The 144,179-nt window shown below is 43.4% G+C and overlaps 4 protein-coding genes and 1 long non-coding RNA gene across 9 annotated transcripts; 3 read left to right on the top strand and 2 right to left on the bottom strand.

Annotated features, from left to right (window-relative positions):
* The first annotated feature begins 8,602 nt into the window (after positions 1-8,602).
* Positions 8,603-10,564, top strand: CETN1 (centrin 1). The gene has a single exon (XM_002828097.4). The coding sequence runs from the start codon at positions 9,880-9,882 to the stop codon at positions 10,396-10,398; it is 519 nt and encodes a 172-aa protein (XP_002828143.1). The 5' UTR covers positions 8,603-9,879; the 3' UTR covers positions 10,399-10,564.
* Positions 10,565-47,291: 36,727 nt separating this feature from the next.
* Positions 47,292-74,482, top strand: CLUL1 (clusterin like 1). Its single transcript, XM_024235802.2, has 7 exons — positions 47,292-47,410; positions 48,520-48,668; positions 54,147-54,314; positions 56,272-56,704; positions 62,754-62,891; positions 70,733-70,947; positions 74,291-74,482. Exons 1-7 carry the CDS (start codon positions 47,305-47,307, stop codon positions 74,480-74,482), a joined length of 1,401 nt encoding a protein of 466 aa, XP_024091570.2. The 5' UTR covers positions 47,292-47,304.
* Positions 74,483-78,910: 4,428 nt separating this feature from the next.
* LOC134760287 (uncharacterized) lies at positions 78,911-86,817 on the bottom strand. The gene is made up of 2 exons (XR_010137564.1): positions 86,691-86,817; positions 78,911-79,251 (listed from the first exon to the last, which is right to left on the bottom strand). It is a non-coding gene; the product is annotated as an uncharacterized LOC134760287 (long non-coding RNA).
* Positions 86,818-86,889: 72 nt separating this feature from the next.
* Positions 86,890-98,317, top strand: TYMS (thymidylate synthetase). Its single transcript, XM_002828091.4, has 7 exons — positions 86,890-87,193; positions 88,915-88,988; positions 91,359-91,533; positions 93,900-94,001; positions 95,517-95,692; positions 96,208-96,279; positions 97,698-98,317. The coding sequence occupies exons 1-7, from the start codon at positions 86,989-86,991 to the stop codon at positions 97,833-97,835; spliced, it is 942 nt and encodes a 313-aa protein (XP_002828137.1). The 5' UTR covers positions 86,890-86,988; the 3' UTR covers positions 97,836-98,317.
* A 484-nt stretch (positions 98,318-98,801) lies between these two features.
* On the bottom strand, positions 98,802-137,685 carry ENOSF1 (enolase superfamily member 1). 5 transcript variants are annotated; one of them, NM_001132187.1, is given in 16 exon segments: positions 98,805-99,205; positions 100,157-100,238; positions 102,161-102,260; positions 102,558-102,687; positions 103,509-103,550; positions 108,077-108,211; positions 110,752-110,839; positions 113,759-113,793; positions 115,734-115,816; positions 116,251-116,289; positions 116,387-116,459; positions 119,046-119,072; positions 119,410-119,496; positions 122,404-122,519; positions 131,630-131,738; positions 137,523-137,637. In NM_001132187.1, coding segments are annotated over 16 exon segments (1,332 nt in total). In that variant the 5' UTR covers positions 137,607-137,637; the 3' UTR covers positions 98,805-99,103.
* Positions 137,686-144,179: the final 6,494 nt, after the last annotated feature.

Below are 144,179 nucleotides of genomic sequence, written 5' to 3'. Positions count from 1 at the left end.
TACGTTTACTTACTGTGGGCCATACACAGTGGTAAAGCACTTTGCATGGATAATCTCCTTTAATCACCACTACAACCCTATGAGCCAATTATTCTTCTGTTTGTTGTATAGGAATTTGAAGTTCAGCTTGCCCGTGGCCAAGTAACTAGTAGAAGGAGGAGGCTGGTGTTCAAAGGCAGCCACAAAGGGCTTATGGGCCCACACTCAAGCCCCCCACCACTCTGCTGCCCTGTACACGTGATCATATGGCCACCACCTACATATTTACATACCACCTACATAATGTGGACAACCCGTCTCAGATTCAAATGGACTCTGTAGCTGCAACATTCCTGCCTTCTCCTCACTGGAGTATTAACAGGCTCTGGCAGAAGTGGAATGATGAGAATCAGAGGACAGACAGCTCTCTGGGAGCTGCTTTTTCCTAAGACCAGGGATACAATTTCTGAACACATTCTTAATTTTATCCCATTTATCTAGACATTAATCCTAGTCTGATAAATTCCTGGAGTGCCCTCATGCTAAATTTAAACTTATTTATTTTTGTGTATTATAATTCATCCCTAATGAATCAGGAATTCTAAGGTACCTCTTTATCTTAAATAGTACCTAAGCATAAAATATATAGCTTATGTTTTAGTCTTTAAAATTTGACTGTGTTGGGAAATTAAGATGTTTACACTTCTAAGCCAGGTACAGTGGCTCAGGCCTGAAATCTCAGCACTTTGGGAGGCCGAGATGAGAGGATCACTGGAGGCCAGGCATTTGAGACCAGCCTGGGCAACAGAGCCAAACCTCATCTCTATAAATATTTTTAAGAAGTAACTAGCTGAGGCCAGGCGAGGTGGCCCATGCCTGTAATCCCAGCACTTTGGGAGGCTGAGGTGGGCAAATCGGTTGAGGTCGGGAGTTCAAGACCAGCCTGATGAACATGGTGAAATCCCATCTCTATTAAAAATACAAAAATTAGCCAGGCATGGTGGTAGGCACCTGTAATCCCAGCTACTTGGCAGGCTGAAGCAGGAGAATGGCTTGAATTCGGGAGGTGGAGGTTGCAGTGACCCATGATTGCGCCATTGCACTCTAGCCTGGATGACAAGAGCAAAACTCTGTCTCAAAATAAAAATAAAAGTAAAAATGATTAGCTGGGCATGATGGCATGTGCCTATAGTCCCAGCTACTCAGGAGGCTGAAGCGGGAGGATTGTTTGAGTCCAGATAGTCAAGGCTGCAGTGAACCCTGACTGTGTCACCGAACTCTAGCCTGGGTGACAGACTGAGACCCTGTCTCTAAAAATACATAAATAAATATTTTTAAAAGATGCTCACAGTTTTAAAGCGGAAAGAGAGGCTAAGAATGTCTACCACTTTCTTAGGATTCACTAAATACTCATGATTTTGAGTTCACGAAGACACTTCTGTTGTGAGATATGTATCCTCCTTTTTAGTCCAGCTTCGTAGATGAGTTTGATGCGTGAGTTTGCCTCCTCCTTCCCCCCTTGCCCTATTCTCATATGTTATCTGTAAAATATCTTTTTCAATGTGCCTGTATGAAATCTGTTCTTAGAGGCTGTGGGAGCTTTAAGATTAACTATGGACTCAGTAGTAATGCAATGGGGTCTGAGATCACCCTGGCAGGCAAACACTTTGCATGAGGTGTAATTGAAAACACTAGTACAACTAAATAACCCAGTTTCCATTCTAAGCTTAGCCCCCTGCGCGGCATTCAAGGCAAAAGAAGCCCTGACCAGCGCCACGTGAAAAAAAGTAAAAGAACATGGATTTCAGATAAGAATGATCCAGAAACCAAAGGAATTTGGGAAGGACTTTGTAGATGCAAAGGAGCAAATGCAGAACATGAAGAAAACTAAGAGGGCCTCAATTCGGGTGGTGAACCCACTGAGCTTCAAAAGATGTTTAAGCAGCATCTAAATGAAAAACCTCCCTGGGCGTGGTCAGTTACCAACTCAAAAGGATGAGGGAGACATCATCCTCCTGCCTAATTGCACCCCCCCTTTCCTACTTAGAGCTTAGCAGGAGGGGGTTGTAATATGATTACTTGTTGAGAAAGGGATTTCTAGTTGCTGCTTCAGAGGAGACTGAAATGACCTATTGCTTTCCTTTGATGTTTTGTTTGCTGACACAACCGCCGGACTTTGAAATGCAGTAGAACTCTAATTTAGTTCAGAAGCTTGTTTTTAAACATATATTTCAGTCAGATAACTGATTTTTATCTAAAATCCACTTCTCAGAATTTTTAAAAATGCAAGTCTTTTCTTCACAAGAGGTGTAAGTTTCCTCTCCCATCTCATCAGTTGCATTTGGCTTCTCTAATTCCCTCTGAGCTGGGAGCAGACTTCTGGAAACAAGACTGTTGAGGAGTGCATGGAAGAGAGTCCTAGCCCCCAGCTGTTCTGTTCCCTCACTGTGCCATGTACTGAACCTCATGGATGGACTCTAAGACTGGACCTAGATCAGCCTTGCTGCCAATTCTAGAGGCCTGCAAGGCCCAAAGAGGTCCCAGTAGAAAGGACACAAGGACATGGCAGGCAGAGTGGGCTTCTCTCCTTCCAAGCTGGTTTGGGGAGAAAAATCAAACAGGCTAATTGCTACATCTTCATTAGTTGACTTTCCCCTGTGGGCTGGTCCTGTAGTATGGCCTAACCTTTAGTAAAGATAGTTATGCTAAAGGAACTAGGCACAGATGGGCTTTAGGCTAGAATTCCATCTTCCCTCTGTCCCTATCCTTTTTTCTGAGGAGTGTCCTTACTGCTTGAACCTCAGCAGAAGAGGTGGCCGCTGCAAGGGCTGGGTGGATAATGTGCACCCTATAGGCCAAGTTCTGCTTCACCTGTGTTCTTGGACCTGCACAGTATTCTTTTCTTCCTTTCTTTCTTTCTTTCTTTTTTTTTTAATTTGAATGTCAGTGTCTTTAAAAAGGGCACAAACTCTCCAGGTCACTGTTAATCCCTAAATCCACCCTTTACAGGCAGCCCGCTTGGCTCATTCTGTGTTACCTAACACCACTGTGGGCTTCTGACCTTTCAACCTCTGGTGAGTGAAAAATTCTCAGTTAACAGCCCCAGAGCCAGCTTTAGATCCTGACTTTCCAGGGCCCTTGGAGAATAAAAGGTGGATCAAAGAGTAACCAATAGCTCACTCTATGAGCTACTGGTTTAAAATGAGATTTAAAAATGCAATGAAGCCACTCCTGGGCCTCCTGGTTCTGCATTTTCTGTTGGATGCCTGCACCTGGTGGGCACTCTGAAGACCACTTACAGGGTGGGACAACTGCCGAATTGCAACCCCATGAGGTTCTGCTTGGAGTTTATGTCAACATAGATCTTGTCTTTTCTCAGCCTGTTTCCATCAAAGCAATGCTTAATTGGGGGCTGATCTGGGCTCTGGGAAAGAAGGGGAGAGGGCAGTCATTCTTTCACTGGATGCATTTAATTTTACTCCACCTAACAAGTTCAAAATGCCCTGGAGTTTCATTCTTCCTTCCCTTCCTTCTCACACTTTTCCATCCTTTCCCTTCTTTGACTCCCAAACCCAAATGGGGTATAAGTGGAGCAGATAGGGGTTGGGTAGGGGTGAGAAACATTGTAGATCTTTATTCACCTCAAGCCCCACATTAAATCCCACATCCGTGTTTGCTAAATCATATAAGGTTCTGTAACCCCCTGGTCATGTCCTTGGAGACCATTTAAAGTCATAAAATAAGCAATGTGTACTTTTTTGGAATGGTCAGTCATTTAAAACTATCATAGAACCAGCAATTGCATTATGAAACAGAAAGCAACATTCACTTTTTAAAAAGCTAAAACACAAGATTATAAAGACATTTGATGCTTTTTGCAGGTTTCTTCCAAATATTTCCCTGTATCTCAGGGGATAGCTTTCAACCCTCCTTTGCTATTAGGAATATTTGGGTGAAAGGTTGAGAAATCGTGTGAAATTCTGGCAAATCTTTTTAGAAAAGTCTGCTTTTGTATCTGAGAGGAGTATTTTCTTATTTCTGGTGTTCATGGAATAAGGAATCATGTAGCCCTTGGCTGGACACTTAAATGTGTTCCCAGACTTGCCAAAAAGACTTGGGTTGAGTCACTGGACTTGACTTCAAATTCCCATTTGCAGACCACTGGGACTGTAAAACCTTTTGCTGCTGAGTTCATTTCTTGTAACCAGCTCCACGTATTTAAGAACAAATAATTCAGCTCTGTTAGTGATGGTTTTGGGATCCCCCTCCACAGCCCCAGCACAGTTATCCTGGTTTGTAGGAGCAGCATCCAGCATTCACATTTTCTCTGTTCTGCATTTGTTGGAAAGTAAATAAGCAGCAGTAAAGAAGCTGTATTATGCATGTTTTCTGCCTTGGGTGGCACCTGGAATTTGCTGAATTTGCTGAGTGCAACTTAAAGTTTAAAAGGCTCCTGAGCCGCACCTTTTTCATGCCATGCAAGTCAAATGGAAAACCAAATAATCAGCATAAGCAAACTGGTGGGTCCTTTCTCTTGGTCTCAACTGACTCCAGACCCTGTTGTGGAATTCCAGTGCTTCTTTTCTCCCCTCTTCCAGCTGTTAAGTCTTCATGACTGGACTTAAACAACCATCTCCTCTCCCCCTCTCAGAGAATCAATCACTGATTTTGCATAATACTTAGGACATTGTGGTACAAAAAAAAAAAAAAAAAAAAATTGAGGGCCCCCCAAAAACCCAAAAACAAACAGAAACCCACTCATCTCCATTGATTTTCTAGGATGTCTCGTTTACTTTATGTCAGTCTCACTAGAACTTAAAAATTACTTTTAAAGTAATAAAGCTGATTTTCACATGCCTTGTATAGACTTTCACTAATGCCAAGCAAAGGCATTTTGCCCAGATTGCTTTCCCCAGCTCACATACAGAGTTGAAAGCAGGGGATGGGGTGAAGTGGAATGGAAGAAGAACAGATGTAAATACTAAGCATATTGCAGTTTCAGTGACTTGCCCCAGAATGGGACCCTGTCTGAGATCCTACAAATTCCTGTTCAATTCTCCTAGGCAAGATGCTTAATTATTGTTACGTGTAGGGAAGAAAATTGTTGGCGGCAGAAGGTATCCGAGTCACATGGCACCAAAATGTATCACTAGTAGCGAATACCCAAGTCGTCAGAGAATCCGTATGGGTCTGCAGCAACCTCAATTCTTACATCCTCAGAAGAAAGAATTCAACTCAGGGTCATACGGCAGAAAAAGAGACTGAGGCAAGTTTCAGAGCGTTTATTAAAACGCTTCAGAGCAGGAACATAAGGCAAGTGATACAGGAGACAGAAATTATTTTAAGCAGATAATGAGGGCAAAAGAGTCCTCGGCAGAACTTCCCTTCTAACAAAGAACAGCCCAAGAAATCACTTCTTTTCTAACAAAGAGCAGCCTGGGAGATCGGGCTGCAAACATGGATAAGGAAGCCGGAAACTTGCACGAGGGGATGCCAGCAGCTGCACAGTTAGAAAGAGGTACCTGGGGCCAGGAATGTCCACCATGGGGGCTCCACCTCCCCTCTATTTTCAGCACATGCACAGTAAGAAAGAAATAAGCGGCCGGGCACGGTGGTTCACGCCTGTAATCCCAGCACTTTGGGAGGCCGAGGCAGGCGGATCACAAGGTCAGGAGTTCGAGACCAGCCTGACCAACATGGTGAAACCCCGTGTCCACTAAAAATATAAAAATTAGCTGGGCGTGGTGGCACACGCCTATAATCCCAGCTACTTAGGAGGCTGAAGCAGGAGAATTGCTTGAACCTGAGAGGCGGAGGTTGCAGTGAGTCCAGATCTCACCACTGCACTCCAGCCTGGGTGACAGAGTGAGACTCCTTCTCAAAAAAAGAAAGAAGAAAGAAAGAAAGAGAGAGAGAGAGAGAAAGAAAGAAAGCGAGAGAGAGAGAAAGAAAGAAAGGAAGGAAGGAAGGAAGGAAGAAACAAAGAGAAAGAAAGAAAGAAAGAAAGAGAAGCAACATGGAGTAGCTACCCACCTGCATAATAAAAGATTGGGGTGGGGGCTGCCAGAGATTCGTGCCCTATGCAGATGGCACACCTGGTCCTAACCAGTTTTTCATGCCCTATGTAGATCAGACAATGCCTCCCCACTAGCTCATCTATAAAACCCCCTGCATTTAACCACGGATCGGCAACTCATTTTTTCAGGACCCTTCTCTGGGGCAGAGAGCTATTCTCTTTCTTTCACCAATTAAAATTCTGCTCTAAACCTCACCCTTTGTGTGTTTCCACATCCTTTACCTCCGTGGCCATGAGGCCGAGAACCTTGGGTGTCACCCCAGACAACAAGGCCACTTCACAAGTACACCTGGAAGAGAGGCAAGTGGACACCCTGGAGGTCAAGTGCCCCGTTTGATCTTGAACCTAGGATTTTATATGCTGGCCTACTTCCCGCATCTTGTGCCCCTTTCCCTCATTCTTCCCTTAAGGTGAACCGCCCACATGCATGGTGCCCTGCTTGTGATTGGGAGGTGAGCATGGGCAGTGTGTTTAAGAAGTCGTATGCCCACTTACCTGAGGCTTTCTTCCCTTTTCCAGTGGAACGCCCCTAGAAAGTCATATGCTGCCATTTTGTCTCTTAATGCACATGCTCAAGCCCACTGGCCCAATTCCTGAGATCTTATTGGAAGCTGCCGACTACCAATTTCAAGTGTATTCATCTATTGGGAAACTGCCTCACCCTGTTGTGGCCATGATCAATGATCATTTTAGAGAGGCAGTGTGACAACTGCCAAACCATCCCCTGATCATCATCTGACATTCCTGGCGGGCTGGGAGGGGAGATCTTCTCTGCCCCCTCATGCCTGACTAGCTACCTACTGTAAAAAAATCAGTATCATGTCTTCCCAGTGATTCTATATTTTGGTAATACAGAATCAACTTATGGAGAAGGCAGCATGGTGTAGTGAATAAAGCTTCAGCAGGCCAGGATTTAAATCCCAGAGCCACCATTTATTGGCCATGTACCATTAGATACGTGTTACAGGCCTCTCCTGGGCCTCATTTTTTTCATCTGCAAAATAGGAAATGATGGCAAGGATCAAATAAGATGACAACTATAAGAAGCACGCCCAAAGCTAGGCACATATTAAATGTGTTTCCCTTCCCTTCTTAAGTCAGAGTTTGGACTCTGAACATAATGTAACTCCGCACCAAGAGCTGACTGTGACTATGGGCACTGTTTCTATGAAGGGAGCTCTTGGTGGCCCTTTGTTGTAACTGTTGATTGCACACATCTGGAAACCATGACAACCGTTTTGCTCTGAGTTCAGCTTGGCCCAAATGTAGCTCTATATAAGGCAGCTTCTATACTTCAGTTTTTCCCAACACATCATAGCTTGGCTTGAATTTGGGCAGAGGGGTGGGTGCCAAAGGAAATGTACAATGTCTGGGAAAAATTCGTATTCAACTAACAATTACCCAGATCTGTATGGCCCCACTAGGGGCCTGTTCTGGAGCTTTTGTGTACATTCTCCCACTGAAAATGCAGTAGGAAGCTTTATGATGCTGCCTACTTTACAGGTGTTTTGATGACTCTGGGTGGTTTAAGTGACTTTCCAAGGTCACAGAGATAATAAGGCATAGACTTGGGATAAGATCCCAGGCTTCTGACATGGAAAAAAGCAGGTCACAAGGATTTGCGGTGTTAGAAGAAGAGTGGCTGTAGCGTCTGCCTGCCAAAGTTGACACTGTCCACAACAAGTACTGGAAGGCAGGAGAGGGGAGGTCTTATGTAAGTTTCCTTGGCCTTTAGAAGAAACCCTGTGTCCAGGCTCTCTGTCAACTAAGTCACGTATCAAACTGGGGCAGGTAGTGATATATGGCTAATTAAATGTGCCATGTAAACAATATCTGACCACTAATTTTAAAAAACAGTTTGTAAAACACTCCTGGCATCATTTAATCTTTTGGGGTTTTCACCTGTTGTATTCAGAAGGTATTTTAGGACCAATATTAATTCTCATGCATTAATTCAACGAATATTTATTAACCAACTTACTGTGTATCAAGCACTGTTTTGTTTTGTTGTTGTTTGTTTTTTTGGGACAGAATCTCACTCTGTTGCCTAGGCTGGAGTGCAGTGGCACAATATCTGCTCACTGCAACCTCCGCCTCCTGGGTTCAAGCGATTCCCGTGCCTCATACTCCCAAGTAGCTGGGATTACAGTTGTGCACCGCAACTCTCGGCTAATTTTCGTATTTTTCGCAGAGACGGGGTTTCACCTTGTTGGTCAGGCTGGTCTTGAACTCCTGACCTCAAGTGATCCGCCTGCCTTGGCCTCCCAAATTACTGGGATTACAGGTGTGACCCACTGCGCCCAGCCATTAAAGCTCTTTAACACGAACTCTTCAAAGTGCCATCTTTTGTAACCTTCATAGGTTACAAAAGGCATTAATACATTAATAGATTGAGATTTGCTTGTGGGGGTGCGGGGCAGGGGGAGAATGCTAAAAAGTAAGTCAGCTTTCTTTTCTGTAACTATGTGAAGGAATGCAAAGTAATTCTACAGGCAATTCCTTGGTGGGCTTATTTGGTAATTTTTTTTCCTTTTCCATTTTCCTCTTGCTCTTTGGTTTGTAGGAGAACCCCTTTATTCCCAGGAGGCAATTTTGAGTCCCCACATGTCCTGCATCATCTCCTGTGCCCACTGCCAAAGGAAGGCAACCAGAGCGTGGGTTTCAGCACAGCTCTGATTGGATGATAAGCAAGGAGAGTAATATGCTGCTAGGGGGTTAGAGGAAAAAAAAATACTAGAATACCAGAATGTAGTATTTCAACTTCCCTCCCTCCAAATCAAAAGCCTTGTGAATGAAATTATGACCATTATTCAAGTGCAATTATACTGAGTGTGTAAAATGGAAACACTGAAAGTAAATTATACATTTGGATATTACATTTCATATTTGAGAACATGCCAGAAACATTGTATTATTTTTGAGTGTAATGTCAGGAGACAAACTTCTACAAATTTTATACATAAATTTTTCCATTTTCTCTGTTTCCCATTTATGTCAAGTTGAACACATGGTATGATTTTTAATATTCTCTCTTCCTTCTCCTTCCCCACATTCAATGTCAAGTGATCACACTCAATCTTTATTATCCTAAATTTACCCTTAGGGTCTGTCACCCCATTGGGTGTTGCCTCCAGAAGAAGAGGGTTTTTTAATTAGTATAAAAAGGAGAGGCCAGGCTTGGTAGCTCATGCCTGTAATTCCAGCACTTTGGGAGGCTGGGGCGGGAAGATCCCTTGATCCCAGGAGTTTCAGACCAGCCTGGGCAACATGGTGAGACTTTGTCTCTACAAAAAAAAAAAAATTTTTTTAATTTAGCTGGGTGTGGTGGCATGCCCTGTAGTCTCAGCTACTATGGAGGCTGAGGTGGGAGGATCACTTGATCCTGGAAGGTGGAGGCTGCAGTAAGCTGAGTGGCACCAGTGCACTCCTGTCAAAAGAGAGAGAGGAGAGAGAGAGAGAGAGAGAAAGAGGAAGAGTCTCTAAATAAACCTAGAAAACTGGGGTCTTATGAATGCTAGCAAATATCTTGGAAAGAACTGCCAGCGCCAGTTGATTACAGAAGACAACTGTGGCTACAGGCTGTTCTTGCCAGTTCAGGCGTCAACTCGTGGAAACCACTTAATAACCTGAGGGAACTGCGGATTCTCGCCTAAGCAAGATCTCGCAGATGTGGAGGCGTAGGAAGAGGTTCCCCAGGCCGGCTCCAACCCCCAACGGGTTTGGGGGTTGGCAGTGAACAAGGGGTGGCCCCGCGCCGCGCCAACGGGGGGCGCCCGAATGACAGCGAGGGGCGGTGCCGTTGGGATCACAGCCAGGGCGGGAAGATGGCTTCCAGCTTCAAGAAGCCCAGCGCTGCCTCCACCAGCCAAAAGAGAAAAGTGGCACCTAAGCCCGAGCTCACTGAAGATCAGAAGCAAGAAGTTCGGGAAGCATTTGACCTCTTCGACGCGGACGGAAGCGGGACCATCGACGTGAAGGAGCTGAAGGTGGCCATGAGAGCGCTGGGCTTCGAACCCAGGAAGGAAGAGATGAAGAAAATGATCTCCGAGGTGGACAAGGAAGGCACGGGGAAGATCAGCTTCAATGACTTCCTGGCCGTGATGACTCAGAAGATGTCCGAGAAGGACACCAAAGAAGAAATCCTGAAGGCCTTCAGGCTCTTTGATGACGATGAGACCGGGAAGATCTCGTTCAAAAACCTGAAGCGTGTGGCCAACGAGCTGGGGGAAAACCTCACGGATGAGGAGCTGCAGGAGATGATCGACGAAGCTGATCGGGATGGGGACGGTGAAGTGAATGAGGAGGAGTTCCTTCGGATCATGAAGAAGACCAACCTTTACTGAAGTCGATTCAGAAGCTAAAGTGACTCTCTGGGTTGCCCGCTTCCATTTTGTGAAACCTTAGAGGACAGCGGCTGCCTGTCCCTTCTTCACCCCCTCACCCCCATAATTTGTCTAGATCTATTTCCATATCTCTAGTTCAATAATAGAATTTGAAAGATGCTTGTAATGTGAGTTTTGGGTTTTAATCCTCAAAAGCCAACCTGGAGCACATGAGGTTAAACAAAGGGCCCTGAAGTTTGAGTGCGCCCTCCATTTGCCCTATGCTGAACTTGCAGAGACATCCGTTGATCTGGAGGCAGGACAGCTTCTGGGACACACAAAAATGTGGTTCCCTTTGTCACTTCTTTGGTGGTCTTAAATTATCTTGCTTCATATATCATTCCTTAAATTCCAGTCATTGTTCCAGCATAATGAGATGGACTCTGCCAGTAGATTTGCCTAGCCTGTCCACTTAGCTGAATACCAGTTTGAAGGAAAACAGGGTGGCCACTTACAAACTTACTGAGCTCAGGACAGATAATCTTATAAAGAAAAGGCTTGCTTGGGTAGTAGTACATTGTGCAATTTAGACTATTCACTGGCTTCATACATGCAAATGATTCTTCATTAGTGTGTAAATTGTCCACCGATTCTTCGTTTGTGTGTAAATTGTCCACCATGGGTTTATCTAGGGCTAGTATGTATACCTGGGCTACAGAATAAAAATAAAATCTAATACTGGCCCAAGCAAAGTATAATTTGCTTAAGAGGTTACGCTAACAAATGATTTTGAGTAAATATTTACAAATGTAGGATCTTAGTTTAGGAAATTGTAACAAATACCTTAATATAACATTTTAAGCTACTTACAGTCCTTGGAAATAGCAACGAATATCTTAGTTGTTGGACTATTATAACCTTAGTCATCTTATTACTGCTTGATTATGAGACACTCTCCCTGCTAATCCTTAGAACATCTTGGTTCTTGGTACTTGACTTTTAGCCCCTCTGACATATAGTTGATGTCAGAGTGTCTGGCACTTAAGTAGTGCTCTATTTTACAAATCCCAGTAAACTGTTCCACTGTGGCTTGTTTATGTGTTAATACTGCTTGTTTTCTGTTATAAATTATTTCTTGCTTTGGAGTAAGATATCTTATCATTTTGCATAGCTACAAATCTGAAGTTAAAGAAAATTTTAAAAATGTAATTGTGGGAAAATAACAAATAGATCTGCTGAGATGGAGGCTTTGACTAATGCTTTAATAACAGGCAACAAAACAAAGAGGCAAGATATTTTGGTCACAACTAAACCTAAATTAAATCCTCATACAAAGCCCCATTAAGATAAATGCTCAAATTCTGGGAACATTTCACTTGCTTTGCCAGCAATTTTACCCTTCAGAGAGTGTGGATCTAATTAGGGGAACAAACAACCCTGGGCTTAATTCTCATTAACAGGGACTAATTTGTCAAAGCAGCAGTACTAGCTGAAGTGATGGGTATGGAAGCATTCACTGTGAGGATTTTGCTGAGGTGCCTGGCACAGGGCAGGGGAACTCACCCAGGCTGCAAGATGGTAACAGTTCAGGTTCAAGGTCTTAGTGTGGACTCAGGTGCAGTCAGGATGGGAACAGGTGCAACTTGGGCCAACATCAGTATGAAGGGCCAGATCTGAGGGCAAGGGAAGGAGGGGGCATTCTGGGAAGCAAGAGTTCCTGGTATCCTGTTGACCAGAGTCTTGGCCCAAGGATCAACGTATGAATTAAAGTAGAAATACCAGAAACAAAGAAAGTTGGCAGAAACTAGGAGAAGCAGAGTCTCAGCCAACTGGACTGGGCTCAGCCTTGGCTACTGGCCCAGCAGATGATAGAAGAGAAAACCAGGAACCCAGGCTGAAGCCCAGCAGTCGGGCTGGCCACACACCATACATAGCCTTACAGGGGTGGCCCAAGGGCATGGTCCACTCCAAACAAGCAAAGGGGGCACCGGAATATTTCTGAATCCCACTCACTGCCAGGGAAGAACCTCTCAATTCACTGAATAGTGCATTCTCCTGCTTCTCAATAGGCTAATACTCTAGAGAATATGGGGACAAGCGGAGGAGGGTCTAGTGGAACAGGCCTAAACTGGCATTTGAATTTTAAGATAAGTTAATCATACATTGGCTGGGTCAGCCATGTCTCTTAGTCTTTACAAAAGTAAAACACAAAAAATTCAATGGAAATCTACAGACACCTATTTGCAGATGAGGAAACACGGCTATGAAGATTGGGAAGATTGGGAAGAACTGGCCGGGTGGGGTGGCTCACACCTGTAATCCCAGCACTTTGGGAGGCTGAGGCAGGTGGATCACTTGAGGTCAGGAGTTGGAGACCAGCCTGGGCAACATAGTAAAACCCTGTCTCTACTCAAATTACAAAAATTAGCAGGGCGTGGTGGTGCCCACCTGTAATCCCAGCTACGCAGGAGGCTGAGGCAGGACAATCGCTTGAACCTGGTAAGCGGAGGTTGCAGTGAGCCAAAATCATGCCACTGTATTCCAGCCTGGGTGATAGAGCAAGACTCTGTTTAAAAAAAAAAAAAAATGGGAAGAACTAAAAATGTAATTTTCAAGGGGCTGTCACAAATGGTCCCAATAAAGAAAAAGCAGGACTCATGTTAAAGAAACCCATGCGATGTGTAGGGACTTCATGGAAGAGCTCTTGCTTTCTAATGATCTATGTAACAGATGAAAAGCAAAGCATAGGGCTAAGGATGAAAATACAACAGTAATAAGGTATTAATATATTATTAAGAAAGCTAATGCTCCACATAAGCAGAGGACATTAAAGGACTTTTTTTTTCTTAAGGATACCTTAACGTTTTAAATGAGAAGACATAGAAAGGGATAGGTCCAACTCTTGGGATTGTTGAGGTTGGTTTCCATAGGAAGCACTCTGAGTCTGAGATTTGTATGCAGAAAATTAATTTGAATGTGCTTTTCAGATCACCCAGGTGGAGGACGGAGGGAAACCAGGACTGGGCAGAGAGAGGCTGGGCTGTAACCAAGTCACAACAAAGGTGTCAGCTGGTCCCATGGTGAATTCTGAACCTAGGATGGCTGGCCCCAAGGCGTTCCAAATTGGGACAAGGAAGTTGTGCCTTTAAAACTTCTCATTGACTGTCAGTCACTGGGCATGAGCAGTCCCCAGGAAGGGGGGATAACCTTGAGCAAGGTGGATGTCTTCAGCCAAGGGCAATCACTGGGAAGGAGAACTCAGCTATGAACTGTCAGCTGCCAACACTCCCAGCATCTGGGAGGATGAGGGCTTCAATTCTAAGGGCAGGGGCTCCAAGGGCAGGGGTATGGATGGTGGAATCTGGGCAGTATCTTGTGGCTTCCACTACAGTCCACCCCTTGCACCACTTAGTTCCACTGGCTTTTTTTTTTTTTCTGAGACAGTCTCACCCTGTCACCCAGGCTGGAGTACAGTGGCATGATCTTGGCTCACTGCAACCTCTGCCTCCCAGGTTCAAGCAATTCTTGAACCTCCTGAGTAGCTGGGACTACAGGTGTGTGCCACCACGCCCAGCTAATTTTTTGTATTTTTAGTAGAGACAGGGTTTTACTGTGTTAGCCAGATTGGTCTCGATCTCCTGACCTTATGATCGGCCTGCCTTGGCCTCCCAAAGTGCTGGGATTACAGGTGTGAGCCACTGCACACAGCCAGATCCACTGGCTTCTATATAATAATTTCTGGGTGAAGCTAATTCAGGATTCTGATGGACCTGTCTTCCCGAGGGAAACTTGTAAAAGGAAAGTCAGAGGGACAAACTATAGCCCCTGCCACAGCTGCTGCTCTCGAGGACAAAAATGGTGCTCCTCATTTCCCTTAACCACCAGACCTAGATTCCCCTAACCCTTAGTGGGCACCTCTGCTGATGGAGGTGGTGGCTCACCTGGTGGGATGATCCAGATCCTCATCCCTGAGTGGTCTGAGCTCCCAGTCACCAGGCCCTTCTCAGGCTGTGGCTGTTGAACTTACCTCCCCAACCATCCCCCCCTTTTTTTTCTTGAGACTGGGTCTTGCTCTGTCACCCAGGCTGGAGTGCAGTGGCATAACCTCAGCTCACTGCAGCCTTGATCTCCCAAGCTCAAGCCATCTTCTCACCTCTGCCTCCCAAGTGGCTGGGACTACAGGCACACGCCACCATGCCCAGCTAATTTTTTTTATTTTTTATTTTTTTGTAGCAATGGGATTTTGCCATGTTTCCCAGTCTGGGCTTGAACTCCTAAGCTCAAGCTATCCTCCCACCTCTGCTTCCCAAAGTGCTGGGGTTACAGGCGTGAGTCACTGCATCTGGCCACATTTATTCCTTTTAACCCTTAAAATTGAATGCAGGATCACTGAGAGACAGGCGAGTGATTACCGGGGTGCCAAACATACCCTTCTCCTCCTCTTCCTGCAGCTCTACCTCCTCCTGATGATCAGGACAATCATGGATGATGACTCCTTTCCTTGACTGTTGCTCTCTCAGAAGGAACCCATTGTGTTGGGTGAGAACACATCATTTGAAATTTAGTAAGACTCTTGCTGTGCCTATGGTAGAAGCATTCCCTCTCTGGGGCCAAGATCTTTAAATGCACAGAGTCCAAAGTCATGGGACCAAAAGCAGAAATTAAAAAGGAGATGACTGGGATTATGGTAAGAACTGTTTGCACCCTTGATTTGCTGCACCCATGTGTTCTACCTAGGAGACAGCACACCATATACTGGTTATTCATTTGGATTACATGCTGCGTCCTGGAGAATGGGCACTGCATTCTCACTGGTCATCATGTCAGAGCCTGCGCTGCAGAGGCTTTCCCATTGCTCTGTCAGTGTGTTATAGGGTCAGTGGATTTCATGGTCTTGTGCCCACTGCTGCACCTCCATTCTTGTAAAATGGGTCCTCTGGTTCAATGTGATGCCGTGTGGGATCTTGTGTCAATAGAATAAATACTCAGATGTTCTGGCTGAAGCTTTGCAAGCAGAAAAGGCCAACCCATGACTGAAATAAGTGTTGAGCCCAGTCAAGATGAGTTCCTGCTCTTTCCAGGATAGATGGGATCTAGTGTAGATCACTTGACATCAAGAGACTGGCTGGTCTCCTTGAGGGATGGTGCTGTTCTGCATTCTGCATTCATCATCCTTGATGAATGAGGGACCCTGCTATTGGGCTCATGCACAGCCCCCATCTGTGCCACAATGAGCGCTCCATTCATGTTCCTATTGTGCCAACACTAGGGTGTCTGTAATCACTGAAAACATTATTGCTATCATTATTATTATTATTATTTTTTGAGACAGAGTCTTGCTCTGTCGCCAAGGCTGGAGTGCAGTGGCACAATCTCAGCTCACTGCAACCTCTGCCTCCCGGCTTCAAGTGATTCTCCTGCCTCAGCCTCCAGAGTAGCTGGGATTATAGGCATGCGCCGCCACACCTGGCTAATTTTTGTATTTTTAGTAGAGACAGTCTTTCGCCATGTTAGCCTGGCTGGTCTCAAACTCCTGACCTCAGGTGGTCTGCCCGCCTTGGCCTTCCGGAGTGCTAGGATTACAGGCGTGAGCCACCACTTGCTATTATTATGTTGAGCAAACTGTTTTCAATTATAAATAAGAAAAAATAAAAGATTATATTTTGCCTTTATTCCTTCTCTAATGCTATTCTTTATGTAGATGTGAATTTCTGAACTACATACTTTTTCTTTACTCTTGAGAGCTTGTTTGGAGGTTCCAGCAGGGGACCACAGCTACTCGTATACCCTTGATCAAAGACTGGTCCTCGTCTATCAAGGATGGTCGTCCTCTTCCACCAAGCGTGCAGCTTCTGGAGGGATGCACATGGAGTGGTGAGGGAGGAAGGGGACACCCGCCTAGCCAGCTAGCTCAGCCAAGCAGAATCAACTGTGGTGGTCAATGGGGTGACAGTGTCGCAGCCAGATTGCCCTCACATCCAACTCTTAAAGATATTCTTTTAACATTTCTTGCAAGGCAGGTCTACTCGTACAAATTCTCTAATTTTTGCTTGTTTGAGAAAGTCTTTGTTTCTTCTTTGCTTTTTTTTTTTTTTTGGAGACCGAGTCTCCCTCTGTCGTCCAGGCTGGAGTGCAGTGGCCTGATCTTGGCTCACTGCAACCTCTGCCTCCCAGGTTCAAGTGATCCTCATTCGTCAGCCATCTGAATAGCTGGGGTTACAGGCATGTGCCACCATGCCCAGCTAATTTTTGTATTTTTGGTAGAGACGAGGTTTTACCATGTTGGCCAGGATGGTCTTGAACATTCTTAACTTGTAAAGGATAGTTTCACGGGGAGAATTCTAGGTTAGTGTATTTTTCTTTCAATATTTTAAATATTTCACTCCACTTTCTTCTTGCTTGTGTGGTTTCTGAAGAGAATGATATAATTCTTATTCTTGTTTCTCTACAGGAAAGGTGGTTTCGTACCTCTGGCTTTTTTCAAGAATTTCTCTTTGTCTTTGATTTCCTACGGTTTGAATATGATATAATTACGGATAGATTTGGGGCTACTTATCCTTTCTGGTGTAGTCTGAGCTCCCTAGGTCTGTAGTATGGTGTCTTGTAATTGATTTGGGAAAATTCTCAGTCATTATTACCTCAAATATTTCTTCTGTTCCTTTGTGTTTTTTTAACTTGTGTCAACTTTTTAATTGATACATAATATTTTACATATTTATGGGGTACATGTGATACTTCATTACCTGCATAGAATGTGTAAATGATCAAGTCAAGGTGTTTGGACTATTACCTTGAGTATGTATCGTTTCTATGTGTTGGGAGCTTTTCAAGTCCTCTCTTGTAACAATTTTGAAATATACAATGCCTTATTGTTAACTAGTCACCCTGCTCTGCTCTTAAACACTAGGATTTATTCCTTCTGTCTAACTGGGTGTTTGTACCCAGTAACCAATCTGTCTTCGTCCCCTCTACCCACATACCTTTCCCAGCCTTGGGTGTCTATCATTCTACTCTTTACCTCCATGAGATCGGCCTTTTTAACTCCCACATATGAGTGAGAACATGTGGTATTTGTTTTGCTGTGTCTGGCTTATTTCACTAAAGATAATGACCTTTTATTCCATCCAGGTCACTGCAAATAACAAGATTTCATTGCTTTTTCTTTTTATGGCCAAATAGTGTTCCATTGTTTATATAGACCACATTTTCTTTATCCATTTGTGCATTGATGAACACTGAGGTTGATCCATATCTTGGCTATTGTGAATAGTGCTGCAATAAACATGGGGGTGCAGGTATCCCTTTAATATACCGATTTCTTTTCCTTTGGATAAATACCCAGTAATGGGATTGCTGGATCATGTGGTAGATGTATTTTTGTTTTTTTGAGAAACCTCCATACTCTTCCATCATGGCTGTATTAATTTACATTCCCATCGACAGTATATGAGTTCCCTTTTTTTTTTCTGCATCCTCACCAGCATCTATTATTTTTGTCTTTATAATAATGGCCTTTCTAACCAGGGTAAGATGATATCTCATTGTGGTTTTGATTTGCACCTCCCTGATGATTAGTGATGTCAAACGTTTTTCCATATGCCCATTGGCCATTTGTATGTCTTGTTTTGATGAAGTCTGTTTGTGTCCTTTGCCCACTGTTTATGCTCCTTTTTTTCTTCTCTCTCTGGTATCCCCCTCACACATATATCAGACCTTTTGTAATTGTCCCACAATTCTTGCATTTTCTGTTCTTTTTCATTCTTTCTTCTCTTTGTATTTCAGTTTTGGAAGTTTCTATTGATATTCAAGCTCACTGATTCTTCCTCTGGCTCTATTCAGTCTATTAATAAGCCCTTCAAAGCCTTTCTCTTTCTTTCTTTCTTTTTTTCTTTCTTTCTTTCTCTCTTTTGTTCTTTCTTTCTCTATTTCCTTTCTTTCTTTCTTTCTTTCTCTTTCTTTCTCTCTCTCTTTCTTTCTTTCTTTCTTTCTCTCTCTCTCTCTTTCTTTCTTTCTCTCTCTCTCTCTCTGTCTCACTGTGTTGCTCAGGCTAGCCTAGAACCCCTGGGCTCAAGTCATCCTCTCAGCTCAGCCTTCCAAGTAGGTGGGACAAATGTGCCATTCTATCATACCCAACAATTCCTCATTTCTGTTACAGTGGTTTTTATTTCTAGCATTTTCTTTGGATTCTTTCCTAGAGTTTCCATCTCTCTGCTTACATACACATTTGTTCTCTCATATTTTCCACTTTTTCCATTAGGGCCTTCAGCATATTAATTAATTATTTTCAATTCTAGCCTGATAATTCCAAAATCTCAGTTATATTTGAGTCTGTATCTATGCTTGGTTTGTCTCCTCAGACTGTGTTTTTTCCTTTTAGGATGTCCCTTATTTTTTGTTGAAAACCAGACATGATGTATCAGATAAAAGTAATTGAGGTAAACAGGACTTTAATATGAGATTTTGTGTTTATCTGGCTTGGAGTTAGGCTGTGTTTACTCTTTACTATAACTTTGGTGTCAGAGGCTAAAATTTCCTCTGCTGCCCTTGTTTTTGTCTCTCCTGTTATGTTTGTGTTTCCGTAGAGTCTGCGTGAATATGGTGTGAGGCTTGAAGTTCTTTAGCTGTAACCCCTCTTATTATACAGGAGCCTTACTGATGTGGTGGTAAGGTGGGAGGGTGGGAGTAAGTATTCAGCAGTCTTGTGATCAGGTCTCAGTCTTTTAATAAGCCTGAGTACTTCCCTTTCCCTTTCTCCATGTTAGAGTGGCCTGGAGTTGGGGGTATCCATTACCCCAGGTTGGTAGGCTTTGGTAAAACTGCAGTCTATCAAGTTGTGGTAAAATAGTTTCCCTGTGGTCTGGCTTTGTTAAGGAGAACAGAGGGCTCTGGGGGTATTTCAAAATTGCTGCTTTTCCTCTCTCCCTGTTGGAAGCACAGGGGGATTTCTCTTGTTCTTCACCCTGAGAGTCTGGTGGGGTTTCTGGAGGTAAAACTCAGGAAAGTATGAGGGCCTCCACACAAAGCGTCCACTGCAGTTTGTTCCATAGCCTCAGTTCTCTAATGGATCTATGAAGAGTTATCGATTTTCAATTTGTCCAACTTAATTCTTGTTTTGAGGACAGAAGTGATGACTTCCAAGCTCTTTATATGTTGAACCCAAACCCATATTACTTTCAATTAGCAATTGCATATAGCAATGGTACATTGCATTTATAGAAATATAACTGATGTTTCCCTGTGTATCTTTTTTGCTATTATGTTACTGAATTCATTTCTTAGTTTTAGGAGTTTTTAAAATACATCCCTTAGGATATTCTATATACATAATCATGTCATCTGCACATAGGGACAGTTTTGTTTCTTTTTCTAGTCTGTATTTCTTATTTCCTTTTCTTGCCTTATTGCACTGGCTAGAACCTCCAGCACTATATTAAAATAAGAGTGGTAAAATTGAACATTCTTTCTTTGTTGCTGATCTTGGGGGGAAAGTATTCAGTCTTTCACCAATGAGCATAATGTTAGCTGTAGGTGTTTTAAATCTTTACCCAGCTGAGCAAGTTACCCTTTATTGCAATTTTTTGAGAGTTTATATCATAAATGTGTTAAATTTTGTCAAATTTTTTTGCATGTATTGATATGATTATGTGATTTTTCTTCTTTAGTTACTGTAGTGGGTTGCATGGATTGATTTCTATTATTGAACCAGCCTGCATTCCTGGAATAAATCCCATTTGGTCATGATGTATAATTCTTTTTTTTATATTGCTGAATTCTATTTGCTAATATTTTGTTAAGGATTTTTGCCTCTGTGTTCATGAGGGATCTGGGCTGGTAGGTTTTTTTTTCCCCCCGCAATGTCTTTGTCTGGTTTTGGTAGTAAGGTAATTTTTTTTTTTTTTTTTTGAGATGGAGTCTCACTCTGTCACCCAGGCTGGAGTGCAGTGGCACAATCTTGGCTGACTGCAATCTCCACCTCCCAGGTTTAAGCGATTCTCCTGCCTCAGGCTCCTGAGTAGCTGGGACTACAGGTACGCACCACCATGCCCGACTAATTTGGTATTAAGGTAATATTATCATCATAAAATGAACCGGGAAGTGTGCCCTCTTCTTGTATTTTTTTTTTTTTTTTGAGACAGTCTTGCTGTTGCCCAGGCTGGAGTACAGTGGTACAATCATGGCTCACTGCAGCCTCAAACTCCCAGGCTCAAGTGATCCTCCTGCCTCAGCCTTCCCAGTAAGGGGCAGGCTACCACATCTGGCCAATTTTTAAATTTTTCTTTTGTAGAGAGGGGTCTCACTATGTTGCCCAGAGGATCTCAAGCAATTCACCTACCTTGGCCCCTCTTCTTGTATTTTACAGAAGAATTATTGGTGTTAATTCTTCTTTAAAGTTTTGTTAGAATTCTTCAGTGAAGCTGTATGGGCTTGAAGATTTCTTTTTTTTTTCTTTTTGAGATGGAATTTCACTCTTGTTGCCCAGACTGTAGTGCAGTGATGTGACCTCTGCTCACTACAACCTCTGCCTCTTGCGTTCAGGTGATTTTCCTGCATCACTCAGCCTCTGGAGGAGCTGGGATTACAGGCACCTGCCACCATGCCCGGCTAATTTTTTGTATTTTTAGTAGAGATGGGGTTTCACCATGTTGGCCAGGCTGGTCTCGAACTCCTGACCTCAAGTGATCCACCCACCTCGGCCTCCCAAAGTGCTGGGATTACAGGCGTGAGCCACTGTGCCCGGCTGAAGATTTCTTTTTGGGGAGTTTTAAATTATACAATCAATTTGCTTAATAGGTATAAGCTATTCAAGTTATCTATTTTATACTGGGTGAGTTGCAATAGTTTGTGGTTTATGAGTTTATATGGTCCATTTCATCTGAGGTATAAAATTTATTTGTGTAGTATTGTTGGTAGTATTCCCTTGTTATCTTTTTTATGTTCACATGATATATGGTGACAGTCCTGGTTTAATTCCTAATATTAGTAACTGGCTCACTCTCTTCTCTCTCTCTCTCTCTCTCTGGTCAGTCTTTCTAGAGGTTTGTCAATTTTGCTGACTTCTTTCCCCCAAAGAATCAGCTCTTTGTTTCATGGATCTTCTGCTTTTCTGTTTTCAACTTCATTGATTTCTGCTGTTTATTATTTCTCTCCTTCTGTTGGTTGTGAGTTTGTTTTGCTTTTCTTTTTCTACATATTCAACGTGAAATCTTACATTATTCATTTGGGACTTTTTTTCTTTTTTGATGTATGCATTTAGTATTCTAAATTTACTTCTTAGTACTGCATACTGCTTGAACTATGTCTGACAAATATTAATATATTGTTTTTAAATCTTTATTCAGTTCAGTGTATTTCTAAAATTTCCTTCTATGCCTCTTCCTTGACTTGTTATTTAGAATTGTGCTGTTTAGTTTCCGAGTATTTACATTTTCCTCTTCTCTTTCTGCATTGATTCCATCGTAGTCAGGGTGCATGCTCTGTACAGTTTCAGTTCTTTCAAATTTATTGAGCTTGGTTTAATGGATCTGGATACAGTTTATCTTGGCATATATATATATATACATACATATGTATGTGGGCACTTGAAAGTGTATCTGCTGTTTGGTGGAATGTTTGGAGTGTTCTATAAGTGATGATTAGATACTGTTGGTTGATGATGTCATTGAGGGTTCCGATAACCCTACTGATTTAAGTCTATTTAGTCTGTCAATTATTCAGAGAGAGAGGTGTTGAACTCTGCAATTTGAATTGTGGATTTGTCAATTTCTCCTTTCAGTTCTATTAGTTTTTTCTTCACATATTTTACAACTCTGTTGTTTGGTGCATACACATTTAGGATTGCTATAACTTCTTGGTGGATTGACCCTTTTACATAATGTCTTTTTCTGTCCCTGGTAATTGTAGTTGCTCTGAAGTCTATGTTATCTCAATATAAATAGACAACTCTGCTTTCTTTTGATTAATGTTTACATGATACATCTTTTTCTATTCTTTTACTTTCAACTTACTTGTATTATATTTGAAGTGAGCTTCTTGTAGACAGCATGTAATAGGTCATATATGTACATAGATATATATATTTTTCGAGATGGAGTTTCACTCTGTCACCCAGGCTGGAGTGTAGTAGCACTCACTGCAACCTCTGTCTCCCGGGTTCAAGTGATTCTCGTGCCTCAGCCTCCCCAGTAGCTGGGATTACAGGCGCATGCCACCATGCCGAGCTAATTTTTGTATTTTTAGTAGAGGCAGGGTTTAACCATGATGGACAGGCTGGTCTCGAACTCCTGACCTCAAGCGATTCGCCCACCTTGGCCTCCTAAAGTGCTGGCATTACAGGTGTGAGCCACCGTGCCCGGTTTAATATTTTTAATCCACTCAGTCTTTGCCTTCTACTGGTGTACATAGACATTAGCATTTAATGTAATTGTTGATATGTAAGAGCTTGAATCTGTTATGTTTTTGCTTTCTCTATGTTTTCTCAGTTTTTAATTTCTCTGTTTTCTTTTTTTCTGCTTCATATTGGCTAATGAACACTTTGAATCATTCCATTTTGATTTACCTATAGTGTTTTTTAGTGTGTCTCTTTGCATAGCTTTTTTAGGGGTTACTTTAAGTATCTCATTATATATACATAATTTATCACAGTATATTGGTATTATTTCACCAGTTCAAGTAAAGTATAGAAATGTTTCCTCTCTACATTCCTTTACCTCATTTATAATATAATTGTCTTAGGTATTTCTTGTACATACATTTTAAACCAGATGAGTGTTATTTTTGATTTAGCTATCAAATAATTCCAAAAACTCAAGAAAAAAAGGAAAGCTTACTATATTGACCCATATTTTTATTTACCATGCTGTTTCTTCCCTCTTTATGCCCCATAGTTCCTTCTTCTGTTGTTTTCTTTTGTTTAGAGAACTTCCTAGCCATTCTATTGGGGTAGATCTCCTAGTGACAAATTCTCTTAGCTTTCTTTCCTCTGTGAATGTCTTTATTTCCCTCTTGGTTCCTGGAGGACATTCTCACTGGATATAGGATTCTTGGCTACTGGTTCTTTTCTTTTGGCACCTTTGTAAGTGTGCAGCCTGCTGTCAAAATAAAAATAAAAATAAAATAAAAATGAATGTTTTCCTTGGCAACATTCATGAAAGTATAATTCACTGAATGAGGAGGGACACCCATCTCTATAATCTGGAGGCCCATGCTCACCTCTGGATAGTACATCTGCAGAGAAATTGGGGAAATCAAAGTCTGTTGAGACTAGCAAGATAAATAAGGCAAAGGGATACAAAACCATATCCAAAGAGAAATAGTTTAAAGGAACTAAGGCTGTTTCTCCTAAAAAGAAAATAGTTGGAGACATGTGACCTGCAAAGAAACAGGACTTTTTCTATGGGGTTCCAAGGGGTTTCTATGAGAGAATGATAAAGGAAAGAGATTTCAGCTTAGTCTCAGGAAGACTTTTCAACAACCAAACCTGCCCAAAGATGGACTGCCCTGCCTAAGGATTGTGTTCTGACATTAAGGGTATGGAGGTATGGGTTAGATGAATATTTTACCAAAATGCCACAGATATTTCAGGCTATTGACATTGTAATGTCATACTAGGCAACTCCACTTCAATATGAGTCTCTATGATGTAAAATGAAATGGGATGTGTTTTGATAGAGAGTTGCAGATTTCATTTTGATGTTAGCAACCACACAAAATTACTTTTCCTACATAAGAACATGTTATTACTCTAGTTGATGATGACTGCTTACAGGAAATGTGTCTGCTTTGTTAGGAATCTTGCCTAATATATCTATAATTCAAGATGGTATTACAAAGTGACATATATGATTTGAACATTAGCACTTAAAATAGCACTTATTCTGTACCATGCACTGTCTAGGAGCTTCTCTACATATTCCATTATTATCTTTATTTCACAAGACAGGGAACTAAGGCATGGAGAGATTAAGTAATTTGTGCAATATTACCTACCTAGTAAGTGGTAAAGGAAAGATTGGAACCCATTCTGACTCCATAATCCAGGCTCAAAGCCAATATACTATCCACCACCCTAACTCTTTAGTTTAATCAACTTGTCAGGAATGATTCAAAAGTTATTGTACAGTTATTTATCTGTAAATTAAGGGGATAATTGCCCAGTCAATAAATGTGTCCCCTTCAAAGGTCACATACTTAACCAATGGTGCTACTGGGCTCAGAACATTTTTGGAACTATGATTTTGGTGACAACCAAAAAACCTCCAGTACATTCCTCTGAACATTCTCCAGAGGCAAATCTTTCTCCATGGAGATTGGGCTTCATTTTTTGAATTAGCCTGAAGTTGTTTGAGGTCAAATCTGATGAAAAGAGCGGCTGGGGAAGCTGGATATTTTCGTTTGTTATTTAAAACAGTAAATGCCACCTAAATGAGGAGGCTACTTTCTTCGAATGTTTTGTAAACTGGCTTTGAAGGTACTTCTTTAAAAAAGAAGCACAAGAAAGATGGTGACTGGCAACAGCATCACTGGAATACGTCTCTAATCATCAAGGCAACCCACACTCATTTGGATGTGTGCATCTGGTGATGTTATTATTTTTAAAGTTATGTGCCACAAAGATGCATTCTTTGCTATATAAAAGAGCTGTTGTTACATTTATAAAGATATAAAAAAGGGAAAGGAGAAGGCACCAAATGGAAGATTCTTAGGCATTAAGTGCTCAGACAGCATAGATCTTCATTAGGTGACATCAGGGAGAAAAGACACAGACTTTGCCATCTCAGGTAGAAGTATCAAAGTCATCAGCCTCCTAGTAAGACAGACCTGGGTTTGAAGCTCTGCACAGCCATTTCCTAGCTGGTCTGGGGGAAAATTACTTCTTCAAGCCTCAGTGTCTTTATCTGTAAAATAAGGGGAATTATATTACCTTGTCAGGATGTTGTCAGAATTAGAAATAATTTAAAAAGGTCCAACACAAGTAGGTCAATCAAGGGAAGATGTTAAAAATAACAACAGGTAAATTGTACTCCCAAAAGATAAAGTGGATACATAGATGCATCTTTCTCACACACAGAGTACAATAACCTCAGAAAAATATTGCCTAGAGTAAACATGCCTGCCAAGCCAATGTTCACCATCCAGGAATACGGAGAGGATATTTGGGATATGGGGGGGAGTGAAATTTTACAATTGTATTGCTCTTTAACAAGGGTAGACTTGCAAGCTGCACTGCCTTTCCTGCCCTCTGGCTACCTGTTCCAGCATCCGGAGTTTGTGAACCTGGGGCCCAAGGACAGCACCTGGCATGGGCAGGCCCACTTGGTGGCTCTCTCAGGGCTGCTGCAGCTGTGTCAGTGTCCCCACAAGGAGGCTGACATCCAGCCATGACCCTTGCATTAAGCCCAGCAGTAGGGCAGGGGAGCAACTGCTCAGAGGCACCTTTGACTTGGCACATAAGCACCCACTACTTTTTTCCCCTCCTGCTGTATCTGCCCAGAGCGAGGCTCTCTTTTGGTCCTGCCATAGAAATGCTTTTTTTTTTTTTTTTTTTTTTTGTTAACTGAATTAGGTTGCCAAGTTTGAAAAATCAGGAATTTCACATAAGCATCCCTATTTCTGGCTTCTTTTGAAAAAGTGAATGTTCTTTCCACAGTGAGCCCACATTCCTTCCTGACAACCATCACCGTTCAGCTGGAGCAGAGAGGGCTCTGCTCGCTTCAGATCGGGACTCGCAGGTCCTCTGCAGGCCCCGCCCACCCGGTGTCACCTGCAGGCCCGGGCCGCGGGCTTGGTTTCCACCCTGGAGGTTGCTGACACCGTGTGCCCTCGGCTCTGACTTCCAGCCGGTGGCACAGACGCCTCCAGGGGGCAGCACTCAAGCGCATCTTAGGAATGACAGGTGAGAACATCCTCCGGGCCCCAAATTTCTCTCCTTGCCGCTCTTGCCCATTTCTCCGGAGATCCAGAGAAAGCCGCTTCCAAGTCCAAGGCCGGGCTCCGCAGATGCCCGGACCTCCGGCGCGGACAGAACAAAGCAACTGTTCTTGCCGGGGAAGGTAGAAATACTGTGGGCTGCTTCAGAGGCTGCCAGCAAAACTCAGGCAATCTCCTGGGCTGTTCCAATCCATTTACTATCTTTTTCAAAACAAGAGGAGGAGGTAGAGGCGGGGAGACACAGCATCCCTGCAAAACTACTGGCAAAAACTAAGCGGAGCCGGGTGTGGTGGCTCACGCCCGTAATCTCAACACTTTGGGAGGCCGAGGGGAGCCGATCACTTGAGGTCAGGAGTTGGAGGCCAGCCTGGCAGACATGATGAAATACAAAAATTAGCCGATTGTGGTGGTGCATGCTTGTAATCCCACCTACTTGGGAGGCTGAGGCAGGAGAATCGCTTGAACCCAGGAGGCGGAGGTTGCAGTGAGCCTAGATTGTGCCACTGCACTCCAGCCTGGACAACACAGTGAGATTCTGTCTCAAAATAAATAAATAAATAAACCCAAGTGGAAAAAGAATCACTCTGAAAACGATCACATCCAAGGATAAATGCTCATACAGTTTATGGAATTATCAGCCCAACTTGATAAAATCAGTATTTGAGGAAACTGTGGATGAGCCCCCTGATTTCAATCCCCATTCTGCCAGGTCCTGGTTAACTGAGGTTAACGAAGTAAAGAGCTGTAGACACTATTAGCTGCTACCTTAAACCGATTACTCTAGCTTAGCCTACTTTCCACGTACAGATTTTACCAGTGGACAACATGATGCTTTATCTTGTTTTTCTCTCCCTGGGACTTCTCTCCAGACATTGAAAACAGAAATGCTAATAAGGCCACTTTTACCTGTCTGATGCAAGAACAGAATTTTCAAACTCAACATTAATGCAACTCCTCAGTCCCTGACAATGGCGGGTGGGAAAGTTTCTAAAAATATGCAGCAGCACAATTATCGGGAGGAGATGAGATACTGTTACCTAATAAAAATGCCATAAATAGAGAATGATGAACTACCATGGGAAATGAATCCATAGAAGAGGACATGCTGGAATGTGGGACAGTAAAAATCACTTAAACTTTGCGTGACCTTGAAGAAAGTCACGATGATCTGTTTTTCCAGGTCCCTCAAACAGCACGGTGAGATGTGGCTGTTTCCCAAGTCTTCCTCTCCAGTGCACTGAATTTAGACCCTTTGTGAGTCTTCCTTCTTTCGACAGCCTGGAGTCTCTCTTGAGTCTAAAGGCTGCCTGAGTTCCTCTCTAACATCCTCTAGGCGATATCAGCTAATCAGATAATGAATTCCACGGAGGCAGCAGTGGGAACAGAAGTACCTCTCTTGGATAATTTAGAACACTGGTGAGCAGAGGGTCAGATCACCCTGGGGTTGGTGTCACAACCAAAAAAGTGGCTGTGGCACTGAGTTCTTGAATGGTTTTCTACAGCTGGTCCAGATTTTCCATGGGCTCACCTTTAAATTAAAAGAATTTCTGCACTTTGAAGAATTTGAAAACAAAGCCATGTGTGAGAATATGAGATCCACTCATATGCCCTTGCAAGAAATAGGTTGCATTCCTTTTTCTGGACTTAAAAAAAAAAGCACCTCCTCTTTTTTTTTCAGAAGGCATATATGTAAATGATTCCAAATTAATCTTTAGCATGTGCCCATGTTGTTCTGATTTACTAAACTTTAAAAATATGTCCATTGTTCTCTGTTAACAGTTTTTGGCAGCTTTTTCAGAGATTGAAATATGTGAGCAAATTAGAGAAATGAGTACAATTATTAGCTAGTACCATTCAACAAGCACTAAAGATACAAATACCTCTACAATACATAAAAAGAATGATTATAGTAGATTTTATAATGCCATATAAGGTTTCTTATTTAACTTCATTCTTAATTCTCAAAATAAAATGAAATTACATAGAAGCAAAGTAATATAGTTACCAGAATAGTATTTTTACATGTCTTTGTTTTTTGTTGTTGTTGTTGTTGTTTTTGAGGTAATTATGTGATGTTGTAGAAAGAACAGAGACCTGGGTTAGATAAAATTCCGGTTGTCTACCAGTTTGTGATAGTGAGCAAATTACTTAACTTCTATGATCCTTATCTTATTTATCTATGAAATAGGATTGGTAATACTCATATCAGAAGGTTGAAAGGATTAAATGAGGCGCTATGTAAAATTTCTAACATGGTGCCTGGGACTGTAGGAGATGCTTAATAAAGATAGCTTTCATTATTATTATTAGCTTTTTCAGGTGATGGTGATTTTAAATGTTTAGGTAATTTTTTAAACTTTAGAAATAGTTGACTTTCAAATGATTAAGACTGCTTATTTTAATTATTTATTTTTATCACCAGATTTATTTTTATTACCCAAAATGTCAATGACTGTCATAAAGATAAAAATTAATAATAATTGTCCAGGTGCAGTGGCTCACGCCTGTAATCCCAGCACTTTGGGAAGCTGAGGTGGGTGGATCACAAGGTCAGGAGATCGAGACCATCCTGGCTAACACGGCGAAACCCCATCTCTACTAAAAATACAAAAAATTAGCCGGACGTGTTGGCAGGCGCCTGTAGTCCCAGCTACTCATAGTCCCAGCTACTCAGGAGGCTGAGGCAGGAGAATGGTGTGAACCCAGAAGGCGGAGCTTGCAGTGAGCCGAGATCGCGCCACTGCACTCCAGCCTGGGCGACAGAGCCAGACTTCGTCTCAAAAAAAAAATTAATAATAATTTAAACCCGAAGTATGAACTGAATTATTTCCCTTAATAGCACATCACATAGGCTGATGATAGTTTTGGTGACTGGTTTATCTACCCTTCCTAAAAGCAAACTGTTGTTAGATGGATGATCACTTGCATGTTGTGATGGAACTCAGCAGTTGGATTTTATTTTTTATTTTTTATTTGCTTCAGTAGCATTAGCCTTTCCTACCAAGATTCGAACAATCCATTTGCCTTTTTTTCCCTAAAATCTCTCATACATTATAAATACTATATACTGGCTAAATATTTCCTGGACAGACATAAAGGACACATAAATCAGTCTCTGTATGATGTTTCTTACTGTAAAGGAGTTTATCTGGTTCAAGACCAGGACATTTATTCCATATCAGGTTTCTACAGTTCAGGCAAAAGTTTGAGGATAAGTACTTACTGCAAAAAGTCTTCTATTGTTCTCAACCATTTTCTCGCTTAGCATATGCAGAGATTTGAAATGGTCAGTGGTACAATAGTTGTGTCTGCATATTTCTCTTGTAGAATATTAGAACACGGGATTTGCAGTTTACAGAGAAGGCTGGCAAGGTGTTTGGAAATACACTCAGAAACCTGAGGAAATTTGTGGAAAGAGAGGCTTATTATTTCTAGAAATATGCTAGAGTACATTTTGATTGTACACCTGAGGAATTAATAGATTAAGTAGTTTTATAAGGATTGGGATTAATAGAATACTGGCAATGAAGTTTGTCTTAGGACTTCTTAATTGGATAATCAGTGAAGTCACCAGATCCCAGTTAGAGACAGTTCCAAGTTTTACAAAACTCAAGATAACTGTCCAAGAGCTGTAATGGCTTAACCATCTTTGAATAATACCTCTCAAGAAGCTGTATCATAAGAAATAAAAATCTACATTTTAAAAAATTGGCTGTAATCATAGAGTGACTAACTGTCCCTGTTTACCCAGGACTCAGGGTTTCCCAGGTTGAGGGATGATGGGTACTAAAACCAGGACAGTCCCAGGCAAACTGGGACAGTTGATCACCCTACCCAATGGCCTCATCTGTCTCATTAAAATATCTGGATTACTTCATGCCTCAAAAATATCCTTGGCTTACCTGACTCTAGACAGTCAAGATTTTATTAATTGTCTACTGTATGCCACTTTCTGGAGGTGATATTATTCAACTGATAGACGAACATCACTGATTGAAATATTTTGTGGTTTTCATGCTTTGTATCTTGTGCTGATAGCCCCACATGGATATTTCTGTTTCCAAGTTTGTGTCACTTCTGGAGATATTAGCCTGAACTCAGCAAAATAGGATGATCAAAATGAACCTTTCCAGTGAATTCTGTCCTTGTTGTGCTGTTGTCATCTGACTTAGATATACTGGCCGGGCGCGGTGGCTCACACCTGTAATCCCAGCACTTTGGGAGGCTGAGGCGGGTGGATCACTTGAGATCAGGAGTTCGAGACCAGCCTGGCCAACATGGTGAATGAAGCCCTGTCTCTACTAAAAATACAAAAATTAGTTGTGCATGGTGATGTGTGCCTGTAATCCCAGGTATTCAGGAGGCTGAGGCAGGAGAACTGCTTGAACCAGGGAGTCGGAGGTTGCAGTGAGCCCAGATCACACCACTGCACTCCAGTCTGGCAACAGAGTGAGACTCCATCTCAAAAAAAAAAAAATTAGCTGGATGTGGTGGCACATGCCTATAATCCCAGCTACTCGGAAGGCTGAGGCAGGAGAATCGCTTGAACCCAGGAGATGGAGGTTGCAGTGAGACGAGATCATGCCATTGCACTCCAGCCTGGGTGTCAGAGCGAGACTCCATCTCAAAAAATAAAAATAATAAAAAATAAATAAATACATAAATAAATGAACACATAAATTAGATATACCAAGAAAAGTATAAAAAAGTCTTGTGTGAACATAAATGAAAATTGGCCAAAATAGGTAACAGACAGGGTCAGGCGTGGTGGCTCATGCCTGGAATCCCAGTACTTTGGGAGGCTGAGGTGGGAGGATCACTTGAGGCCAGGAGCTCAAGACCAGCTTGGGCAACAAAGCGAGACCTCATCTCTATGAAAGAAAAAAAAATTTTAAAGAGGTAATGAACAACTTGCTTGCCTTCCTGCCTGCCTTCCCTAAAATACTAAGTTAAATGCAATACATGCCCTGACATTGTAGTTTGCTTTCACAAAGACTTACTGAATACTTACTCTAGGCTAAATCTTGTGCTACATGTGGGGCTACAGGGATGAAAGAGAATTGGTCCTGCCCTGAGGAACCTTTCATTTAGTACAGAGATTTAGTGTGTGCTGGTTGGTCTCTGTTCTCCCGCTCTCCTCCAGATCTATTCTCTATTTCTTCCCCTCTCCCTGCCTCCAGGAAGGGGGGCTGGATCACCGTGGCTCATTGCTCTGTGGCTTCTGATTGAGTTCAGCCAATGGGAGGCATCATTTTGGCGTGGCAGCTCTGGCTGTGCCTCTGCAATTGCAGTTCCCTCCTCCAAGGCTCCGGCACTCACTGGGTTCCTGTATCCAATAACAGACTCCCTTAACTGCCCACTTCTGAAAATAGTTTCTTCATAAAGCTATTTTCATAATTTCCTCTGATGTGCCTTCTGTTTCCTATACAGACCGTGATTCAATAGGAAAATAAATTATTGAAATAGAGGAAGAGACGTGTAATAATAGAGGTATACACAAGTAGAATGGGGCAATAAATGGCGCATTTTCGCACCATCAAGAGTGCCCATGTAACAGAGATAAGTAAATGCATCTTGAGCTGAACACTGAAGGATAAGAAACAAAGGGGAGAAAGACCTAGAAGGGGCAATATACAGCAAGGAGGGAAAATAAACTATTGTGGATTCATGCAAATGTTAGCATTTAGGACATCTGGAAGCTAGAGGTGGAGTGGAAAAGGAGAGAGTGATAGGAGCTGGGGTCAGAGAGTTTCAGGGTGGGGAAGGTCTTGCAGGACCTTGTAGGTCATTGTAAAGCATTTGGATTTTATTCTGAGGGTCACTGGGGTGTTGTTAGAGACTTTTGAGCAAAGAGGTGCATGCTCTGACTGAACTTTATTCTGTGAACAATGAGAACCAACTAGATGGATTTAAATACAGGCATACCCTGAAAGAAAATTACTTAAGATCCTTGCTACTCAAAGTATGATCCAGGACCAGCTACATTGGCATCAGCTGGGAGCTTGTTAGAAATGCAGAATCCCAAGTCCCCGAGACAAACTGAATCAGAACCTGCACTTTAACAAGATCCCAGGTGGCCCATTTATATGGTAGAGTTTAAGAAGCATTGGTTTAAAAGATCCCTCTGATAAGAGCGTGGAAGATACATTTGAGACAGAATAGACAAGTCAGAGAGAGGTGGGAAGGGCCTAAAACAGGGAGGAGTAGGAAGGTAAAAGAGGGGACAAATATAAAAGAAGAAAATGAGCAGCACAATGTAGACAATTCCTAAATACTTAAAAAAATTTTTTTTTTACATCCTGGCCAACACGGTGAAACCCCGTCTCTACTAAAAATACAAAAAAAATTAGGCGGGCGTGGTTGGAGGAGCCTGTAGTCCCAGCTACTCAGGAGGCTGAGGCAGGAGAAAGGCGTGAACCCAGGAGGCGGAGCTTGCAGTGAGCTGAGATCACACCACTGCACTCCAGCCTGGGTGACAGAACAAGGCTCCATCTCAAAAAAAAAAAAAAAAAAAAATTTTTTGAAATAATTATAGATTCACAGGAGGTTGCAAAGAAATGCATAGGGAAGAACAATGCACACTTTACCCAGCCTCCTCCACCATTAACATCTTATACAACTATATTACAATATAAAAAACAATCAAATGACATTACTACAACCCATAGAGCTTATTCAGATTTCACCAGTTATTAGATGCACTTGTGTGTGTATATGCATATAGCTCTGTATAATTTTATCATAGGTGAAGCTTTGCTACCACAATCAAGATATTCAAGCCGTTAGCAGAAGACTTTCTGGTGTTATCTCCTTATAGCTACATCCATCCCTCCATCATTAACCCCTGGGAACAACTAATCTGTTCATCTCTATAATTATTCTATTTCACAGATGTTTTATAGATGGGTACGTGCAGTATGTATTTTTTGGGATTGGTGACAGAGCAAGACAGGATCTCACTCTGTCACCCAGGCTGGAGTGCAGTGTCATGATCTTGGCTCATTGCAGCCTCCACCTCCTGGGCTCAGGTGATCCTCCCACTCCAGCCTCCTGAGTAGCTGGGACTACAGACACGTGCCACCTCGCCTGGCTAATTTTTTGTATTTTTGTAATGATGGGGTTTCACCATGTTGCCCAGGCTAGTCTAGAACTCCTGGGCTCAAGTGATCCAACCGCTTTGGCCTCCCAAAATGCTGGGAGTACAGGCATGAGCCACCACTCCCACCAGCTTTTTTCATTCATAATTTCTTTGAAGTTCATCTAAGTTGTGTGTATCATTATTTCACTCCTTCCAATTGCTGAGTAGTATTCCATGGCTTGGATGTACTAGAGTTTATTTATCACATTCAACCCATTAAAGGACATTTGGGTGGTTTCCAAGTTTCCAGTTTTGGGCTATTATGAACAAAGTTACTATGAACATTCATATACAATGGATACTTTTTGTATGAATGAATGGAATAGAATGGATAGGATTTAGTGATCAGCTACATGGGATGAAGAGTGGCATAAGTGGTAAAAAGTAACCTCAATGCAATGTGCAGCTAGCAAGTACCACAAAAAGAGTTTATTTTGTTTCATACATATATTTCTATATATACATACACACACTTTATTAATAACCAAATAGTATCCTTTTCAAATGAAAACAATAATTTAACATAAACTATGAACTTAAAATCTAAAGTAAAACTTGACAACAGTGATGCAGGATTTTTTCTCCTTAGCTCAGTTAGGTCTGTGTTCTTATCTTATGACCAGGAAGAACCAGGTACCCGGACATCAAAGAATGAGTGGCATAGAATTTATTAAGCAAAAAGGAAAGCTCTTGGGAAAGAGTAGGGTCCTGAAAGCAGGTTGCTGGTTGCCCCTTCGTAGTTGAATACAAGGGCTTCTATATAAAATCTGATGGGGCCAAGTTCCCTGTTCGTATAAGGCATGAATTCCTGGTGGCTCCACCACACTCCCCCAGTGCGTATGTGGGCCCTTTGTTCACTAGGAACATGTTTAGGCAAGCTCCCTGTGCACGTTCCCTTATCTGCACAAAACATGGGTTGGAGGTTCTCCGGGGACCCTTCCTTTACTTTCTGCCTAAAGCAAGCTGGCTAACTCCTTTCAACAATAATAAAGACATACAGACAATGGTTCTCAGTACAATCATTTTAAATATTTAAGTAAACTTAAAATGGTGTTTGTTTTGATTTGACATTTTAAAAGATATTGCTGTTCTAAAAATTCTGTGTTTTTAGTTGTTTGGGCTCCTATTCTACAATGTGCTATTACTATTAAGCATTCTTGTATCATGGCATTCCTCAAATAGTTTTTAAATTACATTTAATTTGAAGAAGGAACATTCTATACAGTCATGGAAAGTGTCAAAAATGAAAATGAGGCACGGTGTGGTGGCTCATGCCTGTAATCTCAGCACTTTGGGAGGCCTAGGTGGGTGGATTGCTTGAGCCTAGGAATTTGAGACCAGCCTGGGCAATATGGTATAACCCTGTGTGTACAAAAAATACAAAAATTAGCCAGGTATGGTGGCCCAAGCCTGTAGTCCCAGCTACCTGGGAAGTTAAGGTGGGAAATCCTAGGTGAAGAATGAGACCCTGTCTCAAAAAAAAAAGGAAAAAAGAAAATGATAAAGGATACATATCAGGAAAACATGCATGGTATTTTGTATCATCTACTTTAGAGTAATTCCAGTAGAGTGGTTTTTTTGTTGTTGTTTGTTTTATTTTTGAGAAAGAGTCTTATGCTGTCACACAGGCTGGAGTGCAGTGGTACGATCTTGGCTCACTGCAACCTCCGCCTACCAGGCTCAAGCCATCCTCCCAACTCAGCCTCCAGAGTAGCTGGGACTACAGGCGTGTGCCACCGCGACCAGATAATTTTTGTATTTTTTGTAGAGATGGGATTTTGCCATGTTGTCTGAATGCCTGGCCTCAAGCAGTCTACCCCCCTCAGCCTTCCAAAGTGCTGGGATTGCAGGCGTGAGCCACCACACCCGGCCCCAGTATAGTCGTTTTTTTTTCCTTTTTATTCTATGTTTTAATGAATTTACATGTTACCCAAATGTTCCCTAGTTTTTCTGCCTTCCAAGATCACTCTGGAAGAATATTTAAGAATATACCAAATAAGAATATTCAAGTCCTCCCCTATGGGTGGCAGGAAGAACACCCCTCCCCCAGGTGGTATTTAGCGCCTCTGGCTGGGAACTGCTTCCAGATGCTCCTAGGTCAGGGTCCTGTCTTGGCATGACACTACCACCACAGTGCGGACCCACAACAGGGAGAAGGACGGCCACAGTCCCACAGTCCCTCAGTCCCCTGTCTCCAGGGTGTGCACAGCCTGACTCCTAACTCCCCACCACTGACTCTAGGGGAAAAACAGCACAGGGCAGGAAACAATTTTCCATGTCACCAACCTTTCTCTGAGGGAACCTACTGGCCACCTCCCTCTTAGGACCAGCCCATCATCCACAACGTGGAAGTCCAGCTTCCCTTCAAATCAGAGTTCTTTCTTCATGACATTTCTTTGCAAAGTCTCGGAACCCACAGCTCTGAGACTCTTGCTGTCCCCCAACCCACCCCATCTTCCTTGTCCTCACCCTTGGTCAGGAGAAGCCAAAACACCAGTCAGCTTCCCAGTAATCAAGCCTGGCTTTCTCACCCAGGGCTCGCCCCACATCAACCACCGGCTTCGTTCAGTGTAGCCAAAAGGCTACTGGAGTCTTCTCAAATGAAAGAGATTGTATCGAAGGCTTGGAGAATAAAAGAAAAAGAGGATTATATAATAAAACATAAAACAACAAACATATACACACAAACAAAAATAAACGTGAGATATGATTCTCCCAGAGTGTTTAGAGCAAGAATGTCCTTGCGCATCTCTCTTTAGCCTTCCCCCACCAGCACCCCCCACAAGGCAAGGCCAGCTCACCCTCAGTGCTCACTACTTTGCAGTGTTCATAGAATATTTGTAATAATTTTAGTAGGCTCCCTAAAATTTCTTTTCTTTTTTCTTTTCTTTTCTTTAGAGTTGCATCCCTCTCTGTTGCCAGGCTGGAGTTCAGTGGCATGTTCATAGCTCACTGAAGCCTCAAATTCCTGGGTTCAAGTGATCCCCCCACCTCAGCCCCATGAGGACCTGGGACTACAGGTATGCACCGCTATACCCGTCTATCTTTTATTTATTTACTTATTTAGAGACAGAGTCTAGCTCTGTCACCCAGGCCAGAGTGCAGTGACACGATCTCAGCTCAGTACAACCTCTGCCTCCCAGATTCAAGCGCTTCTCCTGCCTCAGCCTCCCTACTAGCTGGGATTACAGGCTTGCGCCACCTACGTCTGGCTAATTTTTGTATTTTTAGTAGAGACGGGGTTTCACCATGTTGGCCAGGCAGGTCTTGATCTCCCGACCTCAAGTGATCCACCCGGCCCGGCCTCCCAAAGTGCTGGGATTACAGGCGTGAGCCACTATGCCCAGCCTATTGTATTTTATAATTTTGTTTTAGACAAGGTCTAGCTCTCTTGCCCAGGCTGGAGTGTAGTGGTGCAATCACGATTCACTGCAGCCTTGATCTCCTGGGTTCGAGTGATCCTCCCACCTTAGCCTCCTGATTAGCTGGTACTACAGGTGCATGCCACCACCCAGCTAATTTTTTAAAATTTTTTTGTAGAGATGGGGTCTCACCCTGGTGTCCAGGCTGGTCTCGAACTCCTGGGCTCCAGTGATGCTCCCACATTGGCATCCCAAAGTGCTGGGATTATAGGAGTGAACTACTGTGCCCAGTCTTTTAAAAAATTTTCAAGAGATTGGGATCTTGCTATATTGCCCAGGCTGGTCTCCACTCCTGACGTTAAGCGATCCTCCCACCTCAGCCTCCTTGAGTAGCTGGGATGACATTCCAGGCACACACTGCCACCCCTGGCTCTAAAACTTCTTCTGTGCCATTTGTGCACTTCACCCAATTGCCTCTTTATAGTAATTAATTAGGATCTAGGGTGAAAAAAAAAGTCAACAGCTACATATATTCCTCAAAGTTTTGTACGTATCTGAGCAGTTGCACAGTGCAGAAGGATGAACTGCAGTCCCTCCACCTAAAAAGCATTAGTGACCATCAGGGAACCGTCAGATGCGTGCCAGACAAGCAGAGTGAGGCTGTGGTGGGTGCTCTATTTGTGGCTGTCCGTGCTCTCACTTCTCCGTCTTGCTCTGTGCCTTTGGGAGGTTGACCCTGAGTTGGCATCACCAGGTCTCAGTCTGCTGGTTTCCTGGGTTCCCCTTGAAGGCTACTGCTCCCACAAGGCAACCACGGTCCCAGCTCTAGCTCTCACTGAGCTCCAGAATCATTGTTTCCTCCCCTTACCCAAGAGAGAATAATTATGTTTTATTCCAGGACCCTGACAAATGGACAGGCCAAAAAATCCCCTAGGTATTATCTGATCTTGGTGATCAGGGAGGTGTTTGTTTTGTTTTTTAATGCAGACACATAATTTTTAAAATTATTCACTTTCATCTACTGTAAGAAAAGTCATATTAATTAACAATTTTGATTAAAACAAACAAACAACTTCTATGACATTTTGGCTAACAAGTGGTTCAATATTAAAGCTTTGTCCACCAGGTGCAGTGGCTCATGCCTGTAGTCTCAGTGCTTTGGGAGGCTGAGGTGGGAGGATCACTTGAGGCCAGGAGGTCGAGGCTGCAGTGAACCATGATCTCACCACTACACTCCAGCCTGGGCAACAGAGTGAGACTCTTGTCTCTAAACAAACAAACAAACAAATAATAAGTAAAGTTTTTTCAAGCATGGCAGACAATCTGTCTCCTTTGGCCTGGGTCTCTCACTGCCTTTTAGATAAAAATCTGGCAATAACCAAAGAGTTTTCATAAGGCCTGTTGATCTGTTTATAAGATATGCATATAATTTACTTGACCATTATAATACCATTACAATAATCTAAATCTATTATCTTTATCTTCCAATAATCCACAGAGTCAGCACACAAGGATTCTTTTTTCCATATATAGGCTGAGTATTCCTTATCTTATATGTGTGACTCCAAATTGTTTCAGGTTCTGGATGTTTTGGGATTTTGAAATATTTGCATATACACCATGAGATATCTTGGGGATAGAACCTACGTCTAAACACAAAATTCATTTATGTTTCATATACACCTTATACACGTAGCCTGAAGGTAAATTTACACAATATTTTTAATAATTTTCCACATAAAACAAAGTTTGTATACATTGAACCATCAGGAAGCAAGGTGTCCCTTGTCTCAGCCACCCACAAGGACAGTCTATAGTTGTCTTTCATTCCTGATTCCGAATTTATATGCTACTGATAAGCAATCATTTTCTTACACTTATTCACACATAAGCACTTAGTAAAAAATATGACATATATATCTGGCATGCTCAGAAAAGTTATTTTGCAGCAGAAAGGAGCTGGGAGGGTCCTTTTTTCCCTTGGGGACACTGAATAAATTGTGTATTATGTGCCTGCATTTTGACTGCGACCCCATCACTAGGCTAAGTGTGGAATCTTCCACTTGTCTCTCTGTGCTTAAAAAGTTTAGATTGGCCAGGCACGGTGGCTCATGCCTGCAATCCCAGCACTTTAGGAGGCCAAGGCAAGTGGGTCATTTGAGGTCAGGAGTTCGAAACCAGCCTGGCCAACATGGTGAAACCCTGTCTCTACTAAAAATAAAAAAGTTAGCCTGGCATGTTGGTGCATGCTTGTAATCCCAGCTACTCGGGCGGCCGAGGCAGGAGAATCTCTTGAACCTGGGAGGCAGAGGTTGCAGAGAGCAGAGATCACTCCATTGTACTCCAGCCTAGGTGACAAAGTGAGACTCTGTCTCAAAAAAAAAAGGTTAGATTTTGGAGCATTTTGGATTTTGGATTTTGCATTAAGTATGTTCAAGCTGAAAAGAAAATCCGATTTGCTCACGACAAACTTAACAAAACAAGTGAGATATTCTGATACTATATATGTGCTCCTGTTTATATTTCCTTAATTAATTTGGACTTGGAACAACTTAGCCAATTATGGATTAGAGGATGAGACTTAAATGTTACTGTACAACGGATAGAACGATTCATTCCTCTATGTTATCATCAAATACTTATGGTATTTTACCCATCCTGCTGTCATGCAGATCAAGAACCAAATTAAAACACATTTGCCGGGGTCATAATAATGTGGCCAGAATTTAAAGAAAAACTTGATTTTTAATTATGTATGATTTTGCTTGTTTAGTCTACCGATTTCTATTTGCTTTAGCTTACTCAAAAATAAAGCGCAGCACTTCGAAGGCTATTGACTCATGTGGGCCTTTATAATGCACGGGCCCAGATGCAATACATCTGGCGGTCTGCTTGGGTTGGCCACTGGATTGAAGGAGAGAGAGAAGTCTGGGATGATTCCCAAATGTCTGGATCTGGTGACAGGGAGATATGGCAGGGCGAGCTTGAGGGGAAAAAGCTGGGTTAGGAACTGTTGAAACTGAAATCCCTGAGGGCTGTGCCGACAGAGAGACAGCCGGTAGAAGGTTGCCTTTGCCTATCTGTGGTTCTGGGTAATTTCATCGAAAGAGAGTTTCAGGCAGTAGAAATAAGAGTACCCAGGACAAAGCCCCAGGGAAGAGAAACATCTGACGGAGGACGGAGGAAGAAGGGTCAGGAATGAGACTGAGCAGGTGTCATGTGTCTGACACCAGAGCCTGACGATTAGTACATAGTAGACACTCAGCAAATACTGTAACAGAGATGAATCCAAGGCTGGGGGAGGTGGCTCACGCCTGTAATCCCCACACCTTGAGAGGTCTAAATGGGAGGATCCCTTGAGTCGAGGAGTTCGAGACCAGCCTGGGAAACATGGTGAGAACTTGCCTCTAAAAAAATAAAAATTAAACATTAAAAAAAGAGATGAATGCATAACCTGGCTGCTGGAGCCAACATGGGTTGGGTGGGCATAAAAACCCAGCCCCCTCTTACCAGCAGCTAATCAAAAATTTGCCTGGAATTCTGAGGCTCCTGTCCCATGTCTTGGCTGCTCCTCTCAGATCACCTTCTGGCCGGTCCTGAGTCCACTTCCCATGCTCCTTGCTCCCTTCCTCCTGGTCTCCCTCACGCTTTCCCTTCCTCCTCCCCTTCCACCCACCGCCCTGGCTCAGCCCAGCACAGGGAGAGCCTGTGCCACCTATTATAGCTCACCTGCACCTTCGCGTCTTTCAGAATGGAGCACCTACAAGATAATCCTTCCCCCACCTCTCATAGCATAATTGGGCTTCATTATTATCCTTAAAGACCCTCTTTCTGTGGCGAATTGGGATGGATAAGATAAAGAAGATCGAGAGGTTGAAGAACCCATCCTGTTTTGCCAGTGAGAAGGGGATAGAATTAAAAAGATTAGGAGGGCTCAGGCCTGGTGGCTCCAGCATGTCATCCCAGCTACTCAGGAGGCTGAGGCGGGAGGATCACTTGAGCCCAGGAGTTGGAGACTGTAGACCGCTATGATTACACCTGTGAATAGCCACTGCACTCTAGCCTGGGCAACATATCGAGACCCTGTTTCTAGGGAAAAAAATATTTTTTAATAAATTTAAAAATTAGGGGAAAGGTAACCACATCCTGCTACAAATAAAAGAAGTTGGAGAGGTAAGAGGAGGACCAAGAGCTAATGGCATCATTTACACAAAAAGAGATGCTTTAAAATCAGTTGCTCATCCAATTCCACAAGGACAATAAGTAAGAAAGAGGATAGAAAGTCACCGGTGGATATGGTCATCATTGGCTTCTTGATGACTTTAGCAACAAAAATTCTTGTTGGTAGTGAGAGTTAGACCCTGGTGGACTGGGTAGGGGGTTCCTGGAGCATGAGCAAAGGCCCGTGCTAGCCAATGGCCCCCACTACACTCTGCCCCAGCCTTTCTCATCTCAGAAAATGGCATCCCCCATCCAAAGCTCAAGTCAAGAATCCAGCAGCCACCCTTGATTCTGCACTTCCCCTCACCTCACAGTCCAGTCCCATCTCCAAAATAAGTCCCAAATCTCACCACTTCTCACTCTCCAAAGAGACACCATTATCTCTTTCCTGGTGATTAAAACAGCCTCCTGACTGGCTTCCCTTCTACCTTGCTTTCCCATAGTCCATTCTTCTCAGGACAGCAACAGTGGCCTTTTAAAACCAGTGCATTATCGTTGCCCTTTGGGAAATCCTCCACAATTATCCAGTCTTGCTTCAAAAAATATATGTAGTTCTGACTTCTTACTCTGCCCTACTTACAGGATATGCACGTTTCTGATCTCCAGCTAATATCACACTTCTTCTCTCACTGCACTCTGCCACACTTGGCCAAGTTTGCTCCCACTCCTCTTGCACTTGCTCTCAGATCTCAGAAGAGGCGTGCTCCTTGTCTTTCAGGCCAGCAGGCTTCACACATGTGCCATGTGCACCCCTCGCTCAGAAGGGATCTGTACTTGATTTGGATCTATTGTTGCCATCTTGAAATTCTTAATACTCTTTGAACACGGGGTCCGTATTTTCATTTTGCACTGGGCCCTGAAAATTGTGTAGCTGGTTCTACTTTCAGGGATTGTATTAGAAGTCTCCTCCTCAAAGAGGCCTTCCTTGGCCACCTATCCTCAAGTAGCCCCTCCCCTTCTAAGTTACTGGCTATCCCATTATTCCCATTTAATTTTCTTTATAACAGTTGTCATGCTTTAATACATTCTGGCTTCTATATTTATTTGTGTATTGTCCAGTTCCCTCCCTTTGGAACGCAGTGTGGGTACCTGCAACGCAGAGACCGCCGTATCCCCGGTGCAGAATGTCATGAGTGCCCGATACATTTGCTGAATAAACTATTCCAAGTGTTGAACTTGCTGGAAGCAAGGGAAGCACTATTCTGGGTAAAATGGAAATTTTAAATGTACTTGATATTTATATACATCCTAATCAATAATTACATTTGTGTAGTGCTGGTCTAAACAGATAAATTCTGGCTTCATGATGATGGTTAAGTGGAATATAATTTTCTCATTTTGTATTCAAACTAGATCGCTTTCATGAAAGTGTCTGAAGTCTAGATTCAATGCCTACTTTTGCTACTTATGTTATATGAAACTAAAACAATTATTTTATTTTATTTTTTTGAGACGGAGTCTTGCTTTTTGCCCAGGCTGGAGTGCACTGCTGTGATCTCAGCTCACTGCAACCTCTACCTCCCAGGTTCAAGTGATTCTCTTGCCTCAGCCTCCCAAGTGGCTGGGACTACAGGTGCGTGCCACCACACCCAGCTAATTTTTGTATTTTTAGTAAAGATGGGGTTTCACCATGTTGGCCAGGCTGGTCTTGAACTCCTGACCCAAGTGACCTGCCTGCCTCAGCCTCCCAAAGTGCTGGGATTACAGGCGTGAGCCACCGTGCCTGACAATAATTTTAGTTTAGTCTGAATTTTTTTTTTTTTTTTTGAGATGGAGTCTTGCTCTGTTGCCCAGGCTGGAGTGCAGTGACGCGATCTCAGCTCACAGAAACCTCTGCCTCCTGGATTTAAGCAATCCTCCTCTCTCAGCCTCCTGAGTAGCCAGGATTACAGGCACCTGCCACCACCCCCAACTAATTTTTGTATTTTTAGTAGAAATGGGGTTTCACCATGTTGACCAGGCTGGTCTCAAACTCCTGACCCAAGTGATCTGTCCGCCTCAGCCTCCCAAAATGCTGGGATTACAGGCCTGAGCCACTGTGCCTGGTCTAGTCTGAATTTTTTAAAAAGGTTATTGGTCTACCTTCCAATGACATTGCACTCTGTGTGGCTCAATAAAACATTTTCATTTATAATAACAAATTTGACCTGCTCAGCAATCTCTAAGCAAGATAGAGTAGCTGTAATTCTTCATTTTGCAGGTCACGTCAAATCATTTCGTACATTCCAGTTTTGTGGAAGCTTGGTGAGAATATGTGAACAATAATCACAGAACTTCAGAGCTGGGAGTAACAGTTGGAAATATTTCTTCCAATAATCGCATTTTTTATGAGAGGACGATGAGGTCCAAGTGGACAGGACCATGAGACAATCGTGTGACAAGGAAGTTGATGAAACTTGACCTCTTAAGTCAGTGATCTTTATGTCCATCGGTCCTTTCCAGCAAGTGAGTTAGCCAACCTTTGCCTGCAAAGGGGGAAATTTTTAATTGAGGATTTACACTCCACTTCTAAAATTTTGCTTATTATTGTGAATCATTTTCTTTAAGTTTATTAAATGAATGGCTGAATAAATGGACATAAGGAAAGAAGGAAGGGAGAAACGAAGGAAGGGAGGGAGGGAAGGAAGGGCGGGTACGAAGGAAGGAAGGAAAAAGAAGAGAGGAAGGGAAGGAAGGATAAGTCTGATGACAGCTGCTATTATATTCTACGTGGATAATTTATTTAGATCTTTATGCTTTATCTTTTGTTTTACTTCTCTTATTCATATTCTCCTCAACTTTTTTTCAGTGGGCCAGAGGAGGAGGACTGCCTCTTGTGACTGTGGAAGGACTTCTACCAGGCTAACACCCCCGGCCTCTCACCCTCCTATTTCTCACCCTGCAAAGCAGAGTGTTATTTGATTCATGTTCTTAGTCTGTGGATCTCAGTTGAGGAGAACTCGTTAGAGATTTACCCTCTTTCCGTCTTTTTGAGACCTTACTGGTGCAAGACAGCAAATCCTAGCTGGTGTCTACAGGACACATGCACTCTTAGGTTACATAACTGCAGGGACCACTGTCATTGTATCCTGGAGCTGGTCCTATATAAGACACAGCCTGAGTAGTATATAGGCTTCCTAGTCTGCTCCTGGCCAAATGTCCCAGTTGGAAGCCCAGGGGTTGTCTGGCTATGCCAGTGGCAGGATGGGCAAGTCTAACTCAAGGGTGACATATTAGCAAGACCATTATGGCCATGCATCTAAGACGCTCTGTCCAAGCCTGAACTTAGCAACAGTAAACCTGACATTTTGAAATCCATCTGATTCCTCTATTTTCCAGTTGATGCCACGTGCATCCTCTTGCCATCTTTCTTAATTAAGATGACTTTGCTTCTAAATCTCCTTAATTATCAAGCAGCTATCTATAATATTTTGTAATCCCCTTAAATCTCGAGCATAATGATGTCATAATTATGAAAGTGACCGGATTCACATGAAGTATTGCTTAATCTTAAGAACAAAATGGCAGCTGTGAAAACAGATGAAGTAATTAGAGGAAGAGCCTTTTTGGAAGCTTCAAGATATTTTCAAAGTAATTAGTACTAGTTAGCAATAAAGTTCTGTTCCGAGAAATTGCTCTTAAAGGAGGAACATGGATTAAAGAAAAAAACCTGCTACTAGGAAGTAAGCCATCTTCCTATGTGTGTGGTTGGTTTTGCTTCCTAAAAACTGGTTCCGTTTTCAACAAAATTTGGGTCTGTTGAAAAACAACACGCAGATGCCAGCCTTGACGTCAAACAGGCCCAAACTTGGACAGTAGTAAACTAATGAGCAACAGTGCACAGAGTCGGGGTAAAAACTGGACAATTTCCTGTGACCAACTTTTCCAGGACTCTGCTCTGCTCTTCCTGAGAAAAACACCCAAAGTGCTGCCTCTTCCATTGGCCAACCATGCATCTTTCAGTATAGGACACATCTGTTTATAGGTGTGGATTATAGTTGCTCATAAGTGACATTAGGCTGTTTAAAATAATAATAGTTCGAGTTTTGCTATGAGCTGATCTGTTTTCCAACAGAGCTAAGAGGTTTCCAGCTAAAAAAGAGGGAATTAGTGGGTAATCAAGGCAGCTGACATGGGGTGTGGCTGGGCCTTGAATGTGTGTCACTCTCTGTGCCCAGGCAGAGCAAAGATAAACTCCAGACTGCGTGTTGCTCAGAGACCAGAACCAACATCATAGGGTGCCTAAAAGGCAGGTGGCCCAGTTCAGAATCGTCAAGGTCTGACCTGCTTAGACAAGTGTTGAGTACATAGTAAGGATGGATTGGCTAGTCTCTCAAAACTTGCAAACAGGGCCCAGGTGATCTTGAGATTTCAGTTGCCGGAGAGACCCATCGTGTAGATTCCAGAGTTGGCTATCATGACTAACAGCTGTCTAAGTTGTTTTTAAATGAATCATTAAGGGCTACATTTTCAGTTCAGCTAATCAAGTAGCAAATTACGTGGGTCTAAAATACTCATCTATTGCATTATGTATATGCTAGACTTTGTCACTTTAGTTGGTTATATCGCTTCATATGCTAATAGTCAAAAAGTGCCAAACGCGAAAACAAACAAACAACAAAAATGCCACATGACTGTGTAAATACGCTTTTCAAACTGTTTTATTTGAGTTTACTCACTTTCACATTGTGGCTTATAGTATTTTCAATCTAAGAGATTTATTTTGCTTACGTAGGAAACTACATATTTTAAATTGAAAATTTAAAAAATATTTTTAAGGTTTTAATGAGTCCTATCAAAACATTTGTATAAAGGAAGGTAGCCCAAGGTCACTGTTCCCAATTATGTACACAGACTGCCCTCTAGTGTTTTCTTCTAAACAGTACCAAATTTTAGATCATAGTTGTAAATCTCAAAATGTTGGGTTAATAGGATTAAACACTGTGTCATCAAATTGATAGGACACAGCTAAATCCCTGACACGGATGAAAATTAAAGCAGAGAAAAACAAAGGTCCTTCCAGAAGCTGGTGGCAACTTCACTGGGGAGATATTGCAAAGTTAGTGGTAAATACACTATATTAAAAAGTTTTGTTTTGTAAATAGAGTAATGATAGAAGAAGAGTTAGTTGAAATGATGTATGTAAAATGTGATAACTATAATTACTAGTACAGTTGCTAGTTTATGATTGTATTAAAAAGACATTCCAAATGTTGATCAAATAATGGAGGTTTCTGTGGTTGTTTTCTTTTTAAAATAGCAAATATACGTAAAGCAGATAAATATCCCCTTTGTGGGAGTTAAAATAATCTAGCTTATTTTATAGTTTTAACTTTATTAAAGCATATGACTATTCTGACTTATTTAACTTTTCTTAGTAAAGTTTTAACCTCTGTATTTAGAATATTTGTAACTAATGTGTATTGAATTAAACTCAAAGGGAAATTCATTAACTGAGAAGAAAAAATTTTAACTGTGCACTCTTCACTTAGCATAATGGGTTTTATAAGGCATATGAGAAAAATGTGTGTGGTTGGTTTTGCTTTCTTAAAAAAAAATAGCGAACCACGTAGGTAAAAACTCACTTGAGAGCATAGAATTTTGGAGGGAAATGCCAGGTGCGGTGGCTCACGCCTGTAATCCCAGCGCTTTGGGAGGCAGAGGTGGGCAGATCACCTGAGGTCAGTAGTTCGAGACCAGCCTGACCCACATGGAGAAACTCCATCTCTACTAAAAATACAAAATTAACCGGGCTTGGTGGCACATGCCTATAATCTCAGCTACTTGGGAAGGCTGAGGCAGGAGAATCGCTTGAACCTGGGAGGTGGAGGCTGCGGTGAGCCGAGATCATGCCATTGCACTCCAGCCTGGGCAACAAGAACAAACTCCGTCTCAAAAAAAAAAAAAAAAAAAAGAATTTTAGAGGGAAAAAAAATCCCTCTAACAGATTCAAGTCAATTCTGTGTTTCGAGATGTTTACAAAATGAAGCTTGGACTCTGAGAGGATGTGATCTATCCTCTCCATTGCATTGAGTTTCAAGTACTTCACATGGCGGGCTTTTTTAACTGTCATGAAGAATGTAAACCAAATAGGGACTAGAATTTGTTTGTTTTTTTAACTTACATTTCAAGCTTCCTTATGTCTCAGGCACATTAGCATAAGTTGTCTAAAGTCATAAAGAAAAATTGACAGAAAAATGCTTTGGAGCCCCAGGTGTTTTCAATTGATGCCAACAGAAACTAACCAAATGGAAGGCATTTGATGGGGGTTTATTTTTCCTTTGCAGTAACAGCGGGAACATGAAGCCGCCACTCTTGGTGTTTATTGTGTATCTGCTATGGTTGAAAGACAGTCACTGTGCACCCACTTGGAAGGACAAAACTGCTATCAGTGAAAACCTGAAGAGTATGTTTGGTTTCTTATCTGTGCTGTGTCCTGTTTGCATGTTGGTTGTCCTGCTGGCGTTTATAGTGAGTCGCAGTTGAGAGATAACCATATTCGCTGTTTTCACGGTGAAACGTTCTCAAGGCACTTAAACCAAGTCATCATGACGCCAAACATCTGGGTAAAAATAGAAAATTCCAATCACGTCTCTGCAGGCGTTCACATTTCCAGATGTTTGTATCATGTAGATACAACTTGCCAATTTTTTCACTGCATTTTTTTGTATCATCCAGATGGTTGGTGTCATCTCAGCACAGCTCTAATGAACAGTGAAATACTTTTCTAGCATTTGAAAAATTTAAACCATTAGAGTAATCTGTGCAATTATTCTTAAACTAGTGAAAGAATGGGTTGTAATTACATTGAATCTGGTTGTTCTGGGGCCATTAACTTGCAACCTTTGCTTGATGATATATACTTTGGGTACTTAATATTTAGAAGAACAAATTAGCTAAAATGTAGCTGATTTAGGGTCTGTAATTAAAATCAGAGTCAAGAATAAGCTTTTTAGTAGGCCACATTAGCTATTTTGAACAGGGAATGACAATGAATTTTAAACTTACTAAGGGCTTATTAAAGGTGTGTAAGACACGTCCATTGGGTTATTAAGGAAGCTTGTATTACATGGGATACTTTCTAGGTCTCATGCCTCCTTATTAGGTAACTGAAGCTGAAAGAAAGAGAAATTGCTGACTGTGTTTGAGGTCCCCAGCTGGGCGCTTAATATAAATTATGAAGAAAATGCAAAATTTTCTCTAATATAAACACACTTGAGTCTTAAATGAAATAAAAAAATGGATAAATGAAAACAAGGCCTGAGCAAGATGACAAGAATGAGGTTCAGTGAACTCTATTTGTTTAGGAGCTCACAAGTGAGGAACAGAAGGTATGGTCCGTGTGGCAGCTGGGTCCATGTGGCAGCTGACAGCTAATTCATTATGATCTGCTTTCAGAATATGAGCCTATAAAAGATCAATTAAGCCTCTCCTTAGGAGACACAAAAGGTTGCTGAACTCGGTGTTTTGTAATCTGATCAGATCTCAAAGAAAAAATTGCCACGTGTCTTTTAGGTTTTTCTGAGGTGGGGGAGATAGATGCAGATGAAGAGGTGAAGAAGGCTTTGATTGGTATTAAGCAAATGAAAATCATGATGGAAAGAAAAGAGAAGGAACACACCAATCTAATGAGCACCCTGAAGAAATGCAGAGAAGAAAAGCAGGTACAGTCATTGAAAATAATGTCTGTTCTTACACAGATCTGGACCAGAAATACTGCACTTGTTAGTGCGATTGATGAATTACTTATTTTCCTTAATAATAAATTTCATGGGTAGCTGCTTTTATTAGAGAAAAAGTTTGAGGGAAGCTTCAGATTTCCTTGAAGAACATATTTCGTGTAGGATAGGCTTCTGCAAGACTCCAACCCGGAATCTGGGGGATTCATCTCTGTTTAAGTGCTGCTTTCTCAAAAATAGATTATTCTTGGTCTCTTCTGAGTTAGGATACTGAGTCAAAAGTATTTGAAGAGTTTTTTTTTACTAGATCAGTGGTCTCCGGAGTTTTCGTTTTTTGTTTGTTTTTGTTTTTGAGACAGAGTCCCACTCTGTCATCCAGGCTGGAGTTGATCCTGCTCATTGCAACCTCCGCCTCCTGGGTTCAGGCGATTCTCCTGTCTCAGCCTCCCTAGTAGCTGGGATTACAGGCTCCTACCACCACGCCTGGCTAATTTTTGTATTTTTAGAAGAGATGGGGTTTCACCATGCTGGCCAGGCTGGCCTCGAACTCTGGGGCTCAAGTGATCCACCCGTCTCAGCCGCCCAAAGTGCTGGAATTACAGGCATGGGCCACCGTGCCTGGCCCAGAGATTTTTGGTCTCTCATTCCTATGACTAAAAAGTTTGTTACCACTCACTCCTAAATATATGCATATTCATTTACTTATGAATTAGATACATGAATTGCTACCATTAATATCTCAAGGTACAATATGTATTTAAGGTGAGATTCATCATTAGCGAGTGTGGATGTAAGTCCACATTTCAAATAATCTTCTAGATATTTTGAAACTTTTAGCCGACTTGCCAGATCTAATTAGATCACCACAGTTTTCCTTTGTCACTTGGCCAATAAAGAGCTCATAATGATCAAGTGTCAGCTCTGCCATTTGCTTTTGGTCCACTTGAGCTTAAATTATTCATTTTTAAAATCTGCCAAGTTTTTTTTTTTTTTTTTCAAGAATCTTGTTAAGCCTCCTGTCCATTTAGTGAAGGTTACTTTAGTTAAAACTAGATAATAAAATCCATCGGTCTACCTGAGTTCTCTTACATGGCAACTCATTACAATCGGATGCATGTGAACAGAGCAAGGGAACTATAGTCGATTCTTCTGGAATGTAGAGGATCCCCTTTTTCCCAAGGTCATCACATACAGTTGGGCGCACACAGTATCTGACATATGCATCTCAAGAGAGTACCATGTATATCCAATAATGCATCAGCCTAATCACTTTTTAAAATTCAAATAGCTTTATTTAATAGCTATAGCTTGAACTACATATTTTATCAATGGAGAATACATATTATATTCAAATGTCTTTGGAAGATGTAAAAAATCGTTCATATGCTACAGTATAAAGTTCAGTAAATTTCTAAATTATAGACATTGAATAGCTTGCAGTTTAATGACATTAATAATTAACATCACACTCAAAACAATGATTTTTTTTTCAAAAAGGTTATCTTCAAACATTACCCTGAAATCAAAGAGGAAATTAAAACTGTAATTTCCAAAATAATTTGGAAAATATTTTCAATTTTAATGTTGAGAGTAAATTACTTTTTAATTTTTATTTTTTGAAAAATGTTAAGTTGTAAAATACATATAACAAAATTTACCATCATAACCATTTTTAAGTGTACCGTTCAGTAGTGTTAAATACATTCATACTGTCGTGCAATCTCCAGAATTATTTTCATCTTGCAAAAACTGAAAGTCTATACATATTAAACAATGCCCCATTCCCCCCACCCCAGTCAGATTTTTAATTTAAAAATACAAGTGGAAGTTCTAATATTTTCTATCTATCCCTCTATCTATAAAGTTGGGGGCCACTGAATTCCAGATTGCTGCTTGCATCTTTTTACTTCTGAGCATCATGGCCTCTGGGAGTCCGTTAAGCAACTAGAGCCGGGTAGTGTGACGGGCTGACCCCAAAGCTGTGTGTCAGCTTCACCGGACTGGTTGATGTTGCAGCCCCACCTACTGCCCAGAGTCAGTCAGGGTTCTGGCAAGGAAAGGAGAATGCCTGACCAGCAGCTGCAAACCCTTCTCCCTTTTGGCAGTAATCAAAAGATTTTGAGGAAATCTAAAATAGCTCCTCATCAGGAAAATGTGGAAGCCCCTCCAGCTGGGATCTTCCCTGGTGGGCTTGTGAGCCTGGCCATCTGGGAATAGAGACACTAGATAGCACTAATACACTCTTCACAAAACACATTATCACATGGAATGCTTTGAACATCTGGGTAAACCACGACTTTCATTTTATAGCTAAGAAAACTGGGGTTTGAGATGTTTGTTAATTAACATGTTACTCCAACACTGTAATGAATGAACTGAGATAAAGTCAGCAGATGTGTGCACGGGAGACCCAGTGATTTTCCGCTTTTCTCACTTCCCTGAACCTCCTGGGAAGGAGGACAGGGTATACAGCTTTCACAAGAATATTCCACTTTGGGTGGTCGAGTAAGCAAACGTGGATTTCACTTCTGGCCCTGAAGAATCCAAGCAACTAGTAGAATTTTTGTTTATTCTTAAAAACCTTATTGTACAAAAATTCATTGAATTATAATCTTAAGTTTCAGGCACTCAATTAGAAAGTTAATTGGAAAAAAAAATCTGTTTAACCCTGAGTATCCCTCTCTAAAATTACTTAAAGCCTAGAATAAAGGTCAGTTTAGACAAATTATGAATTGGCAAATATGGTGTTAGCAACCCTAGTCTCCCAGTATTGAGCCCCACTCATTCTCAAGAGTACTGCTCAGTGGTGACCCAGCATCCTCACTGCCCCCTTCCGCCACCCCTCCTTATTAATATTTAGTGAGACTATCTGAAACTTATTAAGTAGGAAACCCTGGAGAAGGTTAGAGTGACTTGACCCCCAAATCCGGTTTTATTTGTGTGTGTTTTTAATGAAATGGGGTCTTGCTATGTTGCTTAGGCTGGTCTTGAACTCCTGGGCTCAAGGGATCCTCCTGCCTCACTTCCCAAGTAGCTGGGATCACAGGCACTGGCCACCATGCCTGGCTCAATGCCCAGTTTATATAGTACTTTTGATAAACTGTCAACCATAGGAATAGAGTTATAAGCGTGAATCTGCCAGTTGGTACAATGTCTAGCAGGAAATGGAAGGCGTCGATAGGATATTCCTTTAGGAATGTTTACCAGACAGAGGTCTACTTCTTCCATGGCAATGTTTCACTTCCAGAACTTGGGACCTGTGATTTGGTAACTGTTTTTTGTTCTGCTTCTGGGCAGTGAACGGAAGGAAGCCTGAGAGATATTATACTGGACTAGTTATAATAATAGATGTCTTGCCTATGATAATGGATACTAGGTATAATAATAGATGCCTTGCTTGTTTAGCTCATTTAATGCAAAGACCTTGAGAAGTAGATACTATTATTCCTATTATTCTTATTTGCAAATGAGGAGACTAAGGCTTATACATATTAAGTAATTTGCCCAAGGGTACATAGCCACTGTAGTTTGGAATTGGGAATATTAGGATTTTGGCTTATAAGGACAATGAGCAGAATATGTAAAATTGGGACTGATTGAGAAAATCCTGGAGGTATTGTTACTTGCCTTGGAGAAACAACCTTTTTTTTTTTTTTTTTTGAGACAGAGTCTTACTCTTGTTGCCCAGGCTGAAGTACAATGGCACGATCTTGGCTCACTGCAACCTCCACCTCCTGGGTTCAAACGATTCTCCTGCTTCAGCCTCCAAAGTAGCTGGGATTACAGGCACCCACCATGATGACCAGCTAATTTTTGTATTTGTAGTAGAGACAGGGTTTTACCATGTTGGCCAGGCTGTTCTCAAACTCCTGACATCAGGTGATCCACTCGCCTTGGCCTCCCAAAGTGCTGGAATTACAGGTGTGAGCCACTGCGCCCTGCCAAAAAACAACCACTTTAAGATGTAAGATTCAGCCGGGCGCGGTGGCTCACACCTGTAATCCCAGCACTTTGGGAGGCCAATGTGGGCAGATCGCTTGAGGCCAGGAGTTCGAGATCAGCCTGGGCAAAATGGTGAAACTCCGTCTCTACTAAAAATACAAAAATTAGCCAGTCATGGTGGCATGCACCTGTAGTCCCAGCTACTCGGGAGGCTGAGGCAGGAGAATCGCTTGAACCTGGGAGATGGAGGTTGCAGTGAGCTGAGATTGCACCACTGCACTCCAGCCTGGGCAACACAGCCAGGCTCTGTCTCAAAAAAAAAAAAAAAAAAAAAGATGTAAGATTCCAAAATTGTTCTACAAAGTCCAAGGACACACACACACTCCTGTCTGGGTCAAAATGTGTATTGGCAAGCTGGGGCCCTGGCAGTTTTCTTATGTGGATCATAGCAAATGCTACCTGGCTTAGCAGCCGAACTTTACAATGAGGACAACTGACAAATCCTAGCCAGGCAGAGAAGATGTGGAAGATTGTCAGTGCCCAGGTGATTCTTTGGGCTTAATACTCCAGGAAAGGGTCATTTCCATTAGCTCTGAGGCTGTCTTCTTATGGCCAGATCCACTATACTCACTTCATTCCCCTGCACGATATCTCGGCATGGAGGGGGCTGGGGTTCAGAAGTCCACACTTGCAGGGAAGCCAGAGGTTTAGGCAGGCGCACAGGAAGAAAGGTCTGTTGTACCATGGTGCTGACCCGTGAGGCACTCCAGGGCAGGGCTGAGGCTCGCAGGGACAGGTGCCACTGCTGCTGGGCTCCTCACCACCCAGAGCAGGACTTGGCCAAGTACAGCAAGCACCACAAGGGGGAGCGCTGGGAATATAAACAAGAAGAACAAAGCTTGTTTATTTTCCCATTTATACTTATTTAATATTACATTATATATAAATATATTTATTATATTACATTCTAATTGCAGAGATGCCATCCTGCGTCTCGGCAATTAGAATGTAACTCAGCGGGAACATTTAACTTGACATACAAGAATTGCACTTTCTTGCAATGTTTAAGGATATACAACAATTAAAGACAGCATAAATGAGAGAAATAAAATGTGCCAGCTTTATAAACTGTAAAGCCCATTTTCCCCATGCCCCAGTGGATGAGAATTGAAGACAGACTTACCAGTAAATAGGTAAATCACAGTTGTTCCCAGATCGGGATGGCATCTTCACTGTCAGGTCACCCACACCTAATGTCTCACATAGCAAACACTCAGTAAATACTTATTGAACAAATGAATGAACAGATGAATAATATTTACAGTCTTCAATAGGAATCAATCAGTGCTCTTTTCTTAAACTAAACAGAAAGCTTTGGGGGAGATCTGACAGCTGTGAGGCACCTGAAGGAGAAAGAATGAAAAAGCAGGTTAGAATGTGTACATTTCAAAGGGTGAAATCAACTAAGGTGCACATAGATCATGAAACGGAAATTGGACTTTTGTTTGTACTTTTAATTAGGAGGCCCTGAAACTTCTGAATGAAGTTCAAGAACATCTGGAGGAAGAAGAAAGGCTATGCCGGGTGTCTTTGGCAGATTCCTGGGGTGAATGCAGGTCTTGCCTGGAAAATAACTGCATGAGAATTTATACAACCTGCCAACCTAGTTGGTCCTCTGTGAAAAATAAGGTAAGAGAAAAAGAGAGCTCAAGATTTCACAGTTCTTAAGGCACCTATTTCAGCTTACTTTTTTATTAATTTATGTTAATATTTAGAATGGAGATGCCTGATCTGATAGAGGCCTTTTGCTTTCTAGAATCTAATACTAATGTTTACCTACCATCACCTCTGTATACGCGATTTATAAGGTAGAGCATCCATTCAGTGGACACTGAATGCATCTCTTAAAATATCCTGGCTTTCTGCCTTGTATTTGTTATTTGTGAACATGTTCCCATTAGATAGTAAGCTCTTTGAGGGCACAGATCATATCTTATTTGTCTTCATTTATGCATTGGTGGCATCCAGTAAATGTTTACCAGATTGCATTTGGAATCATAGCATTGCAGTCTCTGATTTCAATCCACATTAATTTTTCCTTCTGGAGGCCAAATATTTAAAGATATTCTCTGCTTCCCAAATCTCACCTTCAACATGTTTGACTCCTTATGCATAACATACACACACACACACACACACACACACCCCTTCACGTCCCTTTTTGCCCTACCCATGTATGTAGGACTGGCATGTTTTCTTTTTTGTACCCTTTGGTTATCTTCTGAGCAGAGGGATCACAGAGGGTGGTGACCTGAATAGGATGAGCTCTGCCCCACTAACGGCTCCAATTAAGCTAGATTTTCCTCCCCCTTCAAGAAGTAAGCTGAATACAAAATTGAGTGGAATTTCACGCTCCATATTAGAGCACATACTAATTAGAGTATGCTCCTGGCTTGGCAATGCCATACTCAATTACAAAGGGAGCAACTACTAAGATAATGAATGCGCCAAGTTAATTTGCCTCCACTATTAATTGCATCTGCTCTATTTTTAGAGCTACTGTCACCTGCTAATACACCAGAATATGGTATAATGGGCACCAGCAGGAAGTCAGGAGATTTGGGGACCATTCCCATCTGGGTCAGTTGTGTGATCTTATGAACATTTCTTGGGGCTTTAAAGGTTTGTTTTTATGGATGAAGAGTCAAGTAAACAGAAGCTGGTAGAGGGAGAGGCAGACAATCCACCCAAATTCTTTTCTTTATTTTTTTCATGAGATGGGGTCTGGCTCTTTTGCCCTGGCTAGAGGGTAGTGGTGCCATCTTGGCTTACTGCAGCCTCCACCTCCTGGGTTCAAGTGATTCTCCTGCCTCAGCCTCCTGAGTAGCTGGGATTACAGGCGCCTGCCACCACGCCCAGCTAATTTTTGTATTTTTAGTAGAGACAGGGTTTTACCATGTTGGCCAGGCTGGTGACCTCAGGTGATCCATACGCCTTGGCCTCCCAAAGTGAAAAGTTGACCTTTTTAGGCTATTGGTGGGCAATGTAAACCAGGAGAAATTTCAGATCCTGTTTCCATAGGCAAAGGCAAAGTCAGGTATAAGAGGGTTAAGAAATTATCTTAAAGTTAATTGCCTCATCCTAGCTTGCCCAGAATTGTTCTTGATTTGAAATGACTACTGTAAGTTGACTTTAAAATTTGCAATAAGAAATGGTCGACGGCCGGGTGCAGTGGTTCACCCCTGTTATCCTAGCAATTTGGGAGGCCGAGGCATGTGGATTACCTGAGCTCAGGAGCTCGAGACCAGCCTGGGCAACAAGGTAAAACCCTGTTTCTACTAAAATACAAAAAGAAATTAGCCAGACATGGCAGCGTGCGACTGTAATCCCAGCTACTTGGGAGGCTGAGACAGAAGAATCGCTTGAACCTAGGAGGTGGAGGTTGCAGTGAGCTGAGATGGTGCCATTGCACTCCAGCCTGAGTGACAGAGAAAGACTCCATCTCAAATAAGAAAGAAAGAAAGAAAGAGAAAAGAAGAAAGAGAAAGACAGAAAGAAAGAAAGAAAGAGAAAGAAAGAAAGAAAGAAAGGGTTGAGAAAGAAAATAATTTTTTCTTCCATTTCTGTCCCCTACTCTACTCCACAGATTGAACGGTTTTTCAGGAAGATATATCAATTTCTATTTCCTTTCCATGAAGATAATGAAAAAGATCTCCCCATCAGTGAAAAGCTCATTGAGGAAGATGCACAATTGACCCAAATGGAGGATGCGTTCAGCCAGTTGACTGTGGATGTGAATTCTCTCTTTAATAGGAGTTTTAACGTCTTCAGACAGATGCAGCAAGAATTTGACCAGGCTTTTCAATCACATTTCGTATCAGATACAGACTTAACTGAGCCTTACTTTTTTCCAGCTTTCTCTAAAGAGCTGATGACAAAAGCAGATCTTGAGCAATGTTGGGACATTCCCAACTTCTTCCAGCTGTTTTGTAATTTCAGTGTCTCTATTTATGAAAGTGTCAGTGAAACAATTACTAAGACGCTGAGGGCAATAGAAGATTTACCAAAACAAGACAAAGGCAAGTATCAAAAGATTACTTTTACTTAGAAGTTTACACTAAAGTCAAGTTTTGTTTAGCTTCAGAAATGGTAGACATTTCTGAGTCACATTGTATAGCGTTTCTTGAAGAGACAATTTACGGAAAATGTTTCAGAGCCTCTTAAAAGAAGCTTTGAAGTCTGCTAAACACCATCCCTCTTCCATCATTGTTGAGAACTGAACTCTTTCTAGAGCAAATTTTCAAAGCAGAAAGAAAAAATGCTAATAGGTTGGGCCGGGCGCGGTGGCTCACACTTGTAATCCCAGCACTTTGGGAGGCCGAGGCGGGCAGATCACGAGGTCAGGAGATCAAGACCATCTTGGCTAACTCGGTGAAACCCCATCTCTACTAAAAATACAAAAAATTAGCCGGGCTCAGTGGCGGGCGCCTGTAATCCCAGCTACTCAGGAGGCTGAGGCAGGAGAATGGCCTGAACCTGGGTGGCGGAGCTTGCAATGAGCCGAGATAGCGCCACTGCAGTCCGGCCTGGGCAACAAAGCAAGACTCCGTCTCGAAAAAAAAAAAAAAAAAAAAAAAAAGCTAATAGGTTGAGAACTTGAAAAAAAAAACCAGTTCCCTCATTTATTATTTCTTTATTTATTTTATTTTGTGACAGAATCTCACTCTGGCACCCAGCCTGGAGTACAGTGGTGTGATCTTAGCTCACTGCAACCTCTGCCTCCCAGGTTCAAGCGATTCTCCTGCTTCAGCCTCCTGAGTAGCTGGGACTACAGGCGTGCACCACCATGCCCGGCTAATTTTTTTGTATTTTTAATAGAGACAGGGGTTTCACTATCTTGGCCAGGCTGGTCTCAAACTCCTGACCTCAGGTGATCCACCCGCCTTGGCCTCCCAAAGTGCTGGGATTGCAGGTGTGAGCCACCATGCCTGGCCATTTCCCTCATTTATTAAAGCTCATGTAGATACTCAGCTCTATTCTGCTAAAGCATCAGAGAGCTTCTTTAAAATTGATCTGGAATCCTCAACTCCCAGTTTGAGGAGCCCACTCTCACATATAACCAGAGCAATTTAATGCGCTCTTCTGAATCACTACAATCATTCCTTAAATCATAAAGTGTATGCATAAAACCACAGAAAATGCTCATAAACCCCAAACTACAGAAATATTAGATAAGAATTGCCTTCTACCTACACTACTCATGCCTCATGGCATCCATGTTGGAGACACAATGCTGCTTTATGTTTTAAGGCAGCAGATATCTTCTGTGGGCTTCTATGGAGTAAATTAGATACAGCATTTGAGAAATGAGAGTTGCCATGAGGGTCACGTGTAGGATCTGCTTTCCTTTGTTACTGTATTGACCACTAAGCCAGGTTGAAGGCTGCTCTCCTCTGAGATGAAAAATAAAATGGGCTTCTTCTATCTATTTTTCTTTCCCTTCTTTTCTTTTTTTTTTTTTGAGATGGAGTGTTGCTCTGTTGTCCAGGCTGGAGTGTACTGGTACGATCTCGGCTCACTGCAACCTCTGCCTCCTGGGTTCAATCAATTCTTCTGCCTCAGCTTCCTGAGTAGCTGGGATTATAGATGCCCGCCACCACGCCTGGCTAATTTTTGTATTTTTAGTAGAGACGGGGTTTCACCATGTTGGCCAGGTTGGTCTCGAACTCCTGACCTCAGGTGATCTGCCCACCTTGGCCTCCCAAAGTGCTGGAATTACAAGCATAAGCCACCACACCCGGCCAGCCACCACATCTGACCCTATCTGACTATTTTTCAATTATATTAGCTGTAGCTGGCAACATCTGAATCAGATTCTCAAAACTGCCATGACATTACATAACTGGCCTCTACATATGAGAGGTTTACCTTTCAGAAACTGAAGCTAGGAAACAGTGCATTACATCCTTCAGGTCCCATCGTTCCATGAACAGAGAATAGCCATCATTATTGGAATTGTTGGGTTCTATTTCAGAGTCCAGTGGACTTTTTTAATAAGTCAAGTATTTGGTCTGGTATTCCATTCTGAGATTCCAAATTCATCAAATATTCAGAATTAACACCAGGCGAGCAGACTAGATCTATCCAGGCTGGGTGGTATCAAGTGATTTTAGCCTGACTGTTTAAATGGATATCAACTGTCTTGGAATAACATTGAGAATGTGTTCATTAGAACAAAAGGGCTCCTCCCCTCCATGTTGTGTAGCAGCCTTACACAAGCATTGGTTACATTCCCATGTGCACAGGACTGTCAGTAGTGATTCAGACATGCCAGAATCTAGGTAATTTGCCAACCACTGTAACCCACTCCTGCACACTAGCTACGAACATGGGTTTCCACTGTCTGCCACTATTGCCTTCTCATTCACACAGCTGGGGGCCAGCCCTACTCTCAGCTGCCTCACATATACCCTCCCTAGCCCCTCTGTGCCACTTCTATCTCAGTGATGACCTGGAGATCCAAGGTCCCCTGTGAATGCAAATATTAAAAACAAAATAGCAAACAAAAAAGTCTGTGTTACACTATTGTACTCTTCTTTCTCCAGTATCCCTTCCCTAGCCAGACAGTACACAGAAGCTCACCGCAGAGGAGACATTGTCTTCCTACACGAGCAAATGTGGACTGTCTATCAAGAATAGTCAGGCAGGGGCTCTACAGCACTTGAATGTGGTTTCCATCACTTTTCTGGACAGGCAGTTGGTGAGGAATAAGCCTACTGCCCCTAGAAAATCTGCCTAATGACTTGACACTTTTTGAGTTTTGCCCCTTGTGGTAGGCAAAATAATGACTGCCCAAAATATCCCCACCCTAATCCCCAGAACCTGTGAATTTATGTTATGTGACAAAGGGAAAGTAAGGTTGCAGATGGAAATCAATTTGTTAATCAACTGACTTTATTTTTATTTATTTATTTTTTGAGACAGAGTCTTGCTCTATCACCCAGGCTGGAATGCAGTGGAATGATCTTGGCTCACTGCAAACTCCACCTCCCGGGTTCAAGTGATTCTCCTGCCTCAGCCTCCCGAGTAGCTGGGATTACAGGCGCTTACCACCATGCCTGGCTAATTTTTGTATTTTGAGTAGAGGCAGGGTTTCACCATGTTGTCCAGGCTGGTCTCGAACTGCTGACCTCAAATGATCCACCCACCTCGGCCTCCCAAAGTGCTGGGATTACAGGCATGAGCCATCATGCCCGGCCTCAACTGATTTTAAAATAGGGAGAGTATGCTGGATTATCCAGCTGGATTCAATGTAATCACAGGGTCCTTAAAAGTGGAAGAAGGAGGCAGAAAAGAATTAATAGCAGCAGCCACAAGAGAAGGACTTGGCTCGACTTTGATGGCCTTGAAGACAGAGGAAGGGGCCAGGAGCCAAGGAATGTAGGTGGCCTCGAGGAACTGGAAATGGTATAGAAATGAATTCTCCTCTAGAGCCTCCACAAAAAACTAGCCCTACTGACATCTTTTTTTTTTTTTTTTTGAGACAGAGTCTCACTCTGTCTTCAGGCTGGAGTGCAGTGGCACCATCTTGGCTCAGTACAACCTCCGCCTCCTAGGTTCAAGAGATTCTCCTGCCTCAGCCACCTGAGTAGCTGGGACTACAGGCGCGTGCCACCACGCCCAGCTAATTTTTGCATTTTTTTTTTGAGACAGATGACATCTTGATTTTAGCCTAGTGAGACCCACTTCAGACTTCTGACCTAAAAGACCAAACAATAATGAATTTGTGCTGTTTCAAGCCACTGAATCTGTGGTAGCTGTAACAGAGCTAATAATAATAGTAACTGACCAACATTTACTGAGCAAGTTCTGTGTGGCAACCTTCATGGATGGGCCTTATTGGTCATGATTGTTTAAAGGGCCAAAATTAGAAAAATAGCTAACACTGAATTATGAACACCAGGAAAAGGAGAGCGGAAATAAAAAGAATCAGAAATATCTTGATAATTAATGTTGTTTTTGTTGAATATAGGTTCATTTTGGTCTCATATTTCTTTCCTACCTTGGTCTTTCTGGACCTCAGTTCCTGAATCTGTTGAAAGCGAATAGGTTCAGGAAAGCAGCTCTTGGAATTGTCTTCATTTGTCTTATGAATCCCTGGAAAGAACAGATGAGATCGTGTTCTACTGTAGCTTGACCAGTGCAAGGGGCCGGGAGACCTGGTTCTAATCCTGCCTTAGAGAGTGTTAGTTGACATTAATTTTCGCATGGGAGAAACAGACAGGCAGGTGGGAGAGTAGATGATTTATCTCAGTGACTGTACTGGAAGTAGCTCCCTGGAAGGGTTCTGAGGTTCTGTCAGGCTAGACTAAGTGAGGTGATGGATTGTGCTGTGGCTGCGGGGTGGGGAATTAGTGTCATATGGACCTAGAATTTGTCATCCTTGGTGTACATACCAGGTATTAATCTAGACGCTAGAGATAAAATGATGATTATGACACAGCCTCTGACTTCTAGGAGCTCAGACCAGAGAAAGGAAAACAGATTAGTGAACAATTACATCACCATATTGTGGGTAAAATGGCAGAAGAAGGTACCAAAAAATGACAAGATTAAAACGGCAAGACCAAGTCCCTTCCCTCAAGAGGCTTAGAGTCTAATGGAAAAGATAAGAAAGCAAACACTACATAAAGCAGGAATTAATTCTACACTGGAAATTCTCACAGGGCAAAGAAGAGGGTCCAGGAAAGCAGCTGGGAGAAATTGACTTTCTGGTCACCAAAGGGGATGGGTGCCTTACATGCCATTCCATTGAACAGTGCTTTGCTGTTTTTAAACTATGGACTTTGCAATTTATCTCAAAATAAAATGTTTCATTTTTAAATGCTGAGGATTTAATCTAACAGAAAATCATCAGGTTGTAAATTAGTAATACATGTTTCCTAATGTCAAACACTCTATCGGGAACCGCCAATTTTCTGTTGGATAGACTTCTCTTTTACACATTTTTATATGGATTGTTAATTCTCCTAGGGGAAAAAACTTCTCAAAACTTGATTGGTTTTAGGTATTTTCCTAAATCTTTGACCCCCTGTTCATAACAGTATATGCATCTCCACACACACATACTCACACACATATGTGTGTATATATATGTGTCTGTGTGTGTGTGTGCGTATATATACATATATATGAGAAATGCAAAAAAAGAATAGTAATAAAATAACCACCTATCACCCACTTTAGGAAACAGACATTTCTAATATCTTTGAAACTTCTTCCCAATTATAGCTTAAAAAATCAATTATTAAAGGGTTTTTTAAAATACAGAAAAGTCCGAGAGAAAAAGTGGTTCACAATAACCTATTTACTTAATCCTATTGACATCAGAAATACTAATGATATAAATCAGACACATGATTTTTAAAGTAATCAGATATATAAAAGAACAAAATAAATGAAAGCTGCCCTCTCCTACCTTATCAACTCCCTCTTCTAAAAGATAGTTATTAATAAATCTTCATGACTCCTCCTAGAAAGTAAAATTACATGCATTAATATATGTGTGTATATACTAATAATACATTTCTAGTAACGAGATTCTTTAATCTCATTCAAGAGTGTGCAATTTTTAATAGCTGTTCAGTTGTCCCAGAAATTATTGCACCAACGTGCATTTCTGGGTCTAAATGTAGGAAAAAGGGCCAGGCACTGTGGCTCATGCCTGTAATTCCAGCACTTTCGGAGGCCGAGGCGGGTGGATCATTTGAGGTCAGGAGTTCAAGAAACCAGCCTGGACAACATGGCGCAACCCCATCTCTACTAAAAGTACAAAGATTAGCTGGGCGTGGTGGCTTTCACCTGTAATCCCAGCTACTTGGGAGCCTGAGGCAGGAGAATCACTTGAACCCGGGAGGCAGAGGTTGCAGTGAGCCAAGATCCCGCCACTGCACTTTAGCCTGGGCAACAGAGCAAGACTCTGTCTCAAAAATAAATAAATTAAATACATACATACATACAGGAAAAAGATTTTGAAAGCACTGGTAAGAAAAAGCTGTGGCATTGTCTCCACTTCTTTAAAGTGCAAACTCTTATGACACTAACGTTTAAATGTTATGTTCCCTGTAGCCCCTGACCACGGAGGCCTGATTTCAGAGATGTTACCTGGGCAGGACAGAGGACTGTGTGGGGAACTTGACCAGAATTTGTCGAGATGTTTCAAATTTCATGAAAAATGCCAAAAATGTCAGGCTCACCTATCTGAAGGTCAATAATTGCTATTTTGTTTTTTATTCTACTTTAAGTTCTCAGGTACATTTTGTTATAAAGTTTCGGTGCCACAAGAGAAATAGCACCCGAATATAAAATTTTCTTTTTAATTCTCAGCAAGGCAAGTTACTTCTATAGAAGGGTGCGCCCTTACAGATGGAGCAATGCTGAGCGCGCACTTGACAAGGGAGGGGAAAGGGTTCTTATCCCTGACAACGCATGTGGCCCCTGCTGCTGTGTGGTTCCCCTATCGGCTAGGGTTAGACAGCACAGGCTAAACTAATTCCCATTGGCTAATTTAAAGAGAGTGACGGGGTGAGTGGTTTGGAGGGAAAAATGGTTATGACAGCAGGTAATCGGAATGAGTCAGGGCGGAGCAGGTAATCGAAAAAGGTTGCTTTACGAGGAAATTAAGTCTAAAAGTAGAAAGCAAAGAATTGAACATACTGACATATTGATTCTTTGGAAAGAAATTTAGAACTCACATCTAACAATTTTTTAGGGTTTCTTTAGTATTCTGGACAGAGGACAAAATCTCATTCTCACAAGCATAGTGGATTCATTTGCTTTCCTCCAAGCACTTTTTTTGCAGGCTCATTTCCATCTGGGGGCGTTCAGTGTAGGTTTATAAACTGGTTTTTTGTTTGTTTGTTTTATGAGACGGAGTCTTGCTCTGTTGCCCAGGCTGGAGTGGCACAATCTCGGCTCACTGCAACCTCCACCTCTCGGGTTCAAGCAGTTCTCCTGCCTCAGCCTCCCAAGTAGCTGGGATTATAGGCATGCGCCACCACGCCCGGCTAATTTTTTTCTATTTTTAGTAGAGACGGGGTTTCACCATATTGGCCAGGCTGGTCTCTAATGCCTGACCTTGTGATCCGCCCACCTCGGCCTCCCAAAGTGCTGGGATTACAGGCATGAACCACCGCGCCTGGCCTGGTTTATAAACTTTTATTATTCCAAAGTATGTCATTCTTTCACTTTCTTTAATTCCCTAATTGTTCTTGTGATTTTTTTTATGATTAATGACCAAACACTATCGTGTGCAAAAGAAAAACCTTGAGCAAATTAGCGCAACTCCTTCCTTCTTACGGCAAGGAAAAAGAACCCCTGCCCCCGACCATGAAAGAAACCTTTCATTCTGTAAATCAGTGTTTAGACAAGTGAAATTTTTTTTGAAAGTGGCATTGGCTCTTTCCCATTGGTGGGTTAATTAACTAATTAGCATTTAAATAGGGAAAGTGGCTTCTCCTCCCAAGCCCCAGGAATCCTTTTCCCTCCCTTTCTAGTTCCTTCCCCAGGAAGGAAATCATTCTCCCTTTCCTCCATCCCTCCCCTCATTCCCTTTTCCTTCTCCAGACTAAAAATAAAGTCACTCCTCCCATCCCATCAGGGCCAAATTACAAATTTTCTTATATAAAACAAGAGCTTTTGATTCCTATGCTTCTGCATTTTATCTCACTAAAGCCCTAAGGGAAGGAAATTTTAAAAGTGTGGCTAATGGCTTAGAGTAGGAAATTGGAAGATACAGGACAGACAGAAATCAGCACGTCAGTAAATTCTACAACACTAGCTGGAGATTTGGGGCAAGTCATTTATGCTGTCTAGGCCTCAGTTGAGTAATTTGTAAATAAAGGACCCAAGATAATCTTTGGGTTCTAACAAAATTCTTCTGTAAAACAGTGGTCCCCAGTCTTTTGGCACCAGGGACTAGATTCGTGGAAGACAATTTTTCCAAAGATGGTGGGGCAGGGGGCACGTTTGGGGATGATCATCAGGCATTATTCTCCTAAGGAGCGCTCAACCTAGACCCTTTGCATGCACAGCTCACAATAGGGTTTGTGCTCCTGTGAGAATGGAATGCCTCCGCTGATCTGACAGGAGGCGGGGCTCAGGCAGTCATGCTTGCTCACCTGGGGCTCACCTCCTGCCGTACAGCTCCGTTCCTAAGAGGCTACAGGCTGATATGGGTCCATGGCCCAGGGGTTGGGGACCCCTGCTATAAAGGAAGTTCAGAAAAATCAGATTATAATTCATTTACTACCAAGTAATAGCTCTTGTGCCCTTAACTTCCCACAGTGAAGACCACTGGCGTAATTTATATCAACACAAAGAACAAAAAGCATAGTCAGTGGAAACTCCTGTCCCTCCCTTTGCTTTCTCTCCTCAATCTAACAATGAGCAACTTGCAACAAATTTCGCTGTTCAGAGAAAAGGGAGAATGGAATTGTTACAATAGTTTCTGTCACGTAGGCTGGAGGGCAGTGGTGTGATCTTCGCTCACTGCAACCTCTACTTCCTGAGTTCAAGCGATTCTGCTGCCTCAGCCTCCTGAGTAGCTGGGATTACAGGCATGTGCCACCATACCTGGCTAATTTTTGTATTTTTAGTAGAGACGGGGTTTCACCATATTGGTCAGGCTGGTCTCGAACTCCTGACCTCGTGATCCTCCCACCTCAGCCTCCCAAAGTGCTGGGATTACAGGTGTGAGCCACCGTGCCGGGCCAACAAATTGTTACAATGTTAAACAACATAATATCCTAAACACATTGGCTTTTAAAGTATCATCAGATACACCACAATACTAATAAAGGTTACCTTTTGGGTTATAAGATTAAAGATGATTTTTAAAAATACTTCTTTCTGTATTTTCCAAACTTTTAACCATAAACATAAGATATTCCTTGACTTAGGGTAGGATTATGTCACAACCCATCATAAATTCGAAAAATCGTAAGTTGAACCATTGTAAGTTGGGGACCATATGTACATGTATGCATATATGATATTAAAAATTATTAGACATCTTTAAAATTTGGCTTTTTAACATATTACTTTTATTTAATCACCTTGCTCAAGGAGCCTGTAAATTACATATTAATATTCTCCATTATGAAATAAATCTTTCCATTGTGCAAATTAATGCATTGTAGAGGTTCTAAACATCTATATGCTTTCCAACTCAAAAGGAGTAAGGTTCCCTTTCTAATTTTTTTATTCAATTAAATAAAAAAACATGAATTTAATAGAGTCTATTAAATTAGATCATTATTCGAGTGGTTAGTAAACCTGTTTAGAGTCGACAACACTCCCTTTCTCTTTTGTTTTTTGAGCTGGAGTCTCGCTCTGTTGCCCAGGCTGGAGTGCAATGGCATGATCTTGGCTCACTGCAACCTCTGCTTCCCAGGTTCAAGTGATTCTCCTGCCTCAGCCTCTCGAGTAGCTGGGATTACAGGCACCCGCCACCATGCCCAGCTACTTTGTTGTATTTTTAGTAGAGATGGGGTTTCACCATGTTGGTTAGGCTGGTGGCGAACTCCTGACCTCAAGTGATCCACCTGCCTCCGCCTCCCAAAGTGCTGGGATTACAGTCATGAGCCACCATGCCCAGCCCCTTTCTCCTTTTTAAATATCACCAGCCTGGGTTCTTTGTGGTTTTTTTGTTTGTTTGTTTGTTTTTTGACACGGAGTCTTGCTCTGTCGCCCAGGCTGGAGTGCAGTGGCACAATCTTGGCTCATTGCCACCTCCGCCTCCCGGGTTCAAGCAATTCTCCTGCCTCAGCCTCCAGAGTAGCTGGGACTACAGGCGCCCACCACCACGCCCAGCTAAATTTTTGTATTTTTAGTAGAGACGGGGTTTCACCATGTTAGCCAGGGTGGTCTCGATCTCCTGACCTTGTGATTCGCCTGCCTTGGCCTCCCAAAGTGCTGGGATTACAGGCTTGAGCCACCACTCCCGGCCTCCAGCCTGGGTTCTTCTTGCCACTGAATTCTCAGGTTAGTTGGGCTAGTGAGGAAGTCAGGTTACACGGGCCACAGAACAAGAACAAGGATTGTTCTCTCTCTCCCTCTTCCACTTCATTCTCCCTCAGCCTCTCCCCACCTCAGTAGTTGGTCTTTTCTCCCCCTTCTTTTGAAAGCAGAGTCCATTATACAAATGGATTTGTCTATTTCTCCACGTCCCTCTTGTGCCGAATTTTCTGCCATGGACACATCTACCCCACCTTAGAATGTATATTAGACAATTTTGACATCTAGAATGTCTTGTTGGGCAGAAAAGGGTTTGGAAAGCGTTGCTCCAGGTAGCTTTGATTATAAACTGGACCTTTTCGTGGAGTTACCTAGAGCAGTTGAGAGTGCTCTGTCTCCTGGCCAGGTGCAGTGGCTCACGCTGTAATCCCAGCACTTTGGAAGGCTGAGGTGGGCAGATCACCTGTGGTCAGGAGTTTGAGACCAGCCTGGCCAACATGGCGAAACCCCGTTCTACTAAAAATACAAAAATTAGCCAGGCGTGGTGGCATGAACCTGTAATCCTAGCTACTCAGGAGGCTGAGGCAAGAGAATTGCTTGAACCTGGGAGGCAGAGGTTGCAGTGAGTTGAGATCAAGCCTCCAGCCTGGGCCTCAGAGCAAGACTCCGTCTTGAAAAATAATAATAATAATAATAAATAGATAAATAAAATTTTAAAAAATTAAAAAGGAGTGCTCTCTCTCCTGAATTGCTAACTCGAGGACTCTCTCAGCCTGTTTTATCATTTGGAAGGGGGAGTAATATATCTGCTTCATACACATCTTTAGAAGATTAAATAGAATGTCTGAAATATCAATGATTCTCATTATTCAAATATTTGTTTTTTAAGTTACAGTTGCAAGGTTATATACAGAAGCATAGGTTTTTATAACAGAAAAATATACACTTAATATACTGACTTCTTACAAAAATAGTCCTGCTCAAGCATCCCATCTATGTATCATTAACAACTATTTCTTTCTACCCAGCTAAAATAGATTATTAATAATCCCTGAATGTCACAAGATAATACAGAATAAATCAGATAATACATTAAAATGCACCTGATAATCAATATGCACCAGATAATGGATACAGTGTACATCAGATAATACAGTACAAATTCAATGAAAGTTTACTGTTGCAAAGGTAAAATGTAAAGAATGTCCTAATGTGCTCCCATGCTGCTTAAAACTGTTATTATAAATTGCTTTTTATTATAAATATATAAAGAATGATGTAATAGGCCAGGCATGGTGGCTCACGCCTGTAATTCCATATCTTTGGGAGGCTAAGGCAGGAGAATAACTTGAGGTTAGAAGTTCGAGACCAGCCTGGCCAACATGGTGAAACCCCGTCTCTACTAAAAATATAAAAATTTGCCAGGTGTGGTGGTACGCACCTGTAGTCCCAGCTACTCTGGAGGCTGAGGCAGGAGAATTGCTTGAAACCAGGAGGTGGAGGTTGCAGTGGGTCGAGATCGAGCAACTACACTCCAGCCTAGGTGACAGAGCGAGACTTTTTCTCAGGAAAAAAAAAAAAAAAATTCTCAGTCACCTGGATTGAGAAATAGAACATTACCAAAACAGACAAAGCCCCACTGTGTCCCCCTCCACATCACATTCACTTTATCTCCTCAAAAGGAAAGTGCTATTTTGAATTTGGTATTAATTATTTCCTTGCATTTCTTCCTACTCATATCATGTGCCTATATACATATAATATATACACATGCCTATATCATACATAGCAATGTTTTACATTTTGATTTTTGTATTGTCAATGTAGAATTTTTAAACTTAAAAATATGCTTCATACAGCCAGGCGTGGTGGCTCATGCCTGTAATCCCAGCACTTTGGGAGGCCGAGGCGGGCAGATCACGAGGTCAGGAGTTCGAGACCAGCCTGACCAATATGGTGAAACCCCATCTCCACTAAAAACACACACACACACACACACACACACACACAAAATTAGCTGGGCGTGGTGGCACGTGCCTGTAGTCCCAGCTACTCAGGAGGCTGAGGCAGGAGAATTGCTTGAACCCAGGAGGCAGAGGTTGCAATGAGCTGAGATTGCACCATTGCACTCCAGCCTGGGCGACAGAGCGAGACTCCATCTCAAAGAAAAAAAAAAAGAAGCTTCATAGAAACATGAAATGGGCACATGTCTGGCTGAGTGCGGTGGCTCATGCCTGTAATCCCAGGACTTTGAGAGGCCAAGGTGGCAATCACTTAAGGCCAGGAGTTCAAGACCAGCCTGGTTAACATGGTGAAACCCCGTCTCTACTAAAACTACAAAAATTAGCCAGGCATGGTGGTGTGCACCTGTAGTCCCAGCTACTCGGGAGGCTGAGGCACAAGAATCACTTGATCCCGGGAAGCAGAAGTTGCAGTGAGCCAAGATTGTGCCACTGCACTCCTGCCTGGGTAACAGAGTGATACTCTGTCTCAAACAAAAAAGAAAAGAAAAAGAAAGAAAAGAAAAGAAAAAGAAAAAAGAAAAGAAAAAGAAAAAAGAAATGGGCACATGTCAAATGTTAATTTGACTATTTAACTTATTAATGAAGGAACCAGGAGGGTGTTAGAGCTGGGTCAAAGAAGTATAAGAGAGACTGGAGTGCTTACAGTCAAGGACAGACAGAATGCTGAAAGATTATGAAATTGGATATAAGTTAGTTAATATTCAAAAGGGCAACTAAACTGGAAATCTTGCCATTATCTTTTCTATCAGACTAAAATAATTTACATCTCTACTAGACAAACATTTGCCACTTTTCAATCCATAATTTACAGGTAATTTCATGGAGTCTGGCCCTAATCAACAGTAAATACTAAAGCCAACAAAGGATCTCTTCCCGAGACCTTGAAGTGATCTTTGAGTGGACCCCTTAGACAATAATTTAGTATGACATTGAAAGGACACACAAGCCTGGGCAGCTTAGTGAGACCCGCCTCTACAAAAAAATTAAAAATTAGCCGGGCATGGTGGTGTGAGCCTGTAGTCCCAGCTACTCAGGAGGCTAAGGTGGAAATAGCTCTTGAGCCCAGGAGTTTGAGGCTGTAGTGAGCTATGATCATGCCATTGCACTCCAGCCCGGGTAACGGAGCGAGAACCTGTCTTGAAGAAAAAAAAAGAAAGAAAAGAAAAGAAAAGAAAAAGAAACAAAAGGAAATGCAGCCATTCTTTTGCCTTTTCCAAGTTCTGGATAATTTTTCTTTCTTAACAATATAAATATTATCACTTATGTATTCTTTTGCAATATGGCTTTTCACTCAGTGTAGTTTGCAAGGGTTAGCCATGTGAATGCGTGCTGCTGTAGTTCATTAATTTACTGTTGTATGTTGGTCTATGTAGGCATATCACAATTTATTTATTCATTCCCTAGCTGAAGTACATTTGCTTTCAAGGTTTTGCTGTTATAAACCAATCTCATACCTTTAATTAAATAATAATTTTGTCTCTTCAGTCAGCTTTGATTTACTTTGTTCTAATACCAAGCACACAACTATAATTATAATTTCTTTATTGATAAATATAAAATATTTTCCAAAACATCACCAATCTTTTTTTTTTCACTATTTACTCTACACCTTTGGTCTTAATTTAAAGCGGCTTCACTATATGTGGTTCTTTTCCTCTTTTCCCATACTTATTACTGGTACTGGACATATACATCCAAAATCAAATAGTAATGTCCTTTTTAAGGGATAAATGGGATGTGATGTAGAAGGGGCATAGTAAGGACTTCATCTGTTTTGGCAAATTTTTTCTTAATATAGGTGGTAGGCATGTGGAATTTATAACAAAAAGTTCTGTCTCCAGCCCAGTTTCTGTTACATAAAACCATATAATTAACAGTTAAACTGGATCTGGTTTGACACAGATGTAGGCGATATTAATAATTACTCCAGAACAACAGGCATAACTAAAAACTCCCACAGGCAAAAGGGGAAAATAGAGAATGTAAGGGCTGGGACGTAAGCCCATGTTGCCCACCTCCAAGTTTCACGGACTTTTTCCTTCTCCACGTTACTTTCTTCTCTGCTAGACTGTCCTGATGTACCTGCTCTGCACACAGAATTAGATGAGGCGATCAGGTTGGTCAATGTATCCAATCAGCAATATGGCCAGATTCTCCAGATGACCCGGAAGCACTTGGAGGACACCACCTATCTGGTGGAAAAGATGAGAGGGCAATTTGGCTGGGTGTCTGAACTGGCAAACCAGACCCCAGAAACGGAGATCATCTTTAATTCAATACAGGTAAAGGAGAGACCCAAGAGCAGATATGGAGATGACATGTGCATACCTTGATTTCACTGTTAATTTACTTATGAATTGTATCTGAATTTGAAAACAAGCTGTAGGAAGTATTCATATTTCCATTGTGATTGCCTTCAGGCTGACTTGATTTAACGTAGTTCATGGTCTTTAGAAAACAAGAAAGTCCATAAAGAAAATCAATTTAAAACACAAAATACTTTCTAATCTAGAAATGGCTAATTCTGCTTAGAGTTATAGGGCTATAACTGACAGAGGTAACATTGAAGAAATCTGGCCAATGTAGTTTTTAGGAGAGAAGACTTACAAATAAAGCAATTTGGGTTCAAAATTTGACTCTGAAACTTACCAGCTGAGTAAGCTTGGGAAAGTACTTGAACCATTCTAGGCCTCAGTGTTCACCTCTAAAATGGTAACAATCATAGCTATCTTAACATGTACACCTATAAAGTGATTAGTATAGATTTCTTATATAAAACAAGAGCTCTGTAAATTATAGCTCTTATTAGTTGCTGACACAATAAAGCCACTGAGTTATCTTGAGAATTAAATGTTTATATGTTACTCTTCATATAAAAACATATTGCCAGCTGGGCACGGTGGCTTATGCCTGTAATCCCAGCACTTTGGGAGGCTGAGGTGGGTGGATCACTTGAGGTCCGGAGTTCGAGACCGGCCTGGCTAACGTGGCAAAACCCCGTCTCTACCAAAAACATAAAGAATTAGCCAAGTGTGACGACGCACACCTGTAATCCCAGCTACTCAGGAGGCTGAGGTAGGAGAATCACTTGAACCCGGGAGGCAGAGGTTGCAGCGAGCTGAGATCGTGCCACTGCACTCCAGCCTGGGTGACAGAGTGAGACTCTGTCTCAAAAAAAAAAACAAAAACAAAAGTAAAAACATATTGCCATCTTAAATTCCACCTATACCATGACTCCCAGATTCAGTCAATAACTTTTTGCATAAAATGCAAGTGACTTTTCTTCCTAAGACATCCCCCCTCCAACACACACACATTACCCTAATCTACAAATGCACCAGGCTAGTGATTCCTGATGAGGCTGGTTTTGAGGGGTTCCCAAAAAGACCTGGATACAAAAATTACTGGGCAGAGCAATTGAAGATGCAATATTCTGTGTAGCATGTTAGGTTATGTTGGTGCCCTATCTAGATCCCTGGGGATCCCTTTTACCAGCTCCCACTGGTGCTGGTGCTGCTGCTAACTGCTTATCTCTGAAACTTTCTCCCAAAGATTGCCCTTGGAGCACTTATGCCCCAGAGCTTCCTGCAGGATCAGGCTGAGGCCAATGGTCATCTGAAGCCATATCCTTACTTAGCTTCTTTCACTTCTCTAGTTTGCTTTCCTCATCCCCTTAAAAGTTGCACCTGAGAGCATTTCCTTTATAAACCACTTCTGTCAGAATCTCAGGCACTGCTTCTAGGAAATTAGACTTACGGCATTCTATAATCCAGCATTTCCCTCTTTTTTCAAACTACAAAGCTGTGGATCATGCATGATTTGAGAAATAAGTTTAGAAAGTCACAGCAAGCTCATTAAAAAACAAAATTAAAAACCATACAAAAAATAGAATAGAACAAAGTAGAAAATATTAGCATGCATTGCATTTCATAAGTCATATGCACATCATGGAATTTCATTTCCATTTTGTATGTAGACATACATGTGTGTTTTGAGTAATGATATCAAGTGTATTCATTACTACAGACCACAGTCAAAGAGTTTTGAAAGCCACTGTTCCAATCCCTGCCAGCTCTCTGATTCTATAACTCCATTAGATCATACTTGAGGAAGGTAAAATAATTCAACATATTTGATCATCCTCCCATATGTAGACTTTAGTTTAACGAAGAAAAAATCTTGTCTTGAAGAATAAAACTTGAAGAAAAACTTTAGCAGTGCTTTCAACATTTAGAAATCTACAGTTAATATTTAGTTGTTTTTACCATTGTCAGTATTTTATATTCTGTGCTTCAATTTAATTCCATTCTAGTGTCTCTGAGTAACACTAACAGATTTATCTAAAATTCTTTATGCTGATAACAAAGGCACATCTGTATAAAAACCTCTACATAAAATAAAATTATTGTTTTCAATTATACATTTTTATGACAATTATTACCACTAAAGAGCATTTACTAGGTGTCAGGCAATGTTCTAAGAAATTTTTCCATATGTCAGATCATTGAATACCCTCAATGACCCTATAAGGGAAGAAGAATTCTTTCCCCAGTTTTTCAAATGAGGCACAATGGAAGTTAAGCAACTTGTCTGAGCTCACACAGCTAGTAAATGGTAGAACTAGAATTCAAACTCAAGCAGTATTTCTTTAGAATCGGTGAATGTAACCACTTTGCTAAACTGCCTGTGAAGTTACTTTTCTCAAAACAGCTCTTATTTCACCATGTAAAGAAAAGTACAAACCCATAAAATAGCAAGTGCTGAAGAGAAGCCTTATGAAAGAAATATACAAATTCCAGCAAATGAAAACAGTTATGGCCCCTGGTTGAATAATAGTTACATGGGTGCTGACTTTACAATTATTTAAACCAAACATAAATACTTTTTGCAGTTTTTATGTATGTTATACTCACAGAAAGAGAAGGGAAAAATTTTTAAATCATTCTCTTAAGGTTACATCAAGTTGCGTATCAGTTTAGTTCCATTTAAATGATTCAAATCAAAGTCTATGCATTTGAGAATTCATTAAGAGAGTAACATACATGTTATTCATTAAGAGTAACATAAATTTTGCATTGATTCTTGCCAAAATCACACCTACAACCATAAATTGTAAATTTCTAGGAAAACTCAGTACGAAACTTGGTGCACTGCAATAAAGTTTGTGGCACAGACAGTAATACTCAGCAAACATCCCACCTCCTCTCTCACATTTTCCAGCTCCCCTTGTGGTTAAACGTTGCCATGTGGCAAGTTCTGGCCAATGAAGCGTGAGCAAAACTGAAAAGGGTTCTTTGTAGACTGAGACAGTGAAGAGCCTATGTGTGCTCATCTATTCTCTTTTTCTGCTGAGGGCACAAAGAAAGTCATGAAATCACATGCTACAGCTATGAGATAATGCGGCTTTGCCTACCAGGCTCCTCAGTGTTTACTGGTGTGGAGCCCTTGTAACGGACACATAACATGAACAAGAAATAAATCTTTGTTGCATGAAGCCCTAGGAATGCCAGCACTAATCTGTTACGTCAGCACAACCTAGCCTATCCTGACTAAGGTGGTATTAAATTACTATTGAATGTGTATTGGGATTTAGTAATCTTTTACTGTATAATCCTTCTTCTGTAGGTAGTTCCAAGGATTCATGAAGGAAATATTTCCAAACAAGATGAAACAATGATGAAAAACTTAAGCATTCTGCCTTCCTCTAATTTCACACTCAAGATCCCTCTTGAAGAAAGTGCTGAGAGTTCTAACTTCATTGGCTACGTAGTGGCAAAAGCTCTACAGCATTTTAAGGAACATTTTAAAACCTGGTAAGCAGAGTGCCTGGTTAGGAATGCCTTGTTGACAGGAATAGTTAATTCTTAAAAGGGAAAAACAAAAATTGTTTCAAAATACCTGGAAAATATGTTTAACGTCATTAATAAAGACATGAAAACAAACAAGATGGCATTTTCTGCCTATCAAATTTGCAAATTAAAAAAAAAAACCCAGGAAATCCTGATAGGAATGTGATGAAATGGGAATTCTCATATCTCATGTATTGGTGGGAACATAATTGGTTTTGCATTTTTGAAAGCTATTTGATTATGCATATGAAGAGCCATAAAATTTCCTTTTGATATAATAATTCCACTTCTGAAATCAATCCTAAGGAATAAATCTAAATTTGATGAAAAGTTCTCCCTCCAAGATCTAGATTTGCAGCATTATTTAAAATATTAAAATGTTGGCCGGGTGCAGTGGCTCATGCCTGTAATCCCAGCACTTTGGGAGGCCGAGGCGGGCGGATCACGAGGTCAGGAGATTGAGACCATCTTGGCTAACACGGAGAAACAGCGTCTCTACTAAAATAAAAAAAATTAGCCAGGCTTGGTGGCAGGCGCCTGTAGTCCCAGCTACTCCGGAGGCTGAGGCAGGAGAATGGCGTGAACCTGGGAGGCGGAGCTTGCAGTAAGCCGAGATAGTGCCACTGCACTCCAGCCTGGGCGACAGAGCGAGACTCTGTCTCAAAAAATATATATATGTATATAAAAATGTTAAACATACTCTTAATGTGTAAAAACAAGAGAGTGGTTAAGTAGATTATGACTAAATACACTCAATACATTTTATGAAACGTTAAAAATATTCAAAAAATTTAAATAATGACTTGCTAACTACTTTAACAAGAGCTTTATTATAAGCTAGTCTTGGAGGTAATATTATTATCATGATTTTACAGATAAAAAGATCCTGAGGCTCAATGTCTAAGTTCCAATGAGCTACTCAGGTCGGAGGTGGTAGAGCAGAATGTGGAGCCAGTTCTCTCTCTGACTCCATCATCACACTGCACTGCTTCCTGTTAAGATATTTGCTCAAAAAATGCGAGATATAAAAATCTGGGTAATATGATCAATCTTAAAGAATAATTACATTTTAAGTTATTCATAAGGGACCTTGTTAGTAGGTCACCATCAATGTGTAATTAAGACAGATGTGACAGGATTTGCTGCCTCTCCCTTTCCTTCTGAATTTTGGAGGCCTTTTTTTTTTCTAGTTGTATCAGTTAAACAACCAATATCTTTTTAGCATCTACTAAGTTTAGATACGGGAACTAGGTACTCTGAAAGAGAAAATGAGAAATTTGACAAGATCCTGTCCCCAAGGAGCTTCCTATCCAACAGGGGCACAAGACAGATAGACAGACACACACACACACAACTATAAAGCAAGGCAAGATTTAGAGAGTGCACAGGAGCGGGCTCTGGGAGTTCAGGGGAGGATCGTTCGCATTCTGGTAGGGAAAATACTTCTGAGCTGGATATATTCCCTTTCTCACTGTCCTTCTATCCCCTCTCTTCCTCTCCTCCTCTCTTTGCCTCCTTCCTCTCCCTCCTCCCACCCTCTCCTCTCCCTTTCTTTCCTTTTTTTCTTTCTTTCTTTTTTTTTTTTTTGAGACAGAGTCTTGTTCTGTCACCCAGACTGGAGTACAGTGGCACGGTCTCGGCTCACTGCAACCTCGGCCTCCCAGGTTCAAATGATTCTTGTGCCTCAGCCTCCTGAGTAGCTGGGATTACAGGCGCTCACCACCATGCCTGGCTAATTTTTGTGTTTTTTAGTAGAGACAGGGTTTCACCATGTTGGCCAGGCTGGTCTCGAACTCCTGACCTCAAGTAATCCACCCACCTCGGCCTCCCAAAGTGCTGGGATCACAGGCATGAGCCACCACACCCGGCCTCCTCTCCCTTTCTTAAAAATACATCAACTAATTAAATATATAAACGTAGATACACACACACAGGCAGAATCGAAGTGTATAGGTTGGAGAGGAGACTATTCCAAAAAGGGAGACGGCATGGGCAAATACAGCAAGAAAGAGTAGAGCATCTAGGTATTGAGGGTGCTGGGAAGTCCTGCTAAAGTGGTCCCCTCCCACTGTGGGGCCTTTGAGTTTCCGTGTCAGGGTACCTGCCCTCTGTGAGTTTGAGTTCTTTCTTTGGTTGCAAGCAACCAAGACCAGCTCAGCTAAAAGAAATGGAAGGATACTGACTCACGAGTCAAGTCTAGGCAGAACGGGTCAGGTCTAGAGTCTGGGAGGAGGAAACCGATGGACAGCTGCTTCAGGGCCCAGGGCTCAGGGTGAAGCAGCTGCAGTTGTTTTTAGTCCTCAGATCACTCTGCTCAAGATGTGACTTGCCAGGAGGAATCTGGCTGGCCCAGCTGGGACATGTGTGTCTACCTCTAGACCAGGAGAGAGGACAGTCTTGGTTGACAGTCCCCATGTAGTACCTCTTTGTTTAGGTTACTGAGTCATCAACAGATCTCAGTTCAAATAGTCACTTCTTCAGGGGCAATATACCCTCTTCTACCCATAAACTAGGGGCAACATACCCTCTCCCCTTTCATACATGACCATACCACCATTTGCACTCAACTCTTGTAAGGTGACATTTACCCACGTGGCTCTTTATGAATGTTCATCTCCGTCCCGAGACCTACAGTCCATGAGGGTACCACCGTTCTAGAGTTTTTGCTCTTCTCTTTGTCAGTGGGGACTTAGGACTGTGCCTGGCACAGGGCAAACCCTCAATATTTGTTGAATAAATTAATTAATAAACACGTGTAAATGAATATTAGTAGAATACAACAAGAGTAACAGTAGGCAAAGGTGGAAGGCAAAGGTGGGAAGAGGTCAGGGTTCAGAGTGCTGGGCTGTGGAGTCTGAGCTTCACTCTACAGCACTGGTGAGACACGATAGGTTTTAGAGAAAGGAAGCCTCATGCTGGTGCCCCAGTGGGTACTGACTATGCATTTGTAGCCAAATCAAAGTATTTCCCATAAAGTCATCTATCTCTTCCCAGATGTTGGGACTTCCAATGGCAATGGGAAGTGAGATACTGAGTAATTGGGAGATCAAGCAAATTATTTACTAACAAGGCACATGAAGTGATTTTTCACGGGCAATGTTAATGTTTTTCTTTTTTATGTATAGTTGTAAAATTCTAAAAGTAATAAAATCACAACTACCAAACATTTAGACGACAAAAATTATCCATAATACCCACCATCTTAACACAACCACTATTATCATTTTACTGTTTTCCTTATTCACATTTTCTACTTATTTTCTTAGATTCCAAGAAATAGAATTACTGTTTAGAGGTTATTAACATCTTATTGTTCTGGATATATATATATATATATATAGAGAGAGAGAGAGAGAGAGAGAGAGAGAGAGAGAGGGAGAGCGCTAAATTTAATAACAGCAATGTCTGCAGTACCAGTTTCTCAAATACTAACTGGCATTTCAATTTTTTGAGACAGTCTCTCTCTGTTGCCCAGGTAGGATTGCAGTGGCGTGATCTTGGCTCACGGCAACCTCCACCTCCCAGGTTCAAGCGATTCTCATGCCTCAGCCTCCCAAGTAGCTGGGATTACAGGTGTGCACCACCACACTTGGCTAATTTTTGTATTTTTTAGTAGAGATGCATTTTCACCATGTTGGCCGGGCTGGTCTCAAACTCCTGGCCTCAAGTGATCCTTCCGCCTCAGCCTCCCCAAGGGCTGGGATTACAGGCATGAGCCACTGTGCCCGGCCTGGCACTTCTATTTTTAAAATCTTCAGTAATAAATGAAAAATTTTTATCTTATTGTTATAATTTTTATGGTTTTTTATTATTCATGAGAATAAACATTTTCCAAGTTTGTTTACTAACTGAATTTCTTTTTTGTGCATCTTATTTGGTATCATGGATAAAATTCTGTCTATTTTCTGGTTATATCAATGCATTCAGGGTCCCAAACCTGCCAAAGTTTAAAGAGAAAGACACTAACGGAAAAACCAGGAAAAGATGGTAGAAAAGAATCACCCTGGCATTTTCAATCACGTAAACATTTGCTAGGTGCCCTAGCTGCAGGTATACAGCTCACTGAAACATGAATTCCAATTTTATAGGGTGAAATATATATTTAGAACCCTCTTCTGGAACTTTCTTCTAGTTATCTAGCATCCAAAGTGCCTGGACGTTCCTGATTGGCTTGCAATGTGTTTTATTTCCCATCCCCAAGTTTCACAGCTGCCGGCCCTGGGATCAACAGTCACAGGCTGTAACACAATGTCTTGCACATCCTGAGTATTTAATAAGCTTTTGTAGATGGGCTCTTACCATCATCATCATCGTGAAAGGCAAACATACAAAATTTGTTGACTAATGTAATGACTCATGAGTAACAGAAGTCTATTGACCAAACACTATATGCATGTAGAGTACAGAATAAACACTTTATTATCACATCAGAGGAAAAGACCATCTTAGAGGCTCAACAACCCAGGAAAACTGTGAAGATTTCTTCAAATTGTTAAGAATATCCATGGATATGGGTTTCACATTATTTTGCTATATACAGTATCAATTTTTCCAAAAGCTAAGAGCATGTATTCTATTACCCATCCTGGACTTTTACTCCAAGAAAAAATAAACTGAGTCTGTAAGTAATTTATTAGTATTTTGATCATTGCTGCCTTTTTTTTTTTAAGGTAAGAAGATCTAATGCATCCTCTATCCAGTAAGTAGAATTATCTCTTCATCTGGGACCTGGAAATCCTGAAATAAAAAAGGATAATGCAATAAACATAGTTGCAGGAAAGTATGTTAGCTATATACTATGAAGTACTCTTAGTTTACTTATGTTGAACAGCTTAGCTATTAATACTCAAATTGAGTTAAAATGAAAATTTCTTCTTAAAAAATCAAATGTAATATGTATTACCTTTTACGGTACATTAGTAGTTCTTTGTATATTGAATAAATACTAAATCACCTAGGTGTCTATGTTCTATCACATCTACAAACATGTCACTTCCTAATTAACAAAATGTTCTTCCTTTAGTTTGCTTTTGCACTTAAAATATATATAATTGACTTTTTGGGAAAAAAATCTGAGATTCACTGCTTTGTTTTGTAAAGACCAATAGCTTCTGTATAGTCTTTTTTTAAATTGTGGTAAAATATACACGGCATTAATTTACCATTTTAACCATTTTAAAGTGCACAATTTGTGGCATTAAGTACACTCACATTGTTGTGCAACCATCACCACTGTCCATCTTCAGAACCTTTTTATATTCCCAAACTGAAACTCTGTACTCGTTAAGCACTTACTTCCGGTTTCCCCATCCCCCAGCCCCTAGCAACCACAACTGTACTTTCTATGAATTTGACTACTCTAGGTACTGCATGTAGGTGGAATCATACAGTATTTGTCTTTTGTTTTGTTTTGTTTTGTTTTTTGTTTTCTAAGACAGGGTCTTACTCTGTCGCCCAGGCTGGAGTGCAGTGGTGCAATCACAGTGACTGGTTTATTTCACTTAGCGCAATGTTTTCAAGGTTCATCCATGTTGTTGCATGTCTCAGAACTTCCTTTTTTGGGCTAATATTCTTGCATATATTTACCCAGTTTTGCTTATCCATTCAGCTACTGATGGACACTTGGGTTGCTTCCATCTTTTGGCTATTGTGAATAATGCTGTTTTGAACGCGGGTGTGCTACATAGTTACCTTTTAAAATTGGCACAACAGCCCTGTCTTTTGACATACATATTTTATGGAAAACACAAGATTTTTCTGGCTGACGCTCAACCTCATAATTTGGACCTTGGTGCAACACAATAATAGGAGAGCTATTTGTCAGTATATATCACTAAGGATTACAGTGAGAGTATATACAGTCAGTATTTCAAATTATAAAAAGAAATGTAGGCCAGGCGCGGTGCCTCACACCTGTAATCCCAGCACTTTGGAAGACCAAGGTGGGTGGATTACCTGAGGTCAGGAGTTCGAAACCAGCCTAGCCAACATGGTGAAAACCTGTATCTACTAAAAATACAAAAATTAGCCAGGCGTGGTGGCGCATGCCTGTAATCCCAGCTACTCGGGAGGCTGAGACAGGAGAATTGCTTGAACCTTGGAGGCAGAGGTCGCACTGAGCCAAGATTGTGCCACTGTACTCCAGCCTGGGCAACAGAGCAAGACTCTTTTTCAATAAATAAATAAATAAAAGAAATGTAATGAAAGAGAGAGAACTCTGAACTTTTAAAGAACTTTTCACCCAGTCTTGATCTACCTGATAGAAAGGCTTGTCAGAGAAAGTTAGAGTTCAGAGGCAGCCAATTGAATATAATTAACTCCAAATGAAGATAAACCTTTTCTAAATCATAACTGAAGGCTATAAAAAAATGAGAATTATATATATATATTTTTTGAGACAGGGTCTTACTCTATTGCCCAGGCTCGAGTGCAGTGGCATTATCTGGGCTCACTGAAGCCTTGACCTCCTTGGCTCAGGTGATCCTCCCACCTCAGCCTCCTGAGTAGCTGGGACTACAGGTACTATCATGCCTGTCTATTTTTGTATTTTTTTAGTAGAGATGGGGTTTCTCCATGTTGTCCAGGCTGGTCTCAAACTCCCGGGCTCAGGCAATCTGCCCGCCTGAGCCTCCAAAAGTGCTGTAATTACAGGCATGAGCCACTGCTCCTGGCAGGGAATTATTGATAGAATCCTGGGTTCCTTGGTGTGCAATAAATCTCAAATACAGTCTATTCAACCATAGATTTTAAATATTTGTTAGTGAAGGTGACAAAAAAATAAGTGATTAAGAGAACCTATTCTCTATCCAATGAGCTATCAAAAGCTTATAGAGTGGAAAGAGAATGGGGGAATTCAGGCTCAAAACAGCTAAATGGAAAGAAGATTTTGCATGCAGGCTGAACTGGATTTTCATCCTGGCTACTATATTTTCTAGATGTGTCACTTTGGCCAAGATCCTTAATCTCAGTGTCATCTATAAGGTAATTACAGTACACTAGTGCCCCGCTAATCTGTGGTTTTGCTTTCCAAGCTTTCAGTTACCCGAGATCAACTGCGGTTTTAAAATATTATGTGGAAAATTCCAGAAATACATAGTAAGTTTTCAATTGCATGCCATTAAATCTCATGCTGTCCCTGCCCCCTTCCTCTCTGGAGGTGAATTATCCCTTTGTCCAGTGGCTCCACGATAACTACATTCCCCAAGTTGTTCTCTTAGGAACCCTTTCTGGGTTCAAGGAACCCTTACTTTACTTAATTATGGCCCCAAAGCACAAGATAGGGATGCTGGCATACTGTTATAATTGTTCTATTTTAGTATTAGTTATTGTTGTTAATCTCTACCTGTGACTAATTTATGAATTCAACTTTATCATAGGTATGTAGGTATAGGAAAAAAACATGGTATGTATAAGGTTCAGTACTATCTGCAGTTTCAGACATCCCCTGGGGGTCTTGGAACATATCCCCCGTGGATAAGGGGGAACTACTGTAAAAGTTTGTGTTTTATAGAGTAGTTGTGAGAACTACATTAATCCATAATGTGTGGCTCATGATACTCATTGATAGATGGTAGTTGCAACAATAAAAAATAGTATTATCAAGTAACTGATTCATAATTGACTCTCAAAAACATTAATTTTCTGCTTTTCTTTACCTAAGTTTACCTACATGTTTGAATTTGTAAAGGGAAGATTTTTCTAGACCAATAATTTTCAAATGTTTTTGCTCTCTCATACTTCCTCAAAGGAAACTGAAAAAGTTGCAACATACTTGCATGTCATTTTTCTGTCTAAGTTGAAAGAATAGCAAATTGTTATTTTCCCACGCATTGTAAATATTAGCAGGTCATCCCTCTCTAAAATGTACCAAATGGAATCTAAATATCATCGCAATTTGACCCAGCATCATTCATTTAAACAAATATACAAGTTTTCCTTTTAACAATGAGAAATTTTATCTCATTCCATTTTCTCCCTAAACTCTTATTTCAGTCTACATTCCTAAGAATTTTATCCTAATGTAGTAGATTTTTATGCTTAAATATCTTTTGTTGATCAGTAAAATTTTGATCATTTTTAAATTTTAAAAATTAAGAATATCCTGTGACATCAAATTCTAGGTAGGAAATATTTATTCTAGATTGGGTGACCATTATAATTATTTTTTGTACATAATTGATTAAAATAACATAAATATACTACAAATTTCTATGACTACTAAACATATAAAAGTAAAATTTTAAACAAATATATCTCTTAATGAGAAGGAAGAGCTTTTTATACTCCAATAAGTTAATGTATCCACTAATAATTATTATTTCTTCCTAGAACAAGACAGGATTAAGCATCATGACCATCCCTATTGGGGGATGTTTTTATAGATGCAAGCACTGTGGCACCTACTGGCATAAATGCACCTGCTGAATGGAATGTTCTTTCCCCAGATCTTCCCCTGCTGGTTTCTTCCCAGTATTCAGGTCTCAGCTCAAATGTGACTTCCTCGATGAGGCCTCCTGGTGATCAGATCTAAAGCACCCTCTACACAATCACTGTTTAGTGCTATACCCATTAATTTACTATCATCACACTTGTCACTATCCACAGATATCTTGTTTGGTTACTTTTGTGTGTTTGTCGCTACCAGAATATCAGTTCCATGAAGAAAAGGACCTTGTCTGTCTTGCTGTTTGTGGACATGAGGAAGGCACCATGATATAAATGTGTGTTAATGAATGAATGAATGAAATGTGTCTGAGAGAACCATTCATTCTGACTGACATTTATGGAGTAACCACTTTGAAAAGAACCATTCTGTCTTTACTATCAAGCCAAGATACTCAAGGAAGGCAGCAGAAGTGGAAGCTCCATGTGGGCAGAGGAGCCTAGTCTTGAGATGTGATTTAGCTGGTATTTGGGTGGAACAAATAAACCAGCCTCAAAATAACACAAGGGGCCAGGTGCAGTGGCTCACGCCTGTATCCCAGCACTTTGGGAGGCTCGAGGCAGGCAGATTACTTCAGGTGAGGAGTTCGAGACCAGCTTGGGTAACATGGTGAAACTTCGTCTCTACTAAAAATACAAAAACTAGCTGGGCATGGTGACGGGTGCCTGTAATCCTAGTTACTCGGGAGGCTGAGGCAGGAGAATTGCTTGAGCCTGGGAGGCAGAGGTTGCAGTGAGCTGAGATTGTGCCACTGCACTCCAGCCTGGGTGACAGAGCAAGACTCCGTCGAAAAGAAAAAAAGAAAGAAAGAAAACACACAAGGATGTGCAACTGATGCAGGGCAGGTGAGCCCGGAATTGGGCTTAGCCCAGGAGGGTTCTTGGTTTTGCTTAGGAAAGAATTTAAGAACTACCTGGTAGAAGAAAAGCTCTACTGATGTGGCAGCATTACAGTTCCCTGAGTGCTCCTGCGGAGCAGAGCTACCCTATAGGCAGTGTGCTGACAGCAGTAGCTCAAAGGCAGGTCTGCAGTGATATTTATAACCTACTTTCAATTACATGCAAATTAAGGGGCAGATTAGGCAGAAATGTCTAGAAAAAGGGTGGTAACTTCCGGGTTGTCGGCTCATTGCCATGGAAAGGGGCACTAAGCTCTGGGTGTTGCCATGACAATGGTAAACTGACATGGCACACTGGTGGGCACATCTTATGGAAAACTACTTCTGCCCCGTCCTTGTTTTGACTACTCCTCAATTTGGTCCTGTGTCAGAGCCCTGCCTACAGAGTCAAGCCCTGTCTACCTCACAATTATTATGTATCAGGTTTTAAAAAAATAACACAAGTAAGGCTGGGCATGGTGGCTCATGCCTTTAATCCCAGCACTTTGGGAGGCTGAGGTGGGCAGATCACTTCAGGTCAGAAGTTTGAGACAAGCCTGACCAACATGGTGAAACCCCGTCTCTCCTAAAAATGCAAAAAAAAAAAAAAAAAAAAAAGTAGCTGGGCATGGTGGCAGGCGCCTGTAGTTCCAACTACTTGGAAGGCTGAGGCAGAATTGCTTGAACCCGTGCAGCAGAGTTTGCAGTGAGCTGAGCACCACTGCACTATAGCCTGAGGGGCAGAGCAAGATTCCACCTCAAAAAAAAAAAAAAAGAAGAAGAAGAAGAACACAAGGAAATTAAACACAGATAAGGTGCATCTGGATAATCTGGAATATTTTCAGCCTGGGATCTTGCTGGTGCTCGGAAACGTGTAGGGAAACGTGTAGGGACAGTTTTCAGCCAACATATGGTTGGCTTTCCACAGTCCTGCTAAAGCCCTGCAATGTGCAGAACAAACCGGTGCAGCTAAGAAAAGTCCCACCCAAAATGCTGAGAGCACCTCTGTACTCAATCAACAGTTGAAGCAAAAGGATGCTTGCAAGTACAACACATGTATCAGTGCATTTTAAACTCATTATAAAATCGTTCTGTAAACCAAAAATAAAATTCTAAGCCCCAGAACCATCTGAAAAGACCCCTCCCCTGGGTCAAAGACATTCCAAATTTAACCTCAAAAACTAGTTCAGGCCATGATGGGAAGGGGAGCCAGACATGCCTCATTATTCCCTCCTCCGTTTGGAATTTAGGCACAGCTGACCAGCATTGACATCAACACAGGCTTTAAGACAGGTAGAACACACTCTTTAAGTCTGACAAGAAACATTTACAATCTATCTCTCTAAAGCCTGCTACCTGGAGTTTTAATCTGCATGATGAATCCATGGTCTCCACAACCCCTTATCTTAACGAGATATTCCTTTCTATTGATTCAAATCTTTTTTTCTTTCTTCCCCATACAGCTCTGTCGCCCAGACTGGAGTGCAGTGGCGCTTTCTCAGCTACTGCAACCAACCTCCGCCTCCCGGGTTCAAGTGATTCTCCTACCTCAGCCTCCTGAGTACCTGGGTTTACAGGCGCGTGCCACCTCGCCCCACTAATTTTTATATTTTCAGTAGAGACAGGTTTCACCATGTTGGCTAGGATGGTCTCAATCTCCTGACCTCGTGATCCGCCCGCCTCGACCTCCCAAGTGCTGGGATTACAGGCGTGAGCCACTGCGCCCAGCCCTCTATTGATTCTAAATCTTTAGATAACAATTCTTTCAACCAAATGTATAAAAAATCAAGTTGTAGCCCAACCACCTTGGGGACATGTTCTCAGGATCTGCTGAGGGCTCTATCACCGGCCATTGGTCACTCATATTTGGCTCAGAATAAATTTCTTCAAATATTTTACAGAGTTTAACTCTTTTTGTCAACAGTTCCCACTCCTCAGTGTTGTTATAAACAATTCAGTAAAATTGGAAAATGTGGTCTATTAAAAACTTGGGGCCAAGTGCGGTGGCTCACGCCTGTAATCCCAGCACTTTGGGAGGCCAATGCGGGTGGATCACCTGAGGTGAGGAGTTCGAGACCAGCCTGGCTAACATGGCGAAACCCCGTCTCTACTAAACATGAAAAAAAAAATTAGCCTGGCGTGGTGGCGCGCGCCTGTAGTCCCAGCTACACGGGAAGCTGAGGCAGGAGAATTGCTTGAACCCGGGAGGCGGAGATTGCAGTGAGCCGAGATCACGCTACTGCACTCCAGCCTGGGTGAGAGAGCAAGACTGTCTCAAAAAAAAAAAAAAAAGACCGCCAGGGCTCAAACAAAAAACCTTGGAAAAGCCCTGGCAGTCTTTTTTTTTTTTTTTTTTTTTGAAACAGAGTCTTGCTCTGTCGCCCAGGCTGGAGTACAGTGGTCGGATCTTGGCTTACTGCAACCTCTGCCTCCCAGGTTCAAGCAATTCTTCTGCCTCAGCCTCCCAAGTAGCCACCACGCCCAGCTAATTTTTGTATTTTTAGTAGAGACGGGGTTTCACCATGTTGTCCAGGCTGGTCTTGAACTCCTGACCTCAGGTGATCCACCCGCCTCGGCCCCCCAAAATGCTAGGATTACAGGTGTGAGCTACCGCGTCCAGCGCCCTGGCGGTCTTTAATCAAGTAGAAAAGCTGCATTATACCACTTGCTTCGGTTGCCTTCAGTGAGAAAGAAGAAATAGAAATGCAAATCACTTATTAGTTGTAGGAAACAGATCTCAAACAGCAGTTTTGTTGATAAGACCGCAGGAAAACGTGGGAACTGTGCTGCTGGCTTAGAGAAGGCGCGGTCGACCAGACGGTTCCCAAAGGGAGCAGTCCTTCCCAGCCACCGCACCCACATCCAGGTTCCCGGGTTTCCTAAGACTCTCAGCTGTTGCCCCGGGCTCCTTTCTGTGCCACACCCTTGGCTCCTGCGTTTCCCCCCGGCGCACGCCCTCCAGAGCTGGGGCCGCTGCGACCCCGCCGAGCAGGAAGAGGCGGAGCGCGGGACAGCGGCGGGAAAAGAGCGCGCGGAAGGGATCCTCCTACTGCGCTACTTCGCCTGCCTCTGTCCCGCCGCGCCACTTCGTCTTCCTCAGTCCCGCCGCTCGCCGCGCCACTTCGCCTGCCTCTGTCCCGCCGCCAGCCGCGCCATGCCCGTCGCCGGCTCCGAGCTGCCGCGCCGGCCCTTGCCGCCCTCCGCACAGGAGCGGGACGTCGAGCCGCGTCCGCCGCACGGGGAGCTGCAGTACCTGGGGCAGATCGAGCACATCCTCCGCTGCGGCGTCAGGAAGGACGACCGCACGGGCACCGGCACCCTGTCGGTATTCGGCATGCAGGCGCGCTACAGCCTGAGAGGTGACGCCGCGGGCCCCTGCGGGACCGGTGGCGGGAAGGAGGGAGGCGCGGCTGGGGAGAGCGCTCGGGAGCTGCCCGGCGCTGCGGACCCCGTTTAGTCCTAACCTCAATCCTGCCAGGGAGGGGACGCATCGTCCTCCCCGCCTTACAGACGCCGAAACTGAGGGTCCCATCAGGGACGTGATTGGCGCAGGGTAACACACACAGGAGCGACAGCCGGGAGGTAAGCCGCGTCCCAGCGGCTCCACGGCCGGGGCTCGCAGTCACCCCAGTGATGCCGTGGCCTCTAAGGCGGGCGTGATCGGGCAGCGTTTGCCCCATGCTTGAGAGTTAGGGAGAGCTGCCTGGGCTTGACCGCGCCTTGGTCCGAAAGTCCCGGCTTTTGCCCCTCCTCCTTTTTCCCCTGTTGACCATTCCGCTTTGCAGCGTTTTCAAAAACTGGAGCGAAAATGATGTGGGCGGGGCAAAGGCGGAGGAAAGAGGAGAGAACTGAAACTGGCGCGGGAACTTGGGTTTCCTGGTGGCCTCCCATCCAATTCCCACGAACCAGCTTTCCTCTTAAACCTTGAAAAGAGAAATTCAGGAGTTCGAGTATAAGTTTTTACTCGTCCTTTCCTCTTTCCTTTCAGACAGGCGCACCCCAGGCAAAAAATGTCTCGCGGGTTATTGGCGCCAGGCTTTCAGGGGACAGTGGGGCGGGGCGAGGTGGGCACGGGACGTTAGGCAGCCGTTGGCCTTCCCTAACGTCACACCGTCCTGTCGCCGTCACACCGTACAGCGTGTACGTCGCCGTGTATCCTGCGCCTGCTGCGTGGGGGAGGGGACTCCAAGATGTGTAAGCCAGGGGCTGACCTTGACCTCTCAGATAAATGGAGCGCAGCCTTGACACGGGTGGAGGTGGTTTTGAATGGGGAAACCCATTCTTGTTGAAGCAGATTCACTGTAGTTAGCGGAAAAGCCCTCCAGCCCACGGACCTATCTAGAGACGAATACACACCAGCCGCTGTGGCTGATCCGCGTGGGACAGCTTGGAGGAGTTTTGTCTGAGGAGAGGGATCCACTTTTCTGCAGCTCCAAGCCCAGGGGCCTTTGATGAGCCATAGACCTCATTTTTAACCCACCTTTCTGCTTAGACATTGAGCAAGTTACTTCTCATATAGCTTCCCTATATGTTACAAATGGCGGAAATAATGCTTGGTAGGCAATTCTGATAAAAGCAGGTGCTTGCAAAAATCTCTCTGTTGTCTGAATATAAACTATTCCACAAGAGAGTGTGGGATGAACGAGTGCTGCATTTAAAGATAAGTTTTTACACTTTTGTTTCTCTGTGGCTCGACACTTCTGATGCCTCCCTTTTTGTTCCTGGGACACATGCTTGGTGTTGTCTTCACACCTTTGTGACAGGATTAGCACTAGTGGGCAGTGGATGATAGCTCCTCTTTTTCCACATGGTCATCCCTGCCCTCGCCACCATCTCACTGTATGGAATTCCTGTGTCCAGTGGTCACCGGGGCACAGAAGTGCTGTCTCAGCCTGAATTGGGTCACTGATGTGACTTGCAGCCTGGGAACTCCACCCTGATCTCTGGCCCACTTTGCAGGAGTCTAGGCTTTCTGGATGCTCCAGGGCCTCACGTCCCAGGGCAGTTTTCTTCCCTGAAGAAAGCTGGATGGCATGATCTGTCTTCCCATCTTGAAACCGTGTGGCAAATTGTTTTTCAGATGAATTTCCTCTGCTGACAACCAAACGTGTGTTCTGGAAGGGTGTTTTGGAGGAGTTGCTGTGGTTTATCAAGGTAAAGAAGTTGCTGCTATTAGAAGTCAGTAGTCTGTTCTCAACACAGCAGCCAGTGAGATCCTTTCAAAAGTCAAAGCCGCCAGGTGTGATGGCTCACGCCTATAATCCCAGCACTTTGGGAGGCCGAGTCAGATCACCTGAGGTTAGGAATTTGAGACCAGCCTGGCCAACATGGCGAAACCCCAGTCTCTACTAATAACAAAAAATTAGCCAGGTGTGCTGGTGCATGTCTGTAATCCCAGCTACTCAGGAGGCTGAGGCATGAGAATTGCTCAAGAGGCGGAGGTTGTAGTGAGCTGAGATCGTGGCACTGTACTCCAGCCTGGGCGACAGAGGGAGAACCCATCTCAAAAACAAAAAAAGACAACACCAAAGGTCAAAGCATATCATTCCTCACCCTCAAGCCCTTAGTGGCTCCATTTCACTCAGAGCCACGGTCCTTATGGGGTCCCTTTTTTGGCTCTGGCCTTAGCTGCTGCTCTCTGCACCAGCCCTGCTGTTCTTGTGAGTTTTTGAGCACACCGGGACATCCCCACTCCCTGGAACCTTCTTCCCCCACGCTTGGCTTCTTCCTTTGAGTCTCTACCCCACTTGGGCAAGCCTTCCTAGACCTCCTGATTTAAAGCTATGACTCTCCCCCAACCTCCTTGGTCTTTCTCCATAGATGAACATCACCATCTGAGGTATGTCAGCCTTTCCCTTCCCCTGTTAGAAGCGGGACAGCAGATAGTAAATAAATAAGTGAAATGTGCTATAAGCTTTATAAGGGCAGAGGATTTGTTTCTCGTGTTCACTGTTGTATCGCCAGGGCCTCAAACACAGCCTGCCACATAGTAGGAGTCAACATATATTGATCAATAAATATAGATACCACCTGTGTTCCCATGTTCATATAAACTCTAGAAGAGTCTCTTCAGTAACAAGGTGAACCCCTTCCAGAGGGCTGAGTAGGTACCTCAGGCCGGGGCCAGAGTGCTGTGAAGACAGGCAGCAGCCCAGCCCAAGCTTCTCTGTGTTCCGTGTCCTGGTCTAGAACCAGCGATGTTCTGACCAGTGCTTTTTGGAAGGTGGCTGAGGTCTGGGCTTAGGTCTGGGCCATGCTAGAAGCTGGGATCCCTTCTATAGAGCACTTGGTGTGGCTTGTATGGTCTTGGGGCAAGCCAGACCCAAGCCCTCTTATCCCATTTTAGAAAGGGCTTAAATTTGGATCCAGCCCCAGGTCTGCCTTAGCTCTGTATTTTTGGGGTATTTTGTTCTGTATTGGCCTATCTTGACCAACAATGAGCCTTGGATTTGAAACATATCATCGGAAACCTCAGAAGACAACATTCTTAAACTGGCTAGAGCCTGGTCTGAATGGATGAAAAGGAGAGACTTTTGAAGCAATATGTAAAAGATTGAGAAATGATTTGTTGGAAATTAAGAAAATCGGGACAAACTCAACAGTAGAAAGGGAGGAAGCAAGATACTCAGAAATAAAATGCATCCCCTTGTTTCAACTTAGTGCTTCAATTCAGGATTCTAAGGAATCCTTGCCAGGAATGTCAGACTCACCTTGATAGTTGGAGTTACTCCACTGGTGACTCGATCAAATACAGGAGTTGATGCACCTGCATCAGTAAAATACTGATTAGTCTGATCATTAGGAATATCCTGTATGCCAGGTAGAAGTACACTGAACAGATTGCATGTAGGCATTAAATTCATTTGGGGGTATTACATGTAGACAACACGTTTCATTAAGAAACATAAAACTGTCAGATCGGTGGAATACTTAAAAGCACTTGGAGGTGTTTAGTCTAGAAAGCTTAGTTGAGGGGAATGGAAGAAAAGATCTGAGAGGGTGGTTCCAAAGAAGGGATCAGACTGTCCTAAAGCCCTCAGGAATCTGGGCTGGGACCAGCCTGCTTAAAGATAGGATGGGCAGCTGGGTGTGGTGGTTCACGCCTGTAATCCCAGCACTTTCGGAGGCTGAAGCGGGCGGATCACCTGAGGTCAGGAGTTCGAGGCCAGCCTGACCAACATGGAGAAACGCTGTCTCTACTAAAAATACAAAATTAGCTGGGTGTGGTGGCGCTTGCCTGTAATCCCAGGTACTTGGGAGGCTGAGGCAGGGGAATCGCTTGAACCCGGGAGGTGGAGGGTGCCGTGAACCACGATCGCGCCATTGCACTCCAGCCTGGGCAACAAGAGCGAAACTCTCAAAAAACAAAAAAAAAGGATGGGTTCCATATGGGTGGTGTCAAGTGCCCACCTCCCAGCAAGTCAGCAGGGGCCAGAGGCCCTTGTAGGTGGTGTCTCGGGGGGATCAACTGAGATGGCTTAGGATTTACCTGGATGCCTGCTCTGCTCTCCCCATCTCTTCCAGGGATCCACAAATGCTAAAGAGCTGTCTTCCAAGGGAGTGAAAATCTGGGATGCCAATGGATCCCGAGACTTTTTGGACAGCCTGGGATTCTCCACCAGAGAAGAAGGGGACTTGGGCCCAGTTTATGGCTTCCAGTGGAGGCATTTTGGGGCAGAATACAGAGATATGGAATCAGGTGAGGAGACAGAACAATGCCTTCCATTTCCTGAGTGCCCTTCCTAGCACGTGTTTGCTCCGTTGTTTTAGATAAGGTCCGGGGGATGAGTCAGTGTCACAGGAGCTCATGTATAGCTTTGACCTTGTGAGGGGTGGTGCCAGGTTAAGCCACAATTAAGCCTCATGAAGGCCGTTTCACACTCTTGATGACTGGCACTTACTGGGCGCTTGGCACTTTCCATACCTGTGTCATCGGCAGATAGCTGCATGGTGTTCATGTTGGGGAATGGGACAAGGGACAAAATGCGCTTTGTTGTGGCTTTAATCTCCCTTTCGAGGCTGAGCCACAGCGTGCTGTAGGTGGCGCTGCTGTAAAGCGCAGTGCCAGGGTCACACTCCACTCCAGCTCTGCAGAGGTGGAGAAAGAATGAAACATCTCACTCCTGGACCTCCACTTTCCTGTCACTGTTGGTGTTACCTCTTGCTGGATGTCACAGAGCCCAGCCCCTCCCACCTGTCCCTAGGAAAAGCAGATGCCACCTTGGAATGTGGGGTTTGTGTGTGCAATTTACTAGCTGAGCAGAGACCAGCAACCTGGAGAGCAGGTGTCTCATCTAAGGAGACAGTCACATTTCACCTCCAGCCACCTGGAGGAATTTGGGCCTGGGGATGTCAGAATTCTTCAATAAAAGCCTAAAATCTACATTTTATGTGCAATCATGAGATCTGTTAAATGTTAGCAACTTCAGGAAGTTTAAAAATGCTGTGTGGACCTAGAATAGGCAAGTTCTTAAAGGCAGAAAGTGGAATGCTAGTTTCCAGGGACTGGGGAACAGAGAGGAATGGGGAGTTTATGTTTAATGGGCACAGAGGTTTTGTTAGGGATGACAAAAGTTTTGTTAGGGATGACAAAAAAGTTCGGGAGATGGGTGATGGTGATGGTTGCCCAACATCAGGAATGTGCTTAATTGCTTCTGAATTGCACACAAAAATGGTAAGTTTAATGTCACGTGTACTTTATCACAATGAAAAAAGTTGCTGCGTGGGCCAAGTTACTTGTGCAGGTAAGTGTTCTGCAGGTCGTTGCCTGCACCTCAGTTGTAGGGTGTCCTTAGGATGTGAGGCCAGTCCCCTGGCTTAATGATGCTTTAAATCCTGCCTAGTATTCAATAATTTCTTGTCACTTAAAAGGCCTAATAAAATTATGGTCTTAGTTTACAGTGGTATGAATGCTTAGCTGTTGGATTTTAGTAGGAAAGTTTGTCCCTTTTTGTTTTTAATTTTGTTTTACAGATTCACAGGAAATATATATTTTTTTTTTTTTTAATGCACAGAAAGTTTCCCTGGACTCTCTACCCAGTTTCCCCCAGTGATAATATCTTGGGTAACATCCTGTATACATTCACATTGGTGCATTCCTCAGAGTTGTCAGATTTTGCTAGTTTTACGTGCACTTGTGTATGTGTGTATTTGCAATTTTAGCACGTGTAGACTCTTGTAACCACTACAATCAAGTTACAGAACTACACTACACCAAGGTTCATCTTTTAAAAATCTTTGATGTTACCTTTTTCGGAACTGTGACCATGAGAGGACTTTCCTCCCAAAATTTTGAGAACTACTGAACCAGAATATAGTCTGACACTAATAGGTAGAAATTTAACCAAAGGAGATTATGAAGCTCTGCACTTCAGTTAACAAATCACTTCTCAGCTTCCAGTTCCATCTCAGAAGGAAGGAAAGGGATTAAAATCCAGAGACCAGAAATGGGAGCAAAGTACAAGGTGGTGTAATCATTATAGAGGTTTCCTGATGTTTCCAAGTCAGTCGTGTGTTGAGCTGCTAAGCTCTAAAGTAATTTTAGGTGGAAGTGTCGGAAACATGCTGCTGAGGTGATAGAAAGGAATCCATGGTCCTCTGTTAGTTGGAAAGTATATGGAATACTATATTCTACATAAGATACAATACTTTCAGTGAGACAAGGATAAACTAGATTTTGTCAGTGAAATTGTGACAAGAATTGCTGATAGGTTTAGAGCCTCAGTTTGTGAGGAGCACTGGAAGAAATTAAGATTGTTGAGACTGGAAAGGGTTAGCTATGGGGGGAACAGGAGGAGGTGACTCCATGACAGACCAAATATTCAAAGGACTGTGTAGAAGAGGAAAAAGACTTTGTTAGGGCTCCAGAGGACACAGCCAGGAGTCAGACAGGGCCTTGAACTCAACCCACCGAGATCTGCAAACTTTGCGGAATGCACCAGATATCTTGTAGCCATGGGTCAAGGGGGGACCCTGGGTAAGAGGCTGTAATAGATGACCTCTAAGGCCATCTTATAACATGTGTGATTAATGTATGTACCTGTCCTCTTTTTGACAATTCTACAGATTATTCAGGACAGGGAGTTGACCAACTGCAAAGAGTGATTGACACCATCAAAACGAACCCTGACGACAGAAGAATCATCATGTGCGCTTGGAATCCAAGAGGTCAAAAGAACCCCATTGTCTTCATTTATACTAACCATACTCTTAGAGGGAAGCAATGTGGTTTTGTGCAAAGGCACCTGAGGGAGGCAGGACCCTGGGAACTTCCCCCAGCCACATGGTTGATTGTGTGACCTTGGGCAAGTCACATTTTGCTGCACTTTCACCTTCAGATCATGAGGTTGGGCCCAGAGGATTTTTTTTTTTTTTTTTTGAGACAGAGTTTTGCTCTGTCGCCCAGGCTGGGATGCAACAGCGCGATCTTGGCTCACTGTAACCTCTGCCTCCTGGGTTCAAGTGATTCTCCTGCCTCAGCCTCCCAAGTAGCTGGGATTTACAGGCATGTGCCACCATGCCCGGCTAATTTTGTATTTTTAGTAGAGACGGGGTTTCACCATGTTGGTCAGGCTGGTCTTGAACTCCTGACCTCAGATGATCTGCCTGCCTCAGCCTCCCAACCAGATGATCTTAATTTGCGTATTTATACTCATTCTTACTCCGAAAAGGGCTTTAAATTGCCTAGAAACTACATGTAAGATGTTAACATTTTAAATGGAAGCAGATGAAGTTCCAGCTCGCTGCCACCTCACTAGCATTTTTAACAATTATATTGTAAAATTCAACTCTACCAGGGTGTAGAGCCAGGTGTGGTGGCTCACACCTGTAATTCCAACAACTCCAGAGGCCAAGGCGAGAGGATCAGTTGAACCCAGGAATTTGAGGCTGTAGTGAGTCATGATCACGCCATTGCACTCCAGCCTGGGCAACAGAGTGAGACCCTGAATATTTAAAAACAACAACAACAACAACAACAAAACTCTATCAGGATATCATAAGTACTTAGAGTGAAATATTTACATCTGTAATAGAGACTTATTTTTTTTTTTTTGAGTCTCACTCTGTTGCCCAGGCTGGAGTGTAGTGGTGTGATCTCCGCTCACGGCAACCTCCACCTCCCAGGTTCAAGTGAGTTCCCATTTCTCAGCCCCCAAGCTGGGACCACAGGCGCGCGAATTTTTGTATTTTTAGTAGAGACGGGGTTTCACTATGTTGGCCAGGCTAGTCTCGAACTCAAGTTGGCCTCAAGTGATCTGCCCACCCTGGCGTCCCAGTGTTGGGATTTCAGGCATGAGCCACTGTGCCTGGCCATGTAATAGAGACTTTTAATATAGGAGGGTGTACCAGAAGCACCAGTTTCCTGTGGCAAACAGAATTATTCCTGCTGTATTTGTAATTTGGTGCCACGAAGGTAGCCCAGATCTCTTCAGCTCTGATGGAAGAGCATTGCTTCAGCTGTAAATGGACATCTGCAGAAACCTTGCACCGATGGATAGTCTCCCTCAGCTCCATGCCATCGCTGCAGGGGCTGTGGGTTATGGACATCACTGCAGCCTAGTGGCTCTCTCTCCTGGTCTCCACCATATGAGTTGGCTTCTGTTTCTCTCCTGTTTTACTTTGCCTTTAGCTGTGGTCTTTCAAACCACCACCCCTCCTTATCTTCCTCTGCTGGTTCCTCAGATCTTCCTCTGATGGCGCTGCCTCCATGCCATGCCCTCTGCCAGTTCTATGTGGTGAACAGTGAGCTGTCCTGCCAGCTGTACCAGAGATCGGGAGACATGGGCCTAGGTGTGCCTTTCAACATCGCCAGCTACGCCCTGCTCACGTACATGATTGCGCACATCACGGGCCTGAAGGTGGGCTGTCTCGGGAAGGGTGACTTGCCAGCCTAACACACTGAGCTCTTCACTTCTTTAATATGGGAAAACAAATTGCAGAGAGTTTAGTCTCTGATTAGCTTTCAAATTTGATATGTGTAAGTAAGACATGAACCGGCTTTTACTTTGAAACCTTCCTTTTCTGGAAGGTTTTCTGGCCCTGTGGTATATGCACTAACAGATCTATACAGGTTGTTTGTGATACAGCTTCTATGGATTTTCTCAAAAGCTATGCTGAGGTTGGGTATGGTGGCTCATGCCTGTAATCCCAGCACTTTGGGAGACTGAGGCAGGAGCAATTGCTTGAGGTCTGGAGTTCAATACCAGCCTGGGGAACATAACAAGATGCTGTCACTACAAAAAAATGGAAAAGCTACACTAAATTATTTTTTTTAAAAAAGCCTTGCGGTGTCTGCATATTCTAATGTTTTTAAATGATGTTTTAAAGGAATTGAAACTAACATACTGTTGTGCTTTCTCCCCCGGGTTTATAGCCAGGTGACTTTATACACACTTTGGGAGATGCACATATTTACCTGAATCACATTGAGCCACTGAAAATTCAGGTAAGAATTAGATGTTCTACTTTTGGGTTTGGTACCTTCTCTTGATAAAAAGTTGATTGTGGAACAGGCATGTGCTCAATGCTGTGTCCAAGATGAAGATGACTGCTCCGAATGTGGGGCTTCGGTTTAGGGAGAAGTGGTGGTTAGGTGGGCAGGACAAGGCAGGCATCTGCCTCAGCAACCATGGGCACTTAACATGTCAGGTGCTGTGAGGTACCAAGCACCAGTACCAGAGAGGGAAGAGCCGCATTCAAGCCAGGGGATTGTCCAAAAGGGGGCATTTTAACTCATTTTAACTTGAAGGACAACTGAAGTGCAAATGTTTTTCCTTTTTTTTTTTTTTTTTTTTTTTTTGAGACGGAGTCTTTCTCTGTTGGCCAGGCTGGAGTGTGCAGTGGTACGATCTCAGCTCACTGCAACCTCCGCCTCCCGGGTTCAAGCAATTCTTCTGCCTCAGCCTCCCAGGTAGCTGGGATTACAGGCACATGCCACCACACCCAGCTAATTTTTGTATTATTAGTAGAGATGGGATTTCGTCATGTTGGCCAGGCTGGTCTCAAACTCCTGACTTCAGGTGATCCGCCTGCCTCAGCCTCCGAAAGTTCTGGAATTACAGGCATAAGCCACCGCCCTGGCCATAAATATTTTTTGTTAATTTTACATTAAGTACAATATTTAGGTCCAAACTTCAAAAGTCTGTTGAAATCCCTAAGTTATAGCAGCCAACAATTGATTTGAAATGGCAATAAAAATGTAAGTTCATCTGCTTCATGAGCCTTAAGGAAAAAAACTCAGAATCGGAAACTTTTTAGCCCCTTCCAGGTTAGATCCAGGTTTTAAAAGTTACTCCTTTGAGGGAGTTTGGCTGCTCCTGAGTGGAGGTGACTTCAGGCTTATTCTCTCTGGCTCTGTGCTCCAGTCGTTTTTAGACATAGTAATAGGTTGTGACCTGTCTTCACATCCTAATTGCCACTGTCTGTTCATCCCAGGAATCCTGGCTTTCATCTCTTTCTGTTCACTGTCCATGCATGTCATCTTTCCTTCTTCCTGCCAGGGATAGATGGCTTAGGGATTGTGGAATTCAAGTAAACGTAGAGCTACCATGAGTTACAGATTGACTGTGTTCCTATCTTTAATAAATTTGCCAAGAGTGATTATAAGAACTTACACCTGATGAGGCACCAGGCTCCTGACACTGTGTAATGTCACAAAATACCCTTCACTCTTGATCTGTGCAAGAAAGCAGCTCGTTGCGCTCCAATCATGTTACATAACCTACGGCAAGGTATCGACAGGATCATACTCCTGTAAAATAAAACTTTGTTGATCACATCCTGTGTACTTGTTTCATGGACGTGAGGAGCAATTACAACAGGTTGTACAATTATGGCAAAATAATGGTCTTATTTTGTTTTTAGCTTCAGCGAGAACCCAGACCTTTCCCAAAGCTCAAGATTCTTCGAAAAGTTGAGAAAATTGATGACTTCAAAGCTGAAGACTTTCAGATTGAAGGGTACAATCCACATCCAACTATTAAAATGGAAATGGCTGTTTAGGGTGCTTTCAAAGGAGCTCGAAGGATATTGTCAGTCTTTAGGGGTTGGGCTGGATGCCGAGGTAAAAGTTCTTTTTGCTCTAAAAGAAAAAGGAACTAGGTCAAAAATCTGTCTGTGCCCTATCAGTTATTAATTTTTAAGGATGTTGCCACTGGCAAATATAACTGTGCCAGTTCTTTCCATAATAAAAGGCTTTGAGTTAACTCACTGAGGGTATCTGACAACGCTGAGATTATGAACAAAGTGAGGAGAAGGAAATGTATGTGCTCTTAGCAAAAACATGTATGTGCATTTCAATCCCACGTCCTTATAAAGAAGGTTGGTGAATTTCACAACCTATTTATTTTTGGAATATTTTTAGAATATTTTAAGAATTTCACAAGCTATTCCCTCAAATCTGAGGGAGCTGAGTAACACCATCAATCATGATGTAGAGTGTGGTTATAGTTTTATATGTTGCTATAATAAAGAAGTGTTCTGCATTTGTCCACGCTTTGTTCATTCTGTACTGCCACTTGTCTGCTCAGTTCCTTCCTAAAATAGATTTAAAGTAAACATGTGCTGTATTCTGGTTTGGATGCTACTTAAAAGAGTATATTTTAGAAATAGTGAATACCCTATTTTTCTCATTTTAACTGCATCTTATCCTCAAAATATAATGACCATTTAGGATAGAGTTTTGTTTTTTTTTTTTAAACTTATAACCTTGAAGGGTTATTTTAAAATAATCTATGGACTACCATTTTGCCCTCGTTAGCTTCAGCATGGTGTGACTTCTCTAATAATATGCTTACATTAAGCAAGAAAAAGATGCAAAACCACTTTGGGGTTAATCAGTGAAATCTTTTTCCCTTCGTTGCATACCAGATACCCCCTGGTGTTGCACGAGACTATTTTTATTCTGCTAATTTATGACAAGTGTTAAATAGAACAAGGAATTATTCAACAAGTTATGTAACATGTTGCTTATTTTCAAAGTACAGTTTAATGTCTAGGTGCCAGCCCTTGATAGATATTTTGTAAGAACATCCTCCTGGACTTTGGGTTAGTTAAATCTAAACTTATTTAAGGATTAAGTAGGATAATGTGTATTGATTTGCTAAAAGAATCAAGTAATAATTACTTAGCTGATTCCTGAGGGTGGTATGACTTTTAGCTGAACTAATCTTGATCCACAGGATTTTTTTAAATCCATTTTTGTAAAACTATTTCCAAGAAATTTTAAGCCTTTTCACTTCACAAAGAAAAAAGATGTTGGGGCTGAGCACTTAATTTTCTTGAGCAGCAAGGAGTTTCTTCCAAACTTCACCATCTGGATACTGGTGTTTCTTTACAGATTCCTCCTTCATTTCTGTTGAGTAGCCGGGATCCTATCAAAGACCAAAAAAATGAGTCCTGTTAACAACCACCTGGAACAAAAACAGATTTTATGCATTTATGCTGCTCCAAGAAATGCTTTTACGTCTAAGCCAGAGGCAATTAATTAATTTTTTTTTTTTTTTTTTTTTGACATGGAGTCACTGTCCGTTACCCAGGCTGCAGTGCAGTGGCGCAATCGTGGCTCACTGCAACCTCCACCTCCCAGGTTCAAGTGATTCTCCTGCCTCAGTCTCCCATGTAGCTGGGATCACAGGCACCTGCCACCGTGCCTGGCTAATTTTTTATATTTTTTGTAGAGACAGGGTTTCACCATGTTGGCCAGGCTGGTCTCAAACACCTGACCTCAAATGATCCACCTGCCTCAGCCTCCCAAAGTGTTGGGATTACAGGCGTAAGCCACCATGCCCAGCCCTGAATTAATATTTTTAAAATAAGTTTGGAGATTGTTGGAAATAATAGGGCAGAGGAACACATTTTACTGGCTACTTGCCAGAGTTAGTTAACTCATCAAACTCTTTGATAATAGTTTGATCTCTGTTGGTGAAAATGAGCCATGATCTCTTGAACATGATCAGAATAAATGGCCCCAGCCACACAATTGTAGTCCAAACTTTTTAGGTCACTAACTTGCTAGATGGTGCCAGGTTTTTTTGCACAAGGAGTGCAAATGTTAAGATCTCCACTAGTGAGGAAAGGCTAGTGTTACAGAAGCCTTGTCAGAGGCAATTTAACCTCCAAGCCCTGGCCCTCAGGCCTGAGGATTTTGATACAGACAAACTGAAGAACCATTTGTTTCTGGATATTGCAAATAAACAGGAGTCAAAGCTTGGTGCTCTATGGTCTAGTTCACGAGACAGGCATGGTAGTGGCTGGCAGCATCTCTTCTACAGGGGCCACAGCATTTACGGGCAGGGACACAAATCACCTTGGCCACAGCTTACCTTGGGAGGCATGTAGGAAGCCCGCTGGATCATCACGGGATACTTGAAATGCTCGTGCAGGTGGTCAACATACTCACACATCCTAGGAGGAGGGAATCAGATTATTCACGTGGTGCTAACTTAAAGCAGAAGGAGTACCACTCAAATGACAGTGTTGGCCAAGGCTTAGCTGTGTTACCATGAGTTTCTAGGCAAGTCTCTAAACCTCTGTGCCTCAGGTCCTTTTCTTCTAAAATATGGCAATGTGAGGTGGGGACTTTGATGATATGAACACACGAAGTCCCTCTAGAGGTTTTGTGATGCCCTTTAAAAGGCATCAATTCAGACTCTAAATATCTGGAATTATTTGGGTTCCTCTGGTCAAAAGTTAGATGAATAGATTAAAATCACCACATTTTGTGATCTATTTTTCAAGAAGCGTTTGTATTTTTTCATATGGCTGCAGCAGCTGCCAGGAGCTTGGGGGTTTTTTGGCAGGTAGGGCTGGGAGGGCCATTTTATCACTGCCTCAGCGGGGCATCTAGGAAGCATTAGCACTGTGAGGCTTTCTCAGTGCACTTTGCACCTGGAAAACAACCCGAACAGGTCCATGGGACCACAACTGAGGGAGGTGGGAAACACCCACCTCCATCCAAGAACCGAGACATCTAAGGAACCAAACCCAGATGCAGAACAATAAAATACATTCCATACTCCCCACCCAAAAAATAAAATCGCCAAATGAGGTTCCTTTCAGCTATACAAATGATTTAGATGAAGAGCAGAGGATTTAGAATCAGGTCAATCTGTGTTCAGGTTCTACGTCAGCCACTTTGTAGTTCTGAGGCTTGGGGCAAGTGACAGCTCTGCTGCCTGACTTCATCACCTGTTATTGAACAGCTGTGACAGGCAGGCTGATATGGTTTGGATTTGTGTCCCTGCCCAAATCTCATGTTGAACTGTAATCCCCAGTGTTGGCGGCGAGGCCTGCTGGGAGGTGATTGGATCATGGGAAGTGGTCCTTCATGAATGGTTTGGCACCCTTTCCTTGGTGCTATTCTCGAGATAGTTATCACAAGATCTGTTGTTTAAAACTGTGTAGCACCTTCCCCACTCACTGTCTCTTCCTCCTGCTCTTGGCCATGAGAAATGCTTGTTCCCCCTTCGCCTTCCACCATGATTGTAAGTTTCCAGAAGCTCAGCAGAAGCCGCTATGCTTCCCGTGCAGCCTGCAGAACTGTAAGCCAATTAAACCTCTTTTCTTTGTAAATTACCCAGTCTCAGGTATTTCTTTATAGCAGTGCAAGAATAGACTAATACAGTATAAAATAGTTCGGCTATATTAAAAGACAGCACCTGTCTACTCACTATCCCCCTGAAGAGAAAAACAGTTACCATTATTACTGAAGCCTCCTATGTACCCTCAAGGGTCCCATTTATCACTCACAGTCCTGAATTTGGTGTTTCCCTTTCCCAGTGAATGCTTTTGTGCCTTTGCTGTATACTTGCAGTGATCTTTCTGTGAGACATTTAATTCCAGGGGACAAGAAAAGTGTAATAAGCAAAACCCTATGTGTGCAGATGACTGGAAGGAGACTGTCCTAATTTAAAAGCCCACCTGGGGCGTTCTGAGAAATAAGATGAAATAAATGTGTGTCTAGACCATGGAAGACTCCAGTACTGGGAAGAGGAGATGGGACAGAAGTACAGAATACACGTGATGAAAACAGGAGCTGGTTAAGGGAGTAGTGTGGCTGCAAGCCTCACCTTCAATGTACTTAAAAAATAAAGTGAGTCAGCTACCAGACCCTATCTTAGGAGGCAAAATGACTGTTCATTGGTGGGTCTCTGCTGTTACTGCCCCGTGTGGAGAAGTGGAAGCAAAACCAGCTCCGCCTGAGAGTTATAGGACATGCCAGCGGACAAGGTCTTAGTGTGTTCTGCTCATGAAGGCAGAATGTACAAGCTCTGGCCTGGATTGAAGGACCCTACTGAAACAGAAAGTATTAATGCCACATTACTGACCTGTTTTCAAGGCTTGCAGAGACTGATATGTAGTCAAATATAATCAGGTGCTGCACCAGTTCACAGAGGCCAACTCCACCAGCATGGGGGCAAACAGGAACTAAAAGGAAATTGTTTCATTCAATACCAAGAGTAGGGCAGGGAGAGGAAGGGGTGAAAGGGAACTTTCTGGTTTTTCTTTTTGCCCACAGGTGATTAAATCATTTGTTAATATTTAGGAATGAAATTCCAAGATGAAAATCATCAAAAATTCCCGGATTGAAGCTAAATGAGAGTTAGAAAAAAATCGAAATGGCAAATTACAGACTCCCATGCATGTGAATTGCAAACCATCAAGGGAGGTGTCTGATTAGTGGGGAAATGAAGGTCTGGTCTGCAGCCGCTGCAGCACCCTTACTTTCAAACTTTTTGGCCATCAGCAATACTGAGAGGTTCTCATTGACACTGCCCAGTCTGCAACTGTCAATCTGGAGGAACTGCAGGGCCTTCGCCTGTAGGAGTTGCTTAAATATCACTCTATTGTGGCACTGGAAATAGAATTGAAAATGACACCAACAGAAGAGTCAGCCTTGGCCTTCAGGATCTCTAAACCTGGCAACGCAGCCACTCTATGCCAATCATTATTCATCAGTGGCTGTCAGGAAGCCCAGACTGTATTTCTTCTTTGTTCTCGCTGGGCATGAAGCAAGCTTTTATAGCATGGGCAGGGACCTTGTGCTCACTTCTTTACAAATCTGCTAATGCAACAGTGAGTCAGGTCAAAATCACACTGGCTCGCCGTTCATGAGGGAATGACTGTCACAGCGACTGATAAGTGGGAGATAAAGCATCAGGATGAAATACGGTGACAGTGATAAGCAGGTGGCACAGATGACAGCACGGAACCACGGTAGAGCAGTATTGCTCCTTTTGCCGGGAAAACTGAGAATCAGCTCCTCACGCTGCTCTGCTCGTGGGCTGACTGCAGCAGGTTTTGGCAGGCACTCGGGCTTCATTTATAAGCTCAAAAAATGAACGCAGTCATGTTTATTCAATTTGAAAGCTGGTTTTCTTAAGACCATTTTCTGCCCTTGCAATAGCAACTTTAAATTGCTGCCTTTTCAATTTCAATTAGACACTTTGAAAAAGATAACTGACCTTAGTCATATAAATTGGAGAAATAGCCACAAACTTCTTCTATATTTGACTCTAGACTCTGATAAAATGACCCAGTTTCTAAGATGATGAAAATCTCCCAACTCAAAATACAGCAGGTGATGGAGCCTAACACACAACTGTGTCCTCGGTCACTGGTCAGCGTGTACCGACCCCAAGGGGATGTCACCCACCTGTTGGGGGCGTCACTCACCTGTTCTCCTGTGGCAATGCCAATTCCTAATGGGACCAGTGCCTATAAAATAGAAAGCAGCCTGGTGTTATTTTCCTAAGTTTTGAACTGCAACTCCTAATGTTTAAAAACATTTATAGCTGAAGGAGGAGACAGCCCTGCTGTTAAGCCATGTGAAAACTCAAGACTGGCAAAGGATGTCCAGGGGAACACATGCGTGCGGGAGGGCTCTGTGTATCTGCAGAGGAGAAGGTGAGCACTGCTGAGCTGCCGCCACCAGCCCCGTTCCTGACCAGGGCTCTGCAGATCTCCTTCTGCGGTGTCCTGGCCCATGCTCCAGCTGCGTTCCTCCCAACGTGGACAGCACCTCCCTCTCCAGCCTGCGCAGTGGCATAAGGACAGGGCCATTCAGAGTGGCTCATTGTGGACTCACAGGGTCCAACCTTTGGCCGACTCCTTCCTGTGGGTCATCACTCTGTCAATTCCCTTCTTCTTGCCTCCCTGAGAAACCTCCTTCTAGAACCCTCTCATATCTTTTTTTTTTTTTTTTTTTGAGACCGAGTCTTGCTCTGTCACCCAAGCTGGAGTGCAGTGGCGTGATCTTGGCTCACCGCAACCTCCACCCCCCAGGCTGAAGCGATTCTCGTGCCTCAGCCTCCCGAGTAGCTGGGATTAGAGGTGCACGCCACCATGCTGGCTAATTTTTGTATTTTTAATAGAGTCGGGGTTTTGCCATGTTGGCCAGGCTGGTCTCAAACTCCTGACCTCAGATGATCCTCCCACCTCGGCCTCCCAAAGTGTTGGGATTACAGTTGTGAGCCACTGCACCTGGCCTTATGTCTTTGTTGATTCCAAAATCCTCTTCCTTAAGGCAGGAAAAATCCTTGAAAAAAAAAACTAAAAAAAAAAAAAAAAAAAATCCTCTTCCTTCCATCTCAGTGGGTGGACTTAGACCTCAATCTGCAGGTTAGGCTGAGACCATTGCTCACCTGGTAGAATCCTCACCTGGTGAGGTACTGGATTCTGCACCTGAACACAGCCCTGCTGCTCTCTGTCCTCTCACCTGGCCCCTGAACGCTACCTCACTCACCTGCCACCTGGCCTCTGGGCGCTCCCATCCATCCTCTACGTGTGACTGCAACTCCACAGCTACTCTGCACAGGCATCCTTGGTTTCTCCGTGGTTTCCCTTCCCTTTGTTTAGGATAATAGCAATCACACTAATAGCTAACATTTTTGGAGCTCTGAGTACCTGTCAGGTGCTGTGCAAAACACTGACTTAAATGATTCCTGGTCTTAATCCAATGGGAGAGGAGCCAGCGTTATCCCCATTTTATAGAAAATGAGAAAACAGGTGTGCCGGGTTTGAACTGTTCCCGGATCACAAAGCTAGAAAGTGGTAGAGCCTGGGTTGGAACTCTACTGATTCCAGAGCCAGAGGAGGCATCTGAATAATCAGACTAAGCCAACTTCTCAGCAGAAAAATCCCTTCACTCAGCAGCCAAGTATCCCTGATTCCAGTGCTGGCCTTGCATCTCACGGGATGTGTGGCCTTGGGCTAGCCCTGCCTGTGCCACCCAAAGCCTCAGCCTCCTCATCTGCAGAAGGTCTTAGTTTGAGCAGATGGTCTCTAAGGCACCTTTTCAAGCCAACATTTTATGCTTCTTAAAATTTCTAATTTAAGTACTCTTGGTTATTTATCTCAAAAGAGAAGAGAAAGGGAGAAACGGAGGAAGGGGGAGGAGGAAAGGCCATTTGACTTATTTGTTCTACCATTTTAAGCATATATGGCAGACTTGGGGCCAAATGTTTTTCTTCCTTTTCAATATTTCCTGAATCTGCTCTATTCAAGCCGCCCTCTCCCTTTATCTCTCCCAGATTCCTGGAAAAGCCTCCTCACTCCCATCCCTGCCTGGGTTTCTCCCTGCCCATTCCTCACCTCCTACACACTCTCTGTCTCAATGGACCCTACATGTAGCCACCAGTCACATTACTGCGCTTCAGCTGCCACTATGCTGTTCTTTTTTTTTTTTGAGACGGAGCATTGCTCTGTCACCCAGGCTGGAGTGCAATGGCACAATCTTGGCTCACTGTAACCTCCACTTCCCAGGCTCAAGCCATTCTCCTGCCTCAGCCTCCTGAGTAGCTGGGATTACACACACACACCACCGCGTCCTGCTAATTTTTTTTTTTTTTTTGAGATGGAGTCTCGCTCTGTCACCCAGGCTGGAGTGCGGTGGTGTGATCTTGGTTCACTGCAAGCTCCGCCTCCTGGGTTCACGCCATTCTCCTGCCTCAGCCTCTCCAAGTAGCTGGGACTATAGGTGGGTGGATCACGAGGTCAGGAGATCAAGACCAGCTAATTTTTGTATTTTTAGTAGAGACGGGGTTTCACCATGTTGGCCAGGCTGGTCTTGAACTCCTGACCTCAGGTGATCCACCCACCTTGGCCTCCCAAAGCGCTGGGGTTACAGGTGTGAGCCACCACGCCTGGCCGCTATGCCGTTCTTTCATCGGAGAAGCTGCAGTGGCTCACTCTGACTGGCTGCATCCTCTGAGTGGACAGACTCCATGATCCAGCCCCACGTGGCAGCCTGTCTGACAGCTCCCTGGCGTGTGCCCTGCGCTCCCTGGGGCATCTCCACTGCCCCAGCCTGGACCTGCAGGCTCTGCAGCTGCTCCTTCCTCAGACACTCCTAAGGGGATGGCCTCCCTCATGTAAACAAAACCTGGGAGGGTTAAAGCCCAGAGGAGCTTCCTGGGAGATGCTCAGGTGGGCAGAGATCAGGTTGGTGCTAGGCCAGCTGGCATTCAGCAGGGCACAGCCAACCTGAAAGAGCCCGAACGAGGAAAAAGCAAGTGGGACCCAAGGTGAAAAGTCTTGTTTCCCAGGGGCTCCTCACCTGAGATTCCTATTGTGAATGATTCCTCGGAAAATTTGGGCTCTGTTTAAATAACGGAGGCTGTGGTTGCTCTGCAGGTCCTGCTCACCCTTCCCTCACCTGAGGCTTAGCTTTCCTTATGGAGTCGGCTCTGGCCATCCCCCTCGTCCCAGCCCACACCCAACGTTCTCCTCAATGAACTTTTCTACTGTGCTCGGCATTCAGTGCCCTGGCCCAGTATCCTCCAGTCTTTGTTTCACGTATCTCAGCTTTTCTCTCCAGTGAGGCTGCAACGTGGAAGGGGAGAGTATTTCTGAAACCCAGGCTTTGGCAGAGCATCCCACATAACGTAGATCATGTGCTGATTTGCTGAGAGAAACAGAGAACTGGTCCCTGAGCCCCCGACTCCGCACCTCCAGTACGACCCATGAATTTATGTGGGATGCATCAAGGTGTCCCTCCTAGAACTGGAACCAAGACTGCTCCATCAGAGTTAAAGGTGTAAGATCAACACAGAATGGGGAGTGTATAGCTATGCAAAGTCACCTCAGGAAAAAATGTTCCTAGGCAGGCAGGATGTGGCTATAAGCCACATGAATGTACAGTCGTGTCACTGAATGACAAGGTTACCCTCTGAGAAATGTGCCGTTGGGCGGTTTCGTCATTGTGTGAACATCATAGAGTGTACTTCCATGACCCTAGATGGCAGAGACTACTACACACCCTAGGCTATATGGCATGGCTTACTGCTCCCAGGCTACAAACCTGTCCAGCATGCTACTGTACTGAACGCTGCAGGCAATTGGAACACAATGGCCAGTACCTAAACATACTTAAACATAGGAAAGGTAATGCGTTGCACCACATTACAATCTCTACAACGTCACTAGGCAATGAGTTTTTTAGCTCCATTATAACCTTATGGGATTATATATACTGTGCCATTATATACGCAGTCTTTCACTGACTGAAACATTGTTATGTGGCACATGACTGTGCCACACCAGTTAGCGTGTAGGAGAAAAAAAATTATCAGATGAAAACACAAGGCGGGGCGCGGTGGCTCACTCCTGTAATCCCAGCACTTTGGGAGGCCAAGGCGGGCAGATGGTCTGAGGTCAGGAGTTCGAGACAGGCCTGGCCAATCTGGCGAAACCTCATCTCTACTAAAAATACCAAAAAAAAAATAAGAAAAAAAAAGTAGCCAGGCATGGTGGCGCACATCTGTAGTCCCAGCTACTCAAGAGGCTGAGGCAGAAGAATTGCTTGAACCCGGGAGGCAGAGGTTGCAGTGAGCCGAGATCATGCCATTGCACTCCAGCCTGGGCGACAGAGTAAGACTCTATCTCAAAACAAAACAAAACAAAAAAAAACACCAAAAAACAAAAAAAAAAATGCTGTCACATTTCTATATTTACAAAGCATAGGAACCATGTCTATTAACCTTCAAATTGATGGTAGCCCTTCAATTTTTAGCAGCTTACTTTATCTAAAACAGAAATAAGGGCAAAGTATAAGCTGAAGTAGATAAAGGAACGTCAGGTCTGTAACCCCTGTATTTATCACACATTATAATTATTTCAGCTACTTCATCAGGAAATGCAAGACGGAACAAGTGAAGAAATTTTAGGATCTGTCCCCAGCACTCTGGAAAACTAAACAAAAAAATAAGCTGCCGCAGCAGCAGCAGCAGCAGCCGTTTTCCTACCTTGGAAATGGTGGCGTGCCCCAGAATGTCATCAGGGGAGGTTGGCTCCTCAATCCACAATGGCTTGAACTTGGCCAGCTTGGACATCCACTCCACCGCCTCAGGCACATCCCAGCGCTGGTTGGCATCCATCATCTGCAAAAAGAGACTCTTCACAGGGAGCTCTGCCCTGAGCCAACCTCGTGGCAGGGCTGTGGCTCCCAGGGAGGAAATGCTGTCACTCAGTGCCACCAACAGCTGAGTGAGACCCCCTAACACCTCTGCTGAGGCCCAGCACACGGCCCTAACAAAAAGAGCCAGAGAGCAGCCGCTGAGACGGGGACTCTGGCTCCAGGTACAGTCTTTAGGAGGAGCCGCTGGGATGTCCAGCAGTGCCCTGGGCTGAGCCATGAGAAGTGCTCACTGGCCCTGGGCTCTGGTCCAATATCCATCTAGATGCCACCCAAATATATGTGTCTTGCAGTGTTGGTTCTGTTCATAGAAACCATTTTGTCACATTCTGAATCATGCACAATCAACATTAAGTTTGTTCAATAGTCATTTATTGACTATTGCCCACTGTGTGTCTGGCACAATAATAAATAGCCTAAACTCTTCCATAATGGCGCACCTACTCCACTAGGCACTTTATAGATTTTGTTTCATTTAATATTTATAATAACTGGCGAGGCATGGTGGCTCATGCTTGTAATCTCAACACTTTGGGAGGCTGAAGCCCGTGGATTTCTTTTCTTTTTTTTTCTTTTTCCTTTTTTTTTTGAGACAGAGTCTCGCTCTGTCGCCCAGGCTGGAGTGCAGCGGCGTGATCTCGGCTCACTGCAAGCTCTGCCTCCCAGGTTCACGCCATTCTCCTGCCTCAGCTTCCCGAGTAGCTGGGACTACAGGGGCCCGCCACCATGCCCGGCTAATTTTTTTGTATTTTTAGTAGAGACGGGGTTTCACCACGTTAGCCAGGATGGTCTTGATCTCCTGACATCGTGATCCGCCCGCCTCGGCCTCCCAAAGTGCTGGGATTACAGGAGTGAGCCACCGCACCTGGCCGAGCCCATGGATTTCTTGAGCCCAGGAGTTCAAGACCAGCCTGGGCAACACAGCAAAACCCTGTCTCGGCAAAAAATACAAAAATTAGCTGGGTGTGGTGGCTCTCACTTGTAGTCCCAGCTACTCAGGGGGCTGAGGTGGGAGGATCCCCTGAGCCAGGGGAGGTCAAGCTTGCAGTGAGCTGTGATCATGCTGCTACACTCTAGCCTGGGTGACTGAGTGAGACCCTATCTCAAAAAAAAATAATAATAACCCTATGAGGCAGTTCATATTAACCCATTTTACAAGTAAGAAAATTGTCATGCAGAGAAATTAAGTAACTTGCTTAAGAACAGTAAGTCTAGTGAACGGTGAGTTCAAGTCCAGTCCTCTCCCTCCTAGGCCCTGGCTCTCTGTGTACCACCATCCTTCTTCGAAGCTAGGTGCTGGCTGTGCCCAGCTTAAGGGACAGCCCCTCATCCCTGATCTTATCGTGCTTGGAGAAATGGACATCTCTATAGAATGTGCTAAGTGATAAGAGCTCTCTCCCAGGACACTATGAAAACCAGAGGACAGTATGCTCAGAATGAATTTTGTTTTTTAAGAGGCTAGATCTCACTCTGTTGCCCATGCTGGAGTGCAGTGGTATTACTGTAGCTCACTGCAGCCTCCAACTCCTGAGCTCAGTGATCCTATTGCCTCATCTTCCAAAGTAGGAGGGATTACAGACATGCACCACCGCATCCGGTTAATTTTTTTTCTTCTTTCTTCTAGAGATGGAGTCTTGCTATGTAGGCCAGGCTGGTCTCAAACTCCTGGCCTCAAGTGATCCACCCGCTTCAGCCTCCCAAAGTGTTAGGATTATAGGCATGAGCCACTGTGTTCGGCCCAGAATCAATTTTTTTTCTTGTATTTTCTGGTACAGATGGGGTTTTTCCATGTTGCCCAGGCTGATCTCGTACTCCTGAGCTCTGGCAATCCACTCACCTAGGCATCCCAAAGTGCTAGGATTACAGGCATGAGCCACAGCGTCTGGCCAGCCCAGAATCAATTTTTATCATAAGTTATTTGGATAAAGATGACCTCGTTAAAAAAAAAACAGCATTAATTCATGTATAAATAGTGATCCTGGGTCAAGAATTCAAAATTTCTATTTTAACTTATGCAAAAAAGCCTCCGAAGCCTCATAAAAACATCTTACTGTGACTTTCTTTTATGAAAATATTTTACACATAAGAACTGGTTTACAAAAATACAAATCAGAAATGACTGATCCTTACATTTATCTCAGCTGAAGTTCTAACATTTCTTCAGTAATGGCCCCCTGACACCCTCCTACCTGAGGAGCTAGGAGGGGAGATTAAATGATTGACACACCAGAGCCCAATGGGAAAACTGTTTGCTCAGGCGCATCTGTGTTAGCAAGAAAGGATCCTTAACCCCAAACTTACTTAACTAGTTCTGCAGAATTAAAAAATGTAAAACTATTAGTCCCTTTGCTTATTTTTGTTTGAGCTCGCCTACTGCAAGACTATAGAACTGTACTTCCTCTGACAATTAACTTTTTAAATTCCCAATGTTTTAAATCTTGAAACGAGTTGTATTTAGCCCTGGACAAAGGCTGCTGCTTCTCAGTGGTGTGAGAGGATATTTACCAAAGTCTTCTCCAGTCCAATCATGTCTCGGATGATTTGGCATCTTCGCACGTCATCCTGGAGATCAGCACCCACCTTTACTTTAAACCTAGAAAATGCATTTGGTTTGCTAGTTTAGACCTGTACCTGGACTTGGCAAGGGCACCTGGAGTTTCTGCAGAAGTGACCATCTCTGTCAACAATTCACAGACCATGTTTTCTAGTAACCTCTTGCTCTTTCCTCATCTTCAGATAAATCACTTGAAATAAACCTATGAACTTTCTCTCTTCATTCAGTATCAGGGCAATGACTCTCAATTATCTGCTGACCTGGAGTTAAGGAGCTAGACAGGGAAGTCAGGTCTTTAATACAATTAACTCTGTTTTTGCTGGGCCACAAAAAGGAATTAAGAACAAATAAGCCACCGTGAGAACTGAAGAGGAGAGCGGGGCTGACAAGGGGTGCCGAGTGAGCTACCTTGTGATAGCCTGAATGGAAAGGGTCTGGTTTACAAAGGAGAGCTTTGTCTTGAATTAACTCAGTGAGAGGAAGGCCACAGGGATGTCTGTCCCCTGCAGTGCAGGGGCCTGAGGTTCCGGGAGGGAAAGTGATGAGATCACGTAACTAGGAAATAGCACAGTGCGGCTGGAGCCTCCGTGCAGAGGTCTCCTTTACACCACATCCAGACACTTGTAGGGAGCTCCTTAATCTCTGTGGATGTCCAGCTATTCTCTTGAGACATGGGCCTCTATGTCCACACCCTATGACTCTGCTGTCAGAAGAGTGTGTTGCTGGCCTCAGTGTGGGCACTGGCAGGTGGAGGAGGGGACACCATCACACGGAGGCCAGCATCTGCCCCCTTGAACACCAGCCTATCCTCCTTGTGAGCCTCCTTGGCTGAGGTTCTCCTGCTGCTTTGCAAAGTGCCCCAGCTTGCAGAGTGCCGCACATTCTCAGGCACCTGCCGTTCTCTTCTGTACCAGCTGGGGGCTTCAACTACATGATCCGTGATGCTCCAGAGAGGGTGGCTGGCCTTAGGCTCTGGGTGCGAGGCTTCCTGTGTTGGGAAGAGACCCTTTCAATCTCCCCACAGCCTTCTCTGACTCACCAGATACATTGCTGCAGCCTCCCCCGGGTACGTAGAGGGAGGGCAAGCAGCCAGCACTTACAGCAGCTGCTCTGAATCCTGCCCTGTGCTGGTCCTTCTGAGATATGGCAACTTTGAGGTGGACCAAAGCTCATATTATTTCTACTGAGAGAAAATGAAGTTCAGAGAGGTTGAGTAATTTACCCATGATCACACAGCAGGTATTTGCAGGGGATGAGGGGAAAAGGCAAGATGTGATTTCAGTTCTATCAGATGCCAACATCTCTTTCTGTGGCTTCATGCTGCCTCCTTCAAGTTCTCACTCCTCAAGGCTTTATTTAGCTGAGGCATTAACAAGAATTCAGGGCCTCTCCAACTTAAGAGCGCATAGGAATCACTGGGGGATCTTGTTCCAATGCAGATTCCCATGCAGCGGGTCTGGCAAGAGGCCCAGGCTGCATTTCTCACAAGCTCCCAGGTGATGCTGGAGCTCCTGCTCCACAAGACACACTGAGTAGCAGGAGGCTCAGAGACCAGAGTGGCTGCAAGTCACATAGGAAGCTTGGTGACATGTCACAGGCAAAAAGTGCCACCATGAGCTGTGCTGAGGGACGCACAGTGACCGGGTCAAAAGACATGATGGTCCCTCTGCATCCTGCCAGGTGTCAGGACGCAGGGTCATCAACCATCGAGGTTCATCCAGAGAAGGTCTTAGGATGGCCAGAGGTCTTTACCTGCACAAGTGAGAGTCAGAAGGGAGAAGTGCAGATGAGCAGTGTGGAAAGGAGGTGGCCTGGAGGGAGAGGAGGGCTGTCACTCAAGTGGAAGAGGAACAGCCTGGCTCTTGGGAACTGGGACCTCTGGCTGGAAATTACATGGAAGCAAAGGGTTCCTGAAATTAAAGACCCACCTGGCTGGGTGCGGTGGCTCACACCTGTAATCCCAGCACTTTGGGAGGCTGAGGCAGGCGGATCACCTGAGGTCAGGAGTTCAGGACCAGCCTGATCAACATAGCGAAACCCTGTCTCTATTAAAAATATAAAAATTGCTGGGTGCGGTGGCTCACGCCTGTAATCCCAGCACTTTGGGAAGCCGAGGCGGGCGGATCATGAGCTCAGGAGATCGAGACCATCCTGGCTAACATGGTGAAACCCTGTCTCTACTAAAAATACAAAAAAATTAGCCGGGTGTGGTGGCGGGCGCCTGTAGTCCCAGCTACTCTGGAGGCTGAGGCAAGAGAATCACTTGAACCTGGGAGGCAGAGGTTGCGGTGAGCCAAGATGGTGCCATTGCACTCCAGCCTGGGCAACAAGAGTGAAACTCCATCTCAAAAAAAAAGAAAAAAAAAAAAAAACAACCCACAAAAATTAGCCAGGTGTGATGGCGGGTGTCTGTAATCCCAGCTACTTGGGAGACTGAGGCAGGAGAATGGCTTGAACCCGGGAGGTGGAGGTTGCAGTAAGCCGAGATTGCGCCACTGCACTCCAGCCTGGGTGACCAGAGTGAAACTTCATCTCAAAAAAAAAAAAAAAAAAAAAAAAAAAAAGAGTAGAAAAGACCCACCTAATATTCAAAGCCCTCAAAGAATGGAAAGTGCCTCACCAAGTTAAGCTCGCTGCCTCTGGAGATGTTCATGCAGAAGCTGAATCAACGCTGTTACTGATGGTAAAGACTGGATTTCTATTCTAGGTTAGTGCCTGAAATAAACTATCTCCTAAGCCTCTTTCAACTCTGATGTCCTATGATTCCAATTAGGACTCACATCCTGCCTTTAGGGAAAGAGCCTGGCCTAAGGGGAAACTTCTCTTATGCATCCCTATGAGTCAGAGTGATCCTAGCCCGTGGGTGCCTTTTACTCCTTGGCTCCCTGCCAGGAGAAACTCACTGCCTGAGTCTCTCCTGCCGCCAACTGGGAAAGTCAAGTCCATCATCACACTCACCTGGTCCAGCCATCCTTCAGCGCCTGGGCACAGAGCTGTGGGAAAGGAGCACAGGGTCACACACTGCAGAGAGCCCCTTGGTCTGACCAGGACGTCAGTCATTGCTGATCTGTTTCACAAGCATTACGGTTATAGCATAGACCAGAGTAACACCCATGGGTTGTCGAAATTAACAGCAGAAACAGCTTGGCTGACAGAGATCACTTTTTACTTGTAGGGTGACTTTCTTTCCTCATCTCTATGGGAACCATTTTTTTAATGGTCACAACCTTCCCGGAAGGGGAATATAGCATTGATCTCTCTCTCTTTTTAAAGCTAGAATATTCTGTGGCATCCATAGAATGAGTGGATATAAGAGTAACATGCAGAAGCCAGCCTCTCTCCACTCTCTCTAGAAGTGGGCACAGTCTAAGGAGAAACAGTAATAAATCAACCATGTGCCGACTGCATGCCATGTGCCAGCCATGGTGCCTTGAGCATGACACAACTTACAGCATGTATCTGAATCCTCAAAACCACCCCATGAAATAGGCATTACTTCTCAGTCTTGCAGTGGGTCTGCCGCTGGTGCTGCCTGGGAATCATACCCTAGGCTGTCACTTTCCAGAACCCAAGGTGACTCACTAAGTCACAGAGTCCTGCGGTCCACAAGGTGAATGGCTTTGCATTTGCTTGTGTACTTTCAGAACGAGGCCTTGGATCCAAAATAATATTTTTTGTTGTTTTTTGAGACAGACTCTTGCTCTGTCACTCAGGTTGGAGTGCAGTGGCATGATCTTGGCTCATTGCAACCCCTGCCTCCTGGGTTCAAGTGATTCTCCTGCCTCAGCCTCCTGAGTAGCTGGTACTACAGATGCACATTACCATGCCCAGATAATTTTTTGTATTTTTAGTAGAGACGGGGTTTCACCATGTTGGCCAGGCTGGTTTCGAACTTCTGACCTCACGTGATCCACCCACCTCAGCCTCCCAAAATGCTAGGATTACAGGCGTGAGCCACCGCTCTCAGCCAAAATGATTTAGAAAGGTGAACGGGAAAGTATTAAATTTCTCCCAGAGAGGCTGGAATCGAAAGCCCATGTGACATAAGAAGGAATATATATTTGGTCTCTGCCCCCATTGCTGCCCCCCTATTTCCTAGCTCACAGCCCCTAAAACCCTTGGCATCTCCTGAGCGATAGGAGTGTCTTTTGTACGTGAATGAGAGAGCCCTGCTGAGGTCCCCTATGTAGCTTCAGGATGGGGCTGGGGACCAGAAAGACCTGAAAGGCATGACTGTGGGGTTGGAAACTTTAGCCTATTCCCAGATATCTGGGGAGGCGAGGGGGCTGAAGGTTGAATTGACGGCCAATGGCCAAATACTGAATCACACCTAAATACTGAAGCCTCCATAAAACCCCCAAGGAACAGGGTTCACAGAGCTTCCAGGTTGGTGAACACGTGGAGGTACTGGGAGTGTGGCTCACCTGGAGGGGACATAGAAGCTCTGTACCCCCTCCTCACACCTTGCCCTATGTGTCTCTTCAGTTTGGCTGTTCTTAAGTTGCATCCTTTATAATAAATGAGTAAACATAAGTAGTGTTTCCCTGAATTCCATGAGGCATTCCACCAAATGATTGAACTCAGCGCGGGGTTTGTGGGAACCTCTAATCGGAGGCAAAGCCAGTCAGAAGCACAGGTGACAACGTGGACTTGTGATTGGCATCTGCCATGGGGCAGTCCTGTAAGACTGAGTCCTTAACCTGTGGGGTCTGGGGCTAGTTCCAGGTATGTGCTGTCAGAATTGAGTAAAATAGCAGGACACCCAGTTGGTGTCCACAGAGAACTGGAGAACTGGTTGGCATGAGAAGGAAAACCATACACATCTGGTGTCAGAAACCATACACATACTGAGAGTAGTGGTATGAGGACAGAAGGAAAAACAGGTTGGTTTCTCCCCATTCAGCTGTCTACAAAGCCAGGTTAAAATGCCCACCTGCTTCAACGTGTCATCTGAGTACCCCAGCCAGGCGCACGATGTCGTGTAAGCAGGGTAGCCTTGTGCCAGCATTTGCTTCTCTGTGAAAACACAGCGCCGTCAACATTTTGCACTTTCCAGGGCCCTTTGGAATTGGAAGTGCCTGTAGCTAAGCTGTTTCCCCTGGAGAGTCCAGCTGTTCTCCTGACCCGGCCCTTCACACACACCCAGCCACAAATTACTAGGATGTCAAACCCAGGTGATCAGGATACTCTCATGGACTGCCCTGCTCCCCAAGGGCCCTCCCTACAGTTTAATCCTAAAGCCAAACTTCCTTTCAGCAGTGGCTGAAGCAAACTCTGCAGTCAGAGGTCATACCCAGGAGGCTTCACCATGCAGACTTGAATGTTGATTTGAGGGCCTAGCTGCTCAGCACAGGGCATTTGGGAGGACAACGTGTACCCCAAAAGGACAGGGGCACTCAAAAGTGGACAATGTTAGCAAAAACAATGAAGAAAATTTTCTTACAACCCACCTCTTTCTTTTTTACCAACTTGACCTTTCTGCAGTATTTCTGGAAGAAATAAAAAGCATCACTCACTCTTTTAGGAAACAAAGCATGCCACTACTGTGTGTGCACATCGTGTATCCCAGAAAGCTTCCAAACTCACCTAGGGCATCCTCCTCAGTCAGGACATCGGTGATGTACCTGAAATCTATGCAGGATACCAGCGTCCTGGGATCCTGGCAACGTGACAGGAGGGGAAGAGGCCTGAATCAATTCTAAGGTGGGTTATATTTTGTTTTTTAAAATTTATTATTCTTTTTTTAGAGACAAGGTCTCACTCTGTTGCCCAGGCTGGAGTGCAGTGATGCCATCACAGCTCACTGCAGCCTCAGTCTCCCCGGCTTATGTGATCCTCCTGCCTCAGTCTCCTGAGTAGCTGGGACTCCAGGTGTATGCCACTATGCCCGGCTAATTTATTTTTATTTTTGTAGAGATGGGGTCTCACTATGTTGACCAGGTTGATCTTGAGCTCCTGGCTTCAAGCAGTCCTCCCTCCTTGGCCTCCCAAAGGGCTGGGATGACAGGGGTGGGTTATGTTTCTAAGAAGTTGCTTATGGTGATACATGGGGCTCATTCTTTCCTGGAAGGAACCTTTAGGGTTTTGTTAAATTGTTTGACTCTGTCATTCCTAAGTGTAGAGTCCTTTAGAGGCTCCTCACTGCCCCTGACGAAGCCCTCAGACGCTCATGCTCTGATCCCTTGCCACCCACCCCCACCCTGTTCTTTCCAGCTAACATGACTTCCCGGAAGGAGGGCCTGGCCCCAGGCAAACACTCAGCAGGAGCTCAGCGGGGAGATGAACACCTGGCATCACTCTGTATATCAGCGCCACACCGCAGGGCTGTCCACGGTGAGCTACGAGGCTGGAGATGGTCCTGGAGCAGTGAACTGCAGAGGAAAGAAGGCTGCCCTACCCCTGGGCCACCGCTCACTCGCAATGTGACCTTCGGCAGCTTCTTCTCCTGCCAAATGGGGATGTTTGCTTCACTGACAGGAACACAGTGGGTGAACCAGGAGTGAGCAGCCCACTTGGCTGACCACCCACCAACATCTCGGCGGGGCCTCGTGCTGAGACCTCTCCCCACCCTGACGGAACAGTCAGTTGGAAAACAGCCAGTAGTTCCATTCCCACTAACATCTTATAGTGACCAATAATACTCTACCATAACTGTCGAAAATCCTAAAAGCTCTTTCAACCCTGACATTCTACTTCTAAGAGTTCTGGGCCAGGCTCGGTGGCTCACACCTGTAATCCCAGCACTTTGGGAGGCTGAGACGGGTGGATCACCTGAGGTCAGGAGTTCGAGCTCAGCCTGACCAACATGGTGAAACCCCGTCTTCACTAAAAATACAAAAAATTAGCTGGGCATGGTGGCGGGCGCCTGTAATCCCAGCTACTCAGGAGGCTGAGACAGGAGAATCGCTTGAATCAGTTGCAGTGAGCTGAGATTATGCCACTGCACTGTAGCCTGGGCAACAAGAAGGAAACTCCGTCTGAAAAAAAAAAGAAAAGAAAAAAGAAAAGAGTACTGGCATTGAAAGGGAACAGGGTCCAAAGATGGAGGGTCCACAGGTGGGACCTCAGGCACATTTCTGGTGGCCTGCAAATCATTCCCTTTTGGTGGCTACCTCCTTCACCCCTGTAAAAGGCCGACCTTGAGTCTAGAAGGGGGCTCAAGAGCTCTGTGTCCTTCCCCTACAGATGGCCCCAAAGCCACTCTCCATGTCAGAGACGATGTGACAGCCTCCTGTCTTCACTTTCCTCCAGAGGAGGAGCAGTCTCCTGCCCAACATTCTTCAAGGCCATGGTGTTCTTTGTTTTTCCTTAATTTTTTGCCAACTAATAACAAGGGCCTTCATTTGTGGATCACGAGGTTTTTAACCACCACCCAGGTGTCGCACTGAGGCCACCGCAGCTCAGAGTGGGGGAGTCACATGCTCAAGGTCATGCAGCTGGTGAGCAGTGAAACCTGGACTCACAGCCAGCTCTGCATGGGGTCTGAAGCTCATTCCCCTTTAATTTGCCCAGTTTTTTCCTCCTCAGCATCCGGTTGCTCACCCCTGCTATGAAAAGGTTAAGGAGAAAGAAAACAGTCAAATGCATAGCTTTAGAATTCAGTGTTGAGCTCCTTCCCTGCTGGAATTGTACAGTAGAGGTTACAATGGCCTGATCTTACTCTTGGTGTCAAAGTGACTGGATATTATCTTTTTTCTTTTTTTGAGACAGGGTCTTGCTCTGTCACCTGAGTGCAGTGGTACAATTATAGCTCACTGCAGCCTGAAACTCCTGGGCTCAAGCCATCCTCCAGCCTTCCAAAGTGCTGGGATTACAGGCTTGAGCTACCATGCCTGGCCTGGATAATATCTGCATAATATTATAACGTCTGGCTTTTCAGAGTTTACGAGCTGCTTTTCTCATTGATCTTTAATTCTATGAGTCTCCTAGAGAAGTTAGGATGATCCTCTTGTTATAGTCAGGCAACGGAGGCTCAGAGAACTGGCACCGTGTGTTACACATGCACGGTGGGGGAGGCAGGACCCCCTCACTGCTTCCCCTCATGCCACCCTGCCTGCATGAGCACAGCCATCCGTTACGTCAGATATCAGAAAAGGAACGTCATATTTTATTGGCTTTTTGCTTTATCATCACTATAGTGATCAACAGATAGTCCTGAATATATTTACTGATCATCAAAAGGCATGTTATCCATGAAATCCATTTCATTTACAGAAACAATTGTAACATTAACGATTCTACTCACCATGTCCACAAGTAACTTCCAGACAGGCTTGAAGTAAAAAAGAAAGGATTTATAAGACATATGTGTAAAGTCCCCATTTTTTTCCTGACAGTAAATGCATTGGCAGCAAATGCTGGCTGTCAGCCACCAGGTCCCCACACCCCCCTCTACTGCTGCCTGCGTCTTCTGCCATCCCGTCTCCTTTTCTCCTCCTCCTACAGTTCGCTACCTACTGCCAAAACCTCTCAGAGGAGAAAAAAACACCAAAGCAATTATCTGTATTTCCTTTTGGGGGCTGCAGTGTGTCTGTCTTTCCTCTGTGCGTAGGGAAAATCAGTATCGTGCAGCTCCCAGGAGCCTTCTAAGCATTTGTGAGAGGAGTTACCTTTCCCTCCTGCTTGGCCCACAAGTCCCACACCGCGTTTAGGACGGCCGCTGTCGCCAGGTGCACCACGCCCTTCTCTGGACCAATCTGGTTAGGAAGCAAAGTACAACAGCACTTTTTAGAAATGAAAGAGGGCTGGGTGTGATGGCCCACATCTGTAATCCCAGGACTTTGGGACCAAGACCAGCCTGGCCAACATGGTGAAACCCCGTCTCTACTGAAAATAGAAAAATGAGCCAGGTGTGGTAGTGTGTGCCTGTAGTCCCTACTCGGGAGGCTGAGGCGAGAGGATCACTTGAACGCAGAAGGTGGAGGTTGCAGTGAGCCAAGATCGCACCACTGCACTCCAGCCTGGGCAACAGAGCAAGACTCTGTCTCAAAAAAAAAAAAACAAAAAAAACAGAGAGAGAGAAAGATATTTAGGTCTTCCATCCAGGGACATATCTCAAGAATTAAAAGGCAACAATAGAAACCCACCTAAAGGTTAAGTTTAAAAAAAAACAGTTGCTAACCTACTGAAGAGTTTTAAGAATAGTAGGAAAAACACCTGTGTTTTCCTCTCTTCTCTCTCTCTATATATATGTATGTATGTATATGTATGTATATACATATGAACACACACACACATACGTACTTCTTTTTTTCTGAACCATTTGAATAAAGTTGCAAATATCATGCTCTTTTAACCCTAAATACATTAGTGTACAGTTCTTGAAAACAAGGATATTTTCTTACATAACCGTAGTACAATGATCACACTCAGGGAATACAACGTTGATAGAATATTGTTATCTAAAGGCCAGTCCATAATCAAATATCACCAGTTTTTTCCAATAATGTATTTTATTTTACCCTAATCCATATCCCATCTGGGATCATGTATTGCATTTAGTCGTCATGCCTCTTTAGTCTCTTTTTACCTGGAATAATTTTTCTTCTTCTTTTTAAAATGTTATTAGCATTTTAAAAGAGTACAGGCCAGTTGATTTGTACAGCATCCCTCAATTTGGGTTGATCTGGAGTTCCTTCATGACTAGATTCAGGTAATACATTTTTTGGCATCAATACTACATAAATGATTATGTCATTTTGTTTTATTATTAGGGTTGTTAACTTTTACCACTTGGGTAACTTAGTGTCCATTTGCTTTCTCCACTGTGAAGTTACCATTTCATTTTCCAAGTAAGGAGGTTATTATTGTCCTAAAATTTGGGCATCCCTTGATGACTCTTGCCTCAATTAATTGTAGCTATGACAGTTATGGTGATTTTCTGATGTTATCATTCCATTTATGTTTATTCGATTTTAATCAGCTGTAATGGTGGGCTTGACCTTGTTGTTTATTACCTCCTTAAAAATTTTTTATTTTATTATTTTTATTTTTAAAAAGTACAGATGGGGGTCTCATCTATGCTGCCCAGGCTGGTCTTGAACTCCTGGCCTTAAGTGATTCTCCTGCTTCAGCCCCGAGGTGCTGGGATTACAGGCATGAGCTACTGTGCCCAGCTGATTGTTCATTATCTGAATGGACTCATGGATTTTATTCAATGGGTTATAAGCCATTACTATCATATTTATTTGGATGCTCAAATTGTCCCAGATTCAGCCAATGGGAACTTCTTCAAGGTGACATCTTTCAAGGTAAGTTTAATATTCTCTGTATAAAGTAAAAGATGAAATCCCAGGTACTATTGAAAGTACATTCTCTTGTGCCCTTCTCAGTGCATGGGTGGGAGACTGAGCCAGGTTAGGAAAAGACAAAATCTGGTATCACGGGACAAAGACAAAGGTCAGGGTATTGAATTCACCTTACTGTGTTGGAATCCTTTCTCCAGAGCCTCACTTTTTCATGCCTTGAATTTATAGTTCAAATACCAAACACATAAAAGGTACGATGGTCTTCCATCTTTTTAAATTTGCTCTTCTCTTACTGTTTTCTCTTTAATGACCTTCTTTTACGTCTCTTTTTTTTTTTTTTTTTTTTTTGAGACAGAGTCTCGCTCTGTCGCCCAGGCTGGAGTGCAGTGGTGCGATCTCGGCTCACTGCAAGCTCCGCCTCCCAGGTTCATGCCATTATCCTGCCTCAGACTCCTGAGTAGCTGGGACTACAGGCGCCCGCCACCACGCCCGGCTAATTTTTTGCATTTTTAGTAGAGACAGGGTTTCACCGTGTTAGCCAGGATGGTCTCGACCTCCTGACCTCGTGATCTGCCTGCCTTGGCCTCCCAAAGTGCTGGGATTACAGGAGTGAGCCACCGGCACGGCCTGACCTTCTCTTATATCTCTAATACTACTCATTATTTCTTCATAAAAAGATTGCCCATTTAGTACTTTATCCTCTAGAGCACTTTCCAATTCAGGGAGGAGGAGATGAGGTCCTTAGAGAAGAGATAGCTCTCAGGACCCAAATCTTAGGACCTCATCTCCTTAGGAGAACATTTTATTCAGCTAAATTTGGGCTTGAGTCATTTAGATCATCAGTCTTACAGAAATGAGTTGTTTACCTCAAAATACTGATGATCTAAATGACTCAGGCCCGAATTTAACTGAATAAAATGTTTTACTTTAAAATTATAAACCCATCTCTAGGACGGGCATGGTGGCTCACCCCTGTAATCCCAGCACTTTGGGAGGCTGAGGAAGGTGGATCACTTGAGGTCAGGAGTTCGAGACCAGCCTGGCCAACGTGGTCAAACCCCATCTCTACTAAAATTACAAACATTAGCCAGGTGTGCTAGTGCATGCCTGTAGTCCCAGCTACTCAGGAGGCTGAAGCAGCAGAACTGTTTGAACCCAGGAGGCGGAGGTTGCAGTGAGCCGAGATTGCATCACTGCACTCCAACCTGGGTGACAGAGTGAGACTTCATCTCAAAAAAATAAATAAATAAACAAATAAATAAACCCATCTCTATTTTCACATTTGTTGCACTCAAAGGACATCTCAGACCTTGGTAATATTACTTATGTAAGCATTTTATAAAATAGATCCCTTACCCATCTGAGCTGCCCATCACTTGTGAGCTGCCTATAGAAGCCTCTGAAGTCACCAACAATGTCCTTGAGGTCCTTGTTGAGCACATGGTGGGCGAGGGCATTCACAGCACAGACAACTATTTAAAAAGGATTGAACTCTTGTTTATGCTTCTATATTAGGTCAGGAAATTAACACCTGAAAACATCACAAACAAATGTGAACATTTTATGAAAAAATTAAATCTAGGCCAGGCGCGGTGGCTCACGCCTATAATCTCAACACTTTGGAAGGCCACAGCGGGCGGACCACTTGAGATGAAGAGTTCCAGACCAGCCTGGCCAACATGGTGAAACCCTGTCTCTACTGAAAATACAAAAATTAGCAGGACACAGTGGTGCGCGCCTGTAATCCCAGCTACTCAGGAGGCTGAGGCAGGAGAATCGCTTGAACCCAGGAGGCAGAGGTTGCAGTGAGCTGAGATTGCACCATTGCACTCCAGCCTGGGCAACAAGAGTGAGACTCCATCTCAAAGGTATATTCTTTTTAAAATTGCATCAAATATGTTTTCTTTTCTTTTCTTTTTTAGGCAGGGTCTCACTCTGTCACCCAGGCTGGAGTGCAGTGGCACGATCACAGCTCACCGCAATCTTGACCTCCCCGGCTCAGGTAATCCTCCCACCTCAGCTTCTCGAGTAGCTGGGATTACAGGCATGTGCTGCCACACCTGGTTAATTTTGGTATTTTTTGTAGAGATGCAGTTTCGACATGCTGCCCAGGCTGGTGTCAAATTACTGCGCTCAAGTGATCCACCTGCCTTGGCCTCCCAAAGTTCTGGGATTACAGGCATGAGCCACTGTGCCCGGCCCCATATATTTTCTGTGGTTGTCATAAGAAATATCACACAAGAAGAACACGTGTTAATCCATATACTGAGCTAAACTTCCTGAGTAGAGAACACATTGTGATTGGCTGTCACATGAAAAACAGAATCATAGATTGACAAGTTTAAATAATGTTCCCAAATTATTTTCCTACTCACTTTGTAAAGTGTTTGAACAATCAGATTCAAAACCAAACCATGCTAGTTCATGTTCCTAAGGAATAAGAAGGCTGACTTAATAGAATTTTTAAAAAGAGAAATGCCTTTTCATTAGTGACAAGTATAGAAAATGTCTTGAATTCATAACATAAACTATTAAACATTAAATAAAATGAATTTGCAATTAGCATACTATTTTTATGTAAAATGTTAAAATATATGAAAACACTGTCTTAAACATGAAATTTCTTACTATTGACTTTCTTATGATATACTACATTTTTCATAAGTAATTTGAAGGTTAAATTTAATTTGGGTCAGCATTACCATCAATTATTTATTTTTGGTACCTTGAATTATTATTATTATTTTTTAGAGACAGAGTTTCACTCTGTCACCCAGCCTGGAGTGCAGTGGCGGGATCTAGGCTCATTGCAATCTCTGCCTCCTGGGCTCAAGTGATCCTTCCACCTCAGCCTCCTGAGTAGCTGGGACCACAGGCTCGAGCCGCCATGCCCAGCTAATTTCTTGTATTTTTGGTAGAGATGGGGTTTCACCATGCTTCCCAGGCTGGTCTCGAGCTCCTGAGCTCAAGTGATACACCTGCCTCGGCCACCAAAATTACTGGGATTACAGGCGTGAGACACTGCACCCAGCACCTCACTGTAATCTTGAATGCCTAGCCCAAACAATCTTTGTCTCAGCCTCTTGAGTAGCTAGGACCTACACGCAACACCACACCAGCTAATTTTTAAATTTTTTGTAGTGACAAGGTCTTGCTATGTTGCATGGGGCAGGGGGTGGGGAGGTTCTGGAACTCTGGGCTCAAGCAATCCTCCCACCTCGGCCTCCCAAAGTGTTGGGATTACAGGTATGAGCCACCATGTCCCGTGGTATTTTACTTTGAAAGGATTTCTTGGACCTGGCACTCACTCCTGTAATGCCAGCACTTTGGGAGGCTGAGGTGGGTGGATCACTTGAGCTCAGGAATTTGAGACCAGCCTGGGCAGTGTGGCAAGACATCATCTCTACAAAAAATACAAAAATTAGCCAGTTGCGGTGGTGCGCCTGTGGTCCCCGCCTCTCGGGAGGCTGAGGTAGGAGGATCACTTGAGGTAGGAGGATCACTTTAGCTTTGGAGGCAGAGATTGCAGTGAGCTGAGACTGTGCCACTGCACTCCAGCCTAGGTGACAGAGCTGGGCCCTGTCTCAAATAATAATAATAATAATAATAATAAAAAGGCTTTCTTGTGTTATTTAAGATGATGAATAAGTAAAGTAACCCTTCGATCCTTTGCCAATTCTAGGAAACATTTAGCCTACGTTGTGTAAATGGCCACAATAATTGAATCAAGCCATCAACTTAGCCTCAAAGAAAGGAATGTATTCCAAAACGTTTTGATAAATTTGTTTGGTGCTGCCATGGATTCAATAGTAAAAGTTTTCAGTCATTTAATAGGACAGTTGTAGAGGTACAGTTTTACTGTCAATAAGATCTTGAGAAGGACAGTTTGAAAGTGGTGCCCCAGGCTGGGCACGGTGGCTCACGTCTGTAATCCTAGCACTTTGGAAGGCCAAGGCCGGTGGATCACCTGAGGTCAAGAGTTTGAGACCAGCTTGGCCAACATGGTGAAACCCCATCTCTACTAAAAATACAAAAATTAGCTGGGCATGGTGGCGGGTGCCTGTAATCCCAGCTACTTGGGAGGCGGAGGGAGGAGAATCACTTGAACCCAGGAGGTGGAGGTTGCAGTGAGCCAAGACCATGCCATTGCACTCCAGCCTGGGCAACAAGAGCGAAACTCCGTCTCAAGAAAAAGAAAGAAAGTGATGCCCCAAGCTTTTAGCACATGCCTGGCTAAGGGTGAAACAGCTCTCGGATGATTGCACACTTTAGGTCACATGTAGCATTTAGGGCTGAACCAGCCATTCCAGGATCTCTAGGGCTTTTGTTAACGGGATACACAATCATTCTGGTTCAGACATTCATTCCCTAGAATTGTGAGAAGACAGAATCCTCCTCACTTCTTGAAGGTTGATGCTCTTGAATTAAAGAAAATCTGAAGTAAGTCAGTGACTCACAGTGAGGTACGTTATTATCGACACCAAACCACCATCTCAGGGATTTGATGGTTGCTATAAATCATTGACTGAAGCATACCTCTGGTTCGTGTCACAATACCAAATGCACTTAACAAAAGCTAAGGATGATCTCATTTTTATGACTCTCAGAGTGCACAAGCAGCACTTATATGTTCATCTACAGTGTATGGATTTTTCTTGCTCAACAGGAGACTGGAATTTGTTGCATTCAATAGAAATTTGGGTTGTGAGGCCAGGCACAGTGGCTTATGCCTGTAATCCCAGCACTTTGGGAGGCTGAGGCAGGCGGATCACCTGAGGTCAGAAGTATGAGACCAACCTGATCAACATGGTGAAACCCTGTCTCTACTAAAAATACAAAAATTAGCTGGGCGTGGTGGCGCATGCCTGTAATCCCAGCTACTTGTGGGGGCTGAGGTATGAGAATCACTTGAACCTGGGAGGCAGAGGTTGCGGTGAGCCAGCCAAGATCATGCCATCGCCCTCCAGTCTGGGCGACAAGAGCGAAACTCCGCCTCAAAAAAAAAAAGAGAAATTTTGGCTGTGGCAGAAAATTGACTTGGAAAAGAAAAAAAAGGCCCTTGAAAGCAGCTTCTTGGCAACTAAACCCAGGGGGTTTTCTCTTGTGATTCTATCTGCTCAGGGACTTCAGTTCTCTGGAGCCTCTAGCACTGGAAGGACATTGAGTAAAGTCTGTGGGTGACTTGTGGGTGTCTGAAGTAAGAGTGGTGTCATAAACTCTTAAGGCTGGGTTTTTAAAAATTTTGTCTATTTAAAAATTCCTTCTTTGTATATCTTTTTCTATATATTTTTAAAAACTAACTTAGTCTACATTGTACATATTATTACACACGTGTCCAAACCTAAGAGTGACCCCTATTGTAAACTACAGACTTTGGGTGATCATGATGTGCCAATGCAGGTCCATCAGTTGTACCAAATGGGCCACTCTGGGCAGAATGTTGATAATGAGGAGGCTGTGCCTGTGTGGGGACAGGGGTATGTGGGAAATCTTTGGAACTTCCATTCAGTTTTGCTGTGAACCTAAAACTACTCTAAAAAAATAAAGTCTTAAAAAAAAAAAAGGCTGGCCACGGTGGCTCATGCCTGTAATCCCAGCACTTTGGGAGGTCGAGGCGGGTGGATCACCTGAGGTCAGGAGTTCAAGACCATCCTGGCTAACACAGTGAAACCCCATCTCTACTAAAAATAAAAAAAAAAATTTGCCGGGCGTGGTGGCAGGCGCCTGTAGTCCAGCTACTCCAGAGGCTGAGGCAGGAGAATGGCGTGAACCCAGGAAGCAGAGCTTGCAGTGAGCCGAGATCGTGCCACTGCACTCCAGCCTGGGCGACTGAGCGAGACTCCGTCTCAAAAAAAAAAAATTAGCTGGCATGATAGTGGGCACCTGTAATCCCAGCTACTTGGGAGGCTGAGGCAGGAGAATTGCTTGAACCCGGGAGGCGGAGGTTGCAGTGAGCCGAGATCACGCCACTGCACTCCAGCCTGGTTGACAGAGTGAGACTCTGTCTCAAAAATAAATAAATACATAGACAAATAAGTAAATAAATAAAATAAAACAGAAACAGGCCAGGCATGGTGGCTTATGGCTTATGCCTGCAATCCTATCACTTTGGGAGGCTGAGGCAGGCGGATTGCTTGAGCTCAGGAGTTCAAGACCAGTCTGGGCAAAATGACGAAACCCCGTCTCTACAAAAAATACAAAAATTAGCCCAGCATGGTGGCAGGCACCTGTAGTCCCAGCTACTTGGGAGGCTGAGGCAGGAGAACCGCTTGAACCCGGGAGGTGGTTGTTGCAGTGAACAGAGATTGTGCTACTGCACTCCAGCCTGGGCAACAAGAGCAAAACTCCATCTCAAAAAAAAAAACAACAACAAAAAACCCAGGTCAGGTGTGGTGGCTTACACCTGCAATCCTACCACTTTGGGAGGCCAAAGTGGGTGGATCACCTGAGGTCAGGAGTTTGAGACCAGCCTGGCCAACATATAGTGAAATCCTGTCTCTCCTAAAAATACAAAAATTAGCTGGGCATGGTGGCACACATCTGTAGTCCCAGCTACGTGGGAAGCTGAGGCAGGAGAATCGTTTGAACCTTGGAGGTGGAGGTTGCAGTGAGCCAAGATTGTGCCACTCCACTCCAGCCTGGGCAACAGAGCGAGACTCTGTCTCTCAAAAAAAAAAAAAAAAAAACCCATTAGCTAGGCATGGTGGCTTGTGCCTGGGCCCAGCTACTCGGGAAGGTGAGGTGGGACAATCATTTGAGTCTGGAAGGTCAAGGCTGCATGAGCCGTGATTACACCACTGCACTCCAGCCTGGGCGACAGAGCAAGACCTTATCTCAAATAAATTAATAAATAATAAAAACTTTAAAAACATAAAGAAAAAAGGATAAAAATGAATATTAAGTAAATTTAATAAAGTCATGATTTTAAAAAATACCCAACCAAAAACTACATTGGTATATTCTATACATTTGAAAAACAACCCTCCCTCTCTGCCTCTCTCACACAAAAGCACTCTCTTCACAGTAACCCTATTTTTTTTTAAATCATAAACAGATGATTAGGTAAGTAAGCAGAAGAACCAGGATGAGCTAATGGAATTTTTCATCTTTAGTGTGAGTGCTGTATAACACATTTAGTGAGACTGCAGTGAGTCACCTGAAATATGTAGCAAGGTTAATGTTAAAATGGGTTCTGTCATGTTGTGGTCTGAAAAAGGCGGAAGCCAAAACCCTTAGCACAAAAGAGTCATTAATTAAAGTCATGGAGAGATGGAAATTGATTTATCTGTGCCTGAGACATCCACCAAGACAGCGGTGTGGGGCTGGGAATGGAGGAGGAGAGGGGAAGTGAAGGCCCTGAACACTGAGCTCAGTACCCATCCCAGAAGAGCTTCTTATCTATCTTAGTGCCCAGGGCCCCTCCATGTGTGCCCAAGTCAGCAAAATTTAAAGTCTTGGCTCTTAACAGAGAGTGGGTCCAATGGCCTAACATATCTTGTAAGCTTGCTGAGTTTTATGCGACCTTTGGGGGCTGTGCTCTAGGGTTTGCAGTATGGAGAAAGACAGCGGCTTCATAAAGTACTCAACTTACAAACAAGGACAATAAAAGTGGCAGAATAAGCAGAAACACAGCTCACAGCTCTATCTTAGTAAGTGGTTACTACTTTGGGGAAAACTTTAACAGTAAGTTGTTTACTTAATGGAGAAAAGGGGTATTGACTCACAGTATGGTCTCCTCTCTCTGCCTGGCAAATTCCTGTTTGCTCTTCGAGACTCACCTCAAAGCATTACTCCTGCTCTGAAGCCTTCCCTGAGCCTTTTGGACAGAGTGAAGTTACCCCCTGACATGGTTTAGACATTCTGCACAAATTTCATGTTGAAATGTAATCCCCAGTGTTGGAGGTGGGGCCTGGTGGGAGGTGATTATTAGATCATGGAGGTGGATTTCTCATGAATGGTTTAGCACCAGCCTATTGGTACTGTCTTTGAGATAGTGAATGAATTCTCGTGAGATCTGCTGGCTTAAAAGTGTGTAGCACCTCCCCATTCCCTTTCTCTTGATCCTTTCGACATAGGACATGCCTGCTCCCCCTTCACCTTCCACCATGATTGTTAAGTGTCCTGAAGCCTCCCTAGAAGCTGAGTAGCTGGCATCATGCTTTCTGTAAAACCTGCAGAACCATGAGGCAATTAAACCTCTTTTTCTTTATAAATTACCCAGTCTCTGGTACTCCTTTATAGCAATGCAAAAACAGCCTGGCTCAGAGTGGTGGTTCATGCCTATAATCTTAGCACTTTGAGAGGCCAAGGTGGGCAGATCATTTGAAGTCAGGAGACCAGCCTGACCAAACATGGTGAAACCTCATCTCTACTAAAAATATAAAAACTAGCCGGGCATGGTGGTGTGTGCCTGTAATCCCAGCTACTCGGGAGGCTGAGGCATAAGAATTGCTTGAACCCAGGAGGTGGAGGTGTAGTGAGCGAGATTGTGCCACTGCACTCCAGGCTGGGCGACAGAGCAAGACTCTTGTTTCCAAAAAGAAAAGAAAAAAAAAAAAAAAAAAAGAACAGCCTAATATATCCTCTCTGTAAAACTTGTACATAGTTTTAAAAAATAATAATTCTCAGACTGCACTATGATCATTTCTTTTATGTCTACTTCCCCAATAAGTTCGTGTGCTCCTTGGATGTGGAATTCTGTCTTCTTTATCTTTTTTTTTTTTTTTTTTGGGATGGAGTCTCGCTTTTTCACCCAGGCTGGAGTGCAGTGGCGCAATCTCGGCTCACTGCAAACTCCAACTCCCAGGTTCAAGCAATTCTCGTGCTTCAGCCTCCTGAGTAGCTGAGATTACAGCCATGCATCACCACGGCCAGGTAATTTTTGTATTTTTAGTAAAGACAGGGTTTCACCATGTTGACCAGGCTGGTCTTGAACTGCTTGACTCAAGCAATCTGCCCTCCTCAGCCTCCCAAAGTGCTGGGATTACAGGCGTGAATCACCACACCCGGCCTATCTTTCTCTTTTTAAAATTACTTTGGTGCCTGATGCATGGCAGCACTCAGGAGAAGTCTGCAGAAGGACTGACTTGCTGGACAACTGACCACCAGCCCTGTGAAGAGCAGAAACAGCAGCCACCTGGGTAGTGTCCATTGAAAGTTCAAGGAAGGTTCCCTTGCCATTCACACATATACACACTCACAAACTCACACACTTCTTTTATATGCTTAACAATTTAAAATCTCTCAATAGGCCAAGATTTTTTTCTACAACTACTGAGAGCGCTGATGGTGCAAATATCCAAGGGAGAGGTATCACACTACCACCGAAGTTAGAGAAACTCTTTTCCCTCCTTCTAGACCCTTACCCTTCAATCTATCATAATTTGACTTCAGGCCCTTATAATCCACTGAAATTGATCTGGCGAAGGCCACTGTTTTGTACTTCTTGAATTTTGTACCATGTGTAAGTATTATGTATTCAAAAAGAGTTGCATTTAAAAGTTCTGAAGAGAAAGTGCTCTGGGCAGTCAGGTGGTTCTGCCATGACTTGCTGGGTAGCTGTTTGACCCTCAGTTTTCTTCTCTCTAAAAAATGAGATGGCTCAAGATCACCATTTGAGATCACATCCAGCTCTGAAAAAAGTTATGTTCTGTGTCTTCTGTTTAAGAAAACAGAATATGCAAATAAAAAAAGAATGATGTATACACGGCTCAGTATGCATCTTAAAGAATCTGCTCTTCCCCAAAGGAGACCTCTGAGATTGGGCGGGGCCAAAGCCCTTTTTGCCATGAAAATAGTGAACTTGAAACCGATTTGGTGTGAAATATTTTGAAAAGGCCGGGTGTGGTGGCTCACACCTGTAATCCCAGCACTTTGCGAGGCTGAGACAGGCGGATCATTTGAGGTCAGGAGTTCGAGACCAGCCTGGCCAACATGGTGAAACCCCGTCTCTACTAAAAATACAAAAATTGGCTGGGCATGGTGGTGGGCACCTGTAATCCTAGCTACTCGGGAGGCTGAGGCAGGAGAATTGCTTGAACCCAGGAGGCAGAGGTTGCAGTGAACTGAGATTGCGCCACTACACTCCAGCCTGGGCGACAGAGTGAGACTCTGTCTCAAAAATATATACATATACATATTGAAAAGCGAGTAGACTTGCTGTGCACATCACAATGAGCCTTTTTTGCTATGGGAACTCATGTCTCCTCCCTCTCATTGCCCTTGGTTACTCGCCCACTGCAGGTTGTCAAAGCTCGACAGTGGCCCCGGGTGAAAGGCAGGTGAAAAACATCCTTGTAGCTGTCAGTTGACACAGAGAAACAGACTAACAGCCAAGGATTTTCTAACAGGTTAGAGATGATTACAAGGAGAGAAGCCAAATTCTGTCACTTTTAAATTTCTCCCAGTGAAATAAATAACAAACCATGAAACACTGTTTTTACTCACTTTGAGCAGTGTAAATACAGAGAAAAACAAGATCAGAACTGAATCTAAATCAAGATTCTAATGAATCTAAGAATCTAAATTAGAATCTCATCTGAAAATTAAGCATTCTGGAACCTCGAGAGAATCTTCAACTCACCTACTTCAGTGCCTTTTCCCAGAGTGAAGGTAATTCCACACCCCTTGATTCCATCTTCTGCATCAGTTTCTATGACGACATAGGCAGCTGAGTAGTCAGGGTCTGTGTGCTGCGGGAGAGAAGTTCCCCGCCAAAACAATGCCAGTGTGAGAAACCCGAAAAGAACCATGAGAATGATGTCACATGAGGACAGACAATGCCACAGGGGCCATGCCACAAGAGCTCCCATAGAAGGAACTGTTGCTATACCCCAAATAAAACAAAGGGCTCTGAATGGAGAAAAGGAATGTCCTCCTGAAAGATCCAAAATGTTTCAACAAGAGCAATGTGTGTATATATATATATATATTTTTTTTTTTTTTTTTTTTTTTTTTTTGAGATGGAGTCTTGCTCTGTCACCTAGGCAGGAGTGCAGTGGTGCGATCTCAGCTCACTGCAACTGCAGCCTCCCAAGTTCAAGCGATTCTCCTGCCTCAGCCTCCCGGGTAGCTGGGATTACAGGCATGTGCCACCATACTTGGCTGATTTTTGTATTTTTAATAGAGACGAAGTTTCACCATGTTGGCCAGGCTGGTCTTGAACTCCTGACCTCAGGTGATCCGCCTGCCTCGGCCTCCCAAAGTGCTGGGATGACAAGTGTGAGCCACCGCACCTGGTCGCAATGTATACATTTTTATCACCCATTTTCAATTAGGTCAAAAAATGAGGCTCAATTTTATTTACTTATTTATTTTTTAAATAAAAAAAATAGAGATGGAGACTTCCATGTTACCCAGGCTGGTCTCAAACTCCAGAGCTCTAGTGATCCACTCGCTTGGGCCTCTTAAAGTGCTGGGATTACAGGCATGAGCCATCATGCCCGGAAGGGGCTCAATTTTAAGCCAAGGAGTTTTCACTCGCAGCTACCTCTGTCAGCTCTTTAAACAAAGTTACATTCACAAGCAGCTTCAAATTGAACAAGCCAAAGGTTCAGAAAACTGTTGCATAAAATTGGAGTGATCTCACTTATAGCAGTTTATAGCAGGGCTGAAAATACATTGGCAAAAGTTCAGACACCAGTGGGGGAAAATGAAGAAGTAAAGCTTCGAGATTAATTCACTCATTTTTTGTTTTGTTCTATGTCGTGGAATAATGGAGACCCCAAAAAGCCAGGCAGAAGATCTGAATGCATTCATAAAGAAGAATTGCGCATAAGGTTATGAAAATTTATTACTGTTATTATTCTATAATATTTATTGTGCCAGACACACTATATTCTAACAGCTCTACATGGTTTAATTTAATCTTATAACAGTATTATAAACTAGGTGCTCTTATCCTTATTAGAGAAGAGGAAATGAAGTTTTAAGGAGGTTTAGTAATTTGCAAAAGGTCACACCACAAGTAAATAATGTTTTATTATTATTATTATTATTTTTGAGACTGACTCTCTGTTCTCCAGGCTGGAGTGCAGTGGCATGATCTTGGCTCACTGCAACCTCTGCCTCCTGGATTCAAGCGATTCTTCTGCCTCAGCCTCCCAAGTAGCTGGGATTACAGGCATCCACCACTATGCCCAGTTTTTTGTTTTTTGTTTTTTTTTTTTAGTAAAGATGGGATTTTGCCATGTTGGCCAGGCTGGTCTTGAACTCCTGACCTCAGGTGATCCACTTGCCTCAGCCTCCCAAAGTGCTAGGATTACAGGTGTGAGCCACCACGCCCGGCCACAAGTAAATTATGAAGGCAGATTTTAAATCCCTGTATTGGGGGTGTCGTGGCTGAGGGAGCTGTATGTGATGGCTGGGAGCCCTGAGTCTGGTGTTACAGCCCTGTGGCAGGAAATCAGTGTGATGCATCACTGAGCACCAACTACGTGTCAGAGCTGGTGCAGCTTGCTGGGGGTTACAGATATGTCTGCCCTTGAGGAGGTTACATTTGAGAAGACCTGGTTATAGGACGGGCATGGTGGCTCATACCTGTAATCCCAACACTTTGGGAGGCCAAGACAGGAGGACTGTTTGAGCCCAGGAGTTTGAGACTAGCCTGGGCAACAAAGCGAGACCCCATCTCTAAAATAAATAAATAAAAAGACATGGTTAAAAAAAAAACCTTAATAATATAAGGCAGAACATGCTAAGGCCTGGGAGAGATACAAACTATGAATGACCGGCAGAAAGCACTGTTAGCTGAATGTGCTTCTTGAAGAGGCAGAAGGCTTTATGATGAAGACAGAATCTGAGCTGGCCGGTCAAGGAAGGGGAGCTCCTCAGCAGTGGGAAGGGGAGAGAAGAGTCTGGGAGGGAGGAATATCTCAGGCGAGGTAGCAGCAGCAGTGTAGAAAGTAAAGGGGTCACAAGAGGGAGAGACTGGAGTGTATTCAAGTGTTGGTGCCCATCCTGGGTTGGCTGAGTCATTGGGTTCCTGAAGGAGTTAAGCAATGGGGCTGAGAAGGAGACTCCAAGAATTAAAGACCCATCGGCAGTTTCTGGGTTCCAAGAAGAGGAAGCAATGGAAAAAGAAAACCTTTCACTGAAGCCTCAGATGAGGGTCAACAGGACGAGATGAGCCAAAAGTGACTTGAAGCTTTTGGGTCCCCGTGATTAGCAGAATGATCCAAGACGGGTCAGGAGGGAGGGGCGGCAGGGTATGGAAGTTGACTTCCGATTTAGACAAACTGTGTTTAGCATGAAGGTGAAAAACCCAACAGGAAGTATCCAGACCTATAAGTTAAGGAGGCAGATCCGGAAATGAGATCTGGGAGTCTCCAGTATAAAGGGTGGCACCGAAGTCAGAATGCGGAGAGGGTCTTCATGGGAGTGTGTAGGGAGACCGGAAAGACGCTGAGGCCTGAGCCTCAGAGAGGGAAGAAGGGGCCAGTGGAGGAAGAAGGAGCTGTCAGAAAGGCAGGAGGCCACGAGGGGGAGAGCACATGAAGAGGAGGCGGCCGACAGCGGAAAACGTATCCGAGGGTAAGGACAGCCGAAGGAGAACTAACAAGGGCAATTCACAGAGAAGAAAGGAACAGAAGTAGATTTCAGATTAAGAAGGAGGTAAGCCTGGAGTAGTGGCTCATGCCTGTAATCCAGCACTTTGGGAGGCCGAGGCAGGTGGATCACCTGAGCTCAGGAGTTCGAGACCAGCCTGGACAACATGGTGAAACCCCGTCTCTACCAAAAATACAAAAATTAGCCGGGCGTGGTGGTTCGCACCTGTAATCACAGCTACTCCAGATGCTGAGGTACGAGAATCATTTGCATCTGGGAGGCAGAGGTTGCGGTGAGATGAGATCGCACCACTGCACTCCAGGCTGGGCGACAAGCGAGACTCTGTCTAAAAAAAAAAGCAGGAGTCTTTAGCAGATTTTGAGGACAGCTTTATTGCTCTTTCTTGAAAATATCCTGCTTCTGATCAGGGAGGCTCACTTTGCTGCTAAGTGCTGATGGTCCAGCATGCCTCGAGGGCATGTGAAGCCATCTCCAAGGTGAACTGCAAAACAGCTGATTCTAATAAGAAGGCACTTGAGAGTTGGCACACAACATACGCCCTATCTCCCCCCAAGATAAAATGCTTAAGTATTTATGAGCTTGCAATACAGGTGTTAGATAATGTCTCCTCACCCTGTGTTAGACACCACTCAGGCCCAGAGGCAAATTCCACTTCTTGAATTATTCTACAGTAAACCAGGCTGTCTTTTGAGACAGGGTCTCTCTCTGTCACCCAGGCTGGAGTGCGGTGACACAATTACAGCTCACTGCAGCCTCGACCTCCTGGGCTCAAGAGATCCTCCCCTCAGCCTCCTGAGTGGCTGGGACCACAGGTGCACGCAACTACGCCCAGCTAATTTTTGTATTTTTTTGTTGAGACGAGGTCTCACTATGTTGCTCAGGCTGGTCTAGAACTCCTGGGCTCAAGCGATCCACTTGCTTCGGCCTTCCAAAGTGCTGGGATTATAGGCTTGAACCACCACGCTCAGCCAAACCAGGCTGTCTTAACATTTCACAAATTCAAAGTCAAGTCTAGATTAGGGATTCCTTCTGCTTCAGTTTCCTCAGAGTGAATAGTAATTACAGCCAAGCCCTCCTTTTTTCTTTAGAAACAGGATCTCACTGTGTCATCCAGTGCCCAGGCTGGAGTGCAGTGGCAGGATCACAGCTCATGTAATTGAACTCCCGGGCTCACGTGATCCTCCTGCCTAGGCCTCCACTTAGGATTACAGGTGTGAGCCCTCATGCCTCACCTATAGCCAACTTTACTGACAGCCTTCTCTGAGCCAGGCTCTTTACAGGTATCTCATTTACATGTATAAAGTGAATATTATTATACCCATTTTACAGATGAGAAACCTAGGCTTAGAAAGATTGTGTGACTTAGCCACAGCTGCTAAAGCTTCACAGAGGCAAAGCAGTTGCATGAGATCAAGTGTTTGGATTCTACAAGCCAGTAAAATTTCCAACATTTATTTTGAGTTCCATAAAGGATTGCCTGCTGGGTGTTTATTTACCAACATCATATAAGAAAGGAAACATGAAGATTTTAAAGAGGATGACAGCCTGGGCCCCGTCTCTACAAAAAATACAAAAAGTAGCTGGGCGTCATGGTGCACACCTGTAGTCCCAGCTACTTGGGAGGCTGAAGGTGGGAGGATTGGTTGAGCCAGGGAGGTCCAGGCTGCTGTGAGCCATGATAATACCACTGCACTCCAGCTTGGGCAACAGATAAGAGACCCTGCCTCAAAATAAATAAATTAATTAATTAAAAAAATAGAATAAAATAAAAATTAAAAAATGCAGGATGAACTTAATCTCAAAAAGGACATTGTTTTGCATTTAATGACTTTAACGAGAGGTCTATTTTTATAAAACATTTCAGGTACAAAAAGAGTATAGATAATGTAATGAACACCAGCTTGCCATCCACCCAATTTAGGAAGTAAAACATTACAATGGGAATTAGAGATCTCGTGGTCCCCTCCCTGACCCCATTTCCTTCCCTCCCTACTGGTAACCATTTTCCTAACATTGCCGTTCCTCACTTCCCAGCATACTTTCACACATTCACTACATACCCATACAACTCTGCTTTTCTAGCGCGGCCCATCTCATCAGTGGACTAAGACGGGCAGTGAGGACCCAGTGGGGAACAGGGTCCCTGAAGATCCTGCACAGAACCCACTGTATTTGGGAAACACTGCTCTAGACGGGGGAGGGGAGGGAAGGCCTGACATTCTAACACTCTCAGTAAGCAAAAAAGACCTTCAATATTTAGGCAGGAGTCAGAGTTCCTGCCCTTACTTTATTACATCTCTTAAGACGAACTCACATTTGCATCAATCCTTTCTAACCGTGTTTGCGGGTAGTTTCATGAGAGCGCCCTCTCATGTGACGCAGTTGTCACGCGCTTGGTTTCTCAACCCGACTGTGACACCTTCATTACATAGACGGGTCCAAGAGACCCAGAGAGGTTTGGAACTTCTCCAAGTCACACAGCAAGTTGTGGAAGCGGGATCACCACTCAAAACTCCCAGCCCCGGGCTTCCCGTTCTCCCTCACCGCGAACCCCGTCGCGTTCAAGGTACAGAGGAAGCCAGCGAGCGCTGTGCTCTAGGGTTTTATTGGCGGGAACCCAACAAAATCATTTTGCTGCTATTGCCTATTATGCATTCTACCATTTCCAGCAAAATGTGAGTCGCAAAAGTAAAACCAGGATATTCTAAACTCCAGCAAAGAAAAAACCCAGGATAGTGGAAGGTTTCTGGATACTTATACAATTGATCCAAGGCATGAAAAGCGAGTGTCTCTCCCAGGCGCGCCTCCCACTTTACAGAAACAATGGGTTCGAAGTCGGGAAGCTACCCGGGGCCTGCAGATCTGCAGTCGGCGGGGCGGGAGGGACCCGGGCCGCAGGCTGCGCTTACCATGGCGTCCGAGCCGTGGCCCCCAAGCGACGTGGGGAAGCGCACGTCCCGGACCGAGAGCCGGAAGATCCTGCCGCGCACCATGGCCCCTGCTCCCCGTGGCCGCGCCACCCGTGCGGTCAGGACTGGTCGGGATCCCGTGTGCGCCTCCGGGGGGCGGGAGCGCGGCAGCGCGGCGAGGCGGGGCACCGTCAGGGCATAGAGGGCGCTCATTGGCCGCGCGGCCGCACCCCGTGAACTTGGCCCCACGCGAGCTCCAGTCCCAGCTCCGGGCTCCCCGGGGCGCCTTCCGCCTTCTGCCGTTCCCTTCTCAGCCTAGAAAGAGCTGACCCCGAGAAGGTTCGCTCAGGGCCGCCGGGGAACCTGGGCGGGCAGGAGGCCTCGCGCCAGGTCGGCGCCTCCGCAGGACCCTGCTCTGCCCGGATTGAAGACTCGTGAAGGGACCTGCCCGGCAGCGGCGCCCTAGAGGGAGAAGTCGAGTCTGAGCGAGTGCATTAGCTCAGCGGCACATTCCGGCCGGTGGCTCAGCTCCCGACCCGAGGCCGCTGGTTGTCGCCAGCGTACCCAGGAGAGCAGTGCGCTAGAAAATGCTAGGTCTCTTTAAGTGCCCACAGCCTCAGTTTGCCACCTGATAAATTAAGAGGCAGGTCATCATTTATTACACCTGTACTGATGCAGATGCGGTACCCGTACCGTACCTCAGCCTGTAATCCCAGCACTTCGGGAGGCCGAGGCGGGCGGATCACCTGAGGTCAGGAGTTTGAACTCAGCCTGGCCAATATGGCGAAATCCCGCCTCTACTAAAAACAAAAATTAGCAGGGCGTGGTGGTGAGCGTCTGTAGTCCCAGCTACTAGGGAGGCTGAGGTAGAACTGCCTGAACCCGGGAGGTGGAGGTTGCAGTGAGCTGAGATTGCGCCACTATACTCCTGCCCGGGCGACAGAGCGAGACTCCGACTCAAAAAAAAAAGCTGGGCGGCTCACGCCTGTAATCCCAGCAGTTTGAGAGGCCAAGGCGGGCAGATCGCGAGTCAGGAGATGGAGACCATCCTGGCTAACACGGTGAAACCCAGTCTCTACTAAAAATACAAGAAATTAGCCTGGCGTGGTGGCGCGCGCCTGTAGTCCCAGCTACTCGGGAGACTGAGGCAGCAGAATCGCTTGAACTCAGGAGGCGGAGGTTGCAGTGAGCCGAGATTGCACCACTGCACTCCAGCCTGGGCGACAGAGTGAGACTGTGTCTCAAAAATAAATAAATAAATAAAAAGAAAATCCAAAGTAAGCAGAAGAGAAGAAATAATAAAAATTAAAGCAGAAATCTGTGAAATTGAAAACAGGAAAGCAACAAAGAAAAATCAATGAAAACAAAAGCTGGTTCTTTTAAAACACTGATAAAATCAATAAGCTTCTAACCAGGCAAGAAAAGAGAATGCAAATTACTAATATCAAAAGTGAAATAAGGAGCATTACTACAGATCCGACGGACATTAAAATGATAATAAAGGAATACTATGAATTCTATGTCCACAAATTTGATAACCTGGATGAAATAAACCAATTCTTGAAAGACACAATCTGCCAAAACTCACACGAGAAGAAATGGACAATCTGAATAGGACTATATCTATTAAATAACTTGAATAAATAATAGCCTTCCAAAAACAAAAAGCACCAGGTCCATGGTTTCACTGGTGAATTTTACACCAATCATTTAAGGAAATTACAACAATTCTCTATAATCTATTTCAGAAGATAGAAACAGCCACGAGCTGACTTTATGGTGAATGATTGATGCTTTCTCCTTAAGATTTGGAACAAGGAAAGGATGTCTGCTTCCACCACTTCTATTCAACATAGTACTGCAGGTTCTAGTTAGGGTAATATAATAAGAAAAGAAATAAAAGACAGATTGAAAAGGAAGTAAACCTGTTTATTATTCTTGGATGACATGATTATTCATCTTTGTTGATAACTGTCTTCATAGGACTTACGAAAAAAGCTACTGGAACTAGTATTGAGCTTAGCAAGTTTGTAGGATACAAGGTCAATTTAAAATCTATAGTTGATGTGCTAGTAATAAAAAATTGGAAACCAAAATTAGAAAAAAAAATCTCTTAAAACAATTGCATTGAAAATATAAAACAGGACAAGTTTAACAAAAATATGCAAGATTTGCACACTGACAACTATAAAACATTGCTGAGAAAAAAAGATCTAAAGAAATGTAGAGAAATTTATATTCTTGGATTGGAAGACTCAATATTGTTAAAATAGCAGTTCTTCCCAAATCAAACTACAAATTCAATGCAATCTAATCTAAATCACTAGCAGGATTTTTTTGAAGAAATTGACAAGTTGATTCTAAAATTTATATGGAAATTTGAATAGCCAAAATAATCCTAAAAAAGAACAAGGCTGAAGAACTTAAACTACTTGGTTTTAAGACTTGCTATACGCTAATCGAGTCAATGTGAAATTGACATAAAGACAGACAAGTAGATCAATGGAACAGAAGAGGTCTTGAAATAGACTAGTTAAAATACAAAAAATTAGCCAGGTGTGGTAGCATGTGCCTGTAGTCCCAGCTACTCGGGAGGCTGAGGCAGGAGAATCATTTGAACCCAGGAGGCGGAGGTTGCGGTGAGCCGAGATCACGCCACTGCACTCCAGGCTGGGCGACAAAGCAAGACTCCATCTACAAAATAAAAACAAAACAACAAAAAAAACAGGGGCCAAGAAAATTCAACGAGTAAGCTAGTCTTTCCAACAACTGGTGCTCGAACAATTAAATATCCATAAGAACAAACAAAACAATCCTGGATCCTTACCTTATACACAAAAATCATCTCGAAGTGGAATATAGATCTAAATTTTAAGAGCTAGAATTATGAAACTTCTAAAGAAAACACAGGAGAAAATCTTTTTGTACTTGGATAAAGCAAACTTTCTTAGGACACTAAAAACATGAATCATAAAAAAAATTGTCAATTAAATTTTCAACATTAAAAATGTTTTCTCTGATGAAAACCATTAAAGAAATGAAAATGCAAGCTGCAGATTGGAAGAAAAATATTTGCAAAACGTATCTGTTAAAAGGACTTGCATGCAGAATATTGAAAAAATTACAACTCAGTAAGATGGCAACCTGATATAAAAAATGGGCAAAAGACTTTAATAGACATTCCACCTAAGCAGATATATGAATTTAAAATAAGCTTATGAAAAGACTCAACATTATTAGTCATTAGGGAAATGCACACTAAAACCACAATGATGTACTACTAACACGCACCAGGATGACTACAATTAAAGTGACTGGCAATACCAAGTATTGGCAAGGATGTGAAGCAGCTGGAACTCTCATACATTGCTGGAGGGGTGTGAAAGGGTACAGCTTCTTTGGAAAATAGAGTTATCAGTTTCTTAGAAAGTTAAGCATTCATGTATCATACAACTCAGTAATCCTACTCATAGATAATTATTCAAGAGAATTTAAAACCTATGTTTAAAATAAAAACTTGTATTTGAATGTTCAATGCAGCTTTATTTGTGATAGCCTAAAACTAGTAACAACCTAAACATCCATCAACTGGTAAAGGACAAAACCAAGATGTAGTACACATCCACGCAATGGAATATTACTGAGCCATAAAAAGATCTCAAAAGCATTATGCTAAACGAAAGACATCAGACACAGTGACTACATATGATTCCATTTATATAGAGCCCTAGAAATGTACAATTATAGCGACAGAAAACACTCAGGGGTTGACAGAGGTCAGGGGTGAATGGAAGAGATTGACTGTAAAAGGGCATAATGGAATTTTCTGAAATGATGGAAATGTTCTCTGATTCTGGTTTCATGGCTGTATACATTTGTCAACAACTCATCTAGTGGGTACACTTCAAATGGTGAGCTTTGTTGTATGTAAATTATACCTCAATAAAACAAAAAATGTTGCTTTGGGGTGCTGCCTCCTCTTTGAATTTGATTCTAAGTTTGAATTTTCTTTGAAATTGCACTTAAAAGTCTGCGAAAATGTTCTCTTGTATTTCTTTTAGATTGGGTTTCTTCTGGTTCCACGAATTTTTCAAAATTTCTGCTGAAGTGATGCCACCCTTTTCTAACTTTCTAGCAATGGTAAAGATTACAAAAACCAACCAAACCAAGTTTGCCATCTAGTTCCGCGGTATATCCTCTCAATGTTTTAGGAGACTAAGACTTTCCATGAAAATAGTGCAATTATGAGTGAATAAATGGAATTTGATAAACTTTAAGGGCCACACCACTTTAATTCAGTTATTAGAATCACTGTCAACCTTTTTGGCCAACTGCAAAGTTTTTATTTCTCTCATCCCTATTGTCACAGGCTAGTGACAATTTTTTACTTGGATTTTCAAAGTCCTCCAACTTACTCAAGTTAACTTGACCTTTAAGATAGAAGTGAAGCTGGATTGAACCCCTATGCCATGCCTCTGTGAAATCCAGTGTCTCTCTAAGTATCTCTGGAAGTACTTGGTGAACTTTTCTCCTACTTACCTGATTTATTTCCTGAATTTACTTCCCCACTGCATTTAAACTAGGTTATGAAATCCATCCCTATCCTTTTTCGTACCTTGTCATTATACCTCTGGCTGTGACACCAATCCCTTTTCTTTCCTAAAGGTCACTGACTCACGGTTATGTGTAGCTGATTTGCAGGACGGTTTGGGGTAGCAAGGACTCTGCAAGCATCTTAAAATTGAATACCGCCATCTGTTTCTTAAAGGTCCCAGGGGACATTTCTGCTACTGGATAAATTTCACATATTATCTATTTAGCTTTTATTGTTTTACTAAGTCTTATTTCTAAATTTTTTTTTTTTTTTTTTGAGACAGGGTCTCACTGTCGCCCAGATTGGAGTGCAGTGGTGCAATCACAGTTCACTGCAGTTTCTACCTCCTGGACTCAAAACAGTTCTCCCACCTCAGCCTCCTTAGTAGTTGGGACCACAGGTACGCACCACCATGCCCAGCTAATTTTTGTACAGATGGGGTTTCTTCTTGCTGCCCAGGCTGATCTTGAACTCCTGGGCTTAAGCGACCCTCCAGACCGGGCTCCCAAAGTGTTGGGATTACAGGCATGAGCCACTGCACCCAGCCTCCTTCCTATTCATTTTAAAATTCAACTCATAAATTATTATTGAATTGCAGTATAACAGCTAATTGAACATTCTGTCCAACAGTTTTGCAACAAATGGTTTACTAATATTGGAAAAATAGACATTGAAAAACTCTTTTAAAAAAGATTTGTTTTGGGGCAGTTGTGGTGGCTCACGCCTGTAATCCCAGCATTTTGGGAGGCTGAGGTGGGCGAATCACCTGAGGTTAGTAGTTCAAGAGCAGCCTGGCCAACATGGCGAAACCCTCTCAATTAAAAATACAAAAATTAGCCAGGCATGGTGGCACACGCCTGTAATTCAAGCTACTTGGGAGACTGAGGCACAAGAATTGCTATAACCTGGGAGGCAGAGGTTGTAGTGAGCCAAGATTGCACCGCTGCACTCCAGCCTGGGCGACAGAACGAAACTCTGGGGAAAAAAAAAATTTGGAGTTTTGAATATTCCCAAGATTTGGTATGCTCTCTCCACAGTTAATAGTCTTGTAACTTTACATTTAATACAATGTTGCATATATTGCTGAAGTTTTGTATACACAGCACTGAAAGTGTTTTGTATAAACTGTCACTTTTATGTGATAATTTGAGTTTCCTATTTTCTACTGATACAGCTGTTGGTATAATGAGTATCAGTCAGGGTCTCAATTGGAAGCAGATGGCATGCTCAAATTAAGATAAATCAAGAGGCCGTGCAGTGGCTCACACTTGGTAATTCCAGCACTTTGAGAAGCCAAGGTGGAAAGATTACCTGAGCCTAGGAGTTTGAGACCTGCATAGGCAGTATAGCAAGACCTCATCTCTAGAAAAAATACAAAATTCGCTGGGCGTGGGGGCCTGTGCTGTAGTCCTAGCTACTTGGGAAGCTGAGGTGGGAGGATCCCTTGAGTCCGCGAGTTTGAGACTGCAGTGAGCTATGATCGTGCCACTGCACCCCAACCTGGGCGACAGAGTGAGGGAGACCCTGTCTGTAAAAAAAAAAAAAAGGCAAATCAAGGATATTTATTTACAAAGAGGCGGGCAGGTTAGGAACCACAAGGATTAATGCAGTATTAGTAGCAGCAAAACTGTCATCACCCCTAAGGCAGAAAACATATGGAATGGAAGCTACTACCAGTCTCCAAAAGGAAGTGTATGAGGGAGGCCATATTGAGAACGTTTGGTTGACTGAATGACATAGCCAGCCCAGAGTCTCAAGGAGGGAGCTGGGGGGAATCGAGAGAGCAAGGGAGCCCCCTGATAAGTACAAGTCAGGCTTCCAGAAGGAGTAGGCACAGTCTGGATGTGGAGGGCAAGCAGATGACATTGGGCACAGACTGCTTATTTTAATCAGAAGTATTCCTTTCCCTCTTAACAATTTGAAAATTAATCAGGACTATGGTCGCCAGTGGCAAAAACTCAACTTGATGTAGTTCAAACAAAAAAAAGGAGATACTGAAGGACAGGGAGGAGCTGATTTTAGGGAAATTAATGCTACTGGGGCAGTTTTTCAACTCTGCATGT

Source organism: Pongo abelii, chromosome 17, assembly GCF_028885655.2.
Source record: "Pongo abelii isolate AG06213 chromosome 17, NHGRI_mPonAbe1-v2.0_pri, whole genome shotgun sequence".
Taxonomy (NCBI): domain Eukaryota; kingdom Metazoa; phylum Chordata; class Mammalia; order Primates; family Hominidae; genus Pongo; species Pongo abelii.
This window is presented reverse-complemented; position numbering and strand designations above follow the sequence as displayed.

Coding starts and splice junctions, on each gene's coding strand:
- CLUL1 (XM_024235802.2), top strand. CDS start 47,305: ATGAAGCCGCCACTCTTGGTGTTTATTGTGTATCTGCTATGGTTGAAA. Junction 54,315..56,271: donor GGTCCTCTGTGAAAAATAAG/GTAAGAGAAAAA, acceptor TCTACTCCACAG/ATTGAACGGTTTTTCAGGAA. Junction 56,705..62,753: donor TTTACCAAAACAAGACAAAG/GCAAGTATCAAA, acceptor TGTTCCCTGTAG/CCCCTGACCACGGAGGCCTG.
- TYMS (XM_002828091.4), top strand. CDS start 86,989: ATGCCCGTCGCCGGCTCCGAGCTGCCGCGCCGGCCCTTGCCGCCCTCC. Junction 91,534..93,899: donor ATACAGAGATATGGAATCAG/GTGAGGAGACAG, acceptor ACAATTCTACAG/ATTATTCAGGACAGGGAGTT. Junction 96,280..97,697: donor TTGAGCCACTGAAAATTCAG/GTAAGAATTAGA, acceptor TTTTGTTTTTAG/CTTCAGCGAGAACCCAGACC.
- CETN1 (XM_002828097.4), top strand. CDS start 9,880: ATGGCTTCCAGCTTCAAGAAGCCCAGCGCTGCCTCCACCAGCCAAAAG.
- ENOSF1 (XM_054537496.2), bottom strand. CDS start 137,606: ATGGTGCGCGGCAGGATCTTCCGGCTCTCGGTCCGGGACGTGCGCTTC. Junction 116,290..119,045: donor GGAAGTTACTTGTGGACATG/GTGAGTAGAATC, acceptor TATTTCTTCCAG/AAATACTGCAGAAAGGTCAA. Junction 108,212..110,751: donor TTGGACTGGAGAAGACTTTG/GTAAATATCCTC, acceptor CTCTTTTTGCAG/ATGATGGATGCCAACCAGCG.